This window comes from Loxodonta africana, chromosome 6, assembly GCF_030014295.1.
Source record: "Loxodonta africana isolate mLoxAfr1 chromosome 6, mLoxAfr1.hap2, whole genome shotgun sequence".
In the NCBI taxonomy this organism is placed as follows: Eukaryota; Metazoa; Chordata; class Mammalia; order Proboscidea; family Elephantidae; genus Loxodonta; species Loxodonta africana.
The window spans coordinates 19803580-19947758 of record NC_087347.1 but is presented as its reverse complement, the minus strand read 5'-3'; the positions used below and the strand labels follow the sequence as shown (position 1 = coordinate 19947758).

The window sequence follows — 144179 nt, the reverse complement described above, 5'->3', positions numbered from 1 at the left end:
AAGAAAAAGGAGCAAATGATACCAGGTAGGGAAAAAAGTCAACTACAGCTTCATTTTATTAAAAGAAAAAAATAAAAAGTTATTTTGGAAGAGGTCAGGCACCCCACAACATTCTCTAATAATTTTGTAGGAATGCAGAAATCTAGAGATAAAAGTGAAATCTCATCTGTCATTAACTTCATTAAATTGATTGAGACATGAAATGATTTTTTCATCTCTTCAATTCTGCCAAAATCCAATACAGATCTGAAGAATTAGAGGTAAGAGTGTTTGCAGCAGAGAGCCATGTATCACTTTCAAATGTGCCTTGAGTTGTCAAACAAATCTTTCTTAGTAAAATTCACTGAAGATTAAATATGCTTTGAGAAACTGTCTCCATAGCCAACAATTGAGTGATTTTTATACATTCTAGTGAAACCAAGACAACAGCTTATAGTTTTAAGTGATCCAGAATAAGAATTAGAATCATAGACCCTGGTTTTTGAAGTATATCTTAATATGTCCTTGAAATATGGAAACTAAACAATTTTAGAACTCAAATATCTTAGAGATCACCTACCCTAGGTACTGCAAACCAACACCCAATGTGCCACCTTCTACCCATAAATGTTTTATTTTTTCTGCACACAAGTGGTTTTCTTTTAGTTAAATTACTGCCATTTTTAAAATGCTTCCATTTCTATTAACAAGTTGGAAGATGAAGCAATGCACACTGTAGACAAAATCTGTATACCTTCAAGGCACGGTAACTTGGAGCTGAGTAATGGCCTCCTCCTTTCCAAGAGCTATTTATTTCCCAGTTTATCACAGAGAAACACACACTATTGGCTTAAGGCCAGTCCACTTCACTGACCACTGACCATGTCTCCTCTAGACCAACTCTACTTTTTTACAATGAAAACACTGAGGTTCCTGGTGATGACCAGCTTTAATTGGCATTATCACACTGGAAGCAGACCAAGTTTGCATTGTCAGCTTTGCACAATTTTTAAAAAGTAGATACTTACTATGACATTTATTCACCATAGATAACAGAGTTACAAAAATTCAACATTTAACTTCTTCCCAGTCAATAGGAAAGTTAGATGATCTCAAAAAGGAATGCAGACGGTGACAAGAGAATTGAACTGAATTACAAATGGATGAAACAACCTTATTGACTCAGTTGTGGAGAAATGTTGCATACCCAAGTAACTACAGAAAATGCACTGTACTAAAACTGTCAGTTGTTTCTCTGAAAGTACAGAAGAATAATTCTGATACTCCTATAAACCATTGCCATCAGTTCCAACTCATAGTGACCATATAGAACACAGTAGAACTGCCTTCTAGAGTTTCCAAGACTGTAATCCTTATGGTAGCAGACTTTCACATCTTCCTTCTGTGGACAGGCTGGTGGGTTCCGAACACTGATCTCTTGGTCAATAACTCAGAGCTCCACCACTGCACCATCAGGGATCCTTTGAAGCTCTACTACATGTATAAAATACAATTGAGTAAATGGATGATGGGATCTAGGTGTCTCATTTTTTAAGTGGTAATTTACAGATAAGCAAGAAGGATCATTCTAGAGCCATGTGGCAATGAATGAAAGTTGGCAATATTAGTATGATCTCTTGGTTTAGTGTGTATATACATATGGTACTTTTCGTCCCCCTGGAGTTGTTCTAATTTGCTTCAGCTTCAACTTGAACTTCCATATGAGCAAGTAATGGTCGGTTCTGCAGTCCACCCTGGCCTTGTTTTGAGTGCTGACACTGAGCTTTTCCATCAGCTCTTTCCACAGATGTAGGTGATTAGATTCATTGCATTCCATCTGGTGAGGTCTTCATCTAAGAGTCGCTGTTTTATTTTGATAAAAAAAGGTATTTGCAATGAAGAAGTTGTTAGTGCTGTAAAATTCTATCATGTGATCTCCGACGTCATTTCTATCACCATGGCCATATTTTCCAATTCCTGATCCTTCTTCTTTGTTTCTAACTGTTGCATCACAATCACCAATAATTATCAGTGCCACCTGATCGCATGTTCAATGAATTTCGGTCTGTAGAAGTTAGTAGAACTGTTCAATTTCTTCATCTTTGGCCTTAGTGGTTGGTGCAAGAATTTGAATAATAGTCATATTAACTGGACTTCCTTGTAGGCATATGGATATTAGCCTATCACTGACATAGTTGTACTTCAGGATAGATCTTGAAATGTTCTTTTTGATGATAAATGCAACACCATTCCTCTTCAGGTTATCATGCCCGGCATAGAAGACCATATGATTGTCTAATTAAAAATGATAAATACTAGTTCTACTCAGCTCAATAATGTCTAGGATATCAATGCTTATGAGTTCCATTTAATTTTTAATGGCTTCTAATTTTCCTAGATTCATACTTCATATAATCCATGTTTTGATTATGAATATGTGTTTGCAGCTCTTTCTTCTCATTTTGAGTTGTGCCCCATCAGCAAATGAAGGCTTCCAAAGCCTGACTTGACCCAGGTCATTACTAAGAACAAACAATGTGACTAGATTTTGCTCTCCAGAAGTTCGTGTCTTAGTCAATAGGGTAAATGCTATGTACCTGACTTCAGAAAATACATGGCAGTATATAATCTAGTGTCAAGATTTGTGGTGTCTGCTAAAGTTATTATAAGAATTCAGAGAAGGAAAAGGTCAAAGTAATTTCAGGTAATGGGAAAGATTTCAGAAAGTGGATGTGATTCCCAGTGGGCCTTGTAAGAAAAACAGAATTTGATATTAGAAATATTAGAGAGCATTCAAGAAGGGGAAGCTGCATACAAAATGATATAAGAGTGTTTCAGAATTGTGTGTGCCTTAGTTATCACTGAACTGTCAACTGTCAGGTAGTAATGAAATATTCAGAAATGGTCTTCCCCAATTCCATAAGTAATATACACTCATCACCCTATCTTGGAGTACCTTTGGTCATTTGCCAAAAGAGTGTTAAAATGGCATCACAATTACTGGCCTGGGAAGGAAAATGGGAAGGGTTTTCAAGGACAGCTGTATTGTGGGAGACATAATCAATATAATAGATTCAATGGATTACAAGAATTTTTTTCATAAACCATCTTCTCTCCTCATGTTTTTTACCATTTAGTACCCTAATTCATTCTCTACCCAATAACCCAAAGGATCCATTATAAAACCTAAAAATCTCAAATAAAATCCAAAATCCTTCATGTCACCTACTATTCTGGCCCAGATTTTTACAGAGGTGACCCATTCCAATCTTCAGAACATAGGTAGGCCTGCCATGACCTTCCTTAAAGATGACTCTCTGTGACGGTTTCTTCCTAATAACTAGTTGCTATTATTAAATTGACTCTGACTCATGGAAATTCCGTGTGTGTCAGAGTAGAAATGTGCTCCATGGGGTTGTCAATGTTTGATTTTTTTTTTTTTTTTTCCAGAAGTAGATTGCAAGGGTTTTCTTCTGAGGCATCTTGGGTGGACTAGAACCTCCAACCTTTTCCTAGCAGCTGAGCACATTAACCATTTGTATGACCCAGGAACTAATCATAATACTTATCACAATCTGTTTAAATCATATTATGTATTTATTTAGTTTTCTCCCTTCTTAAGGCACAAAACCTGTCTGTCTCCAGAGTACAACGTAGCTCACTCTTTAGATATATGCTTAAGAATTTCCTTTTTGTATAAACGAATGAACAAGTAACCAAGTAAATAAATTGCTTAAAACTCTCAAAAAGAAACACAGAGTTCTACGCTTGTAGTGAAGAAACGTTTCCACATTATTGAACCCTGAGTTATGAACTTCACATACGTTGTTTGCATTATGCTAAGCTACTAGGTATCCCATCAGTCTGGATGTGAAAGCAGGAAATATCCATGGCTAAATTTGAACCCTTAAATGACATGTCCCACTTGTAAATAGAGAACTCATCTGGCAGCTGCAGCACTGTTAATACTTACTAGGCACTTGTAACCTTCCAGGCCCTGTGCTGTTAACATCACTGCAGCTTTGTGAGGTAAGAACACTGAAGAAAGGCCCCAGTCATGCTTGGGTTTGTGTTAGGGTAAGGAAAGTGATTGGAATTTTTTGCTTGCTATGTGCAGCTGTCTCAAAGTAAAATGTTATCTCACATTCTATCTATTTCTGATATGTAACGTATGGTCCTTCAGGGACAAGTGTTTGGCAATCATATAACCTAGGAGAAATTTCACTCCTTCCAGTAGGGTAAGTTTCATAATACAGTAAAATCTATGAAAAGAGTGAATAGCAATAATTTACTTTGAAAGACTCAGTGACATCAATCACAGAGAACACAACTCTTAAATGGCTTGGTTTGTCATAACTTTTCTGGATTTCAATTTCTTAAAGAGCTCAAGAACATGGTAAAGAAATATGGCAAGAAAAATAAACTAACAACAAATTTGTTCATTGGAAAATGAAAGTTCTGAGTTCCCCTTATTCTACTGAGTGATCCTGTGGTCCCTGTCATGTAGTTGGTATTAGTTGTCCAGTTGGTTCCAATTCCTAGTGAACCTATGTACAACAGAAGGAAACACCATCTGATCCTGTGCCATAGTCAGATTATTGCAGGCACTGTTATTCCATCTCCTTGAAGGTCTTTGGCTTTTTTCTGACCCTCTACCTTACCCAGAATGACACCTTTCTCCAGGGACTGTTCCCTCCTGATAACCTGTCCAAAGTATGTGAGATGTCTTGCTATCCTCGCTTCCAAGGAACTTTCTGTTTGTACATCTTCCAAGTCCGTTTTGATCATTCTATTTGGCAGTCCATGGTATATTTAACATTCTTGGCCAACACCACAGCTCAAGGCATCAATCCTTCCTTGGTCTTCCTTATTCATTATCCAGCTTTCACATGCATATTAGGTGATTGAAAACACCAAGATTTGGGTAAGGCATACCTTAGTCTTCAAGGTGACATTTTTTATTTTAAACACTCTGAGGAGTTCTTTTGCAGCAGATATGTCCAGTGCAATGTGTCTTTTGATTTCTTGACTTCTGCTTCCATGGGTGTTGATTGCAGATAGTGAAATGAAATCCTTGAAAACTTTCATCTTTTCTCCATTTATCATGATGTTGTTTATTTATCCAGCTGTGGGGATTTTTGTTTTCTTTATGTTGAAATTTGATCCATACTGATGGCTGTGCTCTGTGATCTTCATCAGTAAGTGCTTCAGGTCCTCTTTGTTTTCAGCAAGGAAGGTTGTGTCGTTGGCATATTGCTGGTTGTTAATGAGTCTTCCTCCAATCCTGATGCCCTGTTCTTCCTCATTTAGTCCAGCTTCTCGGATTATTTGCTCAGCATACAGATTGAATAGGTACGGTGAAAGGATACAACCCTGAAACAAACTTTTCTCACTTAAAACCATACAGTAAACCTTGTTCAGCTCGAATGACTGCCTTTTGATCTATGTACAGGTTCCTCATAAGTACTGTTAAATGATCTGGAATTTCCATTCTCCACAATCTTATCCATAATTTGTTATGATCCACAGTCTTTGCATAGTCAGTAAACACAGGTATCTTTCTGGTATTCTCTGCTTTCAGCTAGGATCTATTTCACATCAGCAATGATATTCCTGAGTCCAAAACCTCTTCTGTATATGGTTTGAACTTCTGGCAGTTCCCTTCTGATATGCTGCTGCAGCAACTTTTTTGAATGATCTTCAGCAAAATTTTATTTGCATGTGGTATTAATGATAAAAGTGTTTGACAATTTCCACATTCTGTTAGATCACCTTTCTTGGGAATAGACATAAATATGGATTTCTTTCCAGTCAGTTGGCCTTAAGTCTGTCTACCAAATTTCTTGGCAGAGTCCAGTGAGCACTTCCAGTGTTATATTCATTCTTTGAAACATCTCAATTGGTATTCCATCAATTCCTAGAGCCTTGGGTCTCTGTCATAGATGCAACAAAACAATAACTGGTGCTGTGTAAATGACATTTCTTGGTCAGAGGAACTCAGGATCATGTATGTCTCAACTAAATTTGTCCAAGATTTTGACAAATGAGATGCATAATGAAAATACTCAAAAGAGAAATAGATCAATAGAACAGCCCCTACTTTTCTTTAAGGAAAGTTTCAGTAAGCAAAAGTTGGGATCACAAAGGCCATTGAAACTCTTTCTTCCAGGGACTGGTAATAGACCTGTATTACTGAGATGGCACTAACACCCTTAGTGCTTCTAATGGAAGAAGTTATACTTAGAGAGAATCTTCTTTGTAATATCATGAGCCAGCGGAATGCAACTCTCTTTTGAGAAAAAGAAACTTCTTTTCCAAAGAAGGCAATGATGCGAACCTTATAGTCTGTTTAATGCTCTTAGAATAAATGAGGCCGATGGAAAGACTTTAAGTAACAAACATCAAGTCATTCAATACTCCAAGTGAAATTAGAAATTTTTAAAGTGCCATTTCATTAATAATTAATGGTAACCAAAGTTCAACAAAGCCATAGTACACAGATTTCTCCAAGCCTGTAAAAAGACAGGCAATTTAAAAAAAGACTCATTTCTGGAAAATTGGCTTCTAAAGCAGACATGTTTCCCAATAAGCAACTTTTTTTTTCTCCCCTATTTATATACTATTTTTCCTCTTGGGTACAGAACTCATGAATAATAATAGCCTCCTGGAAAGACATAGCATTCTGCTAACTCTGTGTGAGCAAACCCCCAGGCAGTTGTGCATATTAAAATATAATGATCATCATCCTGTGGTCATGAGAAGGATATCAATGCTCAGACTCTTTCCAGAGTTTTTCTAGCCCACCATACCTGAGACATCAAATAGGATAGTCCCCAACAGCCACAGTTGTTAAGTGGTAAAATGGAGATTCAGACCAAGGAATCTGACCTCAGAGCCCATACTCATAAACATTATACTGTACTGCTTATGATTAATGATTGATTAGATTTTTTAGAAACTAGTCAATATTATAAACTGACTGGTTTTGAGGAGATTCATAATGTACCTCAGAAATATTCACATATTTTATTACATTAACATCATAAGTATATTCAATAATGCTCTTTTTCAAATACGAAAATAGAAGAAAATGTACAACTTAACTTTGAAATCACTATCAAAATTGTATGTTTGCCTGCTTACTGTATCTCGGTTACACTTGCAGCAGGACTGCATAAAGGAATTTCTTTTTCCTCTGTCTTTCCTCTGAAGTGTAGATAATAACTTCTTAAAATTTGAAGCTGTTGACATCCATTGTTGCTTTCTCCTTCACTCAGTCTCATCATTTTTTTTTTCCTGTATTTTGAAAAGCACGTTCAATTAACACTAATCTTTCCATCTAAACTCTTGTCTCTGCCCTTGTATTTACCGTAATTATCTGAAACACCAAGGACCCCTGGTGGCGCAACAGTTAAATGCTCAGCTGCTAACTTAAGGTTGACCATTGAAACCCACCAGCAGCTCCACCTATGGGGCAGTTCCACTCTGTCACGTGATGTTGCTGTGAGTCAAAAATTGGCTGGACAGCACCCAACAACAACAGCCTAAAGACCAGAGTTTTGGCCTCAATAGATTTAAGGTCACACCAAGACAAGTCCAATATAAGGAGGCACCACTTCAGGAAATCAATAAAAGCTAAAATAATATTCTTCTGTCTCCAGCTGTTAAGTCTGAGGAATGCCTCACAAACAGATAATATTAACACATAGCTTCCTCTTATCAGAGACTTGCTATGTGCCAGGCACCAGTATCAAATACATTCTACACATTCATTCTTTCATTCATTTAATCAACATATACATATTGACAACCTCTGTCAGGTAACATGCCAGCCTGACCACCATAGAATGGCCCACCTAGACCTTCAAGAGAACCTACTGTTGAGAGCATCATTGCCTGATAATCCCAGCTGAGTTGCCAAACACTCATATTCTCTGTGACATATATGCCCATGCCACATTTTCCAAAATGGCTCTCAGTGCTGAGCCCAGTGGGTTTATTTGTGCCAGCTCACTTTTGCCCAGCACAGCACATTGGCCTGGCTAATATTTTCTCAGAGCTGAGCTTTAGTCTGATATCCTTCCTACTGACTCTTTCCTTGCCTCTCTCCTTTCACAATGTCATCATGATCTGAAGGCTCTCCTTGCCTGCATGGCACCAAGAGTGGGTTGTTGCATGGTAACAAAGACCTAAAGCATGTGGTATTGACATTGGTACCAGGTAGGACATAGGCCTAAAATGTGACAAGGAGATTCTAAGTGGAGTCTGAAAGAGCACTGAAGAAACTGATACCAGAGGGTGGAGAAAGGGACCTGAGATATGCATATTTTTATTGGGTGCTCTTGAGTCAATTTTTACTCATAGCAATCCCATGTGCCAGAGTAGAACTGTTCCATAGGAATTTTGTAGGCTGTAACCTTTATGGAAGCAGACTGCCAAGGTCTCTCTCCTGTGGAGCTGCTAGGTGAATTCAAACACCGTATCTTTCAGTTAGCAGCCAAGTGCTTAACTGTTGCAGGAGTATATTAAAAAAAAAAAAAAAAAGCCTGTCAAGTGAATTCCAACCCATAGCAACCCTATAGGACAGAGTAGAATTGCCCCCATAGAGTTCCCAAGGAACAGCTGGTGAATTTGAACTGCTGACCTTTCTGTTAGCAATCTGAGCTCTTAACCACTGCACAGTCAGGGAACAAGTATAGGTGAAACAATTACAAAGATTGTCACATGCAGTAACTTGGAAGATAGAAAACCAGGCAAAATGTTGAAAATATCAATTTTCTTCTTCTAACCACATATAAGAAAGTATGACAAAGAAGAGACGAGATAAGGACAGAATTGTTCAATTTTCAGTCAAAATTAACACAAAATATTTTCAACTCCTCCTCTCCCATCACCAAAATAAGAAATGCAATAGGACAAAGATCAAATCCAGAGCACTGTCAATAAAACATGGCCTAGGGTCAAAAACAAATTAAGGGTGCATTCATGGAGACCATTTTTTTTAAAATCTCAGAAATATCTAAGACAGTGCTCCATAGAGCCAGACCAAAAGATTCCAAGAGTCTTAATGGTGTTCTCCCACAGTAGCTAAAACTGAGTCAGAAGCTGAGAGGAACATGCTGGAAGGAATTTTTGAGTGTAATCTTGTATAATAAAGTGAATTAAGATTTGATATGTAAAAAGCCCACAAAGTTTTAAAGGAATTTCATCAGCATGGTCTAAAGGTGACAGAGACTGTTTTATATGGGTAGTCCTCTTCTATATTGGCTGGACTTGGCTGTGTGACTTATTTTGACCAATAGGATGTTAGCAATCGTGATGAAGCAAAGACTTGATGCTACTTTGCTCCTTCTTGGAATCCAGCCACCATGATATAAAGAAGATTAGGCTGTCTTACTTAACGACAAAGACTTGATAAGGTCTTAATGAGAAGGACTTAATGAGAAGGACTTAATGAGAAGGACATCATGCTTGGCAAAGTACAGGGTCAGCAGAAAAGAGGAAGACCCCCAATGAGGTGGACTGACACTTTGGCTGCAACAATGAGCTCAAGCATAACAATTGTAAGGATGGTGCAGACCGGGCAGTGTTTCCTTCTGTTATGCATAAGGTCTCTATGAGTCGGAACCGACTCAACAGCACCTAACAATAACAACAACAACTTAATGATAAGAGACTACATGGAAAGAGGCTTTAGAAGATGAGAGACTACTGTGGACACATATGAAACCTTGATTTCATCACATGGAGAAGAACTGCCCAGCAGAGCCCAATCAAACCAAAGAATCATAAGAAATAAAACATGTTTGTTGTTTTAAGCCACTAAAAATTTGAGTGGCTTGTAACACAGTAGTAGATAAATAAAACAAAGCCTCCCACTAAAAATGAGTCTTCAAATTGATATTTTAAAAATTGGGATAATGTATAGCTGATTCTGATTAAATAATTGTATAAAACCAGGATGACTTTCCAGGCTACTCAACTTTAAAAATACATTTATATTTGGGCTCTTCCTCCCCCCGCCCCGTTGCTATGTATTCCTTTTTTATTATTATTCTCCTTTTAGCCATTATCCATTTTCACATGTTGCACATTTTTGTTATTTATTATATTTCTTTCTTATCTTCCTTACTAAAATATCAATCCGCAGAAATACGGATTTCCATCTGCTTTGTTCACTGTTAAATGTCCAGTGCCTTGAAGATAATTTGGCAAGTGGTTGGAAGTAAATAAATATTAATTCAATGGATAAATAAATGAGCAAAGGGACAGTAATAGAAGCTACAAAATATTTAGAATGAAATGATAATTAAAGTATTACATAATACGTGAAACAGATCTCTGTAGTTAAAATTTCAGAACACAATTCAAGTACTTAGAAGATCTAAATGAGTGAAATAATAATAAAAACTCAAAATGCTAAAGATGTTGATTCTTCCCAATAGACTCATAAATTCCAAGGGAGATTTCCATGGAACTTAGAAAACTGATGCTCAGAAGGGAGGAATAACTTGTTCACAATTACCCAACTATCAAGTCTCAAAGCTTCAAGCAGACCATGCAGCCAGAAAGGCTTTGTTCCCCACAAGTCTAATGCTATAAAACAGACAGAACATTCAACCAACAATCTTTAATTTTAAAACTTGATTGTATTCAGTTAACATTATTATTATTATTGTGCTTTAGGTGAAGCTTTTAGAGCAAATTATTTTCTCATTAAAAATTTATACATACAAATTGTTTTGTGAAATTGGTTGCAATTCCCACGATATGTCCACACTTTCCCTATCTCCACCCTGGGTTCCCTGTTTCCATTTTTCCAGTTTTTCTGTCCCTTCTTGCCTTCTAGGCTTTGCATCTGGGTGGGTATTGCCCATTAGGTCTCATTTACAGGATTGAGCTAAGAAACATGTTTCTCACATGTGTTATTATTTGTTTTATAGACCCTTATAATCTTTGGTCTAAAGGTGAATTTTGGGAGTGACTTCAGTCCTGAGTTAATATCAGGAGTCCTCCAATCTCTGTCAGACCAGTAGGCATGGTCTTTCTTAGTGAATTTGGATTTTGTTCTACATTTTTCTCCTGCTCTGTCTGGGAACCTCTATTGTGATTCCTGTCAAAGCCCTCTGTGGTGATAGCCAAATACCATCTAGTTGTTCTGGGCTTGACTGGTGGATGCTGTGATATTTGTTGTCCATTAGTCCTTTGGACTCTCATTCTTATGTGTCATTGGTTTTCTTCATTGTGCTTTGCTATGGAGGGTATGGGACAAGTAGATGTATCTTAGAGGGCCATTCACAAGCTATTAAGACCACAGACACTAGTCACCAAAGTTGGATATGGAACATTTTCTTTATGAACTGTGTTATATCAATTTAGCTAGATGTCCCCGGAGACCGTGGTCCCCAGCCCTCAGCCCAGTAACTTGGTCCCTCAGGGTGTCTGGATGTGTCTATAAAGTTTCCATGACTTTCTCTTGGTCGCATTGTTTTGAATTCCACTATAATGCGTACTATCTTTCCTTAACCAAAGTTACCACTTATCTACTATCTAGTTAGTGATTTCCCCTCACCATCCCTCTCCTCCCTCATAACCATCACAGATTGTTTATTTCTGTGTGTAAACCTCTTCTTGAGTTTTACAATAAATATCTCATAAAATATTTGTCCTTTTGTGATTGACTTATTGCACTCATTATAATGTCCTCCAGATGCATCCATGTTGTGAGATGTTTCACAGATTTATCATTGTTCTTTATTGTTGCACAGTATTCCATTGATTGTATGTACCATAATATGTTTATCCATTCATCTGTTGATGGGTACTAAGGTTGTTTCTATCTATTTGCAGTTGTAAGACTCCAATGAACATGGGTTTGCATATGTCTATTTGTGTGGCAGCTCTTATTTCTCTAGGATATATCCCTAGGAGTGGAATTGCTGAATCATATGGTATTTCTATTTCCAGCTTTTTAAGGTAGCACCATAAGGATTTCCATAATGGATGAACCATTTTACATTTCCACCAGTTGTGTGTAAGGGTTGCAATCAATCCAAAACGTCTCCAACATTTTTTTCTTTTTGTTTTGTTTTTTGATTAGGGCTTCTAATGTTGGGGTTAGATGGTATCTCATTGTAGTTTCAATTTGTATTTCTCTAATAGCTAATCATCAGAAGATTTACTCAAGTGTTAGATGCCTGGTAAAGTGTCAGTTCATATTCTCTGCCCATATAAAAAAAAAAATTAATTAGGCAATTAATTTTTTAAAATTTTGCCTTAGGTTAATCTTTACATTGTCCAGGTTTCACATGCACATGAGCCAATTGAAAACACCATAGTTTGGATCTGGGACACCTTAGTCTTCAAGATGATATCTTTGCTTTTTAATACATTGAAGAGGTCTTTTGCAGCAGATTTACTCAGTGCAATGGGTCATTTAATTTCTTGACTGCTGCTTCCATGAGTGTTGATTATGGATCCAAGTAAAATGAAAGACAGAATTTGTGAACTTGAAGATAAAGCACTTGACACCAATATATTTGAAGAAAAATTTGATAAAAGAATTTAGAAAAATGAAGAAACCTTAAGAGTCATGTGGGACTCTATCAAGAGAAATAACCTACTAGCGATTGGAGTACCAGAACAAGGAGTGATAACAGATAACACAGAGAGAATTTTTGAAGATTTGTTGGCAGGAAACTTCCCTGATAACACAAAAAATGAGAAGATAGATATCTATCCAAGATGCTCATCGAACTCCACATAAGGTAGATTTTAAAAGAAAGTCACCAAGACATATTATAATCAAACTTGTCAAAATGAAAGATAAAGAAAAATTTTAAGAGGAGTTGGGAAAAAGAAAAGTCACCTACAGAGTCAATAAGAATAAGCTCAGACTACTCGGCAGAAACCATGCAGGCAAGAAGGCAATGGGATGACTTATATAAAATAATTAGGAAAAAAATGCCAGCCAAGAATCGTGTATCCAGCCAAACTGTCTCTCAAATATAACAGTGAAATTGGGACATTTTCAGGTAAAGAGAAGTTTAGGGAATTTGTAAAAAACAAACCAAAACTATAAGAAATACTAAATGGAGCTCTCTGGTTAGAAAATCAATAATATCAGGTGTCAACCCAAGACTAGAAAACTAGGCAGAACAATCAGATATCAACCCAGATAGGGAAATCACAAAAATAAATCAAGATAAAAAACACTCGAAACAGGGAAACAATGATGTTATTATGTAAAAGAAATTTTTTTTTTTTTTATGTAAAAGAAGACAATATTAAAACCATAAAGAGGGACTAAGAAATGTAGCCATAGATCTTCCATATGGACAGGAAGGCAAGGCAATATGAAGAAATAAAAATTAGGTTTAAATTTAGAAAAATAAGAGTAAATAATAAGGTAACCACAGAGGAGATTAAATATCCCACACATCAAAATAAAACACAAGAAAAAAATAGAGACTCAGCAGAAACAAAATCAACAAAAACAAATATGAGGAAAAAAAATATGTAAAGATAATGTATTCAACACAAAAAATTAATTGGATAAAAGAAACTGTCAACAACACACAAAAAAGACATCAAAATGATAGCACTAAATTCATGCCTATTCATAATTATGCTGAAGGTAAATGGACTAAATGCAACAATAAAGAGACAGAGAGCGGCAGAATGGATTAGAAAACATGACGTGTCTATACACTGCCTACAATAGACACAAGTTAGACTTAGAGACCCAAACAAACTAAAACTCAAAGTTTGGAAAATAATATATGAAACTAACAACAATCAAAAAAGAGCAAGAGTGGCAATATTTATTTCTGTAAAAATAGACTTTAAAATTAAATCCATCATAAAGGGTAAAGAACGACACTATACAATGATTAAAGGGACAACATACAAGGAGGATATAACCATATTAAATATTTATGCACCCAATGACAGAGCTGCAAGATACATAAAACAAACTCTATCAGCAATGAAAAGTGAGATAGACAGCTCCACAATAATCATAGGAGACTTCAACACACCACTTTTGGTGTAGGACAGGACATCCAGAAAGAAGCTCAGAAAAGACACAGGAGATCTAAATGCCACAATCAAACAAAATGACCTCATAGACATGTACAGAACATGCCACCCAACAACAGCCAAGTATACTTTCTTTTCTAGTGCCCATGGTTCTCCAGAATAGACCACCTATTAGGTCATAAAGCAAGCCTTAGCAGAGTCCAAAACAGTGAAATATTACAAAGCACCTTCTCTGACCATAGGGCCATAAAAGTAGAAATCAATAACAGAAAAAGCAGGGAAAAGAAATCAAACTCTTGGAAACTGAATAATACAATGCTCCAAAAAGACTGGATTAAGGATGGAATAAAGTAATTCATAGAAACCAATGAGAATGAAAATATTTCCTATCAGAAACTTTGGGACACAGCGAAAGCAGTGCTCAGAAGTCAATTCATATCAATAAATGCATACATACAAAAAGAAGAAAGGGCTAAAATCAAAGAATTATCCCTAGAACTTGAACAAATAGAAAGAGAGCAACAAAAGAAACCCTCAGGCACCAGAAAAAAACAAATAATAAAAACTAGGGCAGAATTAAATTGAATAGAAAACTGAAAAACTATTGAAAGAATTAAAAAGACCAAAAGCTGGTTCTATGAGAAAATCAACCAAATTGAAAAACCATTGGCCAAACTGACAAAAGAAAAACAGGAGAGAACGCAAATAACCCAAATAAGAAATGAAATGGGCGATATTACAAAAGACCCAACTGAAATTAAAAGAATCATGTCAGTTTACTATGAAAAATCGTACCATAACCAATTTGAAAACATAGAAGAAATGGATGAATTCCTACAAACACACTACCTACCTAAACTAACACAGAGGTAGAACAACTAAATAGACCCATAACAAGAGATTGAAAAGGTAATCAAAAAACTCCCAATGATAAAAAGCCCTGGTCCGGACGGCTTCACTGCAGAGTTCTACCAAACTTTCAGAGAAGAGTTAACACCACTACCACTAAAGGTATTTCACAGCATAGAAAAGGATGGAATACTCCCAAAACTATTCTACGAAGCCAACATTACCCTGATACCAAACCCAGGTAAAGACACCACAAAAAAAAGAAAATTACAGACCTGTAACCCTGGGGGCATAGTGACTAAGGGCTACGGCTGCTAACCAAAGAATCGGCAGTTCAAATCCTCCAGGCGCTCCTTGGAAACTCTATAGGACACGGTAGACCGTGTCGCTATGAGTCGGAATCTATTCGATGGGGCTGGGTTTGGTTTTATCCCTCATGAACACAGATGCGAAAATCCTCCACAAAATTCTAGACAATAGAATTAAATAACATATCAAAAAAATAATTTACCATGACCAAGTGGGATTCATACCAGCTATGTAGTGATGTTTCAACATTAGGAAAATAATTAATGTAACCCATCATATAAATAAAACAAAAGAAAGAATCACCTGATTTTATCAATTGATACAGAAAAGGCATTTGACAAAGGTCAACACCGATTCATGATAAAAACTCTCAGCAAAATAGGAATAGAAGGAAAATTCCTCAACATAATAAAGGGCACTTATACAAAGCCAACAGCAAACATCATCCTAAATGGAGAGAGTCTGAAAGGATTCCCCTTGAGACTGGGAACCAGACAAGGATGCCCTTTATCACCACTCTTATTCAACATTGTGCTGGAGGTCCTAGCCAGAGTAATTAGGTTACATAAAGAAACAAAGGGCATCCAGATTGGCAAGGAAGAAGTAAAATATCTCTACTTGCAGATGACATGATCTTATACACAGAAAAACCTAAGGAATCCTCCAGAGTAAAAAAAAAAAAAAAAACTACTGAAATTAATGGAAGATTTTAAAAGAGTATCAGAATACAAGATAAACATACAAAACTCAGTTGGATTCCTCTACACCAACAAAAAGAAGAGGAAATCACCAAATCAATACCATTTACAGTAGCCCACAAGAAGATAAAGTACTTAGGAATAAATCTTACCAGAGATGCAAAACACTTATACAAAGAAAACTACAAAACACTTCTGCAAGAAACCAAAAGAGAATTAGGTAAGTGGAGAAACATATCTTGCTCATGGATAAGAAGACAAAACATTGTAAAAACATCTATTTTACCAAAAGCGATCTATAGGTTTAATGCAATTCCGATCCAAATTCCAAGAACATTTTTTAATGAGATGGAGAAACAAACCACCAAATTCATATGGAAGGGAAAGAGGCCCCAGATAAGTAAAGCATTAGTGAAAAAGAAGAACAAAGTGGGAGGCCTCATTCCACCTGATTTTAGAACCTATTATACCTCCACAGTAGGCAAAACAGCCTGGTACTGGTACAACAACAAATACATAGATCAGTGGAAAAGAATTGAGAATCCAGACATAAATCCATCCAAATATGAGCAGTTGATATTTGACAAAGGCCCCAAAACAGTTAAATGGGGAAAAGACAGTCTTTTTTAACAAATAGTGCTGGCGTAACTGGATATCCATCTTCAAGAAAAATAAAGCAAGACCCATACCTCACACCATGCACAAAAACAAACTCAAAATGGATTAAAGATCTAAATATAAAATCTAAAACTATAAAGATCAGGGAAGAAAAAATAGGGACAATGTTAGGAGCCCTAATACATGGCATCAACAGTATGCAAAACATTACTAACAATGCAGAAGAGAAACTATATAACTGAGAGTTCCTAAAAATCAAACACCTATGCTCAGCCAAAAACTTCATCAAAAGAGTAAAGAGATTACCTACAGAGTGGGAAAAAGTTTTTAGCTATGACATTTCTGATCAGCATCTGATCTCTCAAATCGAAATGATCCTGCAAAAACTCAACTACAAAAAGACAAATAACCCAATTAAAAAATGGGTTAAAAAATATGAACAGACACTTCATTGAAGAAGACAGTCAGGTACTAACAGATACATGAGAAAATGCTCATGCTCATTAGCCATTAGAGAAATGCAAATCAAAACTTCAATGAGATTCCATCTCACTCCAACAAGGCTGGCATTAATCTAAAAAACATAAAATAATAAATGTTGGAGAGGTTGTGGAGAGACTGGAATACTTCTACATTGCTGGTGGGAATGTAAAATGGTACAACCACTTTGGAAATCCATTTGGCACTTACTTAAAAAGCTAGAAATAGAACTACCAAAAGATCTAGCAATCCCACTCCTTGGAATATATCCTAGAGAAATAAGAGCCTTTACATGAACAGATAAATGCACACCCATGTTCATTGCAGCACTGTTCACAATAGCAATAAGATGGAAACAACCTAGGTATCCATCAGTGCATAAATGGATAAACAAATTATTGTACATTCACATAATGGAGTGCTATGCATCAGTAAATGACAATGGTGAATCTGAGAAACCTCTCATAACATAGAGGAATCTGTAATGCATTATGCTGAGTGAAATTAGTTGCAAGAGGACACATATTGTATGAAACCACTACTATAAGAACTCAAGAAAATGTTTAAACACAAAAGAAAACATTTTTTAATGGTTACCAGGGGACAGAGGGTGAGGGGTATTCATTAACTAGATAGTAGACAAGAATTATTTTAGGTAAAGGGAAGAACAGCACACAATTCAGGTGAAGTCAGCACAACTGGACTAAACAAAGGCTAAGACATTTCCTGAATACAGTGAAACACTTTTAAGGACAAAGTAGCAGGGGCAGGAGCCTGGGGACCATGGTTTCAGGGGACAACTAGGTCAATTGGCATAACAAAGTTCATTAAGAAAATGTACTGCATCCACATTGGTGAGTGGCATCTGGGGTCTTAAAAGCTAGCAAGCAGCCATCTAAGATGCATCAATTGGTCCCAACCCATCTTGAGCAAAGTAGAATGAAGAATACCAAAGACATAAGGAAAATATGAGCCTAAGAAACAGAGAGGGCCAAATAAACCAGAGACTCTATCAGCCTGAGACCGGAAGAATGAGATGGTGTCCAAGTACCAGCAATTATCACCCTGACAAGGAACATAACAAAGAGTCCCAGATGGAGCAGTTTATAAGGAGTTCAGAACTCAATTTCTACTAAAAAGACCAGGCTTCATGGTCTGACTGAGACTGGAGGGACCCCAGAGGTCATTGCCCCTGGATTTTCTGTTACGCCAAAGCAAACCATTTCTGAAGTCAACTCTTCAAACAAAGATTAGACTGGACTATAAGACATTAAGTGATACTGGTGAACAGAATGCTTCTTGACTCAAGTAGATACATGAAACTAAATGGGCAGATGCTGCGTGGAGGTAAGATGAGAAGGCAGAAGGGAAAAGGGACTGGTTGAATGGACAAGGAAAATACAGGGTGGAGAGGTGAAGTGTACTATCTCATAGTAGGGAGACAACTAGGGTCACGTAACAATATGTGTATAAGTTTTTTAATGAGAAACTGATTTGAATTTTAAACTTTCACTTAAAGCACAATAATATATGTATATATATAAACTTGAGATTTTGCATGGTAAGAACTAAAAGACTTGTACAAAAAAGTTCCGTGTGACTACTAAAAGAGTCAGGGTTCCCTAAGAAGAAAGAATGTATTGATGGTCTTAATTTACATATCTTTCTGCAGGGATTGACAATCAACAAACATGGAAGCAGCAGTCAAGAAATTCAACAGTGTATTGCATTGGACAGTTATGGTGCAAAAGGACCCTTTAAAGTGTTGAAAAACACAGCTGTCATTTTGAGGACTAACGTGTGCCTGACCTAAGCCATGGTATTTTCAGTCACCTCATATATGTGCTAAAACTGGACAATGAATAAGGAAGACTGATGAAGAATTGATGCCTTTGAATTGTGTTGGTCAAGAATATTTAATATACTATGGACTTCCAGAAGAACTAACAAGTCTATCTGGCAATAAACACACCCACGGTGCTCCTTGGAAGTGAGGATGGTGAAACTCCATCTCAGGTACTTTGAACATTTTATCAGAAGGGACCAGTTCCTGGAGAAAGATATCATGATTAGTAATGTAGAGGGGTCAGTGAAAATGAGGAAGACTCTCGACAAGATGGATAGACACACTGGTTGTAACAATGGGCTTGAGCATAGCAAAGACTATGAGGATGGCTCAGAACTGGGCAGTGTTTCCTTCTGGTATGCCTAGGGTGGTTATGAGTCAGAACTGATCTGATGGCACCTAATAACAATCACTGCAGGGGGGTCTTTATGTGCAGTTATATTTCGAGGGGGTCTTGATTAATTGGCAAAAAAACAGGACTGAAACTTATAATATACGCACTGCTGTTCCATGTAATTAAAATAATAGCAAACTCATAAAACATAAGGCACAGGTAGCATACTCCCCAGAAGCAGCAGAGAAAGATGAAGAAATTTTTACCAACTTCTGAAGTCTGAAATTGATCAAAAATGCAGTCAAGATGCATTCATAATTACTGGGGTTTGAAATGCAGAAAAAGGATCAGTAGCTCAAAAACATGACCATAGTGATGGAAATGATGCTGGAGATTGCCTGATGGAATTTTGCAAGACCAATGACTTTTTCATTGCAAATACCTTTTTTAAACAACATAAACAGTGACTATACACATGGACCTTCCCAGATGGAATATGCAGGAATCAAATAGATTACCTCAGTGAAAAGATATGGAAAAGCTCAATTTCATCAGTCAGAACAAGGCCAGGGGCTGGCTGTGGAACAAACCATCAATTGCTCACATGAAAGTTCAAGTTGTACATGATAAAATTAGAACAAGTCCACAGAAGCGAAAGTACGACCTTGAGTGTACACCACCTGACTTTAGAGACCATCTCAAAAAGAGATTTGATACATTGAACACTGATGACCAAAGACTACATGAGTTGTGAAATGACATCAAGAACATCATACATGAAAAAAGCAAGAGGTCATTAAAAAGACAACAAAGAAAGAAAAGACCAAAATGGACGTCAGAAAAGACTCTGAAAGCTTCTCTTGAACTTAGTGTAGCTAAAGCTAAAGGAACAAATGATGAAGTAAAAGCTGAACAGAAGATTTCAAAGGGCAGATCAAGAAGACAAAGTATTATAACAAAACATGCAAAGACCTGGAGAAAGAAAACCAAAGGGAAGAAAACTTTCGGCATTTCTCAAGCTGAAAATGCTGAAGAAAAAATTCTAGCCTCGATTTGCAATATTGAAGGAGTCTACGGGGAAAATGTTAAATAATGCAGGAAGCATCAAAAGAAGACGGAAAGAATACATAGAGTCACTGTACCAAAAATAATTTGTCGACCTTCATCCATTTCAGGAAGTAGTATGTGATCAAGAACCAATAAAGGAAGATATCCAAGCTGTAGTAAAAGCATTGGTTAAAAACAAGACTCCAGGATTTGACAGAATACCAATTGAGCTATTTCAACTAAAGGATGCAGCATTGGAAGTGCTCACTTGTCTATGCCAAGAAATTTGAAAGACATCTACCTGGCGAACTAACTGGAAAATATATCCATATTTGTACCCATTCCAAGAAAGGAGTTCCAACAGAATGTGGAAATTATTGAATGATATTATTAATGTCACACACAAGTAAAGTTTTCCTGAAAATCATAAGAAATCACTTACAATAGTACATCAACTGGGAACTGCCAGAAATTCAAGCTGGGTTCAGAAGAGGGAACGAGGGATATCATTGCTGATGTCAGGTCGACCTTGGTGGAAAGCAGAGAGTACCAGAAAGACGTTTACCTGTGTTTTACTGACTATGCAAAGGCATTTGACCGTGTAGATCATAACAAATCATGGATAATGTTGCCAAGAATGGGAATTCCAGAACACTTAATTGTGCTCGTGAGGAACCTGTACTCAGAGCAAGAGGCAATTGTTTGAACAGAACATGAGAATACTGCATGGTTTAAAATTAGGAAAGGTTTGTGTCAGGGTTGTATCATTTCACCACAGTTATTCAGTCTGTATGCTGAACAAATAATTCAAGAACCTGGACTGTATTAAGAATGGGTCATCAAGATTGGAGGAAGACTCATTAACAGCCTGCGATATGCAGATGACACAATCCTGCTTGCTAAATTGAGCAAAACTTGAAACTCATGCTTCAGTATGAGTTATACCTCAATTAAAGAAAATAATTCTCACTACTGGACCAGTAAGCAGTATCGCGATAAACAGAGAAAGGATTGACGTTTTCAGGGATTTCCTTCGACTATTTCCACTGTCAATGCCCATGGAAGCAGCAGTTAAGGAATCAAAGGACACATTGCCTTGGGCAAATCTCCTGCAAAAGTTCTCTTTAAAGTGTTAAAAAGCATAGATGTCAGTTTAAGGATGAAGGTGCACCTGACACAAGCCATAGTGTTTTCAATTTCCTCATATTCAGGTGAAAGTTGACAATAACGAAGACTGAAGAATTGATGACTTGGATTGTGTTGCTGGCAAAGGATATTGGTTATTGTCTATAACGTGGGCAGAAAACCCAAAAAAATCTGCCTTGGAAGAAGTACAGCCAGAATGCTCCTTAGAAACAAGGACGATGAGACTTTGTCTCAGATGTTTTGGACATTTTATCAGGAAGGAACTGTCCCTGGAGAAGGATACTATGCTTGGTACAATAGAGCGTCAGTGAAAAAGAAGAAGACCCCCAATGAGACCGATTGATGCAGAGGCTGCAACAATAAGCTCAACCATAGCAATGATTGTGAGGATGGCACAGGACCAGGCAGTTTAGTTCTGTAGTACCTAGCTTCACTATGAATCTGAATCGACTTGATTGCAACTAACAAAAATATGTATGTATATATATGTATATTAATTTACCTAAGGCTTTATTTTATGTTATTTATTTTATTCAACCTAATATATCCAAAACTGGACCTACAAGCAACATCATGTTAAATGGAAAAAATAATGAAGTTGTGAGGGTTAAGATTGTGTGTCAACTTAGCTGGGCCATGATTTTCAGTGTTTTGGCAGTTGTATAATGTTGTAATCATTTCCGTGTTGAAATTTGTTATGTGATCACCCAGTGGTAGAACCAGCTGAGTGGTGCTGGCAGGGGTGAGGCCTGTGGTGGCTCACTGCCTCCTCAGCCTTCATCTCTCCACCCTCCATACCTACTTACTTCCTGCTCACCTTGCCAAGGATTTTGGTTTGTTCTGGATTCAGCAGTTGCCTCTTGTCCTCTGACCTCCGGTTCTTGGGACTTGAGCAAGCAGCATACCTGTCAATGTTGGGATTTGTTGATCTTCACAGCCTATGAGCAGGAGTCCAGCTCCCTGATCTGGTGACCTTGGGTTTGCCAGCCCCTGCAGCTAAGTGAATCAGGAGAAACCTTGCGGTCTTGCCTGCCCATCTTGGGATTTGATGACTTTCACAGCCTTCAAGGAGAAGCCCTGCTCTCCTACCTGTCAATCTTAGGTTAGCCAGGTCATATGAATGCAAAAGCTGGACAATGAATAAAGAAGGCAGAATAAGAATTAATGCCTTTGAATTATAGTGTTGATGAAGAATATTGTATATATCAAGGGCTTACAGAAGAATAAACAAATCTGTCTTGGAAGAAGTACAGCAAGTGTGCTCCTTAGAGGGGAGGATGGTGAGACTTCATCTCACGTACTTTCTGCTTGTTATCAGGAGTGACCAGTCCCTGGAGAAAGACATCATACTTGGCAAAGTAAAAGTTAGTGAAAAAAATGAAGAACCTCAAGGAGATGCATTGACACAGTGGCTGCAACAATGAGACTCAAACATAGTAGCAATTTGGGGAATGGCTGAAAACCAGGCAGTGTTTTAGTTCTCTTGTGCACAGGGTCTGTATGAGTTGAAACTATCTCCATGGAACCTAAAAACAACAACAAATATATTTAAAACTTCTATTTCACCATATACTTGTTGTTGTTCTTCTTAGGTGCCGTCCAGTCAGTTCCGACTCATAGCAACCCTACGCACAACCGAATGAAACACTGCCTGGTCCTGTGCCATCCTTACAATCATTGTTATGCTTGAGCTCATTGTTGCAGCCACTGTGTCAATCCTCCTTGTTGAGGGTCTTCCTCTTTTCCACTGACCCTTTACTCTGCCAAGCATAATGTCCTTCTCCAGGGGCTGATCCCCTCTGACGACATGTCCAAAGTATGTAAGATGCACCCTCGCCATCCTTGCCTCTAAGGAGCATTCTGGCCGCACTTCTTCCAAGACAAATGTTCTTTCTTTTGGCAGTCCATGGTATATTCAATATTCTTCACCAACACCACGAGTCAAAGGTATCAACCCTTCTTCAGTCTTCCTTATTCGTTGTCCAGCTTTCACATGCATATGACGTGATTGAAAATACCAGGGCTTAGGTTGGGCGCACCTTAGTCTTCAGGGTGACATCTTTGCTCTTCAACACTTTGAAGAGGTCCTTTACAGCAGATTTGCCCAATGCAATGCGTCTTTTGATTTCTTGACTGCTGGTTCCACGGCTGTTGATTGTGGATCCAAGTAAAATGAAATCCTTGACAAGTTCAATCTTTTCTCTGTTTATCATGATGTTGCTCATTGGTCCAGGTGTGAGGATTTTTGTTTTCTTTATGTTGAGGTGTAATCCATACTGAAGGCTGTGGTCTTTGATCTTCATTAATAAATGCTTCAAGTCCTCTTCATTTTCAGCAAGCAAGGTTGTGTCATCTGCATTATGCAGGTTGTTAATGAGTTTTTCTCCAACGCTGATGCCCCATTCTTCTTCATATAGTCCAGCTTCTCGGATTATTTGTTTAGCATACAGATGAAATAGCTATGGTTAAAGAATACAACCCTGACGCACATCTTTCCTGACTTTAAACCAATCAGTATCCCCTTGTTCTGTCTGAACAACTGCCTCTTGATCTATGTAAAGATTCTTCATGAGCACAATTAAGCATTCTGGAATTCCCATTCTTTGCAGTGTTATTCATAGTTTGTTATGATCCACACAGTCGAATGCCTTTGCATAGTCAATAAAACACAGGTAAACATCCTTCTGGTATTCTCTGCTTTCAGCCAGGATCCATCTGACACCAGCAGAGATATCCCTGGTTCCACGTCCTCTTCTGAAACTGGCCTGAATTTCTGGCGGTTCCCTGTCGATATACTGCTGCAGCCATTTTTGAATGATCTTCAGCAAAATTTTGCTTGCATGTGATATTAATGATATTGTTCGATAATTTCCGCCTTTTCAAAGAACGTACTTTTGATCTTGTCAGTTCTTTCTATTGTTTTCCTATTCTCTATTTCATTTATTTCTTCTCTAATTTTTATTATGTCCTTTCTTCTAGTGTCTGAGGGCTGCTTTTGCTGTTCTCCTTGTATTTGTTTGAGTTGTAGGGTTAATGCTTTGATTTTGGCACTTTCTTCTTTTTTGATGTGTTTATTGCTTTTAATGGACCTGCTGTGTCCCAAAGATTTTGGTAAGATGTGTTTTTCATTCTTATTTGATTCTATGAATTTTTTTATTGCATCATTAATTTCTTTTATAATCCAGAAGTTTTTGAACAAGGTATTGCTCAGTTTCCACGTATTTAATTTTTTTCCTTGATGTTTCTGTTATTGATTTCTACTTTTATGGCATTATTATCAGGGAGAATGCTTGAATTATTTCCATGGTTTGGATTTTTCTCTAAGGCTTTGTGGTCTAAAATGTGGTCTGCTCTTGAGAATGTTCCATGTGTATTGGAGAAGAATGAATGCTTTGGTGGTGTTGGCTGGAGTGTTGTGTATATGTCTGTGAGATCAAGTTGGTTAATTATGGGATTTAGATCTTCGATATCTTTATTGAGTTTCTTTCTATGTTCTGACTTTCACTGAAAGTGGTCTGTTGAAGTCTCCTACCATTATTGCAGAAGTGTGTATTTCTCTTTTCAATGCTGTTAGAGTTCGTTTTATGTATTTTTGAACCCTGTCTTTGGGTGTGTATGTGTGGTTATGTCCTTCTGGCCTAAAAATGTACCACTTAATCATTATATAGTGTCCTTCCTTAGGCTTTATGGCTGCTTTTGCTTTAAAGTCTATTTTATCAAAGATTGCTACTGCCTCTGCTACACTTTTTTGGTTGCCATCACCCACAGAAGCAGCAGTCAAGAAATCAAAGAACACATTGCATTGGGAAAACCTGTCACAAAAGACCTCTTTAAAGTGTCAAGAAGTGACGATGTCACGTTGAAGACTAAGGTGCGCCTAACTCAAGCCATGATTTTTTTAATTGCCTAATATGCATGCAATAGCTATATGATGAATAAGGAAGACTAAAGAAGAGTTGACTTTTTGAGTCATGGTTTGGCAAAGAAAGTCAAATATACCATTGACTGCCAAATGAACAAACAAATCAGACTTGGAAGAAATACAGCCAGAATGCTCCTTAGAGGCATAGATGGCAAGGCTATGTCTCACATGCTTTGACATGTTATCAGGAGGGAAAAGTTCCTGGAGAAGGGCATTATTCTGGGTAAGGTAGAGGGTCAGCAAAAGACTAGAAGTCCTTCAACCAGATGGATTGACACAGTGGATGCAACAATGTTAGGATGGCTCAGGACAATGCAGTGTTTCACTCTGTTTTATATAGGGTAACTAGCAATCAGAACCAAATAGATGGCACCTAACAACAGCAACATGATAGAGATCATGAGATTGCTCAGCAGAATAAGAGGAACTCAGAATTTTCCTTTTCCAATGAACCAATTAGTTGTTAGTTCATTTCTCTTGCAGCATTTCTGAGTTCTTCAAGAAACTGAAATCCAGAAAAGTTGTGACAAACTAAGCTATTTAAGAGCTGTATTACAAACTAAGCTATTTAAGAGCTGTATTCTCCATAATAGATGTCATTGAGACCTTCAAAGTGGATTATTTTCTATCCATTCTTTTCATATCTTTTACCTTATTATGAAACTTACCCTGAATTGGAATGAGTAGAATTTTTCGTAGGTCATATGATTGCCTAATATTTGTCCCTGAAGAGCCATGTGTTATAGATGAGATATAAAATATGTGATAACATTTTATTTTGAGATCATCAAAAACAAGTGTTTCATGACGTTGTGGATAGCAAGCAAAGTAGTCCAATCTCTTACCTCAACATGAAGCCAACCATGGTTGGGGATTTTGGTCAGTGTTCCTCCCTCACAATGCTGTAGTGAGATTTAATAGCACAGGGCCTGGAAGGTCTCAACTGTCCAGTAAATATTAACCATTCGTAGTTGCAAGATTGGGTCTCTGTTTCCAAGGGGGAGATGTCATTTAAGCATCCAAATTTAGCTCTGGGTATTTCACACTTTCACATCCAGGCTGGTGGGAAACCTAGTAGCTTAGCATGAAGCAAACAACATATTTGAAGTTCATAACTCATGGTGCAATAGTTTGGAAATGATTCTTCACTACAAGCTTGAAATCCTGTATGTGTGTGTTTCTTGTTCAGAGTTTTAAACAATTTATTAAATTAGTCACTTGTTCATTCATTTACACATTCAAGAAATAGTTAATCATCTAACTATGTAGTATACTATATTGTACTCTGGAGACAGAGAGGTTTTGTGCCTTAAGAAGTGAGAGAGCTAAAGAAATACATAATATGATCCATGAGTAGATTGTGATAAGTATTATGATTCATTTCTGGGAGTTGCAAATGGTCAATGTCTTCATCTTTTAGTGAAAGATGGAGGATTGAGTCCAACCAAGGATGCCTCAGAAGAAAGGCCTGGCAATCTACTTCTGAAAAAAATAATCATCCACTGAAAACCCTACGAAGCATAGCTCTACTCTGAAACACATAGAGTCAGTATGAGTCAAAAGCAGCCTAACAGCGCGTGGTTGTTTGGAGGAAACCATCGATAAGAATCTTAAGGATGATCAGTTGAGTCATCTGTATGTTCTGAAGGTTGGAAAGGGTCAGCTCTGCAAAACTCTGGTCCAGGTTAGCAGATGACAAAGAAGTTAGGCTTTTATTTGAAGTTTTTTTGGTTTTACTAAACATCCTTTGGGCTATTGGATAGACAATGAATTAGAGAGGATAATAAATATCTGGTAATAAATGTGAGGAGACGACTTATGAGGAGACATTCTTGATTTCATTATATTGCTTATGTCTCTTACAACACAGCTGTCCTTGAAAGTTCTTCCCATTTTTCTTCCCAGGTGAGTGGTTGTGAAGCCATTGTCACACTCTTCTAGCAAATGGCCAAAGGCACTCCAAGATTGGTTGAAGAATGCATATTACTTAGGGAACTGGGAAAGGCAATTTCTGAATATTTCACCATTTCCTAACAGTTAAAAGTTTAGTGATAACTAAGCCACATACACTTCTGAAACACTCTTGTATCATTTGTCTACAGTGTCCCTTCCTGAATGTTCTCTAATATTTTTGCAAATCAAATTCTACGTTTCTTACAAGTCCCTCTGGGAATCATATTATTCACTTTCTGAAATCTTTCCCATTACCTTGTATCACACTGGTCTATTCCTTCTCTGAATCTTTATAATAAAGTTTTAGAAGACACCACAAATTTTGACACTTGATTGTATACTGCCATGGATTTTCTGAAGTCCTGTAAATGGCATTTACCATCTTGACTAAGACATAAATTTCCTGAAAGCCAAAAAAGTCTCATCATTTGGTCTTCCCTCATCTTTCTGCACCCCTCCCAACCACTCACAATATTTAGTAGGGTATTGCCACAATATGGTAATGCTTATAAAAAAAGAATACGGTAATGCTTACAGACACAGTTAAATTCAGTTCACTGATAAAGACCTAAGATTCTTCATGATTTTCAGAAGACCTATAGTTTGTGTTCCAAGGATGGCTTTGCCTTAGAGCACTACATTCATCAGTTGCCTGAATGGATTTCAGTTTCTATCTCAAAAAACTAAGTGTTTACTTTTATAGCGCCATAGTATCCATAGAGAAGAGATGTTAGAAGAGACACTGACAGAGAGGAATTGTCATGGTTTGAATTATGTTCCCCCAAAAATATATGTGTTAGCTTGGTTAGGCCATAGTTCCCAGAATCCTGTAGTTGTCCTCCATTTTGTGATTGTAATTTTCTGTTCAAAGAATTAGGGTGGTCGAAGAGGAAATCACCAAATCAATACCATTCACAGTAGCCCCCAAGAAGATAAAATACTTAGGAATATGTCTTACCAAAGATGTAAAAGACCTATACAAAGAAAACTACAAAGTACTACTGCAGGAAACTAATAAAAGTACTACTGCAAGACCTACTTAAGTGGAAAAACATACCTTGCTCATGGATAGGAAGACTTAACATAGTAAAAATGTCTATTCTACCAAAAGCCATCTATACATACAAGGCACTTCAGATCCAAATTCCAATGACATTTTTTAATGTGATGGAGAAACAAATCACCATATTCATACGGAAGAGAAAGAAGCCCCGGATAAGTAAAGCATTACTGAAACGAAGAGGAAAATGGGAGGCCTCACTCTACCTGATTTTAGAACCTATTATACAGCCACAGTAGTCAAAACAGCCTGGTACTGGTACAACAACAGACACATAGACCAATGGAACAGAATTGAGAACCCAGATATAAAACCATCCACATATGAACAGCTGATATTTGACAAAGACCCAGGGTCAGTTAATTGGGGAAAAGATAGTCTTTTTAACAAATGGTGCTGGCATAACTGGATATCCGTTTGCAAAAAAATGAAACAGGACCCATACCTCACACCAAGCACAAAAACTAACTCCAAGTGGATCAAAGACCTAAACATAAAGACTAAAACGATAAAGATCATGGAAGAAAAAATAGGGACAACGTTAGGAGTCCTAATACAAGGCACAAACAGAATACAAAACATTACCAAAAATGATGATGAGAAACCCGATAACTGGGAGCTCCTAAAAATCAAACACCTATGCTCATCTAAAGACTTCACCAAAAGAGTAAAAAGACCACCTACAGCTTGGGAAAATTTTTTCAGCTATGACATCTCCGACCAGCACCTGATCTCTAAAATCTATATGATTCTGTCAAAACTCAACCACAAAAAGACAAACAACCCAATCAAGAAGTGGGCAAGGGATATGAACACACACTTCACTAAAGAAGATATTCAGGCAGCTAACAGATACATGAGAAAATGCTCTCGGTCATTAGCCATTACAGAAATGCAAATTAAAACTACGATGAGATTCCATCTCACTCCAACAAGGCTGGCATTAATTCAAAAAACAAAATAATAAATGTTGGAGAGGCTGCGGAGAGATTGGAACTCTTATACACTGCTGGTGGGAATATAAAATGGTACAACCACTTTGGAAATCTACCTGGCGTTTTCTTAAAAATTTAGAAATAGAACTACCATACAACTCAGAAATCCCACTCCTTGGAATATACTCTAGAGAAATAAGAGCCTTCACAGGAACAAATATATGCACACCCATGTTTACTGCAGCACTGTTTAGAATAGCAAAAAGCTGGAAGCAACCAAGGTGTCCATCTACAGATGAATGGGTAAATAAATTGTGGTATATTCACACAATGGAATACTATGCATCGATAAAGAACAGTGACGAATCTGTGAAACATTTCATAACATGGAGGAAACTGTAAGGCATTATGCTGAGTGAAATTAGAGGCAAAAGGACAAATATTATATAAGACCACTATTATAAGATCTTGAGAAATAGTATAAACTGAGAAGAACACATACTTTTGTGGTTATGAGGGGGGGATGGGGAAGGGTTGGAGAGGGTTATTTACTGATTAATTAGTAGATAAGAACTACTTTAGGTGAAGGGAAGGACAATACTCAATACAGGGAAGGTCAGCTCAACTGGACTGGACCAAAAGCAAAGAAGTTTCCAGGATGAACTGAATGCTTCAAAGGTCAGTGGAGCAAGGGTAGGGGTTTGGGGACTATGGCTTAAGGGGACTTCTAAGTCAATTGGCAAAATAATTCTATTATGAAAACATTCTGCATCCCACTTTGAAGTGTGGCATCTGGGGTCTTAAATGCTAACAAGTGGCCATCTAAAACGCATCAATTGGTCTCAACCCACCTGGATCAAAGGAGAATGAAGAACACCAAGGTCACACAATAACTATGAGACCAAGAGACAGAAAAGGCCACATGAACCAGAGACTTACATCATCCTGAGACCAGAAGAACTAGATGGTGCCTGGCCACAACCGATGACTGCCCTGACAGAGAGCACAACAGAGTACCCCTGAGGCAGCAGGAGATCAGTGGGATGCAGACCCCAAATTCTCATAAAAAGACCAGACTTAATGGTCTGACTGAGACTAGAAGAATCCTGGTGGTCATGGTCCCCAAACCTTCTGTTGGCCAGGACAGGAACCATTCCCGAAGACAACTCATCAGACAGGGAAGGGACTGGACAATGGGTTGGAGAGAGATGCTGATGAAGAGTGAGCTACTTGTATGAGGTGGACACTTGAGACTGTGTTGGCATCTCCTGTCTGGAGGGGAGATGGGAGGGTTGAGAGAGTTAGAAACTGGCAAAACGGTCAAGAAAGGAGAGACTGGAAGGAGGCAGCGGGCTGATTCATTAGGAGGAGAGTAAATGGGAGTATGCAGTAAGGTGTATATAAGCTTATATGTGACAGACTGACTTGTGTAAATGTTCACTTAGAGCTCAATAAAAATTATAAAAAAAAAAAAAAAAGAATTAGGGTGGGATTGTAACACACTTACCAGGTCACATTCCTGACCCAACATAAAGGGAGTTCACCTATTGCTTGGCCTGGACCAGCTTTTATCTCTTGAAAGATAAAATGAAAGGGAAGCAAGCAGAGAGCTGGGGACCTCATACCACCAAGAAAGCAGTGCGGGGAGCACAGCACATCCTTTGCACCTGAGCTTTCTGCACTGAGATGCTCCCAGACCAAGGGAAGACTAATGCATCACAAGGACCTTCCTCCAGGGCCGACGGAGAGAGAAAACCTTTCCCTGGAGCTGGCACTGTGAATTCAGACTTCTATCCTAGTGGACTGTGAGAGAATAAACTTCTCTTTGTCAAAGGCATTCACTTATGGTATTCCTGTTATAGCAGCACTAGATGATTAAGACGGGAACCAAATGAAATTTCTCAAGTGAGCCAAGCTCAGCCTATTGAGCTCCATTTGGAGCATTTGGCAGAGCAGATCTTTCCTTGGCAATGATTCCAGACACTGTAAGACTGTTTGGGAAGCCAGTGAGATACACACACTGGCAGATTACATGTAACCTGATTCAACAGAAAAAATAGATCAATAATTACAATTATCAGAGGGAGGTTTGAATTACAACCGCCTCCTGGGACGCTGACGTTCATCTTGTCTTTCAAGTGATTAATGACTCCATGGAGAGGAACTATTGCAATATGAATTGCTAATATAGTCCTTGCTATTAATTCAGGAACACTGATAGCTAGGATTAGTGAATAGGAGGTGTAGTTAACGTATATTGAGAAGAGCATTAAAATATAAAAGCTAGATAATCTCTTCCAAATTGTTTAGAAAGATAAACCTTATGAATCAGGAAGATAAGGGTGTGTTAAATATCACCACACAGACACGCACACATTTTAATTTACTATAGTCCATAAACCTATTAACCAATTGCAGTCCAGTTGATTCACACTCATAGGGACTCAGTAAGACAGAGAACTACTTCATAGCATTTCAAAGGCTGTAATCTTCACTGAAGAAGATGTCCACATCTTTCTCCCGTGGAGCAGCTGGTGGATTTGAACCATCAACCTTTAGGTTAGCAGCTAAGCACTGCACCACTCAAGTTCCTACAATTGTCCATAGTTTATTCAAATTAATTTAGTTTTCACTTAATGTCCTTTTTCTGTTCCAGGTTTCCTCCAAGGATACAGCATTATGTTTAATCATCATGTTTCCTTAGGCTCCTCTTGGTTGTGATAGTTCCTCAGAATTTTCTTCTTTTTGGTGACCTTGACAGTTTTGAAGAGTCCTGGTCAGGTATTTTGTAGAATGTTCCTGAATTGAGATTTATCTGATGCCTTTCTCATGATTTGACAGTGCTTATGTGTTTTGGGGAAGTAAAAGTGCCATTTTCATCACATCGTATCAAAGGAACATACTATCAAGATGATTTATCACTGTTGATGTTGACTTTGATCACCTGGCTGAGGTAGTAATTATCAGTTTTCACTAATATAAAGTCTTTTCCTCCCTTTCCAAACTGTACTTTAGAAAAAAATCCATATGTACAGCCCACACTTATAGAATTGAGATTTATGCTCCGTCTCTGAGGGAAGAGTATACACATAAATATTTAAAATTCTTCAATAAGGAAGTTTTATCTCTTCACCATGTATTTACTTATTCAGTCCTGTGTTTATATAAATATGGACTCGTGGATATTTATTTTATACCTTAAATTACAACCCAATCACTATTTATTCTGTCGTTTAAATTATTTTAGCTTTGATCATTGTGTGCTCTTTCAGTTGGCTCCTGTTTTCCCCTTGACATACCCCATCAATGTAGGTCTTTTTTTGAGAGACACTACCAGATGTTCCAGGATTATCTTGTAGATTTTCTAATTGAGTCCTCGAATCAGCCTTTTTTCCATGGACACTTGTTCCTTTTATTGAAATGGTATTAGAACTCTAGTGCTTGGTATGCTCATTGTTACTGGGTATCCTTGCTTCTTGGCCTTTTTAGGTGACAGAGCAAGTAAATACACAAAAACCAAAAAAAAAAAAAAAAAAAACCCAAACCCACTGCCATCGAGTTGATTACAGACTTTTAGTGACCCAATAGAACAGAGTAGAACTGCCTCCTTACAGTTTTGAAGGAGCGCCTGGTGGATTCCAACTGCCGACCTTTTGGTTAGCAACCGTATCTCTTAACCACTATATCACCAGGGTTTCCAGTAAATACATAAGTGCATACTAATCCATGTTTATACACATATTTATAAACATTTCTGTACATAGTCTTCTATATGTATATATGTATGTATACATAAGTGTGTATATAATATACATATATATATGTATATACTGGGATAACCATGTAATCATACTAATATTTCCCAACTTTAATTCTTTGCTAAATGGATCTAGAATGACCTTCCTTGCTTATTTGTAAATTCATATATAAAAAGTGAAAAACCTCGATTGCACCATAGATTTACTGAATTGTATACATGTATAATAGCATGGAGCAGTGGTTAAGTGCTCAGTTACTAACTGAGGCGGTGGTGATTCCAACCTATGAGCCACGGCAAGGGAGGAAGATGTGGCATTTTGAATCCATAAAGATTACAGCCTTGGAAACCCAATGGGATCGCTATGAATCTAAATTGACTCTGATAAAATTGTTTTATAGGAATATCAGAATTGTTCTTCTGTACATTGGGAGAAATAACTTTATCGGTTAGAATACAGTGTATTTTTTTTAGTTTTTAGTCTCATGGATTCCACTAATTTTCAAAATTACTTAGTGTCTTAGTCATCTAGTGCTCCTACATCAGAAATACTACAAGTAGATGGCTTTAACAAAGAGAGGTTTATTATCTCACATTCCAGTAGGCTAAAAGTTTGAATTCAGGGCACTGGCTGCAAGGGAAGGCTTTATCTCTCTGTCGGCTCTGAACGAAGATCCTTGTGAGGCATCAGTCTTCCTTTGGTCTAGGAAAGTCTCAGCACAAGAACCTCAGGTCCAAAGGACTCACTGTGCTCCTGGCACTGCTTTCTTGGTGGTATGAGGTCCCCAACTCTCTGCTTACTTACCTTTTATCTCTTAAGAGATAAGAAGCGTTGCAGGCCACTCCCCACGGAAACTCCCTTTATATTGGATCAGGAATGCGACCTGGTGTTGTTGTTGTTGTTAGGTGCCATCGAGTTGATTCCGACTCATAGCGACCCTATACATAACAGAACGAAACACTGCCTGGTCCTGAGCCATCCTTACAATCATTGTTATGCTTGAGCTCATTGTTGCAGCCACTGTGTCAATCCACCTCGTTGAGGGTCTTTCTTTTTTCCAATGGCCCTGAACTTTACCAAGCAAAATGTCCTTCTCCAGGGACTGATCCCTCCTGACAACATGTCCAAAGTACATAAGACACGGTCTCGACATCCTTGCTCCTAAGGAGGATTCTGATTGTACTTCTTGTAAGACAGAATTGTTCCTTCTTTTGGTGATACATGGTATATTCAAAATTCTTTGCCAACATCACAATTCAAAAGCATCAATGCTTCTTCAGTCTCCCTTATTCATTGCCCAGCTTTCACATGCATATGATGCGATTGAAAATACCATGGCTTGGGCCAGGCGCACCTTAGTCTTCAAGGTCACATCTTTGCTCTTCAGCACTTTAAACAGGCCCTGCAGCAGATTTACCCAATGCAATGCGTCTCTTGATTTCTTGACTGCTGCTTCTATGGCTATTGATTGCGGATCCAAGACTATTTAGGTTCTAAAATTCTTTAAATTCCAGATTTCAAGGGCAGATTATGAATTACCTCAAAAGTCAGGGTCTGTGTTCCATTTCTTATCACTTGAAAGATGTAAAACTATATGCTGTTATTTTAGATTCAATAGAATGGTTAAAAAGGATACAATTGTTGGCTACGTAGACACTGTCTCTTAAAGGGCTATATTTATCTTCAGTGAATTGTACTAAGAATGATTTGTTTGACAACTCATGTCACATTTGAAAGTGCTACTTGGCTCTTTGTCACAAAAACTGCTGTCTTTGATTCTTCAGACCCGTACTGGATGTAGGCAAAATTGAAGAGACAAAAAAAAAAATATCAGTTCATATGTCAATCAATTTCATTGACAGAATTATTGGAGATTGTTGGGGGGAGGTGTTTGACCTCTTGCAAATGAGCTTCTTCATTTTTTCTTTTAATAAAAATGAAACTATCATTGACATTTTTGCCTACCTAGTATAATTTCCTTATATTAACAGAATGGTGATTTCCCTAATGGCAAGCAATCTTATCACACTCTCAGTCTGGAAGAATGGTTTTCAAAGTACACATCAGCATCACTTGGTAACTTGTTAGAAATACAAATTCTCAGGCACCACCCTAATGGTTTTGGTGTTGCTGACCCTTGCCCTCAGAACTCCAGGCATGATTATTTATACACTTTGGTGAGTGTAAGAATGGACATGTGATCTATGTCAGTGGTTTTCAAGCCTTTAGAGTGAATTAGAATCACATGGAAGGCTTGTTCACATGTAGATGGCTGGGTTTCCCCTGACACTTTCTCATTCAGTATGATGAGAATTTGCATTGTTAACAAGTACACAGAAGATGTTGATGACCATATTTTGAGAACCACCCATTTGTTGCTGTTGTTGTTGTTAGGTGCCTTTGAGTTGGTTCCAACTCATACCAACCCTATGTACCACGGGAAAAAACACTGCCAGGCTGTGGGCCATCCTTACAATCATTGTTATGCTTGTGCCAATTGTTGCAGCCACAGTGTCAATTGTCAATCCATCTCACTGAGAGTCTTCCTCTTTTCTAATGACCCCTCTACTTTACCAGCCATGATGTCCTTCTCCACAGACTGGTCCCTCCTGACAACATGTCCAAAGTATGTAAGATGCAGTCTCACTGTCCTTGCTTCTAAGGAGCATTCTGGTTGTACTTCTTCCAAGAAAGATTTGTTCATTCTTTTGGTAGTCTGTGGTATATTTAATATTCTTCTCCAACACAATTCAAAGGTCTCAATTCTTCCTCCATCTTCCTTATTCACTGTCTAGCTTTCACATGCATATGATGTGATTGAAAATACCATGGCTTTGGTCAGGTGTACCTTAGTCTTCAAGGTGACATCCTTGCTTTTCAGCCCTTTAAAAAAAGTTCCTTTGCAGCAGATTTGCCCAATGCAATGCGTCTTTTGATTTCGTGACTGCTGCTTCCATGCTTGTTGATTGTGGATCCAAGTAAAATGGCATCCTTGACAACTTCAATCTTTTCTGTGTTTATCATGATGTTGCTTATTGGTCCGGTTGAAAGGACTTTTGTTTTCCCTATGTTGAGGTGTAATCCGTACTGCAGCCTGTGCTCTTTTATCTTCCTCAGTATGAGCTTCAAGTCCTCTTCACTTTCAGGAAGCAACGTTGTATCGTCTGCATATGGCAGGTTCTTAATGACTATTCCTCCAAACCTGTTGCCCCATTCTTGTTTGTATAGTCCTAGTTCTGGGATTATTTGCTCAGCATACAAATTGAATAAAAAAAGAAAAAGTTCTGGGATTATTTGCTCAGCATACAAATTGAATAGGAATGGTGAATTAATACAGCCCAGAGGCACACCTTTTCCAATTTTAAACCACATGGTATTCTATTGTTTTACTCGAAGATCTACTTCTAGATCTATATACTGGTTCCTTATGAGCACATTTAAAGGAGAAAGCCAGCACTTGGCTCCAACTTACTGTGCCTTGAAGCAATACAGACCTTTTTCCACAGTGTGCATTGCTTCATCTTCCAACTTGTTAATAGAAAAGGGAGCATTTTAAATATGGCAATAATTTGAATTAAAAGGTAAACATTTTTGTGCAGAAAAAATAAAATGCATTGAAAAGTGGAATGTAACCCATTGGTGGTGATTTGCAATACCTAGAGTAGACGATCTCTAAGATTATTTAGGTTCTAAAATTCTTTAAATTCCAGATTTCAAGGACAGATTATGAATTACCTCAAAAGTCAGGGTCTGCGATTCCAGTTCTTATCACTTGAATCACTTAAAACTATATGCTGCCACCTTAGTTTCACTAGAATGGGTAAAAACGACTCAATTGTTGGCTACATAGACAATGTCTCTTAAAGAATTATATTTATCTGCAGTGAATTGTACTAAGAAGGATTTGTTTGGCAACTCACATCACATTTGAAAGTGATTCCTGGCTCTTCGTCACAAAAACTGCTGTCTTTGATTCTTCAGACCTGTATTGGATTTTGGCAAAAATGAGGAGACAAAAAAAAAAAAAAAAATCAGTTCGTGTGTCAATTCCATGAACTTAATGACAGATGAGATTTCTCTTTTATCTCCAAGTGTCCCATTTTGACAGAATTATTGGGGAATATTGAGAGGTGTTTGACTTCTTCCAAAAGAACTTTATCATTTTTTCTTCTAATAAATGTGAAGCTGTGGTTGACATTTTTCCCTAGCCAGTATCATTTCTTTCTTTTATTAACAGAATTGTGATTTCCCAAATGGCAGCCACTCTTATCACACTCTCAGTCTGGAAGAACAGTTTTCAAAGGACTCATCAACGTCACGTGAATTTGTTGGAAATACATATTCTAAGATTTTGGTATTCCTGAACCATCCCAGAACTCTAGGCCTGAATATTTATACACCATGGTGAGTGTAAGGATGAATAGATGATCTATGTGAGTGATTTTCAAGCCTATAGAGTGAATTAGAATCACTCGTAGGGCTTTGCAGCACTTAGATGGCTGGGCTTCTCCTGACAGTTTCTGATTCAGTCTGTTGACAATTTACATTTTTTCAAGTTTACAAATGATGTTGATGAACATACTTTAAGAACCATCCATTTGTTGTTGTTGTTAGGTGTCATCAAGTCATAGGAACCCTATGGACCACCAGAAAAAACAGTGCCCAATCCTGGGCCATCCTTCCAATCATTGTTATGCTTGAGCCCATTGTTGCTGCCACTGTGTCAATCCATCTTGTTGAGGGTCTTCCTCTCTTCTATTGACCCCTCTACTTTACAAAGCATGATGTCCTTCTCCACAACTGATCCCTCCTGACAAAATGTCCAAAATATGTAAGATGGAGTCTCGCTGTCCTTACTTCTAAGGAGCATACTGGATGTACTTCTTCCAAGACAGTTTTATTCATTCTTTTGGCACTCTATGGTACATTCAATAATCTTCTCCAACACAATTCAAAGGTGTCAGTTCTTCTTCAGTCTTCCTTATTCACTGTCTAGTCTAGCTTTCACATGCATATGATGCGATTGAAAATGCCATGGCTCGGCTGAGGCACACCTTAGTCTCAAGGTGACATCTTTGCTTTTCAGCACTTTGAAAAGGTCTTTTGCAGCAGATTTGCCCAATGCGGTACATCTTTAGATTTTTGACTGTTGCTTCCATGGGTGTTGATGGTGGATCCAAGTAAAATGTAATCCTTGACAACTTCAAACCTTTCTCTGTTTATCATGATATTGCTTATGGGTCCGGTAGGAAGGACTTTTGTTTTCTTTATGTTGAGTTGTAATCCATACTGCAGCCTGTGCTCTTTAATCTTCATCAGTATGGGCTTCAAGTCCTCTTCACATTCAGCAAGGAAGGTTGTATCATCTACATAAGGCATGTTGTTAATGAGTCTTCCTCCAACCCTGATGCCCTGTTCTTCTTCTTACCTTGCTTACCATATCATCTGTAGTTAACAATTTCACTTTTTTCCTCTTTTTTTTACCACATCAAGGATTCTGCTTCTAGTTGTAGCTGGCATTGTCTTTCTCCCAACCCCACAAAACCTTCCTACAGAAGCAAAACTGCTTTTCAAATTTACAATCCCTGACAGGGATGGATGACCCAGCAAGCATGGTAAACACAGAATAACTTGTGCTTATTTACTTATCTGTAGTTTGAACAATTTCAAATGGGTTTCATTACTTTTTTTATGTGAAATTCTTCATTACAAATTAGTAAACGAGTACAAATAAGCCCATGTGTAACTTGCTTACTGGGTAATCCATACCTGAGTCCAAAAGTAGAAGCCTATTTCAGCTCAAACTCATGTCACACCTGTTAATAATCCATTGGTCAAAGCAAATTACATAGTCAATACCAACATCAAAACCACCCATAAAGTCGGAGGTGGACAGAATCAAAATTTAGTGAACAGTGATGGATCACATCGGGGAGAAAGTGATTTTACTGGTTTTCTTAACTTGTAGATTACACTTCTGAAGCTGTTACTGATTGACTTTGCATCCAAATGGGAAGATCCCACTTGAGACAAATTGAAGAGGAATTGCACTCATATCAAAATGAACATTTCAAGATCAATCGTAAAGTACAATGCTGTCAGTGATAGGATAATATCCATACACCTACAAGAAAGAGATCATTAAAAAGACATGAAAAAAAGAAAAGAGCCAATGGATGTCAGAAGAGACACTGAAACTTGCTCTTGGATATCAAATAGCTAAAGCAAAAGAAAGAAATAACGAAGTAAAAGAGCTGAATAGAAGATTTCAAAGAGCAGCTCCAGAAAACAAAGTATTATAATGACATGCACAAAGACCTGGAAATAGAAAACCAAAAGGGAAGAGAGCACACTCAGCATTTCTCAAGCTGAAAGAGCCGAAGAAGAAATTCAAACCTCAAATTGCAATATTGAAGGATTCAACTGGGAAAATACTAAAAGATCCAGGACGCATCAAAAGAATATACAGAATCACTATATCAAAAAAAATTGGCCAATATTCAACCATTTCATGAGGTAGCATATGATAAACATCAAATGGTACCGAAGGAAGAGGTCCAAGCTGCACTGAAGCCATTGACAAAACAACAAGGCTCAAGGACTTGATGGAATACAAATTGAGATGTTTTAACAAACATGTGCAGCACTAGAAGTGCTCATTCATCTATGCCAAGAGATTTGGAAGACAGTTACCGGGCCAACCGACTGGAAGAGACCCATATTTATGCCTATTCCAAAGAAAGGTTATCCAACCAAATGCAGAAGTTACTGAAAAATACCGTTAAACTCACATTCAAGTAAAATTTTGCTGAAAATCATTCAAAAGTGGTTGCAGCAGTACATCAACAGGGAACTGACAGAAATTCAAGCCAGATTCAGAAGAGGAAGTAGAATAAAAGATGGCATTGCTAATGTTACATGAATCCTGGCTGAAAGCAGAGAATACCAGAAAGATATTTGCCTGTGTTTTATTGACTATGCTAAGACATTCAACTGTGTGGATCATAACAAACTATGGATAACATTTTGAAGAAGGGGAATTCCAGAACACTTAATTGTGCTCATGAGGAAACTGTACATAAATCAAGAGGCAGTTGTTCAAACAGAACAAGCGGATGCTGTATGATTTACAGTCAGGAAATGTGTTTATCAGGGTGGTATCCTTTCACCATACCTATTCAATCTGTATGCTGAACAAACAATCTGAAAAGCTGGACTGTATGAAGAAGAACAGGGCATCAGGATTGGAGGAAGACTCATTAACAGCCTGCATTATGCAGATGACACAACCTTGCTTGCTGCAAGTGAGGAAGTCTTAAAGCACTTACTGATGAAGATCGAAGACCTCAGTCTTCAGTATGAATTATGCCTCAACATAAAGAAAACAAAAATCCTCACATTTGGACCAAGAAGCAACATTGTGATAAATGGAGAAAAGATTGAAGTAGGCAAGGATTTCGTTTTAATTGGATCTACAATCAACAGTCAAGAAATTAGATGACACATTGCATTGGGCAAGTCTACTGCAAAAGACCTCCTTAAAGTGGTAAAATGCAAAAATTTCACTTTAAGGAATAAGGTGCGCCTGACCCAAATCTTGATGTTTTCAATTGCCTCATATGCATATGAAAGCTGGACATGAATAAGGAAGACCAAGTAAGAACTGATGCCTTTGAATTATGATGTTGATAAAGAATATTGAATATACATGGACTGACAGAAAAACTAACAAATCTTGGCAGAAGTACATCCAGAATTCTCATTAGAAGCAAGGATGGTGAGGCTTGATCTCACCTACTTTGGACATGTTATCAAGAGGGACCAGTCTCTGGTGAAGGGCATCATGCTTGGTAAAGTAGAGGGTCAGTGAAAAAGGAGAAGACCCTGAAAGAGATGGATTAACAAGGTGGCTGCAACAATGGGTTCAAACTACCTTAGCCAGAGTGTGTAGTACCTCCCGATAGCAAATTTTTATATTTTTTTAGTTCATTTCTGGTGACTGCGTATGACCGTACCTCAGAGTCTCCAGCTAGGAATGAGTGTGAAGGTTACACTAGTCCAAGTGTGCAGAAAAAATCAGCTTAAATGAATGAAGTCTTTTGAGTTAGGGTGAAAACTAAGTTTTAAAGTCTTTTTCTTCTCCTGCTACACTGTTGGCAGTCTGAGACTGAAAATTGTGGCTGCTTCATTTTTATGATATCAGTGTTTGAGATAATAATGCTTGGCACGGATAAGCAGTCACTGATGTCTGGGAAGTTACTGAAAGACTGATGACCTTGAGACAAGCATTTCTCACATTGAAAAGAAGGTTCATTATCTGATTATCAAGTCTTTGATTTGTCCAGTTATGCTTAGCTCTGGTTTCTAATTACCAGGTGCAATTGAGTCGATTTTGACTCATGGTGACCCCATGTGTGTCAAAGTAGAATTGTGCTCCACAGGGTTTTCAATGACTGAGTTTTTAGAAGTAGATCATCAGGACTTCCTTCTGAGACACTGTGGGTGAACTCAAACCTCCCACCTTTCATTTAGCAACCTAGCATGTTAACTCTTTGCACAACACAGGGACTCCTGAGATTCTCGTAACATCAATAACAGTAACAAATGATGTTTCACTGATTCCAACACTTGGTGGCTACAGGTATTGCAGAGGAGAACTGCTCTCCATAGGGTTTTCAAATCTGTGATCTTAGGAAGCCTATCACCAGGCCTTTCTACAACATGGTTCCTGGTAGGTTTGAACTGCCAACTTTTTGGTTAGTGGCCCAGCACTTAACTGTTAGCACCACCCTTGTAGTTTAGTTTCTCATTAAAAAAAAAAAAAATTGCAGTCAAGTCAGTTCCCACTCATAGTTACCCTATACAACAGAGTAGAACCGCTCCATAGGATTTCCATGGAGGGCCTGGTGGATTCAAACTGCTGACCTTTTGGTTAACAGCTGTAGCTCTTAACCATTGCACCACCAGGGCTCCTAGTTTCTCATAGTGAGGGACAATTTAATAATTCACATAATAGACACTGTTAGTACACAAATCACTTTGATACACTTGCAGGTATACATTTGTGTACACAAAATGCATGCTGTGTGTATGTGTGTGTGTTTATATATATGTATTCCAAACTGTTGGAAGGATAATAATTTTAATGTGCAGTAATTTGATAAAAAATTTGATAGTATAGAATAATTTGATTGTACATCCTTATCATGTAAAATGTACATACAAAAAATAATTACAGAGAAAGCAGTTGGGAAGTTGACAGGAGAACAAGAAGCTCTTTAGTCTCAAAATACTTGGCACACATCAAAGATTCTAAATATTGTTCTAGGTAATAAGTAGAAATTTTCATAAGGCCATCTCTCAAGGATGTCTTTACTTGGAAAACTTCAAATCTACTCCCAAGGCTGTTGTTCTAGTTACTTAAAGCTGATGTAACTCAAATACCAAAATTAAGTGGCTTTAAATAAAGAAGTTTATTTTCTGAATTTTGGAGGCTGAAAGTCCAAATGAGGGTCTCGACCATGTCAATTCCTTTATGCATAGCCCTGAGCATTCTTTCATGCCTTGGCATTCATTGGTTGGTAGATGATCCAGACTTAACACCTCTCTTGTCCCTCTGTGACTCCCCCCTACACTGGTTTGGCCTCATTAGCTTAACCAAAGAAAAACCCCATTTCCAAACAAGATCCTATCCACAGGTACAAGTGTTAAGATTTCAATCTGTAACAACCGTTTTTAATCTTCTGTTGTCATATTTTCCCAGAATCCAACCTTTTCTTCACTTTTATTTCGTGCAGAGAGGAGCGTGCTCCCATCAGAGGCAAGAAATGGGGGACAAACAGAAGGAAAGATCCAAGGTTGTCTTAGAAATGGTCCTAGGCGGAAATAGAGAGTGTTACTTCAAGAGCGTGTGTGGTCCTCACAAGCAATACTTAAGTTTTTTTTTTTTTAAATTATTTTTCTAGTTGCTATCTAAAACATACCTTGGAAACTCAATGGGGCAGTTCTACTCTGGCCTATAGGGTCAATATGAGTCGGAATCGATTCTACGGCATTGGTGGTTTTTTTGGGTATTAAAACATAGCTCTTAAGGTAATTGATGTTTTGCTTTATAGGTAAGCAATCGTTTTATCTAACTTGGCCTGAATTTGGGTTTTATCACAACACAAATTCAAAGAAACTGCCCTTCTTTGGGTTCCCCATGAAGCAAAGTATCTGTCATGAATTCTATTTGTCACTAGAGAACGTGATTATAAGTTATTTTAATATTTTAAGTTAGAATTGTATTGAGCATATAGGCTGTCCTTAAACTGGTGAAAAATTAAAGGGCAAATCTTCCAGATGAAATTCGCGAAGTCACAATGAGATATATAAGATTAAAGCTCAGTTTCTGAAACTCTCCGTATTCTAATATCAACATCAAGATAGTCTGAAATATCAGTGGTTCCATAGGATATATACAGATACATTGGCATGCTCAGCCTTAATAATCGGCATTAAGGCTTTTAACGCTTTAAAGACACTTTTTGCAGCAGATTTGCTCAATGTAATACCTCATTTGGTTTCTTGACTGTTACTTCCATGAGTTTTGATTACGGATCCAAGTAATATGAAATCCTTGAGAACTTCAATATTTTCTTCTTTTATCATGATGTTGCTTATTGGCCCAGTTATGAGGATTTATATTTTCTTTATGTTGAGTTGAAATCCATACTGAGGACTATGATCTTCATCAATAATTGCTTCAAGTCCTCTTAGATTTCATCAAGTTGGGTTATATCATCTGCATATCACAGATTGTAAATGACTTTTCCTCCAATCCTGATGTTATGTTCTTCTTTATATAGTCCAGCTTCTTGGATTGTTTACACAGCATACAGATTGAATAATCATGGTGAAAGGATACAATCCTGCCTCAGGCCTTTCTTGATGTTAAACCACACGATATCAACTTGTTCTGGTCGAATAGCTGTGTCTTTTTCTGTGTACAGGTTCCTCATGACCACAATTAAGTGTTCTGGAATTGCCACTCTTCAAATTATTATCCATAATTCATTATAATACAATAGTTCTATTTTATGTATTTCTTCATTGATTTTCTCTCTGTGTGCCTTTTTGTGTTGTTTTACATTTGTTTTTATTTATCTGGAGCTTAGCTATTTCTCTTTATATTGTCTACCTTCCTTTGTATTGTTTTATTTTGTTTAGCTGTTTTGGTGTTTATACGAGCATGATATTGTTGGTTATTTTTTCTGTGTATGGTTTGGTGCTGTCATTTGGTTGGATATTTTTTCTTTCCACTTGTGAGTATGGTGTTTCGCTCACCTGGGGAATTGTTCAGTAGGGCAGGCCACAGGGTCCCACTTGGCCAGGGGTGGTAAACAGGGAAGAGCATGGAGTTGCTCTCAGCCAGGGGTGGTTAGATAGGGCAGGGTATGGAGTCCCTCTCAGCCAGGTATGGGTTGTACTCTATAGGTTATAAAAACCCTACCACCAATCTTTGACTTTTCTGTCTACGCAGTGCCTAATTTCTCATGGACTCAGAAGCTGGACATGAGGGTGATCTTAGAGAACATTTTGTGCATTTCATAGCCACTTGCGGTTAAGATTGTAATCAAAGCCGAGGGACATTTAGTTCAACTCTGTAAAAGACATGAAACCAAAACCATGAGTTTGTCATCATGTGCACAATGAACGAAAGCCCATTTAGGAAGGCAAATTCATGACAAATTTAGAAATCCATGATAGTGAATCTAAGATAGTGAATCTAGCTCCCAAAAATCACACCTTTTGTTTTATTTGGAATAAATTTTATCCTGTAGAAATCTGGAATCTCCTAGTGTGAAGGATGTCTAAACACTGAATCAAATCCCAACTCAGATATGGGATTTGATTTAAACATTGGAGCTTGGATTCAGGAAACCAAGATAATTTGGATCCCTTTCTTCTGTGCTTGTCATTGACAGGGAATCAAAGGGTAGCGTGGCAGGCTGAGTGTCCCAGGAGACCCCAATAGTGGACTGGCTGATACACTTAAAAACATATACAAGAAAGTGAAACAAAAGGAAGCAAGCTTTGTGAATCTTATTCAATAAGTTAACTTCATCTAAAATTGCTTAATACTAGATGTGCCTTGAGTTAATTCTGTACCCTGAAGGTAAATCATCAATGATAAACTAACGTCTTAGTTACTTTCATCCTAAAGCCTGCTTTTGAGTTGGCTTTGGAATAAATGGAGTGCTGAATTATCTAGGAGGAGGTGGCCTCTGCAAATATGTTTGTAAAGAAAGCTAATTTGAAAAGATATCCAAGACACATAGGTTATTGTTAGTGTAATTATTATTATTAGTGTAAGGCCACAGTGACTTATCTTGAGGATAGGGTGGCACCATGATTTCTGAGGAGACCCATAAGAGAAAACTTAATTTTAAAAAGTCTTAAAATTAAGAATAAGGTTTTTTTTTTTTTTTTTTTTTTATTACTTCTACTTCATTTCCCACACCAGGACATTCTCCTATCTCCTCCCAGCTTTACGTTTCCAATACCTGGACTATCTCCTGACAACACCACGTGCTTATTACCCACACCTGGTCCGTCTTCTTCTTCTCCTTTGGTCCAACCTTTCTTTCTACTTTCTCTGATAGTAAGAACCTCTAACTCTTTCTTTAAATATCTGCCTATTTCTCACTTTATGTTGTTTAGGTAGGATAGTCTCAGACATTCTGGTGTAATTGGCTTGGGGTGTGATCTGAGCATAAGCATTTTTAAGAGCTACCTGAGTGATTCTAAAATATAGCCAAGTTTGAAAGCTACTATCTTCTTTCACTGCCCCAGAAAGAGCTTATGAACCGAAGTGGGACAATCACATATTTCCCTGAGATTTCACTACAAATATAACGGGGTCTGGTCTGCATTTAAAGGCTTTTAGCATGAATTACGTCAGCCTGTCTGCCCTCATTCTTCCCCACCCCATAACCATCCCCTGCATGGTTCTTTGTCACCTATTTTCCTCACATGTTCATCTCAGCCATTCTGCATCACATGTAGCTTTCAGATTCAGTGTTTTTTTTCCTGTATGTGCATATATATTTTTTTTCTCCAGTGAGTATATTGACCTAATGTCAGTCTTCCTGGGGAAACATAATGATTTTATATATCAAACTATTTCAATACTAGTGGTGCCTTCATGGCATAATCACCATTCTAGGCAGATGCCTTTTTTTTTTTTTAATATATGTGTAGAAATCATCACCAAAATCAAGATAATGAGCGTGTGCATCATCCCAACAATTTCATTGTGCTCTCTGGTAATCCTTCCTTCCCCAGCATCCATTATTCACATTCTACATATATCTGGAACAATAATTTGTTTGTTTTTAAATTGTAACTCCCTTTTGATGTCTCTTCCCCAGGCCCTGGTAGTCACTCATCTGCTTTTCTCTCAATGCATTTATCTATTCTAAATATTTCATATAAGTGGGTTCATACAATATTTGTTCTGTGTCTGACTTGTTTCACTTAGCATAATGTTTTCAGGGTCCATCCACGTGGTGGCATACACTGGAAATTCATTTCTTCTTACGGCTGAATAATATTCCGTTGTACATCTATAACACAGAATGGCGAGACTTTGGACATGTTGTTAGGAGGGATCAGTCCCTGGAGAAGGACATCATGCTTGGCAAAGTACAGGGTCTGCAGGAAAGAGGGAGACCCTCAAAGAGGTGGACAGACACAGTGGCTGCAACAGTGAGCTCAAGCATAACAAGGATTGTAAGGATGGTGCAGGACTGGGCAGAGTTTCATCCTGTTGGTCACTATGAGTCGGGACCAACTCAACAGCACCTAAAAACAACAACAATCTATAACACATTTAGTTTATTCATTCATGAGTTGATGGTCACTTGGTTTTTTTTTCACCTTTTGGCTGTTTGAATAACCCTGCAATGAACATTAAAATACTAGTATATGCAGGAGTCTCTTCTTTCTATTCTTTTGGGTATTTTATGTAAGAGTGGAATGGCTGGGTCACCTGATAATTTTGTGTTTATTTTTTTGAGGAATCACCAAAGTATTTTCTACAGTAGCTGCTACATTTTACAATCTCACCAGCAGAGCATAAGTGTTCCAATTTCTCTTCACCAACACTTTTTTTTTTTTTAATAATAGCTTTCCTACTGAATGTGTAATGATATGGCATTGTGCTTTTCATGTGCATTTCTCTAAAGACTGCTGATGTTGAGCATCTTTGCATGTTCCTGTTGGCCTATTTATGTCTTCTTTGGAGAAATGTCTATCCGAGTCCTTGCCTATTTATTAATTGGGTTGTTTGCCTTTTTGTTGTTGAGTTGTAGAAATTTTTTATATATTCTGAATAGTAAGTCATTATCTGATATATGGTTTCCAAATATTTTCCCCCATTCTGTATGGAGGTTGTCTTTTCACTTTCTTTATACTGTTCCTTGATGCACAAGTTTTAAAATTGGTGGAGTTCAGTTTAGATTTTCTTTTTTGTTCTTGCTTCTTGTGTCAGGACAAAATTTATTTTAAAGGCTCATGGCTTTTAATTCTCACTTTTTTATTTGTTTGTTTCAATTTGGTATAAGCTATTTTTCCCTCAATATTCAAAGATTTGCTAAAATTGTTTCTCCAAAGTCTAGCATTAAGCCTCTAATTTTCTATGCCTGATGTTAGCAACCTGAAGGTATCCTGACCTAGAATGTGCTGTGCTATGATTTTATATTCTGAAGAAATATTTAGAAATAATCCTTTGCCTAATTAAAAGATGAAACAATGTTCTATTCTTAAGAATAAGTATTTTTCAGCAAAATTGCTATGTTAGATTTTTAGGGCTGCCATACAAATTACCACATACTTGGTTGCATAAAAGCAACAAAAATGTACTCTCTCACATCTGCTATGACTAAAAGTTCAAAATAACTGTGTCAGCAGAGCCATGCTCCTTCTGAAGGCTCTAGAGGAGAATCCTTCCTTGCCAATTCCAGCTTCTGGTGGTTTCAGGCAGCCTTTGGTTCCTGGCAGCATAACCCTGGTCTCTTTCTATGTCTTCTCATAGATTATGACCTAGAAAAAGTTTAGAAGTTAGTTGCAAAAGATCTACTTACCACAAATACTTGATGAACATTTGCAACCTAGCCTTTGAATTTTCTCAAAATTCTGAGTCGTAAGATTTTCTTGATCACTGTGTCTTGAATTTTGCCCAGTGCTATGTCTACTGTGGAGTAAATTTCAGGAGGGAGCCCGGGTTATCTGCAAATTTGCCTTTTTTCTGGAGCATCTGCTCCTGGGGGCAGACTTTCCAGATTGAAGCAGATTTGATAGTCTTTGGAAGCCCCCCACGACTTCAGGCCTTCTCCCCTTGATCCATCCCCATCAGCAAAATTTATCTGCAGACCAGAGCCCCACCCTTTCCCCTTATTGTTTATTACTTCAGCAGATTAAGTCATCACATTAGCCTTGTTGTTCTGTCTTTGACTTTAGCTCTAAAGCTTGTTGAAGACATTTGTATACAATCTGGGTGTCCAAAAACAACAGAAGGCAGTGCCGTTTGTTCTTTCATCTTTCTGTGATTTCAGTTCTAGCATCTAAATGATACAACCGAGTCTAGGTTGTGTTTTGAACAAAAGGAAGTATTTTTACTTCAGGTAGACATTCTCCAGGCTTTAGGCATTTACCTAAAGAATAATGCTGCAGATTGTCCTGTTTCTGCCCTTCTTATTCCCTGTTAATTTACCCACATTATCAAAAAGCTGTTCCCTTTAGACTGGATTGGTTGGGTTCCCATCAAGGGGTTGAAACTAGGGAAGGGAGTAAGAGAAGTCTGAGAGCAGAAGGAGTGAGCCGAGTCCATGGATAAACATCAAGGATTAAAGACAACAGACAAGTTCCAAATACAAAATCCACTGGGATAGAAACAGAATCTGGATCAAAATGAACAATCCTATTATTCTAAGTCAGGTCAGGTGGGGAATAAGTCTTAAGGGGCAATAGGGTGTTATAAGGGACTATGGGCAAATAGCACTTTCAGTTCTTCCCAACAATCTCTGCATTCTTACATGAAAACCTGGTCTTGCAATGGTTGAGCACTCAAATGCCAACCGAAATGTTAGTAGTTCAAACACACCCAGAGGCACCTCAAGAGAAAGTCTTGGCAATCTGTTTCTGAAAGGCCAAAACTTTGAAAACTCTATGGCGTGCAGTTCTATTTTGCATATATGGGGTTGTCATGAGTTGGAATTGACTGTAAGGCAACTGGTTAACTGGTTGACTCTAAATCCAACCCAAGACATAATCAGTGATAACAATTTTTCAGATTTTCAGCAGAATATCTTTCTATGCATTTGCTAATGGAAAGTGAATCTGTATACTACATAAGCACTTACATTTTAAGAGTAGCAGCATGCCATAATATTGTTTCATGCCTGGGAACAAATACCTAAAACAATAAATGGTTATTTTCTCCTGCAAGTTTCCTTTCACATTTCTTTTAATGAAAACACATTAAAATATTAAAGGAGACTAAGACATGAAAACTAGAGGCTAAGCTGTAAAATAATCCAAATGAATATCATACTTCTGCAAAACCTTAAGAGAGAAAGGTAAATGTGTTTCCATGATGATAATTTTTTTTATTATTATTTTATAATAAAATTTTCATTTTGTACCAGGCTCCATTTTGACCAATTTATAGGAATTAGCTCATTTAATCAGCAATCAGAAAATCTACACAGCAGAGAGCACAGGGACATTTAAAGCCTGTTGAGAGTACACCTACTCCTCACTTATTGACTTTCTATTTATCCGATATTCCATATTTATGACAAGTGTGAAAAATTCTCACTTGGTTCCTCCAGTTATTCTGGCCCCATCTGGAGCTGCAGCCAGGCTGGGGTAGCCTCTGTAGGCCATGTCAAAAATAAGCAGGACACCCTGGTGACAACCAGGGCACATGAGGAACTGTTGCCAACCAGCTGCGGGAACCTCTTTCACTTGCTTGTTGATGTCTCCTTTCAGTCAAAGGGGGTGCAGGGCCACTTGGACCAGATGCAAAGTCCCAGTCTGGCATGGGCAGGCCGGGCCAGGGTTGGAAGTTGCCAGGGAGTTGGTGCAGGGAGAGGCGAAGCATGGGAGAGTGAAGGGCGCTGCATGGGGTTGCAGGCTTTTGCATGGATCAGTAGTTTTTATTGCTGAATACATATATTCTTTTAAGGATAGCTGGAATCTTCTCTGACAGGGGATGTCAGGATCTGAATTACATTTGATGATCTATGTACAATTACCGATGTCTCCATTGGTTCATCCTATGACAGAGCTGCAGCCTGTATGAATTAAATGTTTGAAATGTGTGGTGGTCCTTGCAGGACCCAGGTTACAAGAAATACGTGGAGGGACTGACTAGCCTTTTCTGGGAAGGGAGAGGTGCAGGAGCAAGTCCAGTGTTCTCTGGTGACATTTCAGATTTTTACTTGGAGGTTGAGAAACTTGAGTATAGGCCAACAAAACCGTGTACTAACATTCCTTGTGCTCAAATTATGAAAACTGAATTAGGTGCAGAAGGGAATTACTGAAGAACTAGAAGCTAAGTGCCCTTGAACAGGAGGAGAGAATGAAAGGAGGTGCAGGACATCAGAAACACTCAAATGCCCAGGGTTTAAAGTAGCAGAATCAAGGAACATACCCTCTTAATGCATTTCAAAAGCATGTTGTTACCTGTTAACCTCCTGAAACAAAAGCTATCTTGTTATTCCATCTGAAGGTTCCTTGTAGAGTTTCCCAGTCTTGGATACTACACCACAGGATTACCTGGGGAAAAAAAAAAAAAAAAATCTCAACTCGGTTCCATTGGTCTATGTATCTGCTGTTGTACCAGCACCAGGCTGTTTTGACTATTGTGGCCTTATAACAGGTTCTAAAATCAGGTAGAGTAAGGGCTCCCACTTTATTATTCTTTTTCAGTAATGCTTTACTTGGTCGGGGCCTCTTGCCCTTCCATATGAAGTTGGTGATTTATTTCTCCCTCTCATTAAAAAATGTTGTTGGAATTTGGATCAGAATTGCATTAAATCTATAGATCATTTTTGGTAGAATAGACATTTTTATAATGTTAAGTCTTACTATCCATGAGCAAAGTATGTTCTTCCACTTATGCAGGTAGGTCTCTTTTGGTTTCTTGCAGAAGTTTATTGTAGTTTTCTTTGTATAAGTCTTTTACATCTGTGGTAAGATTTATTCCTAAGTATTTTATCTTCTTGGGGGCCACTGTAAATGGTGTTGATTTGGTGATTTCCTCTTCAATGTTCTTTTTGTTGCTATAGAGGAATCCAACTGATTTTTGTATGTGTATCTTGTATCCTGATACTATGCTGAACTCTTCTATTAGTTTCAGTAGTTTTCTGGAGGATTCCTTAGGGTTTTTTCTGTGTATAAGATCATGTCATCTGCAAGTAGAGATACTTTGACTTCTTCCTTGCCAAGCTGGATGCCCTTTATTTCTTTTTCTTGCCTAATTGCCCTGACTAGGACATCCAGCACAACGTTGAATAAGAGCAGTGATAAAGGGCATCCTTGTTTGGTTCCTGGTCTCAAAGGGAATGCTTTCAGGCTCTCTCCATTTGGTATGATGTTGGCTATTGGCTTTGTATAAATGTCGTTTATCATGTTGAGGAATTTTCCTTCTATTCCTGTTTTGCTGAGAGTTTTTATTATGAATGGTTTTTGAACTTTGTGAAATGCCTTTTCTGCATCAATTGATAAAATCAAGTGATTCTTGTCTTTTGTTTTATTTATATGATGGATTGCGTTATTTGTTTTTCTAATGTTGAACCATGGTGGAGAGCCTGCTCAACGCTCCAGAACAAGCCAGAAGCAGCCCACAATTGGCAAATAAGTACATGGCTTTCCCAACCAAGATCCAAAAATACCCCTTCAGGAAAATCCTCTCACCCACTTATCTGCTCCCTTCTGCTCTACACTAGGTCCTAGCAGGCTGCATCATCTGTGCTGGGAAAAGAACCCTGCACCTGCCCTGAGACATTCTCCCAGCATTGGAGGGGGAACAAATTAACAAACAGCAAAGAAATAATCTGCCAGCTCTTCTAATCAGGGAACTCAGGGCAGTAACAGCACTTTTGCCTAGGCACAGGCATAAGTGGTCCATGGACTTTGAATGTGTTCAATCCTGCAAAGACTTGTGTGGGCCCATCACAACAGTGTTGGCCCTTATTATCATAGTATAATAGGGTATATAACTGAAGTCTAACTTTTTAGCTATGTAGTGGAGAGCCAAGTTCATGTCATTTGATACCACTCTGCCAGTTAAGCAGGGTCCTCACCTATCCACATCAGGGGCCTGAGGACTGGTGGCTCCATCCAAGACCCCTTGCTACCAGCAAGAAGGGTCCAAGAATAAGTGGTGTCGCCAGGTCCCTACAGCCAACAGCATTAGGTGCCCATAGTACAGATGCAAAACATGCTCTAGAGAACATGGACACTTTTCTCACAGACACTCAAGGGTGGTTGTCACCCACCAGCCCCCATTACTGTGTGACCCCCTACTAAACCCAAATACCTGTGCCTATACCAATTACTCATGTTTGCCTAGGACTGTGGTGAAAGCTTGAACCACACACTTAGTGACTGACTATCTGGGCAGCTGAGCTGAACTCATACAAGAAAAATAAAAGAGCCCCTGTGCTCACATACCTAGTAATAGCAATAACAACCTGGTGACAGGAAGTTAGAGCTTCAAAGGCACCAATAATCAAACTAGCTCACTCGAGCAGCCTATATGGATATATAAAAACAAAACAACACAAAAAGCTAAGACACAGTAAGCAAACATAAAATAAATAAATACAATAACTTATTGATGGCTCAGAGACAATAGTCAACATCCAATCACATAAACAGATAGGCCACGATGGCTTCAGAAAGCTCCTGAAACAAAGAATCAGGAAATCTTCTGGATGAAGATACTTCCTTGAATTACCAGAGATAGAGTACAAAAGATTAACATACAGAACTCTTCAAGAGATCAGGAAGCAGAGCAGGAAATCAAAGACTAATCCAAGGAAGCACAGACAAAGCATTAGTGGAACTTAACAGATTAGACAAGAGCACAATGAAAAATTTCATAGGCTGCAAGAATCAATAGAGAGGCATCAAAGAGACATTCAGAAGATTAAAAATAAAATTTCAGAATTAGACAATTCAATAGAAAGTCATAAGAGCAGAACTGAAGCAATAGAAGTCAGAATTAGTGAGATTCAAGATAAAGCACTTGACACCAACATATTTGAGAAAAAATCAGATAAAAGAATTAAAAAAAATGAAGAGACTTTAAGAATTATGTTTGACTCTATCAAGAGGAATACTGTACAAGTGATTGGAGTACCAGAAACGGGGGGATAACAGAAAATACAGAGAGAAATATTGAAGATTTCTTGCCAAAAAACTTCCCTGAGATCCTGAAAGATGAGAAGATATCTATTCAAGACGCCCATTGAATTACACAAGAAGTAGATTACAAAAGAAAGTCACCAAGACATATTATAATCCAACTTGCCGAAACCAAAGATAAAGAGAGAATTTTAAGAGGAACTAGGTATAAAACCAAAAGCTACCTACAAAGGAGAGTCAATAAGACTAAGCTGGGACTACTTAGCAGAAACCATGCAGGCAAGAAGGCAATGGAACAACATATATCAAGCTCTGAAGGAAAAAAAAAAATTGCCAGCCAAGAATTATATATCCAGCAAAGGTGACTCTCTAATATGATGGCAAAATTATAACATTTCCAGACAAACAGAAGCTTCTGTAGCAATCTATAGATACAAAGCAATCCCAATCCAAATTCCAATGGCTTTTTTTTACTGAGATGGAGAAGCAAATCACCAACTTCATATGGAAAGGGAAGAGACCCTAAATAAGAAATCCATTACTGAAGAAAAATAACAAAGTGGGAAGCCTCACACTATCTAATTTTAGAAACTGTTATACCACCATGGTAGTCAAAATAGCCTGGCAGTGGTACAACAACATACATAGATCAGTGGAACAGAATTGAGAATCCAGATGTAAATTTATCAACCTATGAGCAACTGATATTTGACAAATGCCTGAAGTCCTTAACTGGGGAAAAGACATTCTCTTTAACAAATGGTGATGGAATAACTGGATATCCATTTGCATAAAAATGAAACAAGACCCATACCTCACACCATGCACAAAAACTAACTCAAAATGGATTAAAGACCTAAATATAAAATCTGAAACTACAAAGATCATGGAAAAAAAATAGAGACAACACTAGGAGCCCTAATAGAAATACAAAACATTACTAATAATGCACAAACACCAAAAGAGAAACTAGATAACTTGGAGCTTCTAAAAATCAAACCCTTAACACTCATCCAAAGACTTCACTAAAAGATTAAAAACACGACTTGTAGACTGGGAAAAAAATTGTGTCTACGACAAATTCGATCAGTGTCTAATCTCTAAAATGTACAAGATACAGTAAAACCTCAACAACAAAAAGACAAATAACACAGTTAAAAATAAGCAAAATTTATGAACAGACACTTCACCAAAAAAGACATTAAGGTGACTAACAGATACATGAGGAAATGCTCATGATCATTAGCTATTAGAGAAATGCATATCAAGACTATAATGTGATACCATCTCACCCCAACAAGGCTGGCATTAATCCAAAAAACAGAAAATAATTAATTTTGGAGAGGTTGTGGAGAGACTGGGACACTGCTGGTGGGATTGTAAAATGGTATAACCACACAGGAAATTGATTTTGAGCTTCCTTAAAAAGCTAGAAATAGAAGTACCATACGATCCAGCAACCCCACTCCTTGGAATAGATCCCAGAGAAATAACAGCCCTTGTAGGAATATATATATATATATATATGCAGGTCCATGTTCATTGTAGCACTGTTCACAATAGCAAAAAGATGGAAATAACCTAGGAACCCATCAACAGATGAATGGATAAGCAAATTACGTTATATTCACATGATGGAAAGCTATGCAACAATAAAGAACAGTGATGAATCTGAGAAACCTCTCATAACATGGAGGAATCTGGAATGCATTATGCTGAGTGAAATTAGTCAGTTGCAAGGACAAATATTGTATGAGACCACTACTATAACAACTCAAGAAAAAGTTTAAACACAGAAGAAAACATTCTTTGATGTACTAGTGTTGGGAGGGAGAGTGGTGAGTATTCCCTAACCAGATAGCAGAAAAGAATTTTTTTAGGCAAAGAGAAGAACAACACACAATTCAGGTGAAGTCAGCGCAACTGAACTAAACAAAAGCTAAGACATTTCCTGAATACAACCAAACATTTTTAAGGCCAAAGTAGCAGGGGTAGGAGTCTGGGGACCATGGTTTCAGGGAACATCTAGGTGATCTGGTATAACAATCTTTATTAAGAAAATGTTCTTCATCCCACATTGGAGATTGGTGTCTGGGGTCTTAAAAGCTAGCAAGCAGCCATCTAAGATGCATCAATTGATTCCAACCCATCTGCAGCAAAATAAATTGAAGAATACCAAAGACATAAGGAAAATATAAGCCTGAGAGACAGAAAGGACCACATAAACCAGAGACCACATTAGCCTGAGACTGAAAGAACTAGATGGTGCCCGGCTACCACCAATGATCAACCTGACAGAACACAACAGAGAGTCCCAGATGGAACAGTCTATAAGTGGGGTTCAGAACTCAATTTCCACTAAAAAGTCCGGGCTTGATGATCTGACTGAGACTGGATGGACCCTAGAGGTCATCGTTCCTGGAATTTCTATTATCCCAAAACTGAAACCATTCCTGAATCCAACTCTTCAGATAAAGATTAGACTAGACTGTAAGACACTAAATGATACTGTTGAAGAGTGTGCCCTTGGCTCAAGCAGATACATGAAAATAAATGGGCAGATGCTGTCTGGAGGTGAGATAAGAAGGCAGGTGACAGGAACTGATTGAATGGACAAAGAAAATACAGGGTGGGGAGATGAAATATGCTGTCACATAGTAGGGAGGGTAACTAGGGTTGAATAACAATATGTATATAAGTTTTGGTATGAGAAACTGACTTGAATTTTAAACTTTCACTTAAAGCACAATAAACACATACTTGAGATTTTGGGTGGAAAGAACAAAAAGACTTGGACAAGAAAGTTTCATGTGACCAGTTCTCAAATGCTTCTGTGAGTCTATGAGCTTGTATGGAAAGAGGACGAAAAAGATACAAAGTATTTACTGCCCCATGATAAAATCAAACACTAGAAGAGTCATGTTTCCTTAAGGAGAGAGAATTTATTGATGCTCTTAATTTACATACCTCACTGCAGGGATCCACAATCAACCCCCATACAAGTAGCAGTCAAGAAATCCCAACAATGTATTGCATTGGACAATTACACTCCAAAAGGAATCTTTAAAATGTTGAAAATCACAGCTATCATTTTGAAGACTAAGGTGTGCCTGACCTAAGTCATGGTATTTTCAGTCACCTCATATATATGCAAAACTGGACAATGAATAAGGAAGACTGATGAAGAATTGATGCCTTTAAAATATTGTGTTGGCCAAGAATAGTGAATATACTATGGACTTCCAGAAGAACTAACAAGTCTGTCTTGCAGTAAACACATCCATAGGGCTCCTCGGAAGTGAGGATGGTGAAACTCCATCTCAGGTACTTTGAACATTTTATCAGGAGGGACCAGTTCCTAGAGAAGGGCATCATGATGGTAATGTAGAGCAGTCAGTGAAAATGAGGAAATCTCTTGAAGAGATGGATTGACTCAGTGATTACAACAATGGGCTCAAACATAGCAAAGACTATAAGGATGGCTCAGAACTGGGCAGTGTTTCCTTCTGTTATGCCTAGGGTGGTTACGAGTCAGAACTGATCTGATGACACCTAATAACAACAACAACTGCAGGGGGGTCCTTATGTTCAGTTATATTCTCAGAGGTCTTGATTAAGTGGCAAAAGAACAGAATTGAAACTTATAAGGTAAGCACTACTCTTCCATACAATTAAAATAATAATGAACTCATAAAACTTAAGGCACAGGTAGTATGCTCCTCAGAAGCCATGGAGGATGACAAGATTTTTTCTTGCTTACTGTGGACAAGTAATCAGGAAAGACCAATTTCTAGAAAAGCGCATCATGTTTGGTAGACTAGGGGGTCAACAAAATTAAGTTGAAACCCTCTGTGAGATAAAGAGACAAGTGACAGGAACAATGAACTCAAAGATACCAAAAATTATGTGAATATTGCAGGACCAGGCAATGTTTTGTTCTGTTATACCTAAGGTCACCCTGAGTTACAGCTTCAAACCCATCCAAGCCAGTGGTGTTAATTATTCTTAGGGATCTAGGCACATAAAAATGCCATTGAGAACTGAAGACACCAACCCAAGATCCCACCTTTATGCAAATCCTTGCACCATTTAAAACTCTACCATTTTTTTTTATTCTATACTAGCATAGACATATGTTTAGTAAAAGCCTTCCTAGACCGTGACTTCTATGCCTTTCTCTCTTCTTTCACTTTTCTGTGCTGAAGTTCCATTCCTTACAAGAAATTCTGAGGCAGAAAAGCCATGGTAACTCCTTATCGCTCCAAGAGGTCAACAGGGTTTGGGCATCTCAGAACATGTTCATGGCAGTGGTGACATTGAAAAAGGAGTGATAATGGTGGTGTTGATGAAGATTAAGATGAGACAGCAATAGCTGCACCAGTTCTACAATGAAGTAGAGGGAATAGGAGAGTGAAACTGCAACCGGAGATTCAAATGCTTGGGTTTCTGCACAAAAATGTCTCACCAATTGCAATTTCGACTTTCATCTGGTTATTCTATGTATGTGGTCTTGGAGTCTTACCAGAAGACCCCACAGGCAACCAGGAAGCAGAAACAAGGAAATCATTCAATACAGGATGAGGCTCTCAACATCTCTCACTCTTACCCTGGGCTCTCGCCTTTGGTGGTTCCTGCAGCCTTGGCCACCACTTGCCCAGGGTCTTCACCCAAGCAGGTTTGGGTGAAAAGCCACTAGCAGGCATGTTTTCCCTTCCCCCATTAGACCTTTTCTACTTGAATGTCCCCATAGTCTCAGGAGATGGGAGAGATTGTAGTACCTACATTTCTAGAGAGAGAGAGAGAGATCATCATGTAGCCCTGGGGGCCTAGACCCAATACTGATGCCTGTCATTCTTGCACTAGGGTGGGGATGAATTGCAGTAGAAATACTACAAACTTGTGGAAACTTCTTCCCACAACACGACCATGGCCCAGGCTCTTGGGTGGCTGCTGCTGCTGCTCTTCTGTTCCTCTGCTCAGAGTTTTCTCTGGAGACGAACTCGTGGTTCCTTTCCAAGCAAAGGGATACCCAGTGCTGATGAAGGTCCCTTCTGGCAAAAGTTGGACCATTTTAGCAAAAATTGTTCACAGTTTTGGCCACAGGTAAAAAAATAATGACCAGGGCACGTGATGACAGGTATGGGATGGTGTGAGCTTGAAGTCTTGAGGTGGGTGATGCAGAAGTCTGGGTATGGAAGAGATGGGGAAGGTTTTCAGTCCCTGCATGGTGCAAATGGTTAAGTGCTGAACTACTAACATGAAAGCTGGTGGTCCAAACCCAGCTAGACCAACCTTCGAAGAAAACCAGGTGATCTCCTTCTGAAATGTCACAGGCTTGAAAACTCTATGGAGCACAGTACTTCTCTGACACTCATGGACTCAACATGCTTCCAAATTGAATTTGTGATGACAGGTTTGGTTTTTTTTTGGTTTCAGGAATTTCACTGAGGTAACATGCCATCAACGAAGTTATGAAAGAAAATTTTCTGTTGTTTTTTTTTGTTGCATAGATTTTCTACAAATCTGTTGCTGGATCTATAGAATTGATCAAATTCTATAGGAACAAGTTTACCTTATAATGCAAGTTCTTTCATATACAGATATGAAATGCCTGAATTTCTTTTTTTTAAATTCTTGTTATGGCAGAAATTGTTGATGTCCAATCCCTAGATCAAATAATTCATATGGGGGTGGAGGGCGGGTTGCAAAGTAATAATATTAGTTGTTTTCATTCATTTATTAGCTGGAATATGAGCATAAAATAAATTTCCATTATGTATTATTTGGCTACATGGTGACACAATTTGTATTGGAAAAACAGTATAAATGCTTGACTCATTCTCTTTATCAGATTTTAAAAGAACATTAAGAATGATGGATTTAGAAAATTACACAATCACTTATTTTCTTTACCTCATATTACACGGCAGTCTCAAAGTAATAATACCAACAGTGCCAACAATAAAAAAAAAAAGAAAATTTTTTTTGTTGGTTACTAAAAAAAAATTAAAAATTTACTTTGCAGTCTATTTTTCCATGAGATTGATTCTAATATATACAGTTAAATTACCGACTTCTCAGTCACTCAGAATTGTTCCTTTCTGTATGGTTATGTGCTAATCAGATACCATTTATGCCCATCTGTTTCATTTTATTATTTTTAAAATTTGTGTTTTAAATTCACTATTGTTTCATAATTATATATTTATATGGTCCAAAGTCAAATTGACAAAAAAAGATATTTCCATAAACTTGATTTTGACTAGTTGTATGGAGGAAGATTCATTAACAACCTGCAGATGACACAAGCTTGCTTACAAAAAGCAAAGAGGACTTGAAGCAAATACTGATCAGAGCAAAGACTACAGCCTTCAGTATGGATTACACTTTGATATAAAGAAAACAAAAATCCCACAACTGGACTAATAAGCCACATCAGGATAAACAGAAAAAAGACTGAAGTTGTCAGCATTTTCATTTTACTAGGATCCACAATCAACAGCCGTGGAAGCAGCAGTCAAGACATCAAAGTATGTATTGGATGGGGTAAATCAGCTGCAAAAGAACTCTTTAAAATGCCAAAAAGCAAAGAAGTTACTTTAAGAACTAAGGTGCACCTTACTCAAGCCACAGTATTTTCAATCACCTCATATGCATGTAAAAGCAGGACAATTAATAAGGAAGAGCAAAGAAGAATTGATGCCTCTGAATTACGGTGTTGGCTAAGGATATTGAATGTACCATGAACAGCCAGAAGAAGGAACAAATCTGTCTTGGAGAAAAGTAAAGCCAGAACACTCTTTAGAAGCAAGGATGGGGAGACTTTGGCGCAGGTACTTTGGATATATTATCAGGACAGACAAATCCCTAGAGAAGGACATCACGCTTGTTACAGAGTCAGGGAAAGAATAAAAGGTCCTCAAGAAGATGGATTGACACACACACAAAAAAATTTTTTTTTTTTGACACAGTGACTGCAAAATTGGTTTCAAACATAGCAATGATTGTGAGGATGACACAGGAAAGGGCTGTGTTTTGTTCTCTACTACATGGGGTCACTAGGAGTCAGAACTAACTCCATAGCTCCTAGGAACAACAACAAAACATTATTATTCTTAGTGCTTCTCTTTATGATTTTATAAAAGATGAACTCCTTTTTGCATGTAACTTCCTACCTTTGTTCCTTTACTTTTCTCTTTTTTTTTTTTAGTGATATTATACCCATAAGTTTCTTGTTTTGTTTGTAATTTATTTTATGTGTTTTGTTGTGGTTCAGAGTGTAAATAGTCGAACATACTCTAGTTCCAGTTTCTACAGGTCTAATTTAGTGGCACTGGTTCCATTCTTCAAGTTGTGCAACCATTCCCACCCTCCTTTTCTGGTTTGTTCCTCCTCCGTTAACATAAATTCACTGCTGCCTATGATTCCTATCTAATCTTTAGGGTTTCTGTTGTGAATTTTATTCCATGTATGAAGACCTTAAAGAATGTAATATTCAAGGCACACATACTTTAGTCCAAACCAAAAACCCAGTGCCGTTGAGTCTATTCCGACTCATAGTGACCCTATAGGACAGAGTGGAAGAGCCCCATAGAGTTTCCAAGGAGTGCCTGGTGGGTTCGAACTGCCAACCCTTTGGTTAGCAGCCGTAGCACTTAACCACTACACCACCAGGGTTTCCACATACTTTAGTAATAAAGCTAAATTATTATTTAGTTTTAAGAAGACTTCAGGGGATATTTTTGGTTTGAAGTTTAAGAATTATATCAGGGCAAATATTTCAAGAGTTCATTCAGCCTCCATGAATCCAGTAATTCTACATTCCACAAGAATTTGAAATTCTATTCTGCATTTTTCTGCTTTTGATCAACATGTTTTGAAATTTCATATTTTGTAATGTTTCCTTCTATTCAATAACCATAACCTCTTGGTTGTTTTAGGCTTAATGTTGTATGTAAATAGATAAATTTTTCATTCCCGATCCCTTTGTTAAAATAGATTATTAAAGAAGGACTTAGAATAATTATACTCTGGGAATTTTAATACTTGTATGATATCTGAATGGCTAAATATATAATTCTCGGTCGTCAGTTTTCTTCCCTGAGTTAAACTCTCTATTATTTCATGTTGCTATGCAGCATGTTGAGTCCAGCAAAATATATACCTTCTTACTTGGGACTTTTTGCCTCAATGCCTGAAGGATCTTTTCTTTGCAGTGAATAATATTTCCTGGAGCACATCTGGATCTCTGGTGGCACATGGCTAAGAGCTTGCAGCTTGAATCCAACATCTACTCTTTGGAAACCCTATGGGGCAGTTCTACCCTGTCCTGTAGGGTCCCTGTGTGTTGGAATCAACTTACCAGGAATGGATTTGGATTTTTGGGGTTTGGGACACGTGTTGGTACTGACAGATTGATACCAGTTTTTCCAGAGACACAGTCTATTTATTTTGCAATACTTTTTTTAGTAATACCTTTTTCTTATTCTATATATTTTCCTCTTTAAAGTCACCAGTTACACATGTGTTGAGTGTCTGTAGTCAATTACACTCAGCTAGTTCTAATTTTCTCTCTAATTCAATTTAGTTTTCCATTTATTTCTACTAATTCTTCTCTAGCTTTACCTCTAGATTCTTCATTTCTGTGAATAATTGTTATTTCTGTACTAAGTTTATTTTTCCTTCTACTTATATTCTAGCATGACCATTGCAGTTTTCATCTCTTTATGTTTATTTATTTATTTCATTAAGTGTTCTGATCTCTTTTACAGAGAGTTGATTTTGTTTTAAGTTCTTGAATTCTTAGGAAAAAATTTTGGTCAGAGTTACGAACTGCTTGCCAATACCATTTTTCTAGCTTAATAACCTACTCTGTTGGCTAGGCTGTTGGTTAACAGATACTCTCACACATAGTAGTTAGGAATGAATACATGGTGCAACCGTTTTAGAGAGAATTTAGCAGTATTTAGTAAAATTCCATCCTTTTTTGGAAACCCTGATGGTGTAGTAGTTAAGAGCTATACCTGTGAACCAAAGTGTCAGCAGTTCAAATCCACCAGGTGCTCTTTGGAAACTCTATGGGACAGTTCTACTCAGTCCTATAGGGTTGCTATGAGTCAAAATCAAGTCGATGGTAATGGGTTTTTTTTTTCTTTTTCTTTTCTTCAGGAAATTGTCTCAAGGCTACACTGGCAAAACTGAAAAGATATATGCACAAACTATGGATTTCAGCAACATTTAGAATAAGAGCAGACGTGAAATAAATCAAATGTTCAAGAGAATACTAGTTTAATTATTGTGCTATATCTACACATGAAAATAAATTGTAGCTGTAAAAGAGAATAAGGAATATTTAAAAAACTTAATATATTGCTAAGTAATGATCTCCATGATATAATATTGAGTGAAAATAGTAGAGTGGCACCTTAAGAAATGGCAGAAAAATTATATATATATGTATATATTGTTTTACAAAATAATGGAAGAATAAATAAAAAGTTTGTAAAAACAGTTACATATAATGAGAGAGAGATAAAAGCTTTTGGAAATAAAATGATCCCAGTTTTCCTGAATATACTTTGCTTTGCATATTTAGCTTTGGAACTGTGTAAATACTTCCAATAAAACAATTAAAAATTAAAAATAAAATTTAAAAAAGAGCTAATTATCTATTATATCTGTGGCTTAATTAGAGAGAATTATCTTAAGTGAATAGAGAGCTCAATACTTTGACTTTATATCTCTCATAGAATAAATTCTAAGTATACATACACACAGAAACCTTTGTAAAGGAATCAGTTTTCAATAATGATATTATCACTCTTTAATCACACTTTAGGGGAAAGTTTAGAGAGAATATTAGTTTCTCATTCAAAAATTTATGAACAAATTGTTTTGTGGCATTTGATTCAATTACCACAATGTGTCAGTACTCTCCTGCTTTCTATTGTGGATTCTCTTTCTAATTCAGCACTGAAGCCACCTATGCGATCTCAATATTGTTGTTCTTCTGTATGCCATCATGTTGATTCCAACTCATAGCAACCATATAGTACAGAGCAGAACTGCCCCTCTATGTTTCCTAGACTGTAATATTTATGCGAAGGGACCCTGGTGGTGCAATTGTTAAGGGCTAGGCTGCTAACTGAAAGGTCAGTGGTTCAAATCCAGCAGGCATTCCTTGAGAGAGAGATGTGCCAGTTGGCTTGCATTTATCCCCAGGGGCAGTTGGTGAGTTTGAGCCACCAAGCATTTAGTTAGCAGCCTGGCACTTAACCACTGCAACACCAGAGTTCCTTTTAATATTGATTTTGTTATGCTAATGAGTGTTACTATATATTATTTGCATAAATCAAATAAATAATTACCTTAATGTTAGAACCCAAGCTTTCAGAGTAAAACAAAATAGCTACAAGTATAAAATGAAACAGGAATCTCACATTCGAAATTTGAATTTGAAATATTAGCTTGAAATGTAAACAAATAGTAGTGATGGTTGCACTTTGTGGGTACAATCTACACCACTGAATTGTACACTTGAAAATTATTGAAATGGCCGATTGGGTGTTGGGTCTATTTTACCACCAAAAGCAAAAAATAAATTTGTCCAGGATGTAGGCACAGTGACTTGAGCAATGACACTGATTTAAATGGGATCTCAGAATCATGGAAACCCTGATGGCATAGTGATTGAGAGCTATGGCAGCTAACCAAAAGGTCAGCAGTTTAAATTCACGAGGCACCCCTTGGAAAACCGACAGGGCAGTTCTTCTCTGCTCTATCAGATCGCTATGAGTTGCAATCGATTTGAAGACAATGGGTTGGCTTTGTTGTTCTCAGAATCATAATTCAAATCCGACAAATCAAATTATCCAGTTATCAGAAACCACAAACTGCAAGGCTGGATGAGTTAGTGACTTACAAAAATATTTTTACTTTCACAGAAATATTTCGTTAATGATGCCTACTACAAACCTGGAGGGCCAGTTTTTCTGATGATTGGAGGTTTTGAGACTGTCTATGAATCCTGGTTATCAGTAAATCTTACCTGGCTTACATATGCTGAGAGATTGGGCGCCCTCTTCTTAATTCTGGAACACAGGTTTTATGGACACAGCCAACCAACAGAGTAAGTCAAAGCTTGTCTTTTTTGTGGTTGTTCTTATTGTAGTTGCTCTTCTCTCTCTTTTTCATTTAAAAAAAAAAATATGTAATGTTAACTCTAAATATCCCCCTCTTTGAGGAAGCTGAATATTTGAAAATTCAAATGATAAGAAAGAAAAACTGTGAGTAGAGGTTGGAGGTTGGGGTTAGGAACAATGTTCTTGATAAAAAGATTCATGTGAAATTTCCTTTAAAACAATGTATTCCCCTTGTACTATAATTTCCTTTTAAAACTGTTATTTTCCTGAACATTTTAAACAAAATGTCATACTTCTTTTTTTTTCTACTACAATAGAATTTTATACCATGAAAGTTATCCTCTTCATGGAAAAGTGGTGACCATTTTGTTAAACCCACTCATCAAATGTAACTGGATATTGTATTAAAATACATCCTGAAGTAGCAGGACAATAAATAAGACTAACTTTTTGCCTCAATAGCTTATTCTTACCACCTATTATTTTTGTTTCTTTTCCCCAGGAGAAAGATATGTTTTTAACTTACTTGCTTAAAATTATAAAGTACTCCTTATGTGAAGTCAAGCAAATACAATGAAGTTTAAAAAGTTCCCAAACCGATGACAGTCCTGACAGGAAACACAACAGAAAACCCCTGAGGGTGTAGGAGAGCAGAGGGATGCAGACCACAAATTCTTGTAAAAAGACCAGACTTAATAGTCGACTGAGAGGAGAAGGACCCCAGTGGTCATGGCCCCAGTTCTTCTGTTAGCCCAGGACAGGAACCATGCTCAAAGCCAACTCTTCAGACAGAAATTAGACTGGACAATAATTAAAAAAAAAAGAAGATGCTGGGGAAGAATGAGCTGCTTGGATCAAGTAGACACGAGACTATGTTGGCATCTCCTATCTAGAGGAGAGACGAGAGGCAAGAAGGGTTTAGAAGGTGGCAGAATGGACACAAAAAGAGAGAGTTGAGAAAAGGAGTGGACAGTCTCATTAGGGGGAGAGCAATTACGAGTATATAGCAAGGTGTATATAAGACTGACTTCATTTGTAAACTTTCACTTAAATCACAATAAAATTTTAAAAAATTCTGATAAGGTCTTGAAAAATCCAATTTAATGTCAGAATCTTTTATTGCCATTAAAATAAGAACTATGGATTACCTCTCATAAGCCCAAGAATGATATTAGTATCAGTAAACTGATACCTTTATTATATGAGTCATAATTCTTGGTAACATTTATCATGACAGACTAATAGTTACTGAAGGTTTCACAGGCTTCTATCTGACAGTGACACTGATTTTTGAATTGCATGTCAACTTATCTTCTGGTAGTGAGGTGACACTCCAATAATTACATCAGTTATACATTTCTTCATTAGAATCTTTGATTTGTATGTTTGTATTAATGATGCTGTGATAGTCTACAAATAGTTTTAAGTCCGAGATTAGTGTACTAATTTGTCAAAGGAAGTAAATTGCTGTTCAATAATGGATAACTTGTGTTTTAGAAAATAACTCTAGCAAATAAATTGTTTACTATCTAAACTAATTTCCTGTGGTATATTTCAGTAAGATGGGCATTAGAAAGAATCTACAATAGAATTTGGACATTGAGTGAACAACTTGGGGGAGAGTCTAAGGATCTGAGAATTTGCTTTTAGAAAGTGGGATGAAATCTATGATAGAGTATTTCCATAAATCTTATCTATGTGTTTCCAGTTATATCCCATTGGCTTGAACTTAAACAGTAAGTCCACATCTACCTGGAAGGGTGGCTAGGATACATAGTGTTTGTTCTGGGCAGCCATGTGCCCAGCTGAAATCCAGGGCTCTGGCTACATAAAGATAAAAGGGAAAGTAAATATAAGGGGAAAATTAACAGGTTCTGCTGTAGCTTCTTAGTAGAAATGCTGAGCCCAGGTAAACATTTTGCCTCTTGATGTACTTATTACATGAGGACAAATTGCTTTCTGTATGTTTTTATTAGTCCATACTTCCACAAGTGGTACAGGTTGATAAGAAACAAGTGGTACAGGTTGATAGGAGGGGAAAAATACTCATATTTGTGTTATTTTCATAATAGAAAGGGCTAATCATTTTCAAGTGTTTGCTGACCATTTGCGTTTCTTTTTGTGATTATTCTATGCCCTTTGTCTACTTTTAAATTCATAATCTGCTAGTTATAGCATCATGCAGGAGGAGGAAGGGAGAATTTTTTCTTTAGCAATAAGGATTAAAAAATCATAGGTTTATAGGAAACCATACTATGAAGGATACATCACTGAAAAATAAATTTCAAAAAATTTACTTAGCTTTCTTATGATTAAGAACCTTGGGTTTAAATAGTGCTTTGTACACATGTAGAAGGAGAGGAGAATGGATGGAAAACAGCATCAGTACAACTTAATATGTGTTTTGGTGAAGCTTTGTAAACAATTAAATCACTGACATTTTATCCCTTTGAAAAATGGGCTCCTCTGAGTCTGGGTAACAATGTTATACCTGTGGTTCAGTTTGGTGTATGGAGAAATGACAGCAAATAGGTTACTGCTGTTATTAGGTGCCAACAAGTTGGTTCCAACTCATACTGACTGTATATACAGCAAAAGGAAACACCACCTGGTCCTATACCTTCCTCACAATCGTTAGTATGCTTGAGACCATTGTTTCAGCCACTGTGTTAATCCATCTCATGGACGGTCTTCCCTTTTGAGCTGACCCTGTATTTTACAAAGCATGAAGTCCTTTTCTAGGAATTGTTCCTTCCTGACAACATGTCCAAAGTATGTGAGACATAGTCTTGCCATCTTTTCTTCTAAGAAGCGTGCTAGTTGTACTTCTTCCAAGACAGATTTGTTCATTCTTTGTTCATTCTTTTGGTAGTCCATGGTATATTTAATATTCTTGGCCAACACCACAATTCAAAGTTATCAATTCTTCTTTGGTCTTATTTATTCATTGCCCAGCTTTTGCATGCATATGAGGAGATTGAAATCACCACGACTTGGGTTAGGTGTACATTATCACTGGTTCCAAGTCCTCTTCTATATCTGGCTTGAATTTCTGGCAGCTCCCTATTGATATACTGCTACAGCCTCTTTTGAATGATCTTCAACAAAATTTTACTTGCGTGTGATAGGAGTGATATTGTTTGATAATTTCCACATTCCATTGGATCACCTTTCTTGGGAATAGGTATAAATATGGATCACTTCCAGTCAGTTGACCAGGTAGCTATCTTCCAAATTTCTTGGTATAGACAAGTGAACACTTCCAGGGCCGTATCTATTTGTTGAAATATCTCAGTTGGTGTTCATTCAATTCCTGGAGACTTATTTTTCACAAATGCCTTCAGTGCAGCATGAACCTCTTCCTCAGTACCATCAGTTCCTGATTGTATGCCACCTTCTGAAATGGTTGAAAGTCAACCAATTCTTTTTTTGTATAGTGACTCTGTGTATTCCTTTAATCTTCTTCTGATGCTTCCTGTGTCATTTAATATTTTCCTTGTAGAAACCTTCAGTAATCCAACTCAAGGCTTGAATTTTTTCTTCAGTTCTTTCAGCTTGAGAAATGCTGAGTTTGTTCTTTTCTTTTGGTTTTCTATGCCCAGGGCTTTGCACATGTCATTAAAATACTTTATTTCATCTTCTCAAGTCCTTTGAAATCTTTTCTTTTTTTTTTCCCCCTATTACCAGCTTTCCTGTTGCCTTATGCCTTCTAGTCCTTACTCCTTGGCTGGTGTGCCCCTTTAGTCTCATTTTATATTAAGGGCCCATCCAATTTTTGGCTGAATGGTGAACCTCAGGAGTGACTTAATTACTGAGCTGAAAAGGTGTCCAGAAGCCATGCTCTCAGGGTTTCTCCATTCTCTATCAGGCCAGCAAGTCTGGTCTTTCTTGTTGAGTTAGAATTTTGCTCTACATTTTTTTCCAGCTCTCTCTGGGACCAGCTATTGTGATCCCTGTCAGAGCAGTCGGTGGTGGTAGCCAGTAACCACCTAGTTGTACTGGACTCATTCTGGTGGAGGCCATGGTAGATATGGTCCATTAGTCCTTCAGATTAATATTTCCCTTGTGTCTTTTGTTTTCTTCATTCTTCCTTGCTCCTGAACAGGTGAGATTAGTGGTGTGTCCTAGATGGTCACTCACAGGCTTTTAAGACCTTTGAGGCTGCACACCAAAGTAGACTGTAGTACGTTTTCTTTACAAACTATGTTACGTCAATTAAGCTAGATGTTCCCAGAGACTGTGGTCCCCATAGTGTTCATCCCAGCAATTCATTCCCTCAGGGACTTTGTATGTGTCTATGTCTGAATGTCAACCAATTCTTTTTGGTATGGTGACTGTATATTCCTTCCATCTTTTTTGATGTTTCCTGTGCCATTCAGTATTTTCCCTGTAGAAGACTTCAGTATTGTAACTCAAGGATTGAATTTCTTCTTCAGTTCTTTCAGCTTCAGAAATACCGAGCAAGTTCTTTCTTTTTTTCTAACTCCAGGTCTTTGAACTTGTCATTATAATACTTTGTCTTCTCAAGCATTTTGAAATCTTCTGTTCAGCTCTTTTATTTCATCATTTCTTCCCTTTGCTTTAGCTACTTGACGTTCAAGAACAGATTCCAGAATTTCTTCTGACATCAATTTTGGTCTTTTCTTTCTCTGTTTTCTTTTTAATTACCTGTTGCTTTCTTCATGTATGTTGTCCCTGATGTCATTTCACAACTCACCTGGTCTTTGGTCATTAGTGTTCAACATGTGAAATCTATCCTTGAGATGGTCTCTAAATTCTGTTGGGATATACTTAAGGTCGTGCCTTGGCTTTTGTGGACCTGTTCTCATCAGCTGCTACGGTCTAAAATTGATCGAACATGCAATCAAGATGCATTGATAATTGCTGGCTATTGGAATGCAAAAGTTGGAAACAAAGAAGAAGGATCAATAGTTGGAAAATATGGCCTTGATGATAGAAACAATGCTGGAGATCAAATGATAGAATTTTGCAAGACCAATGACTTCCTCATTGCAAATACCTTCTTTCACCAACATAAACGGCGACTATACACATGGACCTTGGCAGATGGAACACACAGAAATCAAACTGACTACATTTGTGGAAAGAGACGATGGAAAAGCTCAATATCATCAGTCAGAACAAGGCCAGGGGCCAACTGTGGAGAGATCATCAATTGCTCATATGCAAATTCAAGCTGAAACTGAAGAAAATCAGAGCAAGTCCACAAGAGCCAAAATATGACCTTGAGTATATCCCGCCTGAATTTAGAGACCATCTCAAGAGTAGATTTGTCGAATTGAACACTAGTGTCCACAGACCAGATGAGTTGTGTAATGACATCAAGGACATCATCCATGAAGAAAGAGGTGTCTGAAAAGACAGGAAAGAAAGAAAAGACCAAGATGGATGTCAGAGGAGACTCTGAAACTTGCTCTTGAGCATCAAACTCAAGAATTGATGAAGTAAAAGAACTGAACAGAAGATTTCAAAGGGCATCTAGAGAACACAAAGTAAAGTATTCTAATGACATGTGCAAAGAGCTGGAGATGGAAAACCAAAGGGGAAGAACATGCTCGGCGTTTCTCAAGCTGAAAGAACTGAACTAAAAATTGAAGCCTCGAGTTGCAATAGTGAAGGATTCTATGGGGAAACTATTAAACGACGCAGGAAGCATCAAAAGAAGATGGAAGAAATACACAGAATAATTATACCAAAAAGAATTAGTCGATGTTCAACCATTTCAAGAGGTGGCATATGATCATTAACTGGTGGTACTGAAGGAAGAGGTCCAAGCTGCTCTGAAGGCATTGGCAAAACACAAGGCTCCAGGAATTGATGGAATATCAGTAGAGACATTTCAACAAACAGATGCAGAGCTGGCAGTGTTTACTCGTCTATGCCAAGAAATATGGAAGACAAATTCCTGGTCAACTGATTGGAAGAGATCCATATTTTTGCCTATTTCCAGGACAGGTGATCCAACCAAATGTGGAAATTATAGAACAAGATCGTTAATATCACACACAAGGAAAATTTTGCTGAAGATCATTCAAAAAAGGCTGCAGCAGTATATTGACAGGGAACTGCCAGAAATTCAGGCCAGTTTCAGAAGAGGACGTGGAACCAGGGATATCATTGCTGATGTCAGATGAATCCTGGCTGACAGCAGAGAATACCAGAAGGATGTTTACTTGAGTTTTATTGACTATGCAAAGGCATTCGGCTGTGTGGATCATAACAAACTATGGATAACACTGGGAAGAATGGGAATTCCAGAACACTTAATTGTGCTCATGAGGAACCTTTACATGGATCAAGAGGCAGTTGTTCGAACAGAACAAGGGGATACTAATTGGTTTAAAGTCAGGAAAGGTGTTTGTCAGGGTTTTATTCTTTCACCATACTTATTCAATCTGTATGCTGAACAAATAATCCGAGAAGCTGGACTATACGAAGAGAAAGGGGCATCAGGATCGGAAGAAGACTCATTAACAACCTGCATTATGCAGATGACACAACCTTGCTTGCTGAAAGTGAAGAGGACTTGAAGCAGTTACTAATGAGGATCAAAGACCACAGCCTTCAGTATGGATTACACCTCAACATAAAGAAAACAAAAATCCTCACACCTGGACCAATGAGCAACATCATGATAAACAGAGAAAAGATTGAAGTTGTCAAGGATTTCATTTGACTTGGATCCACAACCAACAGCCATGGAAGCAGCAGTCAAGAAATCAAAAGATGTATTGCATTGGGCAAATCTGCTGCAAAGGACCTCTTCAAAGTGTTGAAAAGCAAAGACGTCACCCTGAAGACTAAGGTGCGCCTGACCCAAGCCATGGTATTTTCAATCACATCATAGGCATGTGAAAGTTGGACAATGAATAAGAAGACTGAAGAAGAGTTGACACCTTTGAATTGTGGTGTTGGCAAAGAATATTGAATATACCAGGGACTGCCAAAAGAACGAACAAATCTGTCTTGGAAGAAGTGCAGCCAGAATGCTCCTTAGAGGCAAGGATGGCGAGACTGTGTCTTACATACTTTGGACATGTTGTCAGGAGGGATGAGTAGCTGGAGAAGGACGTCATGCTTGGCAGAGTACAGGGTCAGCGGAAAAGAGGAAGACCCTCAACAAGGTGGATTGGCACAGTGGCTGCAACAATGAGCTCAAGCATAACAACGATTGTAAGGATGGCACAGGACCGGGCAGTGTTTCGTTCTGTTGTGCATCAGGTCGCTATGAGTCGGAACCAGCTCGACGGCACCTAACAACAACAACAAACAACGTTTGATTTGATTCCTGTGTATTCTGTTTGGAGTGGTATGTATACTCACCATTTATGTTGGTTAATACAGATATTTGCAATGAAGAAGTCATAGGTCTTGCACAATTCCATTATGCAATTTCCAGCTTTGTTTCTATTACCAAGGCATGTTTTCCAACTACAGTTCCTTCAACTTTGTTTCCAACTTTCACATTCCAAAAGCAATCAAACATGCAATCAGGCAGCATTGATAATTACTGATAACTGGAATCCAAAAGTTAGAAAACATATGGGTAGTGACAAACTCCTTCACAGTTGTGGCAAGATGAAATGAAATCACTAAAATGAGACAAATGATAGCAATTATTGCTAGTTCCTGCATTTCTTTGTCACTGTCAACCAGGTTATGTTAACTGAAATTTCAAGTTGGACCTGATATAAATATTCTACATCTTTCCATAACACTCATTTTTACTTTATTCTAAGGCTGATGTTAAGCTACACATTCTCTCCTTTGTTGTCACAGAGTGTTTTTATGCTTTCATTGTAGAGATCTGAGTACTGCCAGCCTACGCTACCTCAGCAGCAGGCAAGCCTTGGCTGACATTGTGAACTTCCGAACTCAAATAGCAGAAAAAATGGGACTCACCAAAAACAAGTGGGTTACATTTGGCTGCTCTTATGGCGGCTCCCTTGCAGTGTGGTCGAGAATAAAACACCCTGACCTGTTCGCTGCAGCAGTGGGTAGCAGTGCCCCAATCCAAGCAAAAGCTAATTTTTATGGTAAGTCCATCTATATATGGGAGTCCCTGGGTGGCACAAATGGTTAACAATCTGGGCTGATAATCAAAAGGTCGGGTGTTCAAGTCTATGCAGAGGCACCTCGGAAGCAAAATCTGGCAATCTACTTCTGAAAAATCGGTCATGGAGAGCTTTATGGAGCACAGTTTTTCTTTGACACATACGAGGTCACCATCAGTTGGAATCAACATGGCGGTAACAGGTTTGGCTTTTATATATGTCTTTTTTTATTATAGGTATTATGTATATATATATACATATATAGCAAAATCATCTGTAAGTTAATGATTACTTAATTAAGCATGGTCCAGTAGCATAGCATCAAAAAACTATCTTCCTCCCCATATGATAGGGTCCATGAGAGATTCTTATGCTACTTACCTTTGGTAGTTGGTATCCATATTTTTAGCTATATGATAGGTGATAGCTTCTTAATTGGTGGAAAATGTTGCCATAAGTCATAGCTTTTGATTTAATAGGGAAAGAATTCATGATTTAGCTGTTTCCAAGAAAGTCAATGAAAAGTTCTTTTTTTTTAAAACACAAAACACCTTTTTTTAGTATTTTAACTCTTTTTTTTTTTGCATTTGATGAAGGTTTAGACAGCAAACTAGTTTCTCATTAAACAGTTAGAACACATATTATTTTATGACATTGGTTACCAACCCCATGACACATCAACACTCTCCCTTCTCCTCTCTGGGTTCCCTATTATGAGCTTTCCTATCTCTTCCTGCCTCCTCATCCTTGCTCTTAGGCTGTTGTGCCACTTTAGCCTCATTTTGTTTTTTGGACCTGCCTATTCTTTGGCTGAAGTTTGAACCTCAGGAGTGACTTCATTACTGAGCTAAAAGGATGTCCATAGACCATATTCTCAAAGTTTCTCCAGTCTCTGACAGGCCAGTAAGTCTGGTCATTTTTTGTGAGTAAGAATTTTGTTTTATATTCTTTGCTGCCTCTGTCCAGGAACCTTTATTGTGACCCCAGTCAGAGCAGTCAGTGGTGGTAGCCAGGCACCATCTGTTTTTACTGGACTCAGTCTGGTGAAGGCCATGCAGATGTGTTCCATTAGTCCTTTGGACTAATATTTCCCCCTCACATCTTTAGTTTTTTTCATTCACCCTTGCTCATGAAGGGGTAATACCAGTGAAGTATCTTGAATGGCTCCTTATAGGCTTTTAAGACCCCAAATGCTACTCACAAAGAAGAATGTGGAACAGTTTATTTATAAACTGTGTTATGTCATTTAAGCTGGATATTCCCTGAGACCCTGGTCCCCTCAGCCCTCAGTTTGGCAGTTAGGTCCTTCAGGGAGTTTGGATGTATCTGTGGAGCTTCCATGACCTTGTCTTGTATAAGTCATTCTGGCTTCCCCATTATTGTAAACTATCTTACCCTTCACCAAAATTACCACTTATCTATTGTCTATTTAGTGTTTTTCCATCCCCACCCCTCCACTCCCTCCTAACCATCAAAAATGTTTCTTTTTATGTGTAAATTTTTTTGTGAGTTTTTACAACAGTGGTCTTCTTCAATATTTGTCCTTCTGTGATTGACTTATTTCACTCAGCATAGAGCTCAACAGATTCATTCTTGTTATGAGATGATTCATCACTGTTTTTATCATTGCATAATACTCCATTTTGTGTATGTACCATGGTTCATTGTTTATCCGTTCCTCTATTAATGGGCTTCTAGGTTGTTTCCATCTTTTTACTATTGTGATCAATGCTGCAATGACCATGGGTTTGCATCTGCCTATTAGTGTGATGACTCATTTCCCTGGGATGTATTCTAGGAGTGGGATTGCTGGATCATACGGTATTTTCTGTTTCTACCTCTCTAAGGAAGTGCCATATCATTTTCCAAAATGGTTGTATCATTTTGCATCCCCACCAGCAATGCATAAGAGATTTGATCTCCCTGCAGCCTTTCCAACATTTGTTATTTCCCGTTTTTTTGGTTTGTGCCAGTAATGTTGGGGTGAGATGGCATCTCATTGCGGTTTTGGTTGGCATTTCTCTACAGGCTAGTGATCGTGAGCATTTCCTCATATGGCCTTTGGCTCCTCGAATGTCTGTTTTTGTGAAGTCTCTGTTCATTTGCTTTGCCTATTTTTTAATTGGATTGTCTTTCTTTTTTTTTTTGTAGAGGTGTTGAATTTTCTTTTATGTTTTAGAGATTAGACCTTTGTCTGATTTGTAACAGCCAAAAGCTGTTTCCCAATATGTAGGTTCTTGTTTTACTTTTTTGGTGAAGTCTTTGATGAACGTTAAGTGTTTAAATTTTAGAAGACCCCAGTAATCTAGCTTATATTCTGGAGTTTGTGTGTTGTTTGTTATGGTTTGTATCCTTTTAATGCCATTTATTAGAACCTCTAGTATTGATTCTATTTTTCTTCTATTAACTTTATAGTTTTTGTTTTTATATTTAGGTCTTTGATCCATTTAGAATTATTTTTTCGTGTATAGTGTGAGGTATAGATCTTATTTCATTTTTTTTGCAGATGGACATCCAGTTTTGCCAGAACCATTTGTTAAAAAGACTGCCTTTTCCCGTTTAATGGACTTTGGGCCCTTATGGAAGATCAATCGGCCGTAGGTGGATGGATTTACATTTGGGTTCTCGATTCTGTTCCAAAAGTCCAATATATCTGTTTTTGTACCAGTACCAAGCTGTTTTGACTACTGTAGCTATATAGTAGGTTCTGAGGTCAGTTAGTGTGAGTCCTTCTAATTCATTCTTCATCTCCAGTAGTGCTTTATTTATCCAGGTCTTCTTCCCTTTCCATATAAAGTTAATGATTAGTTTTTTTTATCTCTTTAAGTAACATTGCTGGTATTTGCATTAGGATTGCCTTGTATTTGTAAATCACTTTGTGTAAAATTGTCATTTTCACAGTGTTAAGTCTAACTATCCATAGCCATGGTATGTTTTTCCATTTCTGTATATCTCTTTTGGTTTCTTGCTGTAGTGTTTTGTAGTTTTCTTTGTATAGGTCTTTTCCATCTCTGGTTAGATTTATTCCTAAGTATTTTATTTTTTAGGGACTATTATAAGTGATATTGTTTTCTGGATTTCCTTTTCATCATTCTCTTTATTAAGGTATAGGAATCCAACTGACTTTTGTATGTTTATCTTGTATCTTGTTACTCTGCTTAATCTTTCTATTAGTTTCAGTAGTTGCCTCATGGAGTCTATTGGGTTTTCTATGTGTAGAATCATATCGTCCACAAACAGGAACAGTTTAACTTTTTCATTAACAAATTTGAATGTGCTTTCTTTTTCCTGCCTTATTGCATTAGCTAGGGCTTCCAGCACAATGCTAAATAGGAGTGGTGATAAAGACCATCCTTGTCTTGTTCCTGTTCTCAAGGTGAATGTTTTCACCCTCTCTCCATTAAGAATGATGTTGACTGTTTGTTTTACATAGATGCTCTTTATTATATTGAGAATATTCCCTTCTATACCCTTTTTTTTTATTGTACTTTAGACGAAGTTTTACAGAACAAACTAATTTCTCATCAAACAGGTAGTACACATATTGTTGTGTGACATTGACTAACTATACCTGTTTTATTGAGAGCATTTATCAGGAATTGGTGTTGGACTTTGTCAAATGCCTTTTCTACATTGATTGATATGATTCATGTGATTCTTTTCATTCCTTTTATTTATGTGGTGGATAGAGTTGATTGATTTTCTAATGTTGAATCATCTTTGTATAACTGGTATGATTCATACTTGGTTTAATCTATTTTTTTTGATATAATGCTGAATTCTGTTGGCTAGAATTGTGTTGAGAATTTTTGCATCTATATTCATGAGGGATATTGGTCTGCAATATTCTTTTTTTTTTGTGTGTGTGGTGTTTTTTTCCTGGCTTTGGTATCAGGGTTATCTGGCTTCATAGAATAAATTTGGAAGTATCACTTCCTTTTCTTTATTCTGAAATAGTTTGAGTAGTATTGATGTAAGCTCTTCTTTGAATGTTTGCTAGAATTCTCCAGTGAAACTATCTGGGCCAGGGATTTTAATCTGTTGGAATTTTTTTCCTACTTTTTTAGTCTTTTCTCTTGTTATGTGTCTGTTCTGATTTTCAACACCATTTTGTGTTATTTTGGGTAGGTAGTGTATTTCTAGGAATTTGTCCATTTCTTCTAGGTTTTCAAATTTGTTGGAGTATAATTTTTCATAATACTCTGTCATGATTCTTTTTATTTCATTTGGGTCTGTTGTAATGTCCCTGATTTCATTTGTTATTTGGGATATTTGAATTCTCACTTGTTTTTCCTTTCTTCAGTTTGGCAAGTGGTTTACCAATTTTGTTGATCCTTTCAAAGAACCAACTTTTGGGTTTTTTTTTTTTTTGTCCTCTATTGTTTTTCTATTCTCTATTTCATTTATTTATGCTCTGATCTTTATTATTTCCTTTCTTCTTGCTGCTGTGGGCTTTTTTTTCTGTTCTCTTTCTGTTTATCCGAATTGTGTAGCTAGTGTTTTGAATTTGTCCCTTTCTTATATATGTGTATACATTGCTATAAATTGCCTTTGCTGTATTCTAAAGGTTTTGGTATGATGTGTTTTCATTCTCATTTGATATGAAGAATTTTTTGATCCATCTCTGATTTATTCTGTTACTGAGTGGTTTTTAAACAGGGTGTTATTCAATCTCCATGTAATTGACCTTTTTTCCTTGCTCATCTTGTCATTAATTTTTACCTTGATGACATTGTGGTCATGATAAATTGTCCCTTTAATCATTTATATAGTGGCCTTCCTTGTCTTTTATGGTGGATTTTGTTTTAAATGCTATTTTACCTGAGATTAGTATTGCCACTCCTGCTCTTTTTTGGTAACTGTTTGCTTGACATGTACTTTTTTCCAGCTGTTGGTTTTTAATAAACTTACATCTTTCTTTCTAAAGTGTGCCTCTTGTAGACAGCATATTGATGAGTCCTGTTTGGTTTTTTTTTTTTTTTTTTTTGGTCTGTTCTGTCATTCTCTACCTCTTTATTGGTGCTCTAGGCAATTTACATTCAGTATACTTTTTGATAGGTGTCAGTTTATTGCTGTCATTTTGTAGTGCTTTTTCTGGTGCTGATGTTTTCTTTGTTCCTCTTCTCCTGTGCTGAAGTCCTTTTGTTTGTGGATTTTTTTTTTTTCATATCTTCTGTTTTTGTAGATTTGGTTTTAACGAGAGTTTGTTTTTCTTCTTTATATTGGTGACTATTTTTTTAACTTTCTTTGTAGTTACCTCGAAATTTACCCTTACATTCTCAGGTTTGAACTAAACTATACATAGCCTTCCTCTCCATTACAAAGTTCTATACTTACACTGTGTACACTCTCTCTTTATTTTTCTGACGTTGTGGTCATTACTGATTAACCTCTCTGGTTCCCTGTTGTAATTCTTTTGGTTATGAATAGTCCTTAAGAGTATATTTCCTAGGTTGGTATCTGGCTGGTACAATCTTTGTCTTTGATTTTAGTGAGTATGATTACTATATGACTGGGTGAGTTCTTTTGGGGTTTATCCTATATGGGGTTCATTTAGCTTCTTGGAGAGTCAGCTTTTCATCTTTCATGATATTAGAGAAGTTTTCTGTCAGCAATTATTCAATGATCCTCTCTGTTTCTTCTATTTTCTCCCCTTGTTCCAGAACTTTGATTACTTGAAATTTTTGCTTTGATTTTATCCCACATAATTCTCAGGGTTTCTTCATTTTCATTCATTCTTTCTTCTGATTTTTCCTCAAACAGAGTTGTAGCCAAGTGTTTGTCATCAGTTTTGCTGATCTTGTCTTCCATTGTTTCAAATTTTCTCCTCAATCCTTCTATTACACTGTCCATTTTTGAAACCTCATAGTTTATCTTTTGGATTTCTAATTTTTGTTTTTGTATGATTTCTAGATGTGAATATATTTTGGCATTTTGTTCCTGTATTATTTTACTGAATTCTTTTTTTTTTGGTCTGTATTTTCCATGAATTTGTCTGCCTTGTCCATAAATTTGTTGAATTTTTCCCCTCATTTTGGCCTGCTTATTATTTCAGCTCTTGGATAGCTCTGAACATTAAAGATTTGAAATCCCTGTGAGGTATTTCTAGTGCCTTTTATTCTACTGGAAAGTCATCTGGTGTTTCATGTTGGACACCCACTGGAAAAATCCTGTTCTTTTATTATTATTATTATTATTATTATTATTATGTTTTGATATTGTCTGCTGTCTTCAGGTCATTTAGTACTTACTTATTTATTTTTCATTTATTGATTGTAGATTTGCTTGTTTCACCCTGCGTTTTTGTTTTATTTGGTTATGTCTGAGCATGCGGGCTGTGCATTCTTTATTGTTTGCTCCTCTGTGGGCATGATTTCTTTCCACCTCCTTGTCCTATGTGTATGGCCATTAGCTCAGCTATAATGAGGCAGAACAGGTCCAGCTGAATGGGAGGGGCTGGAATGGATTTTTTGTGGCACGTACTAGGGCTGACAGGGAAGGCTGGGTATCGGACTATGGTAGGTTCTGGTGGGCAGTGCCTGTGCTGTTCAGGTGTGTGCTGTTCAGTTTACAGTGCCAGTAGGCAGAAAGGAGGGGGGAGGTTGTGATTTGTGGAGCCAAGTTGAGTATGGGAAAGAGGAGAGAGAAAAGAGAGAAACAGGATAAAAAAAAAAAGTGCTAAGGGAGCTTGCTGTTGGAGAGGAGAGATGAGAAATTTATAAATGGAGGAAAAAAAGAAAAATGGAAAAAGAAAAACAATTAAAAATTAATTAATAATTAGAAATAATAACAAAAAAAGCCCCTAGGGTCCCCACCAGTGTATCTGGGAGACCAGGGAAATGACTCCCAGGACATGCAGTACAGCCTTACTGGAAGGGGTAGAGATGTCACACAGCTCCAGGTATTCAGGAGAATGGAAATGAATGTAAGTATAGAGAGATGAGAAACTGACAAAGGAAGGAAGATAAAAAGGAAAAAAGAGAGAAGACATTCCCCCAGTGATTGCACTGATACAGCTTAGCTGATCAGGGAAGTGGCTCCCAAGTGGAGCAGTACGGATTGCCTAGAACGGGCTCCCAAGCCACAAAAAGAAAAAGAAAACAAACAAAATGAAGCAGAGCAAAATAAAAACAAACAAAAAGAAAAAAAAAAACCAAAAACCAGGGATACCATCAGGATGGCGGTAAGGACTGTGGAATAAATTCCCCAGTCAAGAGACCCTTCACAGGTTTCAAGAAGAAGCAAAGATGCCACATGGAGCCAGGTGTTCCAGAGAAAGTAGGGAAAGGTGGTGAGAGGCATGGAAGAAACCAAAAGAAGCAAATAAAGGCAACACCTGCAGCAAAAAAAAAATGGTACTCAGAGAGCTGGCCAGTGTGGGTGGGGTGAATCCAAGCGGCATGGGGCTGAAGCTAGTGCCTCCCAGCCAAGAGACTGCAGCCAGTGGGAAGAAAAGGAGACTGAGCAAGGGGTGGGTAAGTGTATATTTCTGGTTACCAGGTGCTTTGTCTCCTGCTGGGAGCTCCATGAAGCCGCTTTCTCATATTCCCTGTCTGCAGATCTCCGATGTGGGTGGGTTGAATCCAACTGGTGCAGACCCTGCATTTCAAGGCTGATCGAGCTACTGCAGCAAGCTGTGAAGCCAGGGAGGTCGAGCAGGGAGAACAATGGGGGGTGGGAAAGCATATATCCCTGGTTAACAGGTGTTCCATCTCCTGCTGCAATCAACATGAAGCTGTTTTCCCGTACTCCCTGTCTGCCAATCTCCAACAGGATTCCAAGATGGAGGATCCATGCTGCATTAGCTGATAGCGGACTTCTGCACATATCATTCCTAGCTCTCTGTTCTCTGTCAGTTTCTTATTCCACTTGGTGCTTGGCTGAATTCTTTATCTCTTCATTTGATGCTTAGCATTCCAGCATTGACATTTGTCTCTGTTTTACTCAGTTTTTCAGCTCTTTGCTGTGGTGGGACTGTGTGGTGTTTCCATCTACAGCACTATGTTGGCTCCTGTCAAGACGTACCTATTTTGAAGTTGTCTTTCATGTTTTTTCCTGCTACTTGATCCTGATTGCATAGTGGTTAAGAGCTTTGGCTGCCAACTAAAGGTCAGCAGTTTGAATCCACTAGCTGTTCCTTGGAAATGCTATGGGGCAGTTCTACTGTCCTACAGGGTCACTAAAGTTGAAATTGACTCAAAGACAACAGGTTTGGTTTTTGGTTTATCTGACTTTATGAGAAGCCATTTATAGTTAATGGCATTAGGATTTTTCCAAGTGAATAAAAACTTTTCAGTGGCAATTTGGGCTTCTTCATACATGTTCCCATTAAAATAAATAATGTGTAAAATTTCTACTTCAGTTTTTTTTTTTTTTCAAAAAGAAAACAACCCATCTCACCAAAAAAAGATACATTCCAGATAAAATATCCTTAAATATTTGAACTTCCCAAATGTAAATTGTTCCAGTTTCTGTATCCTTGATAGAATATCATCTGGTCCAATAGTTCTGAAATGTGTAAAATTGAGGCATCTTTCTACCTACCTAATTTAAAGAGTAAAACCATGTCCCAGTTCATTAATAGGTCAGGGTTTCCAGAGCATGGTTTTAAGTTTCTGTTTACTAGTGACTTTTCTTGGCATTCTGACAAAATCTGTTAATTTCACAGTTTCTTAACTTTGTCATAAAGTGGAGGTAATTGCAAACTTGAAAGAACTCTATTTTATAAATGGTTACAGTTCAATCATATTGAATGCATCTTTTTTGTTTTTGTTTTTCATATCTTTAGAGTACCTTGAAGTTGTTCGAAGATCTCTGGCCACTCATAGTAGCAAATGTTTCCAAAGAGTGAAAAAGGTTTTTAATCAAGTTGTGAAGATGCTGAAACTTCCAGAATACTACAGTAAGCTTGAAGATGATTTCACGTGAGTGGATTGATTTGCCCATGAGGCAGTCTGTGTCTAAATATAGTCTGGTATTTACTTGAAGTTACATCATGTATGTCATTTTCTTACATGCTGTCATGATTGAATTATGTCCCCCCTCCCCCCCAATGTGTCTGTCAACTTGGTTAGGCCATGATTCCCAGTATTCTGTGGTTGTCCTCCATTTTGTGATTGTAATGTTATGTCAAAGGATTAGGGTAAGATTCTAACACAACACTTACCCAGGTCAACTCCCTAATCCAAGGTAAAGGGAGTATGCCTGGAGTGTGTCCTGCACCACATTTTATCTCTCAAGAGATAAAAGAAAAGGAAAGCAAGCAGAGAGTTGGGGACCTCATACCACCAAGAAAGCCGCACCCAGGGCAGAGTGTGTCATCTGGACATGGGGTCCCTGCATCTGAGAAGCTCCTTGACCATGGGAAGACTGAGGACAAGGACCTTCTTCCAGAGTGGATAGAGAGAGAAACCGTTCCCTTGGAGCTGACACTTTCAATTTGGACTTTTAGCCTACTTTACTATGAGGAAATAAATTTCTCTTTGTTAATGCCATCCACTTGTGGTATTCTTTTATGGGAGCACTAGATGACTAAGACACATGCATTGCATTGCTTTGCATTGCATTGGGCAAGTTACCTGCAAACGATTTCTTTAAAAATTTAAAAAGCAAAGATGTCACATTAAAGACTAAGGTGCCCGTGACCCAAGCCATGGTGTTTTCAAAAGCTTCATATGCACCGGAGAGTTGGACAATGAGGAAGAAAGATCGAAAATGAATTGATGTCTTTGAATGTTAGTGATGGCGAAAAATATTGATTATACCATGGACTGCCAGAAGAATGAACCAATCTGTCTTGGAAGAAGTACAGCCAGAATGCTTCTCTAACTTACTTTGTACATGTCATCAGGAGGGACCAGTCCCTGGAGAAGGACATCATGCTTGGATAAGTAGAGGGCCAGTGAAAAAGAGGAAGACTCTTTAAGAGATAAGTTGACACAGGGCTGCAACAGTGGGCTCAAGCATAACAACAATTGTGAGGATGGCTCAGGATCGGGCAGTGTTTCATTCTGTTGTAAATAGGGTAGAAATTTTTCAGAACCAACTGGACCTAACAGGAACAACAACAATAACAAAAACTAGACATATAGAAACCATTGGTTTTCAAGAGCTGGAGTAGAGATTTTCATGGTAGTGGTGGAAGTTCTTTTTGAGTAACTTAAAAAAGTTAGGGTCAAACAAATATGTTAAAATATGTTTTCATAGACTCATAGAACAGCTAGAGTGTTATGAATAGTAGGCTTAGTGTAACCTACATGACCCACAAATGTGTAGTTTTTTTTTGTTTTTTGTATATACGTTCCTGAGCCTCTCCTTATTATTATTAGGTGCCTAGAATCGGTTGTGACCCATGGTGACCCTATGTATAAGAGAATGAAACACTGCCCCTTTCTGGCCATCTTCACAATCATTGTTGCAGTCACTGTATCAATCTGTCTTCTTGAGAGTCTTCCTTTTTACCATTGACCCTCTTCTTTACCAAACGTAAGGTACTTCTCCAGAGATTGGTCCCTCCTGATGACGTGTCCATACTAAGAAAGATGAAGCCTCTTCACCTGCAAATCTAAGGAAAAATCTGGCTATATTTCTCTCCCTAAATCCATTGACTTGGAGTCGATTCAGACTCGTATTCACCCTATAGGTCTCTCTCTAGAACTACTGAATAAGAATCTCCAAGGGAAGAGGAATGAGGATTTGTATTCTTCCTTTGGCTAAATATACAAAATATTCACTACATAAGTTTTGTATCTTCTTAGTGCAATTGGTAAAAATATTAAGAATTTCAGTACAGCTATTCTCTACACTGCCCCTCATTTCTGCCTCTGGGTTTGTTCACATGATGCTCCCCATCCTGGAACCTTCTTTGTTTTCATCCTACCCAGATTCAACCCATCATAAAACCTTGATTAAATCCTACCTCGTGACTAAAGTAATAGTAGACATCTATGTGCTTTAGCGTTGTGCTAATAAGCCATTCCTGTAATAATCCTGTGAGGGAACTCCTATTCCCTCCCTGTCATAAAGGCAAGGCCAGGGAGATTTGGAGAAGTGAGTTGTTTTTTTTTTTCTTATTAGCTGTAGCTATTAGGCCCCTAATTTCTGGCAGTCCTGTGTACAAAGGAATGTAAAGCTGCCTGATCCTCAGCCATTCTCTTGTTATGCATGAGCCCTGTAGTTGCAGTACTGGAATAATTCATCTCCTTGATGGTTTTCCTTTTTTTTTTACTAACCCCCTACTTTTACAAGTATGATGTATATCTCCGGGATTGATTCCTCCAGATAACAGGCCCAAAATATGTGAGACAGAGTCTCACCATTCTTGCTTCTAAGGAGCAATCTGGCTATATATTTTCCAAGACAAATTTGTTCTTTTTTTTTTTTTTTTTGGCAGTTCATGGTGTATTCAATATTCTTTGCCAATACGATAATTCAAAAGTGTCAATTCTTCTTTGGTCTTCCTTATTCTTTGCCCAGCATTCACATGAATATGAGGCAATTGAAAACACCATGGCTTGGGTCAGGTGGACCTTAGTCTTCAAGGTGACATCTTTGCTTTTCAAATCTTTAAAGAGGTCTTTTGTATCGGATTTGCCCAATTCAGTGTGTCCTTTGATTTCTTGACTGCTGCTTCTATGGGTGTTGATTGTGGATCCAAGTAAAATGAAATCCTTGGCAAAACCAAACTTTTCTCCATTTATCATGATGTAGCTTATTGGTTCAGTTGTGAGAATTTTTGTTTTCTTTATGTTAAGGTGTAATCCATAGTGAGCCTGTAGTTTTTGATATCAGTAAGTACTTCAAATCCTCTTTACTTTCAGCAAGCAAGATTGTGTCATCTGCATACAGCAGGTTGTTAGTGAATAGTCCTCCAATCCTGATGCCATGTTCTTCTTCATATTGGCCAGTTTCTCAGACTATTTGCTCAGCATACAGACTGAATAAGCATAGTGAAAGGATACAACCTGAAGGAACACCTTTCCTGATTTTAAATCATGAAGTATCCAATTGTTCTCTTCTAACGAATGCGTCTTAGTCAATGCACAGGTTCCACATGAGCTCAATTGCGTGTTCTGGAATTCCGATTCTTTGCAATGTTATCCATAATTTGTCACGACCCACAGTGTGGAAATGCTTTGCGTAACATATAAAACACAGGTAAACATCTTTATTGTACTGTCTGCTTTCAGGCAGGATCTAGCTGACATCAACAATGATTTCTCTGATTCCATGTCCTCTTCTGAATCCAGCTTGAATTTCAGACAGTTCCTTGTCAATGTACTGTTGCAGCTGTTTTTGAATGATCTTCAGTAAAATTTTACTTATGTGTGATGTTAATGATATTGTTCAACAATTTCTGCATTCAGTTGGAGCCCCTTCCTTGGGAATAGGCATAAATATGAATCTCTTTCAGTAGATTGGCCAAATAGCTGTCTTCCAAATTTCTTGGTGTAGATGACTGGGCACTTCCAACACTGGATCCGTTTGTTGAAACAACTAAAATGGTATTCTGTTATTTCCTGGAGCCTTGTTTTTCCCCAATTCCTTCAGTGAAGCTTGGACCTCTTCCTTCAGTACCATCAGTTTCTGATCATATGCTACCTCCTGCAATGGTTGAGCATCCACCAATTCTTTTAGGTATAGTGACTCTTTGTATTCTTCCCATCTTCTTTGGATACTTCCTGCATCATTTAATATTTTCCTCATAGAAACTTTCAATATTTCTACTGAAGACTTGAATTTTTTTTCTTTAATTCTTTCAGCTTCAGAAATGCATAGCATCTTCTTCCCTTTTGGTTTCTAACTCCAGGTCTTTGCACAAGTCATTATAATACTTTACTTTGTCTTTTAGATCCACTCTTTGAAATTTTCTGTTCAGCTCTTTTGGTTTAGCATTTCTCTCATTTGCTTTAGCTACTCAACTTTCAAAAGCAAGTTTCAGAGTCTCTTTGGACATGCATTTTAGTCTTTTCTTTCTTTTCTATCTTTTTAATGACCTCCTGCTTTCATTATGGATGATGTCCTTACTCATTCCACAGCTCATCTGGTTTTCAGTCATTAGTGTTAAATTTGTCAAATCTATTCTTGAGATGGTCTCTAAGTTCAGGTGAGATATACTCAAGGTCATACTTTGGCTCTTGTGGACTTGTTCTAATTTTTTTCAGCTTCAATTTGAACTTCCAAATGAGCAATTGATGGTCTGTTCTGCAGTAGCCCCTGACCTGGTTCAGACTGATGATATTGAGCTTTTCCATTGTCTCTTTCCACAGAAGTACTGGATTTGATTCCTGTGTTTTCCATGTGGTGAGGTCTATGTGTATAGTTGCTGAAAAAAATATATTTGCAATGAATAAGTCACTGGTCTTTCAAAGTTCTATCATGTGAGATCTCTGGCATTGTTTCTATCACCAAGGCTATATTTTCTAATTACAGATCTTTCTTTTTCGTTTCCAACTTTTGGATTCCAATGCCCAGTAATTATCAGTGCATCTTGAGTGCATGTTCCATAAATTTCAGACTGCTGAAGTTGTTAAAAATCTTCAGTTTCTTTGGCCTTAGTTATTGGTGTGTAACTTGTATTAACTCTTCTTCCTTATCGGGATATGCATATTATCCTATCACTGGCAATGTTGTATTTCGGGATAGATACTGAAATATTCTTTTTGATGATGAATGCAATGACATTCCTCTTCAAGTTGTCATTCCCAGCATAGTAGACCATATGATTGTCTGGTTGAAACAGTTAAATTTGGAGAAATGTTTGTTGATGGCTCCTAATCTGAATTCTATTTGAGGGCATTTAAATTCTCCTAAGTGGAAGTTGGAGCCCTGATTTTGCAGTGATTAAGAGCTACTGCTGCAGTGGAAATTAAATATTTTGACCAGAGGAAATGTGTGAATTGCCGAGTATTCTTGAGAGATTTATGCTAATGATAAGATGTGGTCATTTTAACTGTTCTCTTTTCTCTCCTTCCATTTAAGTGATTTTTATACGGGTTCTAATTTACCTCAGCCCACATATAGATTCAGAAAAAAGTTAACTGTAATGTGTATTACCAGATTTATCCTCCAAACATCTTGTGCATTTAAAATCATTCAGAAACTTTTTTTGGTTCATGTTGCCTTTTGAATATTTCCTAAATAAGTTGGGAAATCTAGGATCCTTGAATATCTTATTTTTTGTTATATTTTTAAAAACTGAAAACTAGTGAGTTTCTTGGAATTTTTACAGTGAGTTAAATTGACTAAGTCTCTTTTCTCCCAAGTGCATAAACGTATTGTTACCTAAAGTGGGAATGAATAATATTAATTTAATTGTAGACTAATAGCAACAAACATCCAGAAAAGACACAAAACTGTATTTCTTAAATTCTTATAGATCTTTTGTTTGGGGTTGAGAGGTAATAGAAATTTGTGGATTATTGAAAGTGGTGACTCTAAATAACAATTTTGGAAATTTTTCTGATCTCTTGTACATGGAATGGAAACCCTGGTAGTGGATTAGATTTTAGCTGCTAAGAGGTCTTTTGCAGTGGATTTGCCCAATGCAATGTGTCTTTTAGTTCTTGTCTGCTGCTTCCATGGATGTTGATTGTGGATCCAGGTAAAATGAAGTCCTTGAAAAATTCAACCTTTCTGCATTTACCATCAAAAAGTCAACAGTTCAAATCTACCAGGCCCTCCATGGAAATCATATGGAGAAGTTCTACTATTTCCTGTAGGGTCATTATGAGTTGGAATTTATTCAACGGCAACAGGTTCGGTTTTGGCTTTTTATACATGGAGTATATTTAGTTAGATCCCATTATTTTTACAAAATTTTGTTCAAGAAATTAGTTTTATTTTCAGAAAGACCAATCACTCTAGCCTTGTCTTTGTAAACTGTTGTCAATATATATTGCCAGATGGTCTCTATATGTTGTCATTATTTGTTGTTGTTAGGTGCCATCGATTTGGTTCTGACTCATAGTGACCCTAGGCACAAAACCAGAAACACTCCCTGGTACTGCACCATGCCCACGATCATTATGCTTTAGCCCATCATTGCAGCCACTGTGTCAGTCCTTCTTGTTGAGGGCCCTCATCTTTTTCGTTGACCCTGTAATTTACCAAGCATGATGTCTCCCTCCAGGGACTGATGTCTTGTGACAATATATCCAAAGTATGCAAGAGTTAGTCTCGCCATCCTTGCTTCTAAGGAGCATTCTAATTGTACTTCTTCCAAAAGAGATTTGTTCCTTCTTTTGGCAGTCCAGGGTATATTCAATATTCTTGGTCAACACCACAAATCAAAGGCATCAACTCTTCTGTCTTCCTTACTCATCCTCCAGCTTTCACATGCCTATGATGTGATTGAAAATACCATGGCTTGGGTCAGGTGCACCTTAGTATTCAAGGTGACATCTTTGCTTTTCAACACTCTAAAGAAGTCTTTTGCAGTGGATTTGCCCAATGCAATATGTCTTTTGAATTCTTGTCTGCTGCTTCCATGGGTGTTGATTGTGGATCCAAGTAAAATGAAGTCCTTGACAAATTCAACCTTTCTCCATTTGCCATGATGTTGCTTATTGTTCCAGCTGTGGATTTTTTTTTTTTTTATGTTGAGATGTAATCCTTACTGAAGGCTGTGATCTTTGATTTCATCAGTAAGTGCTTTAAGTCCGCTTCACCTTCAGCAAGCATTGTTATGTTATTTGCATAATGTGGGTTGTTAATGAGTCTTCCACCTGTCCTGATGCCCCATTCGTCTTCATAAAGTCCAGCTTCTCAGATTATTTGCTAAGCATACAGATTGAATAGGTATGGTGACAGGATAGAACCCTGATGCAAAACTTTTCTGACTTCAAACCTTGCAGTATCCCATTGTTCTGTCCAAACAGCTGTCTCGTGATCTATATAGAGGTTCCTCCCGAGCACAATTAAATTACCTGGAGCCCCATTCTTCCCAACGTTATCCATAATTTGTTTTGATCCACACAGTCTCATATTTTTGCATAGTCAATAAAACACACATAAACATCTTTCTGTTATTCTCTGCTTTTGGCTGAGATCCATCTGACATCAGCAGTGATATCCCTGGTTCTACATTCTCTTGTGAATCTGGCCTGAATTTCTGGCAGTTCTCTGTTGATATACTGTGGCAGCGAGCTTTGAATGATCTCCAGCAAAATTTTACTTGCATGTAATATTAATGATACTGTTCAATGATTTCTACACTCTATTGGATCACCTTTCTTGGGGATATGAATAATTATGGATCTCTACCTGTTAGGTGGCCAGGTAGCTGTCTTCCAAATTTTTTGGCATAGAGGAGCGAGCACTTGCAGTGCTGCATCCGTTTTTTGAGAAATCTCAATTTATATTCCTTCCATTCCTGGAGACTTGTTTTTCTACAATGCCTTCAGAGCAACTGGGACTCCTTCCTTCAGTACCATCAGTTCCTGATCATATGCTACCTCTTGAAGTGATTGAACGTCGACAAATTCTTCTTGGTGTAATGACTCTGTGTATTCCTTCCATCTTCTTTTGATGCTTCCTGCGTCTTTTAATATTTGCCCCATAGAATCCTTCACTGTTACAATGTAAGCCTTGAGTTTTTTCTTCAGTTCTTTCAGCTTGAGAACCACTGAGCTTGTTTTTCCCTTTTGGTTTTCTATCTCTAGCTCTTTGCACTCATCATTGTAATACTTTACTTTGTCTTCTCAAGCTGCCCTTTGAAATCTTCTGTTCAGTTTTTTATTTCATCATTTATTCCTTTTGCTTTAGCTTCTCAACATTCAAGAGCAAGCCTTAGAGTCTCTTCTGACATCCATTTTTGTCTTTCTTTCTTTCCTGCCTTTTTAATGATCTGTTGCCTTCTTCATGTATGATATCCTTGATGTTATTCCATAACTCTTCTGATCTTCTGTCATTAGTGTTCAACATGTCAAACCTATTCTTGAGATGATCTATAAATTAAGGTGGGACATACTTAAGTTCATATTTTGGCTCTTGTCGACCTTTTCAAATTTTCTTCAGCTTCAACTTGAACTTGCATATGAGCAAAATGAAAATAAACAGCTGCAAACATGCATTAATAATCAGAGTATGAAATGTATGAAGTATGAAACTATGAAAACTGGAAATTGTGAAAAATGAAATGAAACATAGACTACAATATCCTAGGCATTAGTGAGCTAAAGTAGACTGTCCATTTTGAATCAGACAATCATGTGGTCTACTATGCCAGGAAAGACGACTTGAAAAGGAATGGCATCACCTTCATCATCAAAAAGAACAGTTCAAGATCTGTCCTGAAGTGCTACCTTGTCAGTGATAGGATAATATCCATATGCCTACAAGGAAGACCAGCTAATATGACTATTATTCAAATTTATGCACCAAATACTAAGGCCAAAGATGAAGAAAATGAATATTTTTATCAACTTCTGCAGTCCAAAATTGATCAAACATGCAATCAGAATGCACTGATAATTTACTGGTGATTGGAATGTGAAAGTTTGAAACAAAGAAGGATTGGTAGTTGGGAAATAGGGCCTTAGTGATAGAAATTATGCCGGAGATTGCATGATAGAATTTTGCCAGACCAAGGACTTCCTCATTGCAAATATCTTTTTTTCACCAACATAAACAGTGACTCTATGCGTGGTCTTCACCAGATGGAATCAAACCAACTACATCTGTGGAAAGAGACAATGGAAAAGCTCAATATCATTGGTCAGAACAAGGCCAGGGGCTAACTGGAGAACAGATCATCAACTGTTCATTTGCAAGTTCAAGATGAAACAAAGTATCTATATAGGGCTCCATAACAAAAATGTAATCCCAAGCATTGGCTCTATTCCTTATTTGCTTCTGCCTTGCTTTATTATTAGCAATAGTATGAGTGCCCGTTATGTATAGAGCAAAGTGCACAGCTCTTCAGAGAGGCTTCAAAATATTTTGGAATGATGAATTCACAGAGAATTACTAGAAGGGTTGCCAATTTTAAAACTTAGATATATTCAATTCAGTATATTAGATAACTAAAAATTATGTATTAGTCAGAACTGAGTATGTGTATTTTAGCAGTCCACCTGGCAGGTGACTCTTTTACTCTAAATGTACTGTCGTTATTTGAAACTGATTTTTTATATTTTATTTCGAATTTCCCTAGAGTAGGTTTGAGCACAGGAGAGCCAAAAGCCCTACTTCATGCTTCTTCTTATTAAAGTAGAATTCTATAGCTTGTGTAATCACTTTATTCACCGACTTGAAGACTTGGAGCTAAGTAATATTTGTTAATTGTTGTAAAAATATAGATAGCACAATATTTCCCAATTCGGTAAGTGACTTTTCATTTTTTCCAAACTCATCCAAAGGGCAAATTTTATCACCTTTAAGGGCAGTCAATAGAAAGAACCAATCACTCTACATGCAATTTTATAAAAACTGTTTCCGATAATACTTTGTACATGGCTGAGGAAGTATGTCTGGGATAAGAGGATCATCCACCAAGGGCACTTCTTTTAGGACATCATGCCCATTTTGTGTGTCTATTTTGAAAGCAGACGCGTTATTTTATAGTCATACCTCATGCATTTAATTTAATTTCACATGATTTCCCAATCTAGAAACATTTCGGTGAATAGCTTGGAAGTGTTGCCTCATTTTTAAAAGCACAACACTCTGCCAATACTCTATGCTCTTTGTTGTTAAATATCAAGTTCTCTAGAATGGTTCATAATCTTACAAGTGGGGAATAATCAGCACCAAGACCCCACTGAAATATGAATGTGTTATGATGGTTCTTGGTAAGTATCCAAATAATACTTCCAGATATCAACATTAAACTTTGACAAACTAGAGTAAAGGCACTTCTCTAAAATTTAATTTGTGGGAGGGCTCTTAGAAAAAAAAATTTTTTTTTATTCTAACTGTTATTTTATAGATTGAAAAAATTGATATCTAGAAGCTTACCTGATTTTCTAAGATCAAAATGTATTTTGCAGTCATTGGAATTGCTCACACCTCAAATCTTCAGCAGAAGAGCCCTCCCATCTAAACTGCCCCAATACTGTCAGTTCCCCCAGAACACCCGTCAGTGGAAAATGTTTGCTATTGTGCATTCATGAACATTTCTACAATTACTTTAGCCCTCTCCTCATACATGTTTATAGAAACTAGCATGTTTTACAGGTCTATTTAATTTACAGCATTATTTATTTCTCTGTTGTGTGTATCCTTGACTTTTCATTTCTGGTGTTACCAGTTGTAAAACACAAGTCAAAGCTGCTGTTTATACTCTATATGGAGTAAGGATTTTGTACGGAATTTTGTATGTGTGCAAAGATTTTGTTTTTTCAACATCGTCTGTTTAACCTAGATTAACTCCTTTTCATCCTTCATGTCTCAGAGTGTCACTTCCTTGGAGAAGTCTCCCAGATCTCTCACACCAGGTAGCATGCACCTATAGTACATCCAACACACTTGAAATGGATTGTTAATGCCAATCTTCTTCAGTAGATTGTCTGTTCCATGAGGGCATGGACTCCATATGTATTAGACACCAGTATCTGTCTAGTACATAGTAAACACATGGCCAGGACACTGGCTTGCAAGCAACAGAAATACATCTCACCTCACCTCATTTATGAAAAAAGGATCAGTGACTCAGCTAACTAAAAAGTCTGGAAATAGAGATGAGTGGTTATTTTCATCATAGTTGGGCCCCTGGACTCCATTTTTGTCCTCAGGACAATTTCATCTTTTATTGCTCTTATTTTTAGATATATTCTGCTCATGTGGGGGCCAAGATGGTACTGATTACTCCAGGCTTACATGATGCTTCATACCTCTAGTCTTAGAAAGAGGTTGTTTTAGCAAATATTCCAACCAGAGCTTTCATTGGTGATTGAGGGACATGGGCTAACCCATATATCTACTGCCTTAGTTAGGAGTGTGATGCCCTGACTGCGTTAGACATGGTCAGGAGACATTCCAGAAACTAAGAGTAGATGTAACCCCTCCTGACCCACATGGGTTAAGAGTAGAATGAGAATAATTTCCAAAGATAAAAAAAAGGGGTTATCTTACCAGAATTGGGGGAATAGATGCTGTATAAGTAGAAATCTCTGATAACAATCGAATATTAACAGACAACATTTATGGAGTACTTTATGTGGATTGGCAATTTTAGATGCCCACTAAAATACTAGACAATTATTGTTGAAGCAATGTATGAAGGAATGAATACAAAATTTCATGATCAGTCCACTGAACATTGTGCATTATAATGACATATTTGTAATATTATGACTATTATTATCATTATTATTAAAATTTACTGCTAGGAAATTTTAAATCTCTGTCCTCATTCAGTTGTAAGTTTTTATGGAATTTTTCTTGCCATTTATTAAGAGGAAATGTAGAAGTCCACCATGCCTATTGATGTTTCTCATTCCTCTTGTATTTAAATAACTTAGTACAGGGCTCTGTTCTGCAATTTGCACCTTATTTCTGGTTTTATTTTCTGATTTTTCACAATTACCTGCTATCTCCATGTGCTGTCTTGGGTAAAGTGACCAAGTTTCTTCTTGCAATTTTAATTTGCATTTTGGTTGTTTGCACAGTCAATGCAGCTTCTTCACAGTCCTTCTGTATTTATTTCATAAAGGGTAGCTTTCTACCACCACAACCACCGCACCCTTTGGAGTCTTTCTATTGTTTCTTTGAGTACCATTTAACTTTCCTAGATTACTTTTCCATTTCAAGTGGGATCCAATGTGATTTTGCTATTTTACTAAAACTATTATACTTAGCTTTCATTTTGTTATTAATTTTTCCTATTTTCAATTTCAATTAACCTATTTTTTTTTAAGTATTTTAAATTTCACCCTAAGGAGTCCCTGTTTTTCTACTGAATTTTAACCTTTTTCAAGGCAATTTAATTATACAAAAATTCTCAAATTACTTTCCCAAAATCCTGAAACTATATAAACTTCTGTGTGAGTCAACAGACTCATTTTTCAGGGAAAATTTGATAGTTCTTATCAGAGTTCAGGTTTATAACCCATGAATGTCTCACAGATGTGATCTCCTTACTACAATACTTGCTGATAATTTGCGAACTGGTGTTTGGCTTGTCCAACTGGAGGTAGAAGGGATTTTTTTTTTTTTTTCCATTAATGTGTCGTGATTTTTGGCACAATTCTGAATGTACACTGGAGAGGGTTTCAGAAGATGGGGGACCAGACTGTGGACAAACTAACCATCTGTCCTAGGTCAGTCAATGGTCCCAAAATGATAGAATTCTCATTAGGAGGCACATAGTCTCTGAGGATTTCTGCTACTTGGGAAGGTTATCATCTTAGGATGCATGACCTCTCGTCTTACAAAGGCAGCACCTACTCCTTTTCTAGATTTCCACTATTTAGGATGATTGTTGTTATTGTTGTGTGCTAGCAAATCAATTCCTACTCATGGTAATCGTGTAGGACAGACAGCACTGTCCTATAGGGTCTCCTGGGACACAATTTTTTTTTAATTAGTTTTGCCCTTTAAGTGAAAGTTTACAGCTCAAGTAAGTTTGTTATACAAAAATTTATACACACATAGTTATGTGGCCCTAGTTGCTCCGCCTATAATGTGACAGCACACTCCTCCTTTCCACCCTGGATTTTGTATGCTTATTCAACCAGCTCATATAACTTTTTGCCTTCTCTTCTCACTTTTGGACAGGAGCTGCACTTTTAGTCTCATGTATCTATTTTAACTAAGAAACACACTCTTGATGAGTATCATTTTATGTGTTATAGTCAAGTCTAGTCTTTGTCTGAAGAGTTGGCTTAGGGAATGGTTTTAGTTCTGGGCTAACAGAGAGTCTGGGGGCCATATCTTCTGGGGTTCCTCCAGTCCCAGTCACACCATTAAGTCTGGTCTTTTTAATAGAATTTGAGCTCTGCACCCTAGTTTTCTCCTGCTCCATCACGGACCGTCTGTTCTGTTTCCTGTCAGGTTGGTCATTGATGGTAGCCGGGCACCATCTAGTTCTTCTGGTCTCAGCTGATGGAGCCTCTGGTTTATGTGGCCCTTTCTGTCTCTTGGGCTAATATTTTCCTTGTATCTTTGGTGCTTTTCATCCTCCTTTGCTGGGATGCCATCTTTAAGAGTGCAAATTGCTGGGGCTTTTCTCCTGAAGAGCAGCTGGTGAGTTTGAACCCTTGAATTTTTCAGTTATCAGCCCTGAACTTAAACATTGTGCCACAGGCCTGCTTTTTTGAGATGAGTGGAATGCTATGAATATTGTCTTCCCCTTTCCCTTTGCTCATGGAGAACTATAAATCTTCCTTTAATTCTTAGTTGAAATTCATTTGCACTGAATCTGGATGTACAAGACCCACACCAGGTAGCTGCCTCCTCCTGTTCATTCTTCTTTGTCATAAATTGTTTTGACATAAATAGCCTCATTGAGTTTTGGTTCATCCTCTGTTCACAAGGAGGAGTTTCCAGTCCTCACTACATGTTTACGAGGCTTCTGACACTTAGACCTTTCTTTTTCCTTCACAGTTTAACCCACATTGGTGGGCACTATGTCTCCAGCTATCACTAACAGAAGAGATGGGCTTAGACATATGGCTCTTTTCCAAAGGCTGTAGCTGGGGAAGGAATTCCTTCAGAACTCTGCTATGGTATTAACCTCAGGGAAAGGCCAAGGTTCAAAGACAATAGACTACTTGTGAACAGCAAGTCTTTGGATTAGAGATGTGATGGAGGTCAGTGCTATGAAGCCAAAGGTTCTCAGATAGGCAAAGAAGAGTTCAAAGGACTAAGGTCAGGATGTAATGGGCTAGCAGGCTTGAGATATATGACCAGGTTAGACAGAGTGTCAGAGGCAAAATGGGTAATCCTTGTGATTCTTGCCTATAATCTTAGAATTCCTCTGCATCTGTGTTTCAAAGTTAGTTATCTGCTAATATATACTGTGTGTGTGTGTGTATATGTGTGTGTGTGCAGTGATGTAGATATGGGATCAATATATGTATATTGTTAGTCCGTGGTTTTGGGAAGAGCATTAAATATTTTAATCTCAAATTGTTATATATTATAGAGTTATATTCCTTGAAAAATGAGTCTTCTGCAATCTTAATTTTTCAGAGATAACCACTGTCTCAGAATGCTGTCAGGATTTTTGTGATCCAATGCATTGATTTAAATGAAACCATTTTAATAACAGTAAAAATAAATAAATAAATAAATAAATAACAGTAGTGTTACATAAATGTTGGATGGAATTATTTTCTTAGACATATTTTGAAAACTTAAAGTTGGGACCATAATTTATTTCTTTTTCCACAGTAGAAATGTTCTGAACAAATCTAGTATAAATTCATTTTGGATTATTTTCTACATTTGCGTTTTGATGTTGAAGTGAAATGGAACTTCACTTCTATTTTTCTGTTTTCTTCCCCCTAGGTTATGTAAACCTCTGAAATTTTACTCCGCAATGGACAATGCCTTTTTTCTAGAACGTTTGATATATCCTGTTATGCTCGCTGTTCAGAGGAATAAGAACATAAATAACTATGAGGTAAAAAAAAAATGAAGAAGGGGGGATCATACGGAGAAAGAAAAGCTCATATAGGCATTCGCTAGTTGTCTAGGTGTCATAAATTAGTTGTAGAGAAAGACACACACGGTGTGGGTGTATTTTTAGAAATTCAAATAATACATACAAGCTTCCATTCTGAGAATCAAACTAAAAGATGAAACATGTCAGCTATCGAATTATTAATATGCTACAACTTCCTCATCTTACTCATCTTTTATTCTAAATACACTTGGAAACTCTTTAAAAAATGCAGTAATGGGTACACTGTAGGACAGAATACAACTATTTCAATAAACTTTTTCACTTCCAAAATTTTAGAAAGCTGTCCCATTAAGTAGTACTCTGAATCTGACCTATTTGATAATAACAATTAAAAAAATTATAAGCAAATAAAAAAAATGAAATCATGCCTTGTGTGGACTGAAGAAAAATACATGGTGAATTTCAATACTTTGAATAACTCTCAGAAGCAGGAAATCTAAAAGAAAATTTGAATATGAAGATGATAACATTTCTAACTCTTTTGATCCACTGAGTCACAGAGTAAGACAGATTTTGAAATGGAAAACTTGTGAACATTGATGTATCTAGAAAAAAATCACAACTTTTTTGAGGGGGTTAGGGAAAGTTGTTTTTGAGGAATGCCAGAGGTTAAGGAACACGTCCAGAGACTGGGGTACCTAACCAAGGCAGCCTTACCCCCCAGGTCACCCTGTTCTAACTCAGCCGGGTTAACTGCCAAAAAGAGTAAGTAAAGACAGACATCTGGTAGAACAAGAAGATAAATTGGTTCATGACTTGCGTTGATTTTCTTTATACCTCTTTATTTTGAACTAATTGCAGACTCACAAAGAATTACAAAAAGTATACTAAGAAGTCTCGTGTTCCTTTCATCCACCTTCATCCAATATTAGAGTATTCACTCTTAAGTAAATATAGTAGATTTTAAAAACCAATTGATACTGGCGCAATACAGTTAGCTAGATTACAGATCTTACTTGGATCTCACCAGATTTGCATTCACTTGTTTTTGCTTTTTGGGGGGGGCGGGGCTTGATAATTTGAGTTGAGAATATTGCACACAGGTTTCCAATGTGAGAATGGAAATGTCTCTCATATTTTTCCTCCTTCCTGCACAGTCTCCCTACTTCCTTCTAACACTCTGTTTCTTTCTTCTTCCCTTGCTTCCATCTTCCCACACTGAGTACCACTTTAGTGCCAGCACTGTGTTGTGTGGCTGGAGAGACTGGTAAAGATAGATAGCTGTGACCATGCCCTCCTTCACTAATATCTCTCCCTTTTTCTCTATCAGATTCTTAATGTTTTCTGATCTGTCTTCCAGCCTTCTGTCTGCCCCCCAATCCAGTTCTTTGTATACCAAACTCTAGGTTAATCTTCCTAAAACACTCTTATCTCGCTGCCTCTCTTTCTAAAGAACCCTTAGGAAACTCTTTTTCATCAACCGAATGAACTACTACAAAAAGTGTTTAGTTTGCTATTATAGCAAGTCACATCCTTCCAAAGTTCATGACTTATGGTCTAGGCAAATTCTACAATTTGCGGCTCTTGTATACACATGAACATTTCCCCTCATGTTACCCTAGTTTTCTGGAATGCCTCCCATCCTTGTTCCCCTCCAAATACATTAAGTACATTTCAAAAGCCACCCCTATGAAATCTCTCCTGATTACTTCAATCTGATGTAACCTTTTTTTTTTTCACCACTGCTCCCCACTGCCAGCATTTTATGTGTGATCTTGTTGTATATGTATTTTTTTTTCCACCTCATTTGGTGCTCCATGGGTATATTCCTGCTACTAGATCATACTCTTCTTTGGAATAGAGACTCTGCCTGGTTCTCGCTCAGTTTTTTTTTTATCCAGAGAAGGAACATTGTTTTGGGTCAAGATTGATATGCATGTCCCTCTTCCACACTTTCTTTTGTTCTGGGCTGTGTGACTCATAGCAGAATATCACATGAAGTAGACATTTCCAGCTCCAAAGCTCTTGGGACTAATGCATCTACATCATGGGGTATGGTAATAGTTTTCTTGTACTACCTTAACAAAGTATCACAAATTGGGTGGCTATAAACCACATAAACTTAGTGCCTCACTGTTCTGTAGGCTAGAAGCCCTAATTCAAGGTGTCACCTGGGCCATGTTCTCTCTGAAGACTCTAGGGGAGATCTTTTCTTGTTCTCTCTCAGCTTCTGGTAACCTTAGGCATTCCTTGGATTGCAGCCTCATCATAAGGCCATTATTACATGTCTCTTTTCCCTGCATTATTACATGTCTGTCTGTCTGTGGCTATTCCCTCTTTTATAAGACACCACTCATACTGGGTAAGGACTCACCTACTTAGGCAGGACATCATGCTAACTTATCTGCTAACATCTTCTAAGACCGTATTTCCAAATGAGCTCACATTCACAGAAATCACAGGTTAGGACTGCAACCAGACATTTGGAGGGCAAAATTCAATCCATGATAGGCATTCAATAACAATATATGTGGAATGTCTAGTGAAGAAAATATTTGTAAAATTAAACCTTTAAGTCTTGGTAGAAAATCATCTTTCTGTGAAGGGAAAAATAGAAATTGTAATTATGGCTGACTTTGAATGAATTAGAGGGTTTTTTTTTGTTTGTTTTTTTGGTTTAGTGATTAAGAAACCTAAGACCATTTGGGTTCAGAATCCACTGAAAGCTGAAGTCACTGTTGGAAAGGAGCTGCCCTTATCTCTTGGCAAAACATGTTAGGAATAACAAAGTCAGGCTGGGAGCAGAAATTCACTGGCTTCTCTCCCCCAAAACAATTACTAAGGGCCTAAAATGACAAAACCATCCACATCTTCTTTCTTGTACCCTTCCTCCTCCACACCTGGATATTTTAGTCACACAAAAGAGATGAGGATCACTCGTTCTTCCCTATTCTATTTGGAAGTAGTTTGTAGAGAAAATTCTTGATTATTTCTAAAGGATCGTTTAAGGAAAGACTTTCTTTTGATTTTCGATTTGTACATCTGTTTTCTAATTTGGATATCATTCATGAGTTTTTTGTGATTATTATGTAATAATTAACACTTATTTAATAACTGACTCTATATAAATTTTTTTTTTTAATCTTTATGAGGGTATGCTATGCCCACTTTTCACCAGAATTAAAATAATATGTCAGGTACAGATAATTCTCTGTGATTTAATATGTAAGTGTTAATTTCCTGGCCACCTTTCTATTCAAAACAATGGAGAATTTTCTGACTTTGTAACTGGTGTGCTTGGGCTCCAATTTGGGTGTCAGGAACTCTCAGCAAAGATAACGAACATTCCAGGACTCAGAAGCCAAATTTGATATGGCTAGCCTCCAATGGTCCGGAAAATATTTTAGAGGTTAATTTTGAGGCTGATAGTTGTTTTGTCAGGCCAAGATCATGCAATTTGATCGTCTGCAAATGTAAAGGACTTATACCAAAATAAATTTGCCAAGAAATGAGCATCTAAAGGCCATAACTTATTCCATATTGTTAATGAATAATAGCGATGATAATGAGAAAATGATATTAATAACTTTTAGCGGCCAAGGGCTTACCATGTCCCAGACCTTAGTCTAATTAGGTTATACTTTTTGTGCTAGAAATTCTCACGGTATCTCTCTGTTAGTCCTATATTACAAATGAGGAGCCCAGGCTTGAAATCACTTGCCCAAAGACAGAAGTCTACTAAGGGGCTGTATCAGAATTTCATTGACACTTTCTCCGAATAAAACCTATATGTTGACTGCTGTAATAATACGCACATTACATTTTCTTATTTTTTTAAGAAAGATTACAAAGTAAACAAATTTATCCTCACTTGCTTTTCTTTCTTTTTTTCCTTCCTCCCTCCCTCCCTTTTCCCTTTCTTCTTTTTTTTTTCTAAATGAAATGTTCATTCTATCATGGATAATATCAGATTTAATGATCACAGCTATGATGCAGCACTGTGTAGGACAGGTGCATGTACTTTATCTCATTTACTCTAAGATACTCTCGTAGGTGGGCATTGTTATATCCACATTTAAAGATATGGATCCTGATCCTCAGAGAGGCCAAGTGACTGGACTGCAGTCTCACAGCCAAAATGAGGCAGAGCCAAGATGCAAGCCTGTTCTGCAGCTGATGGCAGAATACTGTCCTCCTTAAAGAACCTTTAAAGGAAGCTCACACGCTCATTAAAATTCAAACTTTAATCTTCAAAAGGCAAGTTTTTCCCTCAGTACCTGTTTGCTTGCTGATTTATTAAAAATAATTTTTATTGTGCTTTAAGTGAAAGGTTACAAATCAAGTCTGTCTCTCACACAAAAACCCATTTACACCTTGCTACACACTTCCGATTACTCTCCCCGTAATAAGGCAGCCCGCTCTCTCCCTCCACTCTCTCTTTTTGTGTCCATTTCACCAGCTTCTAACCCCCTCCACCCTCTCATCTTCAATCCAGGCAAGAGATGCCAAGGTAGCCTCAAGTGTCCACCTGATCCAAGAAGCTCAATCCTCACCAGCATCCCTCTCCAACCCATTGTCCAGTCCAATCTATGTCTGAAGAGTTGGCTTCAGGAATGGTTCCTGTCCTGGGGCAACAGGTCTGGGGGCCATGACCACCATGGACCTTCCAGTCTCAGTCAGATCATTAAGTCTGGTCTTATGAGAATTTGGTGTCTGCATCCCACTGCTCTCCTGCTCCCTCAGGGGTTCTCTGTTGTGTTCCCTGTCAGGGCAGTCATCAGTTGTAGCCAGGCACCATCTAGTTCTTCTGGTCTCAGGATGATGTAGTCTCTGGTTCATGTGGCCCTTTCTGTCTCTTGGGCTCGTAATCACCTTGTGTCCTTGGTGTTCTTCATTCTCCTTTTATCCAGGTGGGTTGAGACCAATTGATGCATCTTAGATGGCTGCTTCCTAGCCTTTAAGACCCCAGACGCCACTCTTCAAAGTGGGATGCAGAATGTTTTCTTAATAGATTTTATTATGCCAATTGACTTAGATGTCCCCTGAAACCATGGTCCCCATACCCCTGTCCCTGCTACACTGGCCTTCGAAGCATTCGGTTTATTCAGGAAACTTCTTTGCTTTTGGTTTAGTCAAGTTGTGCTGACCTCCCCTGTATTGTGTGTTGTCTTTCTCTTCACCTAAAGTAGTTCTTATCTACGAACAAATTAGTGAATACCCCTCTCCCACCTTCCCATCCTCCCTCCTTTCGTAACCACAAAGGAATATTTTCTTCTCAGTTTAAACTATTTCTCAATTTCTTATAATAGTGGTCTTATACAATATTTGTCCTTTTGCAACTGACTAATTTCATTCAGCATAATGCCTTCCAACTCTTCCATGTTATGAAATGTTTCACAGATTCCTCACTGTTCTTTTTCGATGCGTAGTATTCCATTGTGTGAATATACCATGATTTACTTATCCATTCATCTGTCGACGGACACCTTGGTTGCTTCTATCTTTTTGCTATTGTAAACAGTGCTCCAATAAACATGGGTGTGCATATATCTGTTCATTTAAAGACTCTTATTTCTCTAGGATATATTCCAAGGAGTGGGATTGCTGGATTGTATGGTGGCTCTATTTCTAGCTTTTTAAGGAAGCACCAAATTGATTTCCGAAGTGATTGCACCATTTGAGATTCCCACCAGCAGTGTATAAGTGTTCCAATTTCTCCACAGCCTCTCCAACATTTATTATTTTGTGTTTTTTGGATTAATGCCAACCTTGTTGGAGTGAGATGAAATCTCATTGTAGTTTTGATCTGCATTTCTCTAATGGCTCATGATCATGAACATTTCCTCATGTATCTGTTAGCTACATGAACATCTTCTTTAGTGAAGTGTGTGTTCATATCTTTTGCCCATTTCTTAATTGGGTTATTTGGTTTTTTGTAGTTGAGTTTTTGCAGTATCATGTAGATTTTAGAGATCAGATGCTGATCAGAAATGTCATAGCTAAAAACTTTTTCCCAGTCTGTAGGTAGTCTTTTTACTCTTTTGGTGAAGTCTTTGGATGAGCATAGGTGTTTGATTTTTAGAGCTCCCAGTTATCTACTTTTTCTTCTGCATTCTTAATGTTTTGTATACTGTTTATGCCATGTATTAGGGCTCCTAACGTTGCCCCTATTTTTTCTTCCATGATCTTTATCGTTTTAGATTTTATATTTAGCTCTTTGGTCCATTTTGAGCTCTTTTGTGCATGGAGTGAGGTATGGTTCTTGTTTCATTTTTTTTGCTAAGATCCAGTTACGCTAACACCATTTCTTAAAAAGACTGTCTTTTCCCCATTTAACGTTTTGAGGCCTTTGTCAAATATCAACTGCTTATATGTGGATGGATTTATGTCGGGATTCTCAATTCTGTTCCATTGGTCTATGTATCTGTTGTTTTAGCAGTACCAGGCTGTTTTGACTACTGTGGTGGTATAATAGGTTCTAAAATCAGGTAAAGTAAGGCCTCCCACTTTGTTCTTCTTTTTCAGTAATGTCTTATTTATCCAGGGCCTCTTTCCCTTCCATATGAAGTTGGTGATTTGTTTCTCCATCTCATTAAAGAATGTCATTGGGATTTGGGTTGGAATTGGACTAAATGTATAGATCGCTTTTGGTAGAATAGATATTTTTATAATGTTAAGTCTTCCTATCCATGAGCAAGGTACATTTTTCCACTTATGTAAGTCTCTTTTGGTTTCTTGCAGAAGTGTACTATAGTTTTCTTTGTAAGTCTTTTACATGTCTGATAAGATTTATTCCTAAGTATTTTATCTTCTTGGGGGCTACTATAAATGGCACTGCTTTGGTGATTTCCTCTTCGATGTTCTTTTTGTTGGTGTAGAGGAAACCAACTGATTTTTGTGTATTTATCTTGTATCCCGATATTCTGGTGAACTCTTCTATTAGTTTCAGTAGTTTTCTTGTGGATTCCTTATGGTTTTCTGTGTATAAGATCATGTCATCTGCAAATAGAGATACTTTTACTTTTTCCTTGCCAATCTGGAAGCCCTTTATTTCTTTATCTAGCCTAATTGCTCTGGCTAGGCCCTCCAACACAATGTTGAATAAGAGAGGTGATAAAGGGCATCCTTGTCTGGTTCCAGACCTCAATGGGAATGCTTTCAGGCTCTCTCTATTTAGCGTGATGTTGGCTGTTGGCTTTGTTTAAATGCCCTTTATTATGTTGAGGGATTTTCCTTCTATTCCAATTCTGCTGAGAGTTTTTATCATGAATGAGTGTTGAACTTTGTCAAATGCCTTTTCTGCATCAATTGATAAAATCATGTGATTCTTGTCTTTTATTTACGTGTGGTGGATTTCATTAATTGTTTTTCTCATGTTGAACCATCCCTGCATACCTGGTATGAATCCCACTTGGTCATGGTGAATTATTTTTTTGATATGTTGTTGAATTCTATTGGCTAAAATTTTGTTGAGGATTTTTGCATCTACATTCATGTGTGATATAGGTCTATAACTTTCTTTTCTTGTGGTGTCTTTACCTGGTTTTGGTATCAGGGATATGGTGGCTTCATAGAAGGCATTTGGTAGTATTTTGTCCTTTTCTATGCTCTGAAATACCTTCAGTAGTAGCGGTGTTAACTCTTTTCTGAAAGTTTGGTAGAACTCTGCAGTGAAGCTGTCAGGACCAGGGCTTTTTTTTTTGATGGGAGTTTTTTGATTACCTTTTCAATCTCTTGTTATGGGTCTATTTAGTTGTTCTACCTCTGTTTGTGCTAGTTTAGGTAGGTAATGTGTTTCTATGAATTTATCCATTTCTTCTAGGTTTTCAAATTTGTTTGAGTACAGTTTTTCATAGTAATCTCATATGATTTTTTTTAATTTCAGTTGTGTCTGTTGTAATATCGCCCATCTCATTTCTTTTTTGGGTTATTTGCTTCCTCTCCTGTTTTTCTTTTTTCAGTTTGGCCAGTGGTTTATCAATTTTGTTGATTTTTTCAAAAATCCAGCTTTTGTTCTTGTTAATCTTTCAATTGTTTTTCCGTTTTCTATTTCATTTAGTTCAGCTCTAATTTTTATGATTTGTTTTCTTCTGGTGCCTGTGGGTTTTTTTTATTGCTCTCTTTCTTTTTATTCAAGTTGTAGGGATAATTCTTTGAATTTGGCCCTTTCTTCTTTTTGTATGTGTGCATTTATTGATATAAATTGGCCTCTGAGCATGGCTTTTGCTGTGTCCCAAAGGTTCTGATAGGAAGTGTTTTCATTCTCATTGGATTCTATGAATTTCTTTATTCCATCCTTAATGTGTTCTATATTCCAGTCTTTTTTGAGAAGGGTATTGTTCAGTTTCCAAGTGTTTGATTTCTTTTCCCTGCTTTTCCCGTTATTGATTTCCACTTTTATGGCCTTGTGGTCAGAGAAGGCACTTGTAATATTTCAGTGTTTTGTATTCTGCTAAGGCTTGCTTTATGACCTAATATGTGGTCTATTCTAGAGAATGTTCCATGTGCACTAGAAAAGAAAATATACTTGGTTGCTGTTGGGTGGAGTGTCCTGTATATGTCTAAGAGGTCAAGTTGGTTGATTGTCGCATTTAGCTCTTCTGTGTCTTTATTGAGCCTCTTTCTGGATGTCCTGTCCTTCACCGAAAGTGGTGTATTGAAGTCTCCTACTACTATTGTGGAGCTGTCTGTATCACTTTTCAATGTTGATAGAATTTGTTTTATGTAGCCCTGTCATTGGGTGCATAAATATTTAATATGGTATATCTTCTTGATGTATTGTCCCTTTAGTCATTATATAGTGTCCTTCCTTATCCTTTCTGATGGATTTAACTTTAAAGTCTATTTTGTCAGGAATTAGTATTGTTACTCCTGCTCTTTTTCGATTTTTGTTTGCTTGATATATTTTTTTCCCATCATTTGAGTTTTAGTTTGTTTGTGTATCTAAGTCTAAGGTGTGTCTCTTGTAAGCAGCATATAGATGGATCTTGTTTTTTAATCCATTCTGCCACTCTGTCTCTTTATTGGTGCATTTAGTCCATTTACATTCAGGGTAATTATAGATAGGTATGAATTTAGTGCTATCATTTTGATGTCTTTTTTGTGTGTGTTGTTGATAGTTTCTTTTTCCCACTTAATTTTATGTGCTGAGTAGATTTTCTTTATATATTGTTCTTTCCTCATATTTGTTGTTGTTGATTTTGTTTCTGCTGAGTCTGTATTTTCCCTTTGTATTTTATTTTGAAGAGTAGGATAGTTTGTATCCTTTGCGGTTACCTTATTATTTACCCCTATTTTTCTAAATTTAAAACTAACTTTTATTTCTTTGTATCACCATATCTTCCTCTCCATATGGAAGGTGTATGATTGCATTTGTTAGTCCATCTTTATTATTTTAATGTTGTCTTCTTTTATATGATAACATCACTGTTACCCTCTTTTTTTTTTTTTTTTTTTAAATAACCTTGCTTTGTTTTTTTGGATTTCCCTGTCTGGGTTGACTTCCGGTTGCTCTGCCCAGTGTTCTACTCTTGGGTTGATACCTGATATTATTGATTTTCTAACCAAAGAACTCCCTTTAGTATTTCTTGTAGTTTCGGTTTGGTTTTTACAAATTCCCTAAAGTTGTGTTTATCTGGAAATGTCTTAATTTCACCTTCATATTTAAGAGACAGTTTTGCTGGATATATGTTTCTTGGAAGGTAATTTTTTTCCTTCAATTTTTTAAATATGTCATCCCATTGCCTTCTTGCCTGCGTGGTTCATGCCGAGTAGGCTGAGCTTATTCTTATGGCTTGGTGATTTTAATGAATAATGCTGAGTAATTTCTTTAGATATGTTTTGGAGTTAGAAAGTGACTGGAAAGGGCATGGTCAAGGATAGATTTTACTCTTAATTTTTTCTTTTTCTTCTTACGTTTCCAAGTTTATTGTTCTTTATAAGAGATTTATTCCTTTTGCTTCATGACTGAAATATCGGAATATTCTTAGGAATATGTGAATTGGCAACTATACAACTGGACAATGGGTTGAAAAGGGATGCTGGTGAGGACTGAGCTTCTTGGATCAGGTAGACACTTGAGACTATGTTGGCATCTCCTGCCTGGAGGGGAGATGAGAGGGTGGAGAGGGTTAGAAGCTGGCAAAATGGACACAAAAACAGATAGTGGAGGGAGAGAGTGGGCTGTCTCATTAGGGGGAGAGTAATTGGGAGTGTGTAACAAGGTGTATGTGGGTTTTTGTGTTAGAGACCGATTTGATTTGTAAACTTTCACTTAAAGCACAATAAAAATTAAAAAAAAAAAAACCTTTACGGCATAGAATTTTCTTATGCAAAAATCTGTCTTTTATATTTTCTTCTGATAATACCCTAAACTTAGACTTGGAAAAATTTTATGTGTTATAAGGGAAGGCGAGTGGATTCAAATTCATATGGTTTCCTTTCTGCAGAACTAACATACAACTCTAGTAAGAAAATTGATATTTACATTTGCCCTTTGAAGAGCGTAGTAGAAAAGAAGGATATGCATTAATCCCGTGCTATCTAATGTGAGGCAATGCACACAGATGATGCTCAGCAAATTATGGATTTTTCATGGCTTTTTCCCTCACTCAAGTAAACACTGAAAATGTATTACTTCTTTTAACAGGGTTTTCGCTATGCCAAATCAAGCCAAATCCTCTGAAATACCACTATAAAGACCATATGGTGAGAGTAGTTTTTTCTTTCAATATCAGCATCTAAGAGGGTTTAGCTCTACTAGAATTTCTAAAATTGTCATGAGGAGAAATTTGCAGCACAGTTACCTGAAAGTCATGTTAACAATGCAGATTCCTTGGCCTCACTGCCAAGCCTCTAGAGTGGAAACTAGGCTCCTGATCCTCAGGTGATTCTTATGGGATTTAAGTGAAATTTAAGACTCTGTCCTTTATACTAACTGCTCAGGTCCATCCCTAAAAAAAAAAAAAAAAAGGACAAAAAGTCCGACTCATTGACACTGAATTAGTTCCATCTCATAGCGACCCTATTGGACAGAATAGAACGTCCCAACAGGGTTTCCAAAGAATGGCTGGTGAATTTGAAATGCAGACCTCTTGGATGGCAGCAGAGCTCTTACTTAATCACTGCACCACCAGGGCCCTCCTTACCCCTCCTCATAATCCCACGATAGGAAAGTCCTATGAAATGTGAGAAAAATGAGTTAATAAAGGATAAATATGTTTCTTTCTCACACTTATTTTCTCTAGTAACACTTTCTGTGTTGTTATCCAGCTTCACGATTCCTGTGCAAATGTAGGGTTTAATCAACTAGTTGATGTCATGTTGATCCAACTCATAGTGTCTCCATGTGTGTCACAGTAGGATTGTACCCACAGGGTTTCCATTAGATGATTGTTTGGAAGTACATTGCTAGGCCCTTCTTCTGAGACACCTCTGGGTGGACTTAAATCTCTAGCCTTTATATTAGCAGCTGAGTGTGTTAACCATTTGCATTACCCCGGACCTCCAAGTGTGGCTTTAGGGATTCCTAAATCCACAGACAATTCACTAAGTGTAAATCAGGAAGTATAATTCTGCCAATAGATTTGACCTTCATCCACATTAAAACTTTTGTTGTTCTTGATAGGTAGCATATTTGAAGTAAAAAAATGTTATTTTTCCTTTAAAAACTTTTCTACACAGACCTTTAACCCACTGAAGATGATAATTAATAAAAATGTAAGAGTTCTATACCTGACCACATTCTATGATTAATATCTATTTCCAGTTTTGTTTTGTGTTTTTAGTTTTCTTGACAAAAAATACTGTTTATTGAACAACATAATAATCCTAATTAACAAATATCAATTATATGTGTATGTAGATGGTAGAAATGGCAAATGTTCTAATTCCTATACCTTTACCACAATTAAAAAAAAAAGGGAAGAAGAAATGTAACAATTATAATGAAAACAATGCTGCTTCTTATTGAAAGACCTTTGTTCCAGGCATGAGCCTAAGGACTACTTTCATTTAATCCTCACAGCAACCTTATCAGCTATTCTGAGTAGTTTATTCTTATTTTCTACACAGAACACATGAGCAAACTAAGGCTTGGACAGTTACGTAGCTAATTCAGTGTCACATATCCAGGCTTACTGATCATCCTCACAGACATTGCACATCCTTGCCACCACGTCTTCGGACATGTTGTTCCCCTTGCCTAAAATGCACTCTAGTTTATTTTTATTTTTATTGTTGTAAAAATATAAAAACCTAACATTTGCCTCTCAACATTTCTCACATGTACAATTAAATAAAAAACAATATCGTTAACCATGTTGTGCAACCATCACCAATATCCATTGCCAAATTTTCCATCCCATAAACAAGAACTCTATGTTACCTAAAAAATGATTTTCCCCCTCTTTCCTTCTTTGCCTATAAGCAGAATTAAACACTAGTCTCTACACCTTTGTCATTCTAGATACTTCATATTAATAAAATCATACGAATGCACTCTACTTCTATTTATTTAAACCTTACACCTTCTTCCAGGTCCACCTCAATTCCTACCTCCTCATCAAGCTTTTTTCAGGATTCTAGTCCTCACAAAACTCTCAAAATTCCCATAGTTGGTCATTACCATTTTCATATTTTATGTTCCTTGTCTTTCTGGACTAGATCCTTGGCAGTCACTTTTTACACCTCCCAGAGTTTCTAGCATTCATCTGGTGAGATACTGCATGCTAATCAAAGCTTGCTTGTTTGTTAACTCATCCAAACCAAATACGGACCTGAATACCAAAAGTCTTCATTTAAAGCAGGTGCTTTTATGAGCTACATGTCTTGCACAAGGGAGTCTGACTCACTTCTAATAGACTCTGCAACCCATGCAAGTGAGCTGATAGTTTTCAGGAATTGATCCTCAGGCCAAGTCACCAAAGGCTATTTGTAACTTATTTGAGTTGAAAGCAAGCACTTAAAGCATTGAAAATAATTTTGGAGCTGAACTGCATTTGGAGCTGAAAGCCATCCCATGTATATTGTCTTAAGGATAATTGGAATCTTGATTTTTGCAGGGAAAACAGGTTTCAATCAGCATGGATGACCTTTGTGACACGATGGCTAACACCTCATTGGGTTCACTTTACTATAGATACATTAGAATTATACATTCAACAATTGGGAATAAATATTCACCTTGCCTTTCTGCAAATTACGGAGATAAACTGAAAGCCTTCGTGGACTCTTCCATCAGACACCAATATCCTACAACAGGTAAAGCATTACCTGGTAAAAATGAGAAATGACAGAATAACCAGAGCTAAGAGGTTTACTAAAGGATGGGAAGAGTGAGTGAAGGAGTCGAGGAGCTGGACATACACAGATTAAACCACTTTAGTAAACCAAAACCAAAAACTCATAGTGACCGTATAGGACAGAGTAGAACTGCCTGATAGAGTTTCCAAGGAATGCCTGGGCATATTCGAACTGCTGACCTCTTGGTTAGCAGCTGTAGCACTTAACCACTACACCACCAGGGTTTCCTGCTTTAGTAAAAGATTCAGAACTACCCAATGCTTAGGATTGAAAGAAGCAGAATACAGAAAGGTGACCCTTAGTACTTTTCAACACTAATCTAGCATCATTGATGCTAACAAAATACTTCACTCCACTTCAAATTCCATGAAGAGTAGTTCTCAAATGTGGTTGCACTCTGAGATGACCTAATCTGTTGCCGTCCAGTGGATTTCGATTCATGGCAACCGCATGTGTTACAGAGCAGAAATGTAAAATGGATTTTCTTGCCTATAATCTTTATGGCACCAGATCACCAGGCCATTCTTGCGTGGCACTGCTGGGAATGTTCAAATTGCCAACCTTTAAGTTAGTAGACGAGTAAAAATCACTTGCACCACCCAGGGACCCTCCCTCTATCATTAGCCTGTTTGACATCCAATATAACTAAAACTTCAATCTCTTGGCAGTATGAATACTTCTTAATATGTTTAACTAAATTGATCAAAGATGTGTGAATCCTTGACATAGCTGCTAGACTTTAGATGAACTGAACTTCTCAGTTATTATCTACAAATTGATGAATTGATCTATATCACCCTGCCAATATTGGTGACCTCTGGGGAAGAAGTTGTAGTCATAGTATGACTGGAGATGTGGAGATGGTGAGGCACAGGGACATCAAGTGTGCATCCTTCCTTCAAGAAACTTTGTGGAGAAGAGCCTGTGATATCCTAAAGGGGAGTTAACTAGAGGCAGATGCAGATTGAATGGAGCGTGTTCCCAGCAGAAGCTGGAAAGGGCAGAATTGAGGTGCTCATAGAGATGGTCCTGAGGGAATGAGATAGGTTTACTTTAGGAGCATGTGAGGACCTTGCCAGAATCTCCTCAATGGACATAGATTCAGGTCTTCCTGTGGTAATGTTGGATATGATTAAAAATATTAAGAATGCTGAGATCAAATTTGTTTTAGAATGTCACAAGCATCAAGTAAATTTGTGTACTGAAATCTTTTAAGCTTTTTATTTGGTAATTGACAAAAATATCATTTCTGGTTAAATCAATTGATGTTTTGCTTTCTAGGCAGGCAACACTTCTACCAGTGTTGCACTGAATTTGGGTTCTTTCAGACCACAGATTCAAAGAACCAGCCCTTCACTGGGTTGCCTCTCAGGTAAAAGTTCTATTTTGACTTCTATTTGTCACTAGAACCATGATGGCAGGTTTTCTTCTTTTTTTTCCCCCTCACTTCAATTGCCCAAATTAGCCAATTTGAAATGGGTAAAATTTAAGGTAGAAATCTTTTGAATGGAAGTTTGAGAAATAAAAAAAATATTCCAATAAGGTATGTAGAACCAAATCTCTTATTTCCAAATCTAACTTTACTAGTAGCTGCCAGGAAACAATCTGTAAGTTTTAAAGGATGAATAAGAACGAATAAACTAGTAGCCTCAGTCTTACTTGCTGGCATTAGAAGGTCATTTTATTTAATACTCTTTAACCAAGAATGTACATTGTGTGTTTATTGAAAAATCCAATTAAGGAACATGGGTGACAGCAAAATTACAACTAAAGAAAGCCAGTTTTCCATCTCTTTTGAATTTTAGTTTAGTGTAGGTTTGCTGGTTGTATGAAGCAAGACAGATAACTGTTAGTAAACTTCATTCTCATTGTTTTATCATCCTTTGTTCATATTTACTGGGTTTGTAGAGCAAGATATGATTCCTGATTTGGAGCCTATATTTTTTCCTATCCAAGTCCAAAGGGTCAAATTCCCTAATGAGGAAAGGAGCTAGGACTTATTTATGTCAAGTGTATTAATTGAACTACAGTTTTTAAGAGTGATGTTTGTGGTGAAGGTACCTGTATTGGGGCAAACACCTACTGTTAGCCTCACTTCTTTTGGCTTGTATTCTACCAGGGTGGAGAGAAGGCCCATCTACATTTTCAGCACCTTGTTCCTTTGCATATCACTTTTGCTCCTAGGACACAGGAGGAGGTCTTTCTTTTGATTGACTCCCTTCTTTAGTCTCTCTTTGATGTTCTAAACCCTCAGGCTAGAACAAATGGAACTGGGTGGGTTAGAGTAGCTCTGGGGCCTGCTTCTCTACATTGGAGGTAGTCTTGTACTTTCACTGCCTCTGTAGTCTTTATCCGGATGGTAGGCTATTCATTCAGTTTTTTTCCTTCCACAGCAGTTACTAGTCCAGGTTCAAGTATGAACTTGGTGGGAAGGCAAAGAACAGGGTATTCTGTTTTTTTTTCTTTTGAAGCCCTGGGTGGAGTCCAGAAAACAGAGGCCTGTGGTTTCTATAGCCTCCTCACTAAGGTGGTACACTGAGTTGACCAACGGTCCCATAAACAAGTACTTTGTTGGCCAGATTCCTCTCTGTTTACTGAATAGAGGACCTCATAGGAGGAAAGACTAGACTCGGACAGATAGCTAGATAGCTAGCCAGAGAAATAGATACATTTTCTTCTTAAACTGAAGAAATCCTTCTTTAGCTATTTTCAGTAACTCAGATTCTCAGGGGAAAACAAAACAACTAAGTAAATGACACCATACTCTTTCCATATGTGTCTTTCCTACAGTCCTCAACCCTGATCTCTAGCATCTAAAATTTTGTCTCATTTTCTTTGCAGTTATTTTGTTCAACAATGTTCTGATTTCTTTGGCCCTAAGTTCAATTATGATTCACTGAATACGGGTGTTACATCCACCAATGCGTACTACGGTGGCTTCAACGTGACAGGAAGCAAAGTCATCTTCCCCAATGGTTCCCTTGATCCTTGGCATGTTCTGGGGATCACAAAGGATATCAGTAAAGATTTGCCTGCTGTCTTCATTAAAGGTAACACATTGTGAATAGTCAAAGACCTATAAATAGGATGAAAATGTCAGGATGTCATAATAAATGAAGGAGGTTACAGTGGTTCAGAGGTTGAACTATTGCATTCATTGTGGGAAAAGAGGGTTGGATTCCCTTACCTGCACATAATGTACAGCCACTACCAGTCTGTCATTAGAGGCTTGTGTGTATCATGAAGTACAGGTTTTGATGGAGCTTCCAGATTAAAATGATCTATTTATAGAAATCAGCCCATGAATGCCCTAGGGATCACAATGGTTTGATCTAAACCAATCACAGGAATGGCACAGGGCCAGGAAGCATTTCATTCTGTTGTGTATGGGGTCTCCAGGTTTTTGGGGCAGACCTGACTACAGCTATCAGTATCATTAATAAATTGTTTTTGATGTTGTTATCAACAAAAAGCACAAAATACACCTAAGCAGTTGATAAGTTGATCATTTAGCCTTCACTAGTATTTCTACTTCTGGCTGGCATCTAGAATAGAACACATTAAAACATACTAATTAGCACAGACAACTAATGCACCTATAAAATTAACTACTTGAGTACAATTGTTCTTATTTATTTATTTAATAAGAAGTGTGTATGGTTTCATATAATCAAGTGATATGAGGTTGTTTTCTTTTGTGAATGTAATCGCTCATTAAAAGAAGTCGTTTTGTCTGAGTGCCCTGAACACTAGATTAATCAGTGTCCACCAGCACAACTGCTTGGTTCTTAGAATAGTAACCTTACTTGGATCACACCGTCTTTCCATGTGATCCATTTTACCTGCTGAGGTTACTGAAATTAGTTTTGAAGTAATCTCAATAATCTGTTTAGTACTGGATAAAATGTATACTTTCAGTACAAAATAAAATCTGCTGATTATTATGCTAACGTGATATTTACAAAAGCCTTCACCATGATTTTCAGCTTAAAGGCCCCCAAAATTAATATGAGAATGGCAAAACTGTCATTGGCTTTAGTGACCCTGACCTCTCACATTGAGTGTTATTCTGGATGGGTCAGTAGAAGTAAGGAGAAAGTACATTGAAAAAGAGGAGGTGAAGAAACAGAAGCAGCAAGCTTAAACACCTTGACTGTGAGGTGTGGAAGAGAAAAAAAAAAAAAAAAAGCCACTGTTGAATGGAATACGATCAGGGAGAAAGATGTCACACTAAAGGGAAGCCAGGAAAGGAAAGGGTGTAGCAACACAGGGAGAACCTGCCTTCGCAGGTGGCTCTGCTGTAAATGGAGCAAATATCTTAAGTATGAGGGAAAACACTGTAGGTTTATAGTCTTAGTGGCAGGAATTTGAGAAAGTCCCTGGGGTGGAGTTATCATTCTCACAATTATCCAGCCCAAAACAAGAACACAGTCAAATTCCTGCTACCTGGCTTTTAAACTTCTCTGTATCTTCTGGAATAGTTCAAAAGACACCTAAGCAGTATCCCTCATCTATTCTTACTCCAGCTAAACCAAATTTCTCTCATTCACATTGTGTATGTATGTACGAGTGAATGTGATAGTGTATACGATGCTAGTAATCAATTTTTGTGCAAAAGTCTACCTTATAAGAGGGTGGACCAGGTTGTTTTGGTTTTCTAATGAAAACAGAAGACTATCACCGTGGTATCTCCCAGAGATGAGATCCTAAACAAATTCTTTTTTTTTTTTTTTAATAATTTTTATTGTGCTTTAAGTGGAAGTTTACAAATCAAGTCGGCCTCTCACACAAAAAACCATATACACCTTCCTACACACTTCCAATTACTCTCCCCCTGATGAGACAGCCCACTCTCTCCCTCCACTATCTGTTTTTGTGTCCATTTTGCCAGCTTCTAACCCTCTCCATCCTCTCATCTCCCCTCCAGGCAGGAGATGCCAACATAGTCTCAAGGGTCCACCTGATCCAAGAAGCCCACTCCTCACCAGTGTCCCTCTCCAAGCCATTGTCCAGTCCAATCCATGCCTGAAAAGTTGGCTTCAGGAATGGTTCCTGTCCTGGGGCAACAGAATGTCTGTGGGCCATGACCACTGGGGTCCTTATAGGCTCAGTTAGACTATTAAGTCTGGTCTTTTTATGAGAATTTGGGGTCTGCATCCCACTGCTTTCCTGCTCCCTCAGGGGTTCTCTGTTGTGTTCCCAGCTGGGGCAGTCATCGGTTGTAGCTGGGCACCATCTAGTTCTTCTGTTCTCAGGATGATGTAGTCGCTGGTTCATGTGGTCCTTTCTGTCTCTTGGGCTCGTAATCACCTTGTGTCCTTGGTGTTCTTCATTCTCCTTTTATCCAGGTGGGTTGAGACCAATTGATGTATCTTAGATGGCTGCTTCCTAGCCTTTAAGACCCCAGACGCCACTCTTCAAAGTGGGATGCAGAATGTTTTCTTAATAGATTTTATTATGCCAATTGACTTAGATGTCCCCTGAAACCATGGTCCCAATACCCCTGCCCCTGCTACACTGGCCTTCGAAGCATTCAGTTTATCCAGGAAACTTCCTTGCTTTTGGTTTAGCCAATTGTGCTGACCTCCCCTGTATTGTGTGCTGTCTTTCCCTTCACCTAAAGTAGCTCTTATCTACTATCTAATTAGTGAATACCCCTCTTCCACTCTCCCTCCCTCCCCCCTCTCGTAACCTCAAAAGAATGTTTTCTTCTCAAACTATTTCTCATGTTCTTGTAATGGTGGTCTTATACAATATTTGTCCTTTTGCAACTGACTAATTTCACTTAGCATAATGCCTTCCAGGTTCCTCCATGTTATGAAATGTTTCACAGATTCCTCACTGTTCTTTTTCGATGTGTAGTATTCCATTGTGTGAATATACCATAATTTATTTATCCATTCATCCGTTGATGGGCACCTTGGTTGCTATCGTGTTTTTGCTATTGTAAACAGTGCTGCAATAAACATGGGTGCGCATATATCTGTTCACGTAACGGCTCTTATTTCTCTAGGATATATTCCAAGGAGTGGGATTGTTGGATCATATGGTAGTTCTATTTCTAACTTTTTAAGGAAGTGCCAAATCAGTTTCCAAAGTGGTTGTACCATTTGACATTCCCACCAGCAGTATGTAAGTGTTCCAATCTCTGCACAGCCTCACCAACATTAATTATTTTGTGTTTTTTGGATTAATGCCAGCCTTGTTGGAGTGAGATGAAATCTCATTGTAGTTTTGATCAGCATTTCTCTAATGGCTAATGATCGTGAACATTTCCTCATATATCTGTTAGCTACCTGAATGTCTTCTTTAGTGAAGTGTCTATTCATATCCTTTGCCCATTTTTTAACTGGGTTATTTGTTTTTTACAGTTGAATTTTTGCAGTGTCATGTAGATTTTAGAGATCAGGCCCTGATCAGAAATGTCATAGCTAAAAACTTTTTCCCAGTCTGTAGGTAGCCTTTTTACTCTTTTGGTGAAGTCTTTGGATGAGCATAAGTGTTTGATTTTTAGGAGCTTCCACTTTTTTTAGTTATCTAGTTTTTCTTCTACGTACTTTATAATGTTTTGTATACTGTTTATGCCATGTATTAGGGCTCCTAACATTGTCCCTATTTTTTCTACCATGATCTTTATCATTTTAGATTTTATATTTAGGTCTTTGATCCATTTTGAGTTAGTTTTTGTGCATAGAGTGAGATATGGGTCTTGTTTCATTTTTTTTGCAGATAGATATCCAGTTATGCCAGCACCATTTGTTAAAAAGACTGTTTTTTCCCCATTTAACTGTTTTGGGGCCTTTGTCAAATATCAACTGCTCATATGTGGATGGATTTATGTCTGGATTCTCAATTCTGTTCCATTGGTCCATGTATCTGTTGTTGTACAAGTACCAGGCTGTTTTGACTACTGTGGCAGTAAAATAGGTTCTAAAATCAGGTAAAGTAAGGCCTCCTACTTTGTTCTTCTTTTTTGTTAATGCCTTATTTATCCAGGGCCTCTTTCCATTCCATATGAAATTGGTGATTTGTTTCTGCATCTCATTAAAGAATGTCCTTGGGAAGTAAACATTTTTATAATGTTAAGTCTTCCTATCCATGAGCAAGGTATGTTCTTCTACTAATGTAAGTCTCTTGGTTTCTTGCAGAAGTATACTGTAGTTTTCTTTGTATAAGTCTTTTACATCTCTGGTAAGATTTATTCCTAAGTATTTTATCTTCTTGGGGGCTACTGTAAGTGGCATTGATTTGGTGATTTCCTCTTCAATGTTCTTGTTGTTGTTGTAGAGGAATCCAACTGATTTTTGTATGTTTATCTTGTATCCCAATACTGTGCTGAATTCTTCTATTAGGTTCACTAGTTTTCTGGAGGATTACTTAGGGTTTTCTGTGTGTAAGATCATATCATCTGCAAATAGAGATATTTTACTTTTTCCTTGCCAATCTGGATGCCCTTTATTTCTTTATCTAGCGTAACTGCTCTGGCTAGGACTTCCAGCACAGTGTTGTGGTGATAAAGGGCATCCTTGTCTGGTTCCTGATCTCAGTGGGAATGTTTTCAGGCTCTCTCTATTTAGGGTGATGTTGGCTGTTGACTTTGTACACATGCCCTTTATTATGTTGAGAAATTTTTATCATGAATGAGTGTTGAACTTTGTCAAATGCCTTTTCTGCATCAATTAATAAAATCATGTGTTTCTTGTCTTTTGTTTTATTTATATGGCAGATTACATTAATTGTTTTTCTAATGTTGAACCATCCCTGCATACCTGGTATGAATCCCACTTGGTCATGGTGAATTCTTTTTTTGATATGTTGTTGAATTCTATTGGCTAGAATTTTGTTGAGGATTTTTGCATCTACATTCATGAGGGACATAGGTCTATAATTTTCTTTTCTTGTGATGTCTTTACCTGGTTTTGGTATCAGGGATACGGTGGCTTCATAGAACGAGTTTGGTAGTATTCCATCCTTTTCTATGCTCTGAAATACTTTTAGTAGTAGTGGTATTAACTCATGGCCTGTTTCTTTATGTGACTTGGTATTGACTGTTTTCTCTGAGCCATCTATAGGTTATTGTATTATTTTATGCTTGCTTCCTGTGTCATAGCTGCTTGCTTTTTTTTTTGGTATACCCCTATGGGTTGCTTGAGTGAGCTAGCTTGATTATTTTCAGCTTTGGAGCTCTGACGTCCTATCCCCAGCTGGCTAGAGCTGTTATCAGGTATATCAGTCTAGGAGTCCATTCAGTTTTCTTGTATGAATTCAGCTCAGGTATCCAGGTAGCTGATATGAAGTGTGTGGTACAGGCTCTGTCCTACAGTCTTAGAGGGGCAGGGGTGATTGGTGTATATACTCGTATCTGATTGCAGCAGGGGGTCATGCTGTGAACAAGGTAGGGGGCTGAGAACCAACCCCCAAGTGTCTCTGGGGAAAACGCATCTCTGTTGCCTAGAGTGTGCTGGTGGGTGGGCTCTGCAGAGGGACGTGGGCACCCAAAGTTTTTGTTTTAAGGACTGGGAGGTACCAGTTATTCCTGGACCCCTGTCGCGGGTGGCTGGGTGACCCAAGTGGAGCCACCAGTCCTTAGGTCCCTGTTGTGGGTAGGTGAGGACCTTGTTTAATAGGCATGGCAATGTCAAACATCAAACACCCACCTCTCCACCACACTGCTGAAATGGTTGGAGTTTGCCAACAAGGGCATATTCTCCCGAAATAGGCCCACACAAGTCCCTGCAGAAGGGAAAGGTGCTCAAGTCCACGGATGGTTTATGCCTGGACAGGAGCCGCTTCTGTCCTGAGCTCCCCCAGTTAATGGAGCTAGCAAATTATCTTTTCCCCCCAGTTGTAAATTTTTTCCTTCCCTATGGCCGGGAGGACGGCTCCAGGTACTCACCAGGGTCTGTCTCAGGCACAGGGATTCAGCCGCTGAAGCTGGCTTGGGGGTGGGGGTGGGGGGCCTGGTAAAATATACGCAAGTAGTTAGCTTTTTCAGAGAGCGCCCTTCTCCTCAGGTTCCGGAGGTGTGAGTGGGCTGCGTGGCTGGCTGCCTCTCCCTCAGGAAACTGCAGCCAAACGTTAAGACCAGCCCGCTGCTGCTGCCACCACCGCTGCTCCAGGAATGGTGCCTGAGGGCTCCCCGCGAATCAGGTCCATTTGCTTCTCTCCACTTCTGACTGGTCTCTTCCTTTCCCTGCCCCTCAGTTCGTTGTCTAAGCTTGCCTTTGATGCTCAGGGCTACCAGCTTGTCACAAATATACTTGTTTCAGTGTTTTTTCAGGTCTTTGTTGTAAAGAGGGCTTGACGGAAGTGTCAGTCTATTCTGCCATCTTGGCTCCTCCTCCCTCACATAAATTCTTGGTGGGGAGTGTAATGTCTTATCCAAAGGTCCTAATGGTTTTGCCCCTTTTGGCTTGGTGACTACAAATTCAGTACCAAGACTGTCTCGTGCCCCTTCTTGTTATTATAAAGAGGACACAGCATAAAGGCGATCCCAACAGGGACAAGACTGATAACTTTGTTCTTGTCCTTTTCTTGCCTCTGCATAGATATCAAGGATGAGATCACATCTTAATGGAAAATTACAGTTCTTTTAGGGAGTAATTTAACTAAAATGTCAAAAAGATAGATTGAAGGATATTTTCACCACGTTAAGTAAGACAAATGAGAAAAAAAAAAAAAAAAAAACGTGATTTAAGCAAGTTCCTATTTCATGAGACCAGGTCAGGGAGTTTTAAGCTTTAAAGGGTCAGTGTTACTTCCAGGAAACATCAGACTTTAGAAGATTCTCTAGTTTTCTGATCTCTCTCTGAAGGTATCCTTACCATTTCCAGATCAAGACATATCAGGTAATGTTCAGATCTGAGTCACAATCCCATGGATGTACCCAGGCAGGAGGTGCTCACTATTGCTGTGACATGGGAACATACAAGTCCTACATACTTGTTTTGACTGCCATTCCTCTCATATTCAAGAGTGGGTGATGTATATTGCCATAATAGAAACCATGAAGTTGGTCTTGAAATAAAATATACTATGTATTACACATTATGTATGTTATTCACAGACTTCATGGCTACTTGCCATTGAGTAGGCTCCAATTTATAGCAATGCCATGTACAAAAGAACAGAATACTGCTGTTTCCCGTACCATTATCATGAATACTAGCACACTAGAATCTAGTGTTGCCTTCCAATCTAGGGGCTCTTCTTCCAGTACTATATCAGACAATAACTCTATTGTGATCCATAAAGATTCCACTGGGTATTTTTTTAAAAGTAGATCATGAGGTCTTTCTTTCCATTCATACTCTGGAAGCTCCATTGAAACCTGTCCTGCATGGGTGACCCTGCAGGTATTTTAAATATCTGTGGCATAACTTCCAGAATCTTAATAACATGCAAGCCACCCCAGTATGATAAACTGACAGGTGATGAATTCACAAATTTTAGGGCTATATTATTCAATAATCTGGTAAATATAAAATATTTAGTATAGAGCTTGACATGTAAAAATTGCTCACGGATTGGTAACTCTGAGGAATAATACTTAACTTGGAATAGGCAACCGTAGTGTACCAAGAGCACTAGACAACCTTTCTTATGCATACAATTATTTTACCACATGAACACAAATCTTTTGTATTCTACTTCTGAATTAATGCCTAACACTAAATTTTACAATGATTCTACTTATTATTAAATGAATCTTATTTTATTTGTATGTAAACCAAAAACCCAAACAAACTCATTGCTGTCAAGTTGATTCTGACTCATAGCAATTGTACTGAAAAAAGTGAAACTGCCCTAGAGGGTTTTCAAGGCTGTAAATCTTTATGGAACCAGACTACCACATCTTTTGTCCATGGTGCTGCTGGTGGTTCAAACGTTGAACCATTTGGTTAGCAGCCAAGGGCTTAAATCACTGCACCACCAGGGCTAGCCAACGTTTTTTCCAATGCTATTTGATACAAGTATAATTTGAGGTATACCTTTGAAGCACATATAAAACTTTCAGGTAAATACAAACACACACACAGAAATGAAGTTAACTTTAAGAATATATTTTATTTAACACAATATATTCAAAACATTTTCATTTCAACATGTAATTAATATAAGAGGATAATTAACATGATTTTTTTTTATACTAAACACTGAAAATTCAGTGTGTATTTTACTTAAGGTACATGTCAATTTGGATGAGGCGTATTTCAGGAGATATGTAGACAGAGATCACTTGAAATATGGCTATGAGTCGGAATTGACTCAATGGCATTGGTTTTTTTTTTTTTTTTTTTTTTTTTTTGTATACCTACACGTAGACTATATGAAAAATGGGGCATAAGGATTGCAGACAGACTCATTAATAAACTGTGATATGCAGATGATACAACCTTCCTTGTTGAAAGTGAAGAGAACTTGAAGCACTTACTGATGAAGATCAAAGACCACAGCCTTTGGTATGGATTATACCTCAAAATAAAGAAAACTCACAATTGGACAAATAAGCAACATCCTGATAAGTGGAGTAAAGATTGAAGTTGTGAACTATTTCATTTTACTTGGATCCACTATCACCATCCATGGTAGTTTTTTTTTTTTTTTTTTTCCGGAATCCATGGTAGTAGGAGTCAAAAAATCAAAAGTTGCATTGCATTGGGCAAATCTGCTACCAAGTCTCTCTCTAAAATGTTAAAAAGCATAAGTTTCTCTTTAAGGACTAAGGTGTGTCTGACCCAAGCCATGGTTATTTCAATTGCCTCCTATGCATATGAAAGCTGTAATATGAATAAGGAAGACCTAAGGAGAATCCATGCCTTTGAATTATGTTGTTGCCAAATAGTATTGAATATATACCTTGGACTCCCAGAAGAATGAGTAAATCCTGTCTTGGAGAAGTATAGTCAGAATTCTAATTAGAAGCGAACATGGTGAGACTTTATCTTACATATTTTGGACGTGTTATCAGTAGGGACCAATCTCTAGAGAAGGACATCATGCTTGATAGAGGGTCAGCAAAATGAGCTTGATCCTCAACAAGATGGACTGACACAGTGGCTCTAGCAGTGAGCTTAAACATTACAACTTTGTAGATGGCACGGGACAGGGCAGTGTTTCTTCCTGTTGTACATAAGGTCACTATGAGTCAAAACCTTGTAAGCAGCACATAACAACAACAAGATAGCCACATGTAGCTCATTGTGGCTACCATATTGAACAGAGTAGGTCACACTTTCATGTGTAATCTCATTATATCCTCCTAACAGTCAAGGGTAATTGTTAACACATATCTCATTTTACAGATGAGGAAACTGACCATAAAACTAATAAACCTGTGGCCGTCTAATTGACCCTGACTCCTTATCACCTCATGTGTGTCAGAGTAGAACTAGGCTCCATAGAGTTTTAAATAACTGATTTATTTTAAAGAGATGGCCAGGCCTTTCTTCTGAGACACTGATTGAATTTGAACCTCCAACCTTTCTGATGTTACCACCCAAGGACTCATACAGAGGTTAAGACAACCAGAGTAAGACTCCCAGTGTAATAAGTAGTAGGGTCAGTATTCAAAGCCAAGAGGTCTCACTTGAAATCTTACTCTTTAACCATTGTGCCACCTGCCTCCCAAGTTTTTTGGAGATATAAGTTCTTAAGATTTCAAAAAGACCTCGAAAACCTGAGAAAGCCATTGCAAATCCTTATTTTTCACAGAAATTAGTAAGATGGAGTGCTCAAATTCATTCACTTAAAAGTATTCATGGAGGGTCTACTTGTGATAGATGCTGTTCTGGACACTAGGGGGATAAGGGTCCACAGAGTCACTGCCCCTAGGAGTTACTTATCACACATGTGAGACAGATATTAATCAAATAACTACACAGAAGGCTTTCCTGGGTAGTAGATATCTAGACAGAATTGAGAAAGGGAAGGGGAAGATTAGTATTCATCCTCTAAGAAGCAATCTCCCTGATCGCTGTGACTGGATATTACTCATTTTTCAATCTATTGTGCCTACTATATGGCTGATGTTCAGAGACTATGTGCTGAATGAAAAAAGTATAAAATTATAAAAATGAAGATAAAAGAACCCGGCATATAGGTCAAAGTCTTATCTTCAAGTTCTTTAATTTGGCTGGGAAAAAAAAAAGACCACTTATCTATAACTAGAGAAGAGTTTGAAGTACTGAGTCAAATTTTGTAGATACATACACCTTTTCCACTTTGCTTCCATTTCCACATCTGTTATTATCCCATTTCTAATTGGCCTTGTTTTCAGTTAGTGTTTTGTGCTCATTGAAAATACAGTTTTATGACTCATGATATTAGATAATAATAAACTCAAGTTGGTAAAATAACCTACTTTTTTTTTTGGAACTTCACTATGTGTTCTTGGATATTCATAATTTCAGTATACATCAGAACTACCATTTCATATTTTAGCATGTTCAAATTTGGCCGTAGATCAAAATTAAAGGGTATAAGTCAGTTGAGGCAATTCAATGATCAAGAATTTTTATTATTTTTATTTAGGAAGCAGGAGGAACAAAGTGGGGCTAAAGCTGTCATGGTAGAACAGTAGTAGCTACACATGTCAGCCTGGAGAGGATAGGTTATTACTTTTGTCGTTGTATACTAATAACCAGTTCTGGCTTCCAATCATGTTGACCCCATGTGTTTCAGAGTACTACTATGCTCCATATGGTTTTCAATGTCTGTGATCTTCTGGAAGTAGATTGCCATTCTTTTCTTCCAAGGCACTTCTGGGTGGATTTGAACCGCCAGTCTTTCAGTTAGTAGCCCAGTACTTAATGGTTTGCATCAACCAGGGACTCCTGGTGGTTGCAGGGTGTCATTGTTTTTCTCTATGCTCAGACAAGATTACAGTGTGTCTTATTTGTGCCTGATCTCATGACAGTCATCATGTCACCTCATCTGAACTTGAAATTCTGTGAAATTGTTTTGCCTTTGCAAAAAAAGGTAACATAATATATACATTGTCCGACAGCTTCCTTGTTTCTCTTACCAATACACACTGGAGATCTTTCCATCTAAGTACTTAGAAGTCTTTCTTCTTCTTTTTTTTTTTTTTTAATGAGTGAATAGTACTCCATTGTCTGGATGTGCCATAGTTATTACATAATTTTAGCTTCTTAAAAGAAAATAAGGAGTTCTGGTTGTGCGATGGTTAAACACTCAGCTGCTAACCAAAATGTCTGCATTCAAACCCATGAGTTGCTCACAGGGAAAGATGTGGCGATCTGTCACCGTAAAGATTATAGCCTTGGAAACCCTATGGGGCAGTTCTACTCTTTCCAAAAGGATTACAGTTGATTGTAATTGGCTTGAGAGCAGGGGAATTTTTGGGTAAGAGCAAATACATCTTACCCCTAAAATAAACAATGCCGAATGGATGGATGCTTGGAATCCCTGAATGGTGCAAATGGTTACATGTTTAGCTACTAACTGAAAGGTTGGTGGTGCCTCAGAAGAAAGACCTGGCCACCTGCTTCCCAAAGATCATGCTGTTGAAAACCTTATAGAGTACAGTTCTACTCTGAAACATATGGGGTCACAATGAGTTGGACTCTAAGGCAAATGTTTTTTCCATTTTGTCATTTTTTTTCTTGGATGGATGCTTATTTGTAAAACCCTGAGCTCACATTTGACAACATTTGCTACATAATACAGCATGTGACAGACCTGGTGATCCGGATTCAACCCTTAGTAATTTTCTTGACCAGTCACTTAAACTCTCTGAGGTGTAGGCTCCACAGCTGCAAAATGAAGTGTTTGACAAACATTTAAATGCCCATCAAATTTCATCTTTTTTGATCTTATACTTACATGTTATATGTTTATCAATCCATTCCCCTTAAGGAAAAAGATAAAAATAAAAAAAGCCCTGATTTTTTAACATCTGCTGATTTCCGTAGTGTAAATCCTGCCATCAAGGCCAATTCCAATCTCACTGTGTGACAGCCATCTTGCAGAATTTCTGAAAATTGAACAATTGGCTCTTGAGCCTGGTACACTAACTCCAGTAACTGCGGGGAAAACTTTCTAAAATGAAACTCACTGAGATTCAGACATTGTAACTTTCTCAGATGGAACTTAAGTCACACTTGGATTGAATAAAAAGGAAACTGAAAGCGTTATTCTCTAAATCTTCTACCTTAATCATCCCCATAAACATTCATTAATTTGTAGCACAAGAGGATTACATAGATTTCAACAGCAACTCAACTTTAATAAGTATCATATATTTACCCTTCCTTAACTTACAAAGAAGCTTACTTCTTTGATTCAAAGCCCATTATATTAGTAAACTAATTCTCTTTCTTAATTATGGCTGCACATTTAAATCACCTTTTAACCAGCTTTTGAAAGTTACTGATACCACCCCCACCCTAGACTAATTAAATCAGAACCTCTGAAGGATGGGGGCCCAGGTATTGGTTTGTTTGAACAGGGTTCAAAGTGGTTCTAATGTGTAACTGGGAGTTAAGGACATTTGGTCCTTGGATGCTTGGTATCCAAATATATTCTGACGTTTATCTTTCTCTTTTTAGGTGCAGGACATTGTGCAGACATGTATGAACAAAAGGATATTGATTCAGCTAAACTAATTCAAGCACGAGAAAAAATCTTCCAGATTCTACAAAAATGGCTAAAGCAATAAAAAAAATTTTTTTTTTTTTTTGCAATAGACCTCTGAAAAATAAATGCAACAGAACATGAAATCTGGACTCCTTTTTTATTGCTCAAATGTAAAATGTCCTACACGGTTGAAATTAGAGCAATCCCAAAAGTCTAATTCCTCTCTGTAGGATTTAAGTTGGTTTCATTTTCATGGAAGGTCACCTTGTTCCTCCTTTCATGCTGACCTTGAGAAGGAACAGATCATCTAGTACACAAGAAATAATTACCCTGGAGTACCAGCTGTAAACATTCAGTTGGTTTGGGGATGGAAGCTATACAATCCATGTTTCCAGAACAATCTCTATTTCATCAACTCTTATTCTTTTCAAAAAGGCTATTCATAACATGCAAGTATAAATGTTTTGATTAATTTTAGATACCTAAAAATTATTTTTATGAATACATAAATAAGAAAAAATACTTTGCCAAATAATTAATTATTGCCTTTGTTATGAAAATTTAGGGATAGACAAAACTTGAGTGAAGTTGGAAATTAAAAAAAAAAAAAATTCTTGAAGCGGATGAAAATCTCTTTGGAAAAACTGGCTCCACCGACCAAACTTTCCTGCAGTTCTCTAGCACTTAAAAAATGATACTGCTGTGCCTAATATAAATTAAAGTTAATTTCAACATGGAAATTACTATAGCTCTCATCTGAGATTTCATTACAACTTCTGTCCAAATTAGCTTATTTTCAATTCATCTGAAGAGAGCTGAATATAGCGATACATTTCTAAAACTTATTTCAAGGTATTTTTATTTAGTCAAGATGGTATCTTTATTTTCCTTAAAAAAAAATGAGACGTTCTTTTTTAATATTATTTTTTATTGTGCTTTAGATGAAGGTTTACAGAGAAAATCAGTTTCTCGTTAAATAAATAATATGCATATTGTTCTGTAACATTGGTTGTGAACTCCTCGAATTGTCAACACTCTTCCCTTCTCAACTTTGTGTTTCCCATTACCAGCTTTCCTGTCCCCTCCTGCCTTCACGTCTTTGCCAATGGGGTGGTATGCCCATTTAGTCTCATTTTGTTTTATGGGCCTGTCTAATCTTTGACTGAATGATGAACCTCAGGAGTGCCTTCGGTACCAAGTTAAAAGGGTGTCCAGGGGCCATACTCTTGAGGTTTCTCCAGTCTCTGTCACATTACTAAGTGTGTGTGTGTGTGTGTGTGTGTGAGAGAGAGAGAGAGAGAGTTAGAACTCTGTTCTACCTTTTTCTTCAGCTCTGTTCAGGGTCCTCTATTTTGATCCCTGGTGGTAGCCTGGCAGCACCTAGTTCTACTGGACTCAGTCTGGTGAAGGCTGTGGTACATGCGGTCCACTAGTCCTTTGGACTAATCTTTCCCTTGTGCCATTAATTTTCTTCATTCTCCTTTGCTCCAGATGGGGTGAGACCAGTGGAATATCTTAGATGGCTGCTCACAGGCTTTTAAGACCCCAGATGCTACTCACCAAAGCAGAATGTATAATAGTTTCTTTATAAACTATGTTATGCCAATTGAGCTAGATATTCCCTGATACCATAATCCCCAGCCCTCAACCTACTAATTCAGCCCCTCAGGGAGTTTGGATGTGTCTATGGAGCTTCCATGACCTTGCCTGGGTCACGTTGTTATGGCTTCCCCAGGATTGTGTATTGTCTTACAGTTCATCAAAGTTACCACTTATCTGTTTTCTATTTAGTGAGATGTTATTGATCTCATTATTTGAGTAGCTTTTCAGTTACCCCATACAGTTGAAGTTTAGTTATTATTACTATTAATTTTCTAATGATGGCTTCTTAGTTTGGTGAATGTTTCATCAGTTTTTACTATTCGGAGGAACTATGTGAGGAGTCTCCCACATGTCTGTCAGTTTGTCCTACTGCAGGGGCTTGGATGTTCCTGTGATGCTGGAAGTTATGCCACCAGTATTCAGAAACCAACAGGGTCACCCATGGAGGACAGGTTTCAGCTAAGACAGACTAGGAAGAAGGACCTGGGAGTTTACTTCTGAAAAGAATTAACCAGGGAAAACCTTATGAATATGAGTTGAACATTGTTTGATATAGTACCAAAAGATGAGCCCCCCCACCCCAGGTTGGAAGGCACTCAAGAGACAACTGGGGAAGAGCTGTCACCTCAAAGTAGAGCCAACTTTACTGATGTTGATGGAGTAGAGCCTTAGGGACCTTCATTTGCTGATGTGGTATGACTCAAAATGAGAAGAAACCACTGCAAACATCCATTAATAATCACAAAATGGAATGTACAAAATATGAATCTAGGAAAATTGGAAATTGCCAAAATGAAATGGAACACATAAACATCAGTGTTCTAGGCGTTAGTGAGCTGATATGGACTGGTATTGGCCATTTTGAATCAGACTATCATAGAGTCTACTACTTCAGGAATGCCAACTAGAATAACGGTGTTGCATTCATCATCAAAAAGAACATTTTGAGATCTATCCTGAAGTACAATGATGTTAGTGATAGGATAATATCCATATGCCTACCAGGAAGACCAGTTAATACTACTATCATTCAAATTTATGCATCAACCGCTAAGGCCAAATATGAAGAAACTGAAGATTTTTACCAACTTCTGCAGTCTGAAATTGATTAAACATGTAATCAGAATGCATTGATGTTTACTGGTGATTGGAATGCAAAAGTTGGAAACAAAGAAGGAGGATCAGTACTTGGAAAATATGGCACTTATAATGGAAAAAATGTCACAGATCAAATGAGAGAATTTTGTAAGACCAATGACTTCCTCATCGCAAATACATTTTTCACCAACATGAACCATGACTATACACGTGAACCTCACCAGATGGAGTACACATGAATCAAATCAACTACATCTGTGGAAAGAGACGATGGAAAACTCAATAGCGTCAGTCAAAACGAGGCCAGGGGCCTACTATGGTAGAGACCATCAATTGCTCATATGCAAGTTCAAGTTAAAACTGAAGAAAATGAGAGCAAGTCCATGAGAGCCAAAATATGACCTTGAGTACATCCCCCCGAATATAGACCATTTCAAGCATAGATTTGACCCATCGAACACTAGCGACTGAAGACCAGAGGAGTTGTGGAATAACATCAAAGACATCTCATATGAAGAAAGCAAGATGTCAACAAAAGGCATGAAAGAAAGAAAAAGCCAAGATGGATGTCAGAGGAGATTCTGAAACTTTCTCTCAAATGTCTCAAAACAGCTAAAGAAGAAGGAAGAAATGATGAAGTAAAAGAACTGAACAGAAGATTTCAAAGGGCGGCTTGAGAAGATGAAGTAAAGTATCATAATGACGTGCACAGAGCTGGAGATAGAAAAACAAAAGGGAAGAACACACTAGGCATTTCTCAATCTGAAAGAACTCAAGAAAAAATTCAACCCTGGAGTTCCAATAGTGAAGAATTCTATGGGGAAAACACTAAACTAGGGAGGAAGCATTAAAAGGAGATGGAAGAAATACAATGAGTCATTATACCAAAAAGAATTAGTCTACATTCAACCATTTCAAGAGGTACTATAAAATCAGGAATTGACGGTACTGAATAAAGAAGTCCAAGCCTCACTAAGGGCATTTGCAAAAAACAAGGCTCCAGGAATAGACTGAATATCAATTGAGATGTTTCAACAAACAGACACAGTGCTTGAAATGCTAACTCATCTACGCCAAGAAATTTGGAAGACAGCCACTTGGCCAACTGACTGGAAGAGGTCCATATTTATACCTATTCCCAAGAAAGGTGATCCAACCAAATGCAGAAACTATTGAACAATATCATTAATATCACATGAAAGCAAAATTTTGCTGAATATCACTCAAAAGTTGCTGCAGAAGTATATCATCAGGAAACTGCCAGAAATTCAGGCCAGATTCAAAAGAGAACATGGAACCAGGGACAACATTAATGATGTCAGATGGATTCTGGCTGAAATCACAGAATACCAGAAGGATGCTTACCTGTGTTTTATTGGCTATGCAAAGACTTTCAGCTGTGTGCCTCATAACAAATTATGAATAACATTGTGAAGAATAGGAATTCCAGAGCACTTAATTGTGCTCGTGAAGAACCTGTACGCAGATCAAGAGGCAGCTGTTTGAACATTACCAGTGGATACTGTGTGGTCTAGAGTCAGGAAAGGTTGCAATATTGAAGGAGTTTACGGGGGAAATGTTAAACGATTCAGGAAGCAACAAAAGAAGATGGAAAGAATACACAAAGTAACTGTATCAAAATAATTGGCCAACCTTCATCCATTTCAGGAGGTAGTATGTGAACAAGAACCAGTAAAGAAAGATATCCATGCTGTAGTGAAAGTATTGGTGAAAAACAAGGCTCCAGAAGTTGACAGAATACCAAGAGATATTTTGACAAAAGGACGCAGGACTGGAAGTGCTCACTTGTCTATGCCAAGTAATTTGAAAGACGTCTACCTGGCCAACTAACTGGAAATATGCATTATTTGTACCCATTCCTAGAAAAGAGATCCAACAGAATGTGGAAATTATTGAACGATGTTATTAATGTCACACACAAATTAAATTTTGCTGACAATCATATAAAATCATTTATAGTAGTACATTAATTGGGAACTGCCAGAAATTCAAGCTGGATTCAGAAGAAGACATGGAACAAGGAATATCTTTGCTGATGTCAGATTGATCCTGGCTGAAAGCAGAGAATAACAGAAAGATATTTACCTGTGTTTTATTGACTATGCAAAGGCATTGGACTTTGTAGATCATAATAAATCATGGATAATGTTGCCAAGAATAGAAATTCCAGAACACTTAATTGTGCTCATGAGGAACCTGTACTCACTGCAGGAGGCAATCATTTGAACAGAACATAGGAATACTGTGTGGTTTAAAGTCATGAAAGATTTGGGTCAGGGTTGTATCATTTCACCTTACTTATTCAGTCTGTATGCTGAACAAATAATCCCAGAAGCTGGACTACATTAAGAAGAATGGGGCATCAAGATTGGAGGAAGACTCATTAACAACCTGCGATACGGAGATGACACAACCTTGCTTGCGGGAGGTAAACAAGACTTGAAGCTCATACTTCATTACGGACTACGCCTCAAACAAAGAAAACAATAATTCTCATGACTGGACCAGTAAGCAATATCTTGATAAACAGAGAAAAGATTGAAGTTTTCAGGGATTTAATTTGACTATTTCCACAGTTAATGCCCATGGAAACAGCAGTCAAGGAATCAATGGACACATTGTCTTCAGCAAATCAGCTGCAAAAGTTCTCTTTAAAGTGTTAAAAAGAATAGATGTCACTTTAAGGACTAAGTTGCACCTGACACAAGCCATGGTGTTTTCAATTCGTCATGTTCAGGTGGAAGTTGGACAATTAATGAGGACAACTGAAGAAGGATTGATGACTTTGTACTGTGGTGTTGGCAAAGAATATTGACTATAACATGGGCAGAAAAAACAAAAAATCTGTCTTGGAAGAAGTACAGCCAGAATGGTCCTTAGAAGCAAGAATGGCGAGACTTTGTCTCAGATACTTTGGGCATTTTATCAGCAGGGAACTGTCCCTGGAGAAGGACATTATGCTTGTACAATAGAGGGTCAGTGAAAAAAAGGAAGACACTCAATGAGATGGACTGACGCAGAGGCTGCAACAAGGAGCTCAACAGCAGTGATTGTGAGGATGGCACAAGACCAAGCAGTTTAGCTCTGTTGTTCCTCGATTTGCTCTGAATCTGAATCGATTTGATGGCAACTAACAAAAACATACATATTTATATATGTATATTAACTTACCTAAGGCTTTAATTTATGTTAATTTTTTATTTAACCTAATATACCCAAAACAAGACCTACCAGCAACATCATGTTAAATGGAGGAACTAATGAAGGTGTGACAGTTAAGATTGTGTGTCAGCTTGGCTGGGCCTTGATTTTCAGTGTTTTGGCAGTTGTATACTGTTGTAATCACTTCTGTGTTGAAATCTGATATCTGATCACACAGAGATAGAACCTGTGGTGGCTCACTGCGCCCTCAGCCCTCATCTCTCCACCATCCATCACCTACTTACTTCCTGCTCACCTTGCCAAGGACTTTGGCTCGTTCTGGGTTCAGTAGCTGCCTATGGTCATCTGACCTCCAGTTCTTGGGACTTGAACTAGCAGCTTACCTGTGAGTCTTGGGATTCGTGGAACTTCACAGCCTGTGAGCAAGAATCCAGCTCCCTGGTCTGCTGATTCTGGGTTTGCAAGCCCCTGCAGCTAAGTGAATCAGGAGAAACGTTGCCTGCCTGTCTTGGGATTTGACGACCTTCACAGCCTGTGAGCAGGAGCCCTGCCCTCCTACGTGTCAATCTTGGGTTAGCAAGCTTCTGCAGTTGTATGAATTGGTAGAGATCTCTATCCTGATCCACTGACTTGTAGCTTTCAAGTCTCTACAATCACATGAGCTGTTTCCTTAATATAAATCTCTGTATATATATATTTATACAATTTATTGGTTTTGTTTCTCTAGAAAACCCAGCCAAAGACAGAAGTTGTCAAGGTTTACTTGGATCCACTATCAACACCTATGGAAGCAGCAGTCAAAAAACCAATTGGTATATTGCTACAAAAGACAACTTTAAAATATTGAAAAGCAAAGATGTCACTTTGAGGACTAAGGTGTGCCTGACCAAGTCATGGTATCTGAAATCATTTCATATGAATGCAAAAGCTGGGCAATGAATAAGGAAGGCAGAAGTAGAATTAATGCCTTTGAATTATGGTATTGATGAAGAATATTGTATATGCCATGGACTGGCAGAAGAACAAACAAATCTGTCTTGGAAGAAGTGCAGCAAGAATGCTCCTTAGAAGGGAGGATGGTGTGACTTCATCTCAAGTACTTTGTGCTTATTTATCAGGAGTGACCAGTCCCTGGAGAAAGACATGATGCTTGGTAAAGTAAAGGGTTAGTGAAAAAAAAGAACCTCAAAGAGACGCGTTGACACAGTGACTGCAACAATGGGGTTCAAACATAGCAACAACTTTGGGAATAGCTGAGGACCAGGCAGTGTTTTCATTCTCTTGTATATAGGGTCTGTATGAGTAGGAACTCTCTCCATGGAACCTAATAATAACCACAAATATATCTAAAACTTTCATTTCCTCATATAAGTAATACAAAATTATTGAGATAGTTTCCTTTTTTTTTTTTAATAGTAAGACTTGAAATGGCATGCTTTTTGCATTTAGAGCACGTCTCAATTCAGATTAGCCACATCTCAAGTGCTTCTTAGCTAGGGACTACTACTGTATTGGACAGTCCCAGTCTAAGAATGGATAGGAACAGTCATTCTTCACTAGCTCAGGAGGCAGAAAGCTCACAATGAGAAAATTCAAGAGCATTGCACTGAATTGAAATTAAGAGGAAATTCACGTCCTGAAATATCTTTGTATGTCTTTAAAAAAAAAAAGTATATATATATATATACACATAAAATTGATTTTTTCTGAAAGTTTCCATGGCAAAATAGATTCCCATTAAACAATTTGTATGGGTTTTTATACATATTGTTCAGTGACATTGGTTACATCTTTCACATTGTGTAAACATTTTCAGTATTTTTGTTCATGTTCTTCCACTTCCATTAATCCAGCTTCCCTGCCCCTCTGACTTTCTCATCTTTGGTTTAGGTTAACACTTGACTGTTTGGTCTCACCAATTTTTTTTTTTTTTTTTAAAGAAGCAGAGTTATCACCAGTGACATTGATTATTTTATGACCTAACCTGTTTTGCTGAAAGGCAACCTCTGGGAGTTGTTCAGTTCATCATTTAAAAGTTATGTCAGGGTGAATATCTCGGAAGTTCTTCTAATTTCTACTAGTCCAGTAAATCTGGCCTTTTAAATTTTTATTTATATTTTTTAAGAATTAGAAATCTCTTCTATAATTTTCTCCCATTCTATTTGGAACCATTTGTTGTGTCCCTGGTCAGAATGGTCAGTAGTAGTAGCTGGGCACCGTTTAGGTCTTCTGTTCTCTGGAGAGATGAAGCCCGGGTTGTGTAGGCAATTAATCCTGTAGACTAGTTTCTCATTTAAGTCTTTAGTTTTCATCTTTCTCTTTTGCTCCAGACAAGGAAAGACCAATAGCTGCATCTTAGATGGCCACTCACAAGCTTTTAAGATCCCAGGCACTATTTACCATACTGGGATGTAGGCCATAAACTTCATGAACCATGTTTTGCTCATGGATGGAGTTGTTCCAGGAAATTTATAGTCCTAAATCTTCAAACCCCAGTAAATCAGTCCTGCAAGGTGTTTGGTTATATGTGGGAGGCATCTGTGGCTGTGCCCCCTATGTGCTTTATTATAGTATTAGTCTACATGCAACATACACAAACATATGTATATCTATGCCGACCAATACCAAGAGAACCAAACCCGTTGCCATTGATTAGATTCCATCTCAAGGCAATGCTGTAGGACAGAGTAGAACTGCCTTAGGGGGTTTCAAGGAGCATCTGGTTCATTTAAACTGCAGATCTTTTGTTTAGCAGCCAAATGCTTAATCAATGTGCCACCAGGGTTCCCTGGATGCGTACAGATACTGCTAAATATGCACACATATATATATATATATATATATCTCGCTATATGCATATATGGATTTTTTTTTTTTTTTATGTAACCACTTGTGGCACAGTGCTATGGCTGCTAACCAAAAGGTTGGCCATTCAAATCTACCAGCTACTCCTTGGAAACCCTATGGTGCAGTTCTACTCTGTCCTGTAGGGTTGCTATGATTCAGAATCAACTTGACAGCAATGGGTTTGTTTTTTGTTTTTTGGTTTGATGTAACCACTTACATATTTTTTTTTCAGTTGTTAAAGCCATTGTTGCCAAATCGTATATGTTACAGCATTTACTAATAAGGCCCCTTAATTTTGTGTATTTCTTATTGTCATTATTTACCTTGATTAAGTTGTGCACACTTCACCCACATTCAGAATTGCCTTTCCCATAACCAAAAATAACAGGTGTGTTTGAATTTTGTTCAACATTTTACTCCAGCTCTGTCTGGGATCCTCTACTGTGATCCCTTCCATAGTAGTTGGTAGTGATAACCTAGCACCATCTAGTTGTTCTCAGCTCGGTCTGGTGGAGGTTGTAGTAGTTGTAGTTGTGGTCCATTAGTCTTTTTGACTAACATTTCCCTTGTGTCTTTGGTCTTCTTCATATTCGTTAGCTCCAGCTGGGATGGAACCAGTAGATGTATATTAGATGCTGCTTGCAGGCTTTTAAGTTGTCAGCAGTCAGATGTAGAACATTTTCCTTACAGACTATGTTATGCCAACTGAACTAGCCTCGGGTCACCTTTTAACTCAGCACTGAAGTCACTGTACTGGTTCACTTTTCAGCCAAAGATAAGACATGTCTATAGGGCCAACAGTAGCACATACGAGGTGTGTGCTTCATAGTTCAGTCATGTATAAGAGACTAATGGGCACGTCAGCCAAAAAGCAAAGAGAAAAAGGCATGAAAGGGCGGGAAAACTGAAGGAATGGATACTGAGAATCTGGGGTATAGAACTGGAGAGTATTGTCATATCACAGGGTTGGCAACCAGTGTCACAATACAATTTGTTTTTTAATTGTTTAAGGAGAAACTAATTTGTCCTGTATGTTGTTGTTATTGTTGTTAGGTGCTGTCGAGTCAGTTCTGACTAATAACAACCCTATGTAAAACAGAAGGAAACACTGCCTAACCAGGTGCCATCCTCACGATCATTGTTATGCTTTAGCCCATTGTTGCAGCCACTGTGTCAATTCATCTTGTTGAGGGTCTTCCACTTTTTTTCTGGCCTTCTACTTGATCAAGCAAGATGTCCTTCTCCAGAAACTGATCCCTCCTGATAACATGTCCAAAGTATGTGAGACTTCATCTTGCCATCCCTGTTTCTAAGGATCATTCTGGTTGTACTTTTTCCAACACAGGTTTGACCCTTCTTTTGGCAGTCCATGGTATATTCAATATTCTTCACCAACACAGTTCAAAGGTTTCAGTTTTTGTTTGGTATTCCTTATTCATCAACCAGCTTTCACATACACATGGCTGATTGAAAACACCATGACTTGAGTCAGAAGAACCTTAGTCTTCAAGATGACACCTTTGCATTTCAACTCATTAAAGAAGTCTTTTGCAGCGGATTTGCTGAATGCAAAGCCTGTTTTGACTTTTTGACCACTGCTTTGACTTTTTGACCACTGCTTCCATGGGAGCTAATTATGGATACAAGTGAAATGAAACCCTTGACAACTTCAATCTTTTCTCTGTTTCTCAGGCTGTTGCTTTTTATTCTAGTTGTGCAGATTTCTTTTTTTCTTTTTTTTTTCTGTTGAGGAATAATCCATACTGAAGGCCGTGGTCTTTGATCTTCATCAGTAAGTGCTTCAAGTCCTCTTCAATTCAGCAAGCAAGGTTGTGTTATCTGCATATCACAGGTTATTAATGAGTCTTCTTCCAATCCTGATGCCCCCATCTTCTTCATATAGTCCAGCTTCTCAGCTTATTTGTTCAGAATACAGATTGAATATGTATGATGAAAGGATACAACTCTGTTGTACACCCTTCCTGACTTTAAACTACAAAGTATCCCTTTGTTCTGTTGGAATCACTTCTTCTTAATATACGTAGAAGTTCCTCATAAGCACAATCAAGTGTTCAAGAATTCCCAATCTTTACAAAGTTATCCATAATGTGTTCTGATCCACACAGTCGAATGCCTTCACATAGTCTCCACTAAGTCACTATAAAAGAATGTCTGCTGTCTAGAGAGTGATTCCCTCTCCCTATCTCTCCCATCCCTAGTAACCACCAAAGAATGTGTATTTCTAGTATACCTAATTTCATCAGTTTATACGAGTGATATTATACAACATTTGCCCTTTTGGGCTTGACTTATTTAACTTAGCATAACGTCCTTTAGATACATTCATGTTATAAGGTGTTTTGGATGCATTATTCTTTATGTCTGTATATATTCCACTGTAAGTATACAGCACATATTTTTTATCCATTCATCCATTGATGGGGGCTTAGGTTGTTTCCAACTTTTCTTTTTTAAATTGTACTTTAGATGATGGTTTACAGAACAAATTAGTGTCTCATTAGGCAATTAGTATATCATATTGTCTTATGACATTGGTTAATAACCCCATGACATAGCAACACTCTCCCTTTTCAACCTTGGGTTCCTTATTACCAGCTTTCCTGTCCATTCCTGCCTTCTAGTCCTTGCCCCTTGTTTGTTGTGCCCCTTCAGCCTCCTTTGGTTTTATGGGCCTGTCTAATCTTTGGCTGAAGGTTAAACCTCAGGAGTGACTTCATTTCTGAGCTAAAACGGTGTCTGGAGGCAATACTCTCAGGGTTTCTCCAGTCTCTCTCAGGCCAGTAAGTCTGGCCTTTTTTTGCCAGTTAGAATTTTGTTGTACATTTTTCTCCAGGTCTGTCTGGGAACCTCTGTTGTGATCCCTGTCAGTAGCCTGGCACCATCTACTTGCACTAGACTCAGTCTGGTATAGGCCGTGGTAGATGTGGTCCACTAGTCTTTTGGACTAATCTTTCCCTTATATCTTTAGCTTCCTTTACTCTCCCTTGCTCCCGAAGAAGTGAGACCAGTAGAGTATCTTAGATGGCCACTCACAGACTTTTAAGACCCCAGATGCTACTCACCAAAGTAGAATGTAGAACATTATTTTTATAAACTATGTTATGCTGATTGAGCTAGATATTCCCTGAGACCATGGTCCCCATAGGCCTCAGCCCAGTAATTTAGTCCCTGAGGGAGTTTGGATGTGTCTGTGGAGCTTCTATGACCTTGCCTGGTGCAAAGTGTGCTGGCTTCCCCAGAACTGAGTATTGGCTTACCCTTCACCAAAGTTAGCACTTATCTATTGTCTATTTAGTATTTTTCCATCCCCACCCCTCCCCTCCTTCATAACCTCCTTCTTTTTGTGTGTAAATATTTTCATGTGTTTTTACAGTAATGATCTCATGCAATATTTGTCCTTTTGTGATAGACTTATTTCACTCAGCATAATGCCCTCCAGATTTATCCATGTCGAGAATTGCTTCACAGATTCATCATTGTTCTTTATCATTGCCTAGTGTCCCATTGTGTGTATGTACCATAGTTTGTTTAACCATTCTTCTGTTGATGGACATCTACGTTGTTTCCATCTTTTTGCTATTGTGAACAATGTTACAATGAACATGGGAGTGCATATTTCTATTCTTCCCCTTTTATATTTACCCTGTACTCTGCCAAGGATGAAGTCCCTTTCCAGGGACTGATCCCTCCTGATAACATGTCCAAAGTATGTAAGACGTGGTCTTGCCGTCCTTGCTTCTAAGGAGCATTCTAGTTGTACTTCTCCCAAGATGGACTTTTTCCTTCTTCTGGCACTCCATGGTATCTTCAATACTCTTCGCCAACACGACAACTCAAAGGGGTCAATTCTTCTTCAGTCTTCCTTATTCATTGTCCAGCTTTTGCATCATATGATGCGATTGAAAACACCAGGCTTGGTTCAGGTGCACCTTAGTCTTCAAGGTGACATCTTTGCTTTTCAACACTATCAAGAGGTCTTTTAGAGCATATTTACCAAAAAAAAAAAAAAAAATGTGTCTTTTGATTCCTTGACTGCGCTTACCATGGGTGTTGATTTTTGACCCAAGTAAAATGAAATCCTTGACAACTTCAATCTTTTCTCCATTTATCACGAGTTGCTTATTGGTTTGGTTGTGAGATTTTTGTTTTTCTTTATGTAGAGGTGTAATCCATACTGAAGGCTGTGGTCTTAGATCTTCATCAGTAACTGCTTCAAGTCCTCTTCACTTTCAGCAAAAGTCGTGTCATCTGTATAACTGGGTTGTTAATGAGTCTTCCTCCCGTCCTGATGCAGCATTCGTCTTCACACAGTCCAGCTTCTCAGATTATCTGCTCAGCATAAGGATTGAACAAGTACGGGGAAAGGATACAACCCTGACAAACGCCTTTACTGACTTTACTCAACGCAGTATCCCCCTGTTCTGTTCGAACGACTGCCTCTTGATCTATGTACAGATTCCTTATGGGTACAATTAAGTGTTCTGGATTTACCATTCTTTGCAATGGTAACCAAAATTTGTTATAATCCGCACAGCCGAGTGCCTTTGCATTGTCAATAAAACACAGGTAAACATCCTTCTGGTATTCTCTGCTTTCAGCCAGGATGCATCTGATATCAGTAATAATATCCCTGGTTCCACGTCCTCTTCTGAATCCAACCTGAATTTCTGGCAGCTCCTTTTTGATATACAGCTGCAGCCGCTTTTGAATGATCTTCAGCAAAATTTTACTTTCATGTGATATGAATGATATTGTTCAATAATTTCTGCATTTGGTTAGATCATCTTCTTGGGAATAGGTAGTTGGCCAGGTAGCTGTCTTCCAAATCTCCTGGCATAGACAAGTGAGCTCTTCCAGGGCTGCATCCATTTGTTGAAACACGTCAATTGATATTCTGTCAATTCCTGGAGCTTTGTTTTTCTCCAGTGCCTTCGGTGCAGCTTTGACTTCTTCCTTTAGTAACATCGGTTCCTGATCATACGCTACCTCTTGAAATGGTTGAACGTCGACTAATTATTTCTGGTATAATGACTGTGTGTATTTTTTCCATCTTCTTTTGATTCTTCTTGCATCATTTAATGTTTTGCCTATGGAATCCTTCGCTATTGCAACTCTAGGCTTGAATTTTTTCTTCAGTTCTTTCAGTTTGAAAATTGCTGAGCACGCTCTTCCTTTTTGGTTTTCTATTCCCAGCTCTTTGCACATGTCACTATAATACTTTACTTTGTCTTCTTGAGCCATCCTTTGAAATCTTCTGTTCAGCTCTTTTACTTCATCATTTCTTTCTTTTACTTTAGCTACTCGACATTCAAGAGCAAGTTTCAGAATCTCTTCTGACACCCATATTGGTCTTTTCTTTCTTTCCTGTCTTTTCAATGACCTGTTTGTTTCTTTATGTATGATGTCCTTGGTGTCATTCCACTACTCATCTGTTATTCAGTCATCATTATTCAGCACATCAAATCTCTTCTTGAGATGGTCTCTAAGTTCAGGTGGTATTTACTCAAGTTCGTACTTTGGCTCTCATGGCCTTGTCCTAATTTTCTTCAGTTTCAACTTGAAATTGCATATGAGCAATTGATGGTCTGTTCTGAAGTCAGCCCCTGGCCTTGTTCTGACTGATGATATTGAGCTCTTTCATCATTTCTTTCCGCAGATGTAGTGGATTTGATTCCTGTGTATTCCATATGGCTAGGTCTATGTATACAGTTAACTGTTTAGGTTGGTGAAAAACTGTATTTTCAATGAAGAAGTCGTTGGTCTCACAAAATTCTAACATGCAATCTCAAGCATTGTTTCCATCACCAAGGCCATATTTTCCAACTACAGATTCTTCTTCTTTGTTTCTAACTTCAGCATTCCAATCACCAGTAATTATTAATGCACCTTTATTGTATGTTCAATCAATTTCTGACTACAGAAGCTGTTAAAAACCTTCAATTTCTTCATCTTTGTCCTTAGTGATTGGTGCATAAATTTGAATACTAGTCATATTAAGTGCTCTTTCTTGTAGACATATGGAAATTTTCCTATCACTGACAGCATTGTACTTCGGTATAGATCTTGAAATGTCCTTTTTGATGATGCATTCAACACCATTCCTCTTCAAGTTGTCATTCCCGGCATAGTAGACCATATGATTGTCCAATTCGAAATTACCGATATCAGTCCATTTCAGCTCACTAATGCCTAGGGTATAGATGTTTATATGTTCCATTTCATTTTTGATGATTTCAAATTTTCCTAGATTCATACTTCTTATATTCCAGGTTCCAATTATTTCTGGATGTTTGCAACTGTTTTTGCTCATTTTGAGTCCTGCCACATTAACAAATGAAGGTCCCGAAAGTTTGACTGCATCCAAATCATTAAGGTAGACTCTACATTGAGGAGGCAGCTCTTTCCTGGTTGTATTTTGTGTGCCTTCCAATCTAAGGGCTCATCTTCTGGCACTGTATTAGAAAATCTTCCTCTGCTATTCATAAGGGTTTCCCTGGCTAATTCTTTTCAGATGTAGACAGTCAGGTCCTTCTTTCTAGTCTGTCTTCATCTGGAAGCTCTGCTGAAACCTATCTGCCATGGATGACCCTGTTGGTATCTGAATACTGGTGGCATAGCTTCCAGCATCACAGCAACATGCAAGCCCCACAGTAGGACAAACTGACAGACATGTTGGGGATGACATGTATAAATGCCCCTAAAGATCTAAATACAAAATCTAAAAATAATAAAGATGATAGAAGAAAAAATAGGGACAACTTTAAAGGCCCTAATGCCATGTATTAAGGCCCCTAAAATTGTCCCTAGTTTTTCTTCCATGATCTTTACCTTCTTAGATTTTGTATTTAGGTCTTCAATCCATTCTGAGTTAGTTTTTGGTGTGAGGTATGGTCCCTGTTTCGTTTTTTTACACATGGATATCCATTTACGCTAGCATCATTTGTTAAGGAAGCTGTCTTTTCCCCATTAATAGACTTGAACCTTTCTCAAATATCAGCTGCTAATCTCCATTAACAGACTTGGAGCCTTTCTCAAATATCAGCTGCTAATAGATGTATGGATTTATGTCTGGGGTCTCAGTTCTCTTCCATTGGTCTATGTGTCTGTTGTGGCACCAGTACCAGGCTCTTTTTACTATGGTGGCTGTATAATAGCTTCTAAAATCAGGTAGTGTGAGGCCACCTACTTTGTTCTTCAGTAATGCTTTTCTTATCCAAGGCTTCTTCCCTTTCCATATAAAGTTGGTGATTTTATATTCTTCTTGTTAAAATTGTTGTTGAATTTGGATCAGGATTTCATTGTATTTGTTGACTGATTTGGGTAGAATTGACATTTTCACAATGTTGAGTCTTCCTATCCATGAATATGGTATAATTTTCTACTTGCTTGGAGTATCTTTTGATTTCTTTTTGTAGTTTTCTTTGTACAAGTCTTTTACAACCTTGCTTAGATTTATTCCTAAATACTTTATTTTCCTGGGAGCTATTGTCAATGGTATTGATTTTATTATTTCCTTTTTGAAGTTCTCTTTGTTGGTGTAGAGGGATCTAACTGATTTTTGTATGTTAATCTTGTATCCTGCTAATTTGCTGAAATCTTCTATCAGTTCTGGTAGCTTTATTTTGAATTCTTTGGGGTTTTCTGGGTATAAGACGATATCACCTGAGAATAAGGATAGTTTTATCTCATCCTTACCAAGTTGGATGCCATTTAATAATTTTTCTTGCCTTACTGCTCTAACTAGGAACTACAGCACAACACTAAATAAGAGTGGTGATAAAGGGCGTCCTGATCTGGTTCCTATTAGCAAGGAGACTGCTTTCAATCTCTTTCCATTAAGATTGATGTTGGCCATTGGTTTTCTATTAATGCCCATAATTGTGTCACGGAATTTCCCTTCTATTCCTATTTTGCTAAGAGTATTTATCAGAAATGGACGTTGGAGTTTGTCAAATGCCTTTTCTGGGTAGATTGATAAGATCATGTGGTGCTTTTCTTTTATTATGTGCTTGATTACATTGACTGGTTTTCTAATGCTGAGCCATCCCTGTATAGCTGGTAAGACTCCCACTTCATCATGATGTATTATTTTTTTGATATGCTGTTGAATTCTATCAGTTAGAATTTTGTCGAGGATTTTTGTGTCTGTGTTCATGATGGTATTGTTCTGTGGTTCTCTTTTATTCAAGTTGTCTTTGCCTTGCTTTCGTATCAGGGTTATGCTGGTTTCATAGAATGAGTTCAGGTGTGTTCCCTCTTTTTCTATGCCCTGAAATTGCTTTGGTAGTATTTGTGTTAGTTGTTCTCTGAAAATTTGGTAGAATTCTCCAGTGAAGCTCTCTGGGCCAGGGATTTTGTTGTCGTTGATTTTTTTTTTTTTTTTAATTACCTCTTCAGTTTCTTTTTTTTTTGTTAGGAGTTTGTTTAGTTTTTCTACCACAGTTTGTGTTAGTTAGTTCATGTAGGTAATGTGTTTCTTTTCTTTTTTTTTTTTTTCATTTCCTCTAGGTTTTCAATTTTTTTGGAGAACAATTTTTCATACTATCCTGTTATGATCCTTTTTATTTCAGTTGGGTCTGTTGTGATATCACCCATCTCATTTCTTATTCAGGTTGTTTCCTTCCCTATTTTTCTTTTGTCGGTTTGGCCCGTGGTTTGTAGATTTTTTCAGAGAATGAACTTTTGATCTTGTCGATTCTATTGTTTTTCTATTTCATTTATTTCTGCTCTAATTTTTATTATATCTAATTTTTATTATGTGTGCTGTAATTTTTATTATATTTTATTTTTATTTTCTTCTGGTGTCTGAGGGCTGCTTTTGCTGTTCTCTTTCTATTTGTTTGAATTGTAGGGTTAATGTTTTGATTTTGGTTCTTTCTTCTTTATTGATGTATTTATTGCTATTAATTGAGCTCTAAACACTGAACTGCTGTGTCCCTAAGATTATGGTAAGATTTTTTTTCATTCTTAATTGATTCTATGGATTTTTTATTGCATCCTTAATTTCTTTTATAATCCAGTAGTTTTTGAACAAGGTGTTGTTCATTTTCCATATATTGATTTATTTTTTCTTGATGTTTCTGTTATTGATTTCTAATTTTATGGCATTATTATTCATGAGAATGCTTTGAATTATTTTAGTGGTTTTGATTTTTCTAATGCTTGCTTCATGGCCTAAAAATGTGGTGGCCTGTTCTGGACAATGTTCCATGTGCATCGGAGAAGAATGTATGTTTTGCTGCTGTTGGCTGGAATGTTGTATATACGTCTATGAGGCCAAGTTGGTTAATTATGGCATTTAGAGCTTCAGTATCTCTATTGAGCTTCTTCCTGGATGTTCTGACTTTGATTGAAAGTGGTGTGTTGAAGTCTCCTGCCATTATTGTGGAAGTGTATATTTCTCTTTTCAATGCTGTTAGAGTTTGTTTTATGTATTTTGTAGCCCTGTCTTTGGGTGCATATATGTGGTTATGTTCTTCTGGCCTGTGTACCATTTAATCATTACTTAGTGTCCTTCCTTAGGCTTTATGGTGGCTTTTGCTTTAAATTCTATTTTATCAAACATTACGATTGCCCCTTTTGCTCCTTTTTGGTTGCCGACACCCATGGAAGCAGCAGTCAAGAAATCAAACGATGGATTGCATTGGGCAAACCTGCTGCAAAAGCCCTCTTTAAAGTGTCGAAAAGTGAAGATGTCACCTTGAAGACTAAAGTGCGCCTGACTCAAGCTATGATGTTTTTAATTACCTCATATGCATGCAATAGCTATATGATGAATAAGGAAGACTAAAGAAGGGTTGACTCCTTGAGTCATGGTTTTGGCAAAGAATGTCAAATATACCATCAACTGCCAAGTGAATAAACAAATTGGACTTGAAAGAAATACAGCTAGAATGCTCCTTAGAAGAGTAGATGGCAAGACTATGTCTCACATACTTGGACATGTCATCAGGGGAAATTAGTTCCTGGAGAAGGACACTATTCTGGGTAAAGTAGAGGGTCACCAAAAAAGCAGAAGTCCTTCAACCAGATGGATTGACACAGTGGTTGCAACAATGTTAGGATGGCTCAGGACAGGGCAGTGTTTTGTTCTGTTGTCATAGGGCCACTATGAATCATAACGAACTAGATGGCACCTAACAACAACAACGTGACAGAAACCATGGGATCACTCAGTAGAATAAGGGAAACTCAGAACTTTCCTTTTCCAATGAAACAGTTAGTTGTTAGTTCACTTCTCTTGCCACATTTCTCTTGCCATATTTCTGAGCTCTTCAAAAAACTGAAAACCAGAAAAATTGTGACATATTAAGCCGTTTATGAGCTGTGTTCTCCATAATAGATGCCAA

The 144179-nt window shown here is 37.7% G+C and overlaps 1 protein-coding gene across 1 annotated transcript; it reads left to right on the top strand.

The window, feature by feature from the left end:
- Window positions 1–58288: 58288 nt before the first annotated feature.
- LOC104845483 (putative serine protease K12H4.7) lies at window positions 58289–125176 on the top strand. The gene is made up of 9 exons (XM_010586357.2): window positions 58289–58495; window positions 64336–64520; window positions 72358–72590; window positions 81397–81532; window positions 96060–96174; window positions 109239–109437; window positions 110761–110851; window positions 112321–112529; window positions 125052–125176. The coding sequence occupies exons 1-9, from the start codon at window positions 58319–58321 to the stop codon at window positions 125159–125161; spliced, it is 1455 nt and encodes a 484-aa protein (XP_010584659.1). The 5' UTR covers window positions 58289–58318; the 3' UTR covers window positions 125162–125176.
- Window positions 125177–144179: the final 19003 nt, after the last annotated feature.

Bases quoted from the DNA above. Each gene is read 5' to 3' on its own strand.
- LOC104845483 (XM_010586357.2), top strand. From the start codon at position 58,319: ATGGCCCAGGCTCTTGGGTGGCTGCTGCTGCTGCTCTTCTGTTCCTCT. The intron at 96,175-109,238 runs GTAAAAAAAAAA...TGATTTTTGCAG, and splicing joins AGAACATAAATAACTATGAG to GGAAAACAGGTTTCAATCAG. The intron at 110,852-112,320 runs GTAAAAGTTCTA...TTTTCTTTGCAG, and splicing joins TTCACTGGGTTGCCTCTCAG to TTATTTTGTTCAACAATGTT.